We start from the raw sequence: 113,214 nt of genomic DNA on the forward strand, positions 1-113,214 counted from the left end.
AGAAAGGAGCAGGAGGAGAATATGGACGCTCGGAAAGCGACGCCAACTTTGGCTGATCATTTTGCAACAGGAGCTTTTCGTACTTAGTTGGTATTTATTGTCATGGTCTTTCATTCTCCAACCAAACACACGACATGTAAACAGAAACAGGCCGCGGCAGCGGCAGCGACGATCGCCTAAAATATCCGACACGGTCTGATCTTGATCGTAGGCTTACCACCCGGCGCCGGGGCGTCCTTGAAGGTGAGACTTAAAGTTCCTCTCCCAGAATCCACTCGGGGAAAATCTAAATATTCAGGAGCCCGTTGTAGTTGTTGATGTCCATCTCGTTTGCAACCGGAAAAAAACCATCAACAACCAGTTTCACAACATTTCTGACTTTTCTCGTGGCTTGAAGTCTGTTACTTTGAGAAAAGCTGGCGCTTTTTTTTTCTTTTTCGGGCTGAATCGGATATTTTCGCTTGAGCTGCCGCGACGCCGTCTTTGATTTCCCAGAATCCCTTGTGGCAGGTTTCCCAAGATGGCGTCAGTCAAGAACCAAACAGTTTGATGGATACAGATTCTGGATTTGGGAAACTGCAGGTTGGAGATGAGTGTTGATGGTCTGGTTTTGGTTTGTTGCTTTACTCTCTGGGCAGAATCGCTCCTTTATGGGAAGCAGAGTTTAAAGATTTGTCCTGGTAGAGTCACTTTAAGACCGACAATTCAGAGCCACGACCACCGGTTTCCCCGGGATTCTTCGTCCCTGCCCTGCAGTGGACGAGCACATAGGGAGGAGTCTCTCTCTGTTCCGGACTGGAAGTGCACGAGTCGGAGCATCAGAGTAATTCCCGGGGAAATAAAGAGATTATTGTGAAACATTAGCTTCCATGTAGTATAATACAACGTGCAGCGTTCCCCTTGATGAGGCAGTAAGCCGGTTGTACAGTGAACATTTCCCAGACTCATTGCTTTTTTACATCATAATACCTGCTGGAGTGGACGACTCACGACAGATGTGAGGCCTCCTCCCCCGGGGGCGGGATACTCAGGATTTTGTGCATTTTAGGAGAACAACCGCAAACCATTATGTAAAAGTATGTTGGACCATTTTTAAGGTTATAGAATCTTTTTTTTTTTTTGCAGAAACATGCTGATGCTGGATGTTTAGTGAATGAACATTAGAAAAACAAAACAGGGATAAGTCTCCGCGACGTGACTGTTACTGATTGGTGCAGAAGCTTTTCCAGAGACTCAGCGAGATGTTCTGATGAAATCCTGAAGCAGCGCTTCCTTTTCAATTGAATTCATGTTCCATATGAAATTTCTATCAACTGAACAAAATGCTTGTGTTCCATTTTTCATGGTGTTTAACAGCAGGAAGCCAGCAAGGGGCCCCGTAAGGGGGGTTTCCTGCCAGTATCCAAGACCCCGTTTAAATGACAATGTTTCAAGTGTAAAAGCACAATTTATTTGCGTTTTCCTTTTCACAGAACCTTTGAATTTACACGGATATGGCAGAAATGTAAATGATGTCAGGGATGGTTTTAGGCAGAAAGACCTGAAACGGTGCATTCTAATGCATTCTGGACGACTAAACACTACATTGTGACGGGTAGATTTTTCCTTTTCTCCTTGACGTTTTTGCTGATGCGTTCAATAAACTTCCTTGCTTTGTTAAAGATAATGGCTTCTTTTCATTGGTGATGGTTTACACCTGTACCTGACTCACCTCAATCCAAACTTCACTACATGTACTTGTTTATGTCCCCTGTAGCGTCACATTGCTTCTATCTGCAGCCCTAAACCGAGCAGCTGTAAACCTTGAATATTAGATCCTATTTGTTATCTGCAGTCCTCCAGTAGCTCAGAGTCACAAGGCCTTAGAATGTCACAGTCACACTTAGTTTAATTGGTGAGGAAACAAGCATGATTGTCAATACTTATATCAAAATCAGCATTTTCACAGGAAAGAATATTTTACTCTTCAATGAAAAGCATGACTGAGCATGTGTCAACATTTTGGAAATGAAAAATTTGATTGATCATGGGTCCATAGAATAAGTCCCGTCTGTGTGGATTCTGCAGATAGAATTCTTCAGCATTTTGGAAAGACAATCCGTCCGAGTTCCTCCGCTCTGCCCCGGCATTTGAACGCACCAGGATGAATCACAGAATTATGAACCAATCAGAGGCCGCCTTTCAAAACGTATAAACCACATGGTATCGATTGACCAATCACATTGCTTGTTACAGAGCGTAATACAAAACCTGAAGTGAGTTGCTCGTTGTATACTTTGCTATATTTTGGCGAAAATAGATGAATTCAGTCAATAGGGGGCTTTGAGGCTTTGAGCAAAAACGTCTTTTCCGAAAATTGAGAAAATTGTGTTATTACTTGAAAACACTGATGTGTAAATTGGTCCACAGTCTGTAACTGTTAATATGTGATTGTCTTTTTTTTTTTTTATAAGGATTTCTTATAAATAACTTATAAGAATAAACATCTAGTAGAAGAAGGCATCCTCCAGATTCTGTCCAGTGCTTAATTAAAATTCATATCCAGGTTTTTCGCGAGTTTAATTCAAGTAAATCACCTAAAAACCCACGATACAAAATATCTGATTTGTCTGTGTGATTTTGTGTTTTTGTGTTTTACAATGGCAGGCAGCCAGCAGGGGGCCCCTTTAGGGGGATTCCCAACATGTCGCTGCGAACTGGAGGCGGTTTCAAGAATGAATATGAACCCCCCCTCCTCTGAGATGGAGGCCCCCCCTTTCTCTCCACTGCACAGTGACATTAACATGCCGGGGTTCCATTAGGGGGGTTCTCAGCGCGCCGTTGCAGTCAGAGAGGGTTTCATTGTGTCGTTGATGTTTGTGATATCTGCTGAATGTCAACTGTATCTGTATATTTATAATGTCCAAAATTACTACATTATTGGTTGTTACATTACCAAGTTTAGCTGATGTGCAGCAGTTGAAGTGTTTTCCCAGATGTTCAGCTGTTCTGCCTCTAATCCTCTGCTTACACTCACTGTGTCTTCACAAAAGGTGTCGGAGCAGCGTGACGCCGTTATCCTCTTAATCTTGGAGGCGGCTGTCCGTATCTAGGCTAGTGAGGAGCATAATCCAATTTGGCACCTTGAGCGAGTTTGGCAGGTCGGACACGAAGTAGAGGTTTCAGCACCCTGACAGAAAGAAGAACGCTCACCTTCTGCCAGGCAGGATGGGGAACACCAAGAGCAGCGCCTTGTCCAAGGAGCTTCTGGAAGACCTGAAATCCAACACCAAGTACTCGGAGACGGAGCTGTGCTCCTGGTACCAGTCCTTCCTGAAGGAATGCCCCGGCGGGAAGATCAGCAAGGAGCAGTTCGAGGGAATCTACGCCAGCTTCTTCCCGGACGCCAACCCCACGGCGTACGCCCGGCACGTTTTCAGGAGCTTCGACACCAACGCCGACGGCACGCTGGACTTCAAGGAGTACATCGTGGCGCTGCACCTCACGTCCGGGGGGAAGACGCTGCAGAAGCTGGAGTGGGCCTTCGCCCTGTACGACGTGGACGGGAACGGAACCATCAGCAAGAGCGAGATCCTGGAGATCGTTCGGGTACTTTCACTTTCACGACGTTTGGTTCGGTTTGAGTTCATTCAAACCGTCTGATTATTGAGTTTACCTTCATTTTTCTTGGTATTTTCATATATTATGTGCAAAATTCTGCCTTTATTTTTTTTTTTGCAAAACTTGGGATCCAATACCAGTTAATGTGAATTTTTCAGATTTTCCGTTTTAATTCAGTTTGTTAAGCCGAGATAATTCCGATCTTTTGGTTATGCTAGTTGTTTATTTCCAAACTACCTTACAATGAATTTCATGTGGAAAATATTAAAGGGGACGACTTTCTTTCCTGCAGTCAATATTCAACATGATTCCCGTCGACGACCAGAAGAACCTCCCAGAGGACGAGAACACGCCGGAGAAGAGAGCGGAAAAGATCTGGGAGTTTTTCGGGAAGAAGGACAACGGTAATCCGCCTAACGCACGTTTTCCAGACCCTGAAAGAAAAGTCACGCCGTATGCTGATGATCTGCTTGTGTTCCTTCGCAGATAAAATCTCGGAGGGTGAGTTTATTCAGGGCGTCATGGACAACAAGGACATCCTGCGCTTGATACAATACGACGAACCTCAGAAGATCAAGGACAAGCTAAAAGAGAAGAAGCAGTAGACGGTCGGCAGAACGAATCCGATCGCCCCGATCGATCCTACACGTGGTTCTGAGACTGTTCCACTCGCCTGTTTACAACCTGCTTCTCTTCCTCATTTCTCTCTTTTTAACTTGATCGATTCACTTTTGGTTCATTTTTGCAACCAGCCAATCAGTGTTTTCTTGTTGTCTTTTACTGAGAACGGTGATTTAGCTCTTAAAGTCGGAAACTTAAGTCAGTTAGCAACATCAGCACATTGCCTCACAGGTCAATTAGTATCTCCAGATTTTGATCATGTGATTTTCTGTTATCCTGTCATATTTCAACCAATACCACTGAATCTGTAACTGAATAATAAATACAAATAAATAAAAACATGCTAACTAGGCTAGCTAACTGATAGCCAATTGATAATTTTACGATATAAATAAACAAAACGTTGATTCAGTTCTTGGGTTAAATGTTATATATGTTGATTTAAACAAATTAACTAAAAACTAAAACTCAAACATCTTGGTAAATATCGCTAGTTAATGCTAGCTAGCATTAGATAACAAACCAAATTTGACAAAATTCAAATATACCAAACACAAACAGTTAAATCCGAGCAGACGTTACTAGTAAGACGAAGCTAATTTTGCCAAGTTGAACTGCTTTCGACTGTGTTGTTATTTTTAAAGCTCATTACACGTTGTAAAGGCAAACATGCCTTGTTGACATCTCACCTTGCCTTAGAAATGACAGCACTGTACCTGTGAAAACATTTTTCATTGATTAACTGATTTTAGCCAATTAGCATATCTACATTTGTTGCTTTTTGTGATTATTCCTCAGTGGAGATAATTTCACATTAGACTACTTTAAGTTTGAAATGTTTTGATTTTCATTTGAAGGTAAAACCAAGTTTAGATTTATGGAAAGTTTAGTCAATGTTTGTGATATTTGTCTGAAGATTTAAGGATGAAGATTTTAAATTGAAGTATTTAGCAAGAAAGAAAAAAACATGAAACGCTAGCTAAGCAGCTAATGAACTTAGCAAGCAAACAAACTATCTTTAGACTTCTGTGGATTTTCAGTTTCAGTCATTTTACGCACATTTAATTGTATTTGATTCTTGAAATGATAAATTTAAGTGCCGTCTTGGGTTATTTAGCTTCACGCTAAGCTAAAGATGCAGCGAGCAGAATAGAAAAGCAGAATAGCTGCTGTTTGTGTAGCATCTCAAATCTACGGATAACTTTGTGTGATTCAGACTATAAAGCAAATTTTTAAATATGACAACTTAATAGAATGATATGATAGTTTGTAGTCTTTAGCTTAGCCTATTAGCATGACTCAGAAACACGTGAGCCAGAAGAGTCAGGATGTCAGACTTAAGTCAGTAATTTTAAGATAATAATCCTTTCAAGCACACAGAAAAATGCATTCATTGAATACAAGTTAGATCTTTAAGCACTTTAATTTGGTTAAACTACGTTAAAAAGTGGAGCGAGCAGCAGTAATCCTCGTCTGTAGCCTCGGACTCCACTAGATAACTTCATCAGATTAAATCTCATATTTAAATGAATGTTTGATTCTCCTGGAGCTATTTAATCTGGTTTTAATCTAACAATAACTCAGGCTAAACTAATCTGACTAATGAGCCCAGTTAGCTGAGTAGCATTAACCGATACCACCACTTCTTGTAATACACACGTTTAAATATAAATTAATATTCAAATAATTAAGTCATTGGGATGGTGATAGATTTAAGATAAATTATTATTATTATTATTGATAATGATAATAATGCATTTTATTTGTACTGCATGCTACATTTGGGAATCTGAAAGCGCGAAAAACAACATAAAACAACAATATAAATAAATAAGAGTGAATAAATGAAATTAAACTGAATCAAACAGAAGCACCAAACGACGGTAGTCAGACTAATAGACTAATTTCTAGCAAAATGAAACACATATATATATATATATATATATACATGATTTGATGATACTTGGGATTTTAACCATATATATTAATGTATTTCCCGTGGTGATTTAATGTTCTCTAACAGTTCTGGAGGAGTCTAACTTTAAAATGTGGATTCCTTTATCTCCATGCCGCCTCTTCCACACTCTCCGGGTGTTCTACTTTTTTCCACGCTTGGATTCATTCATTAGATTGATGGCGAGAAAGTCGGAGCGAGAGCTGCTTATGAGGAGAATAAGGCTCAAGTTAACAATCCGCCTGCACCAGTGGATCCTATTAGTGGCTGAAGGTCAGTGGAGACGTCCAGTCGGTCAATACGGTCTGGACTGCTTTAAGTATATCAGCGTTTCACTTCAATTTCATGTTTCGCAATAATAAAAACTGCATAATTCAACTGTATCATTATATACCAACTCAGATCATCAATTAAAACCAGTGATTAAACATTTAATATGTATATTTATTTATAAATTATCGTTTTGGATTTTTTTTTTTAACTCAAAGCTGGAGCTTATATATATTTCTATCTCTGAACACTTTCCATTTCTCTGTAGCTATAAATGTTTATGGAATAAGACTCAGCATTTATAACGTCAAATAAACTTGCATACTTCCAAAAAAAAGTGTAAAAAAATATCTCAATGGTGTCTGTGATTGGACGATGGTACTAGTAGCAGTAGAAGCGACTACCGACTCTCATGCACATATAAAGTTCTGTCTTTCTGCTGGTTTCAATACGTCCTTGATACTATAAAGATTCTGTGAGTTACGATGAGAACTGGTCGGCGACATTTCTTCCCAAAAATGTAAGAAATCATAGCATACATGCTAACATGCTAACCTGTGCTCATTATAACATTTCTATTGGTCTAAAGTCAATTAAAAGATGTGAAAACAGCATGCCTGAGTTATTTTCAGTAAACAAATTTGACCGAACAAATACAAGTGTGTGCCGTCACCTAAATGCTAAACATGCTAAACATGCTGCCGCGAGCTAACGCTAAAGTTATTTCTAATATTATACTGAATCATAGGATTCGCCATAAGGTATTGTTTCTTTTTGACCGACAATTTAGTAAAATAAATTCTAATTTTATTTACTAAATTGTCGGTGAAAAAAAACCAATATCAGAAAGTTAAGATGACAAAAGGAACATAATTCAGCTACAATTAGCCAAACTAGAAGTTAGAAATTTAGTTGCGTAAACGCGATGTGACGTTCATTTGTGTCTCAATTTATTCTAAAAAAAAAAACATCTCAGATATTATAATGCGGATTATTAGGTGATTTACTTTTAAACTTGAATTAAACTTGAATATTAATTTGTTATTAACCACCAGACATGATCTCTTGAATTCCTTCTTCTCGTAGAATTTTAGGCTCATAACTTATAAGAAATTTCGATAAAAACACGTTACCACAGTTGCAGACTGTCGACCCGTTTACAAGTGAAAATGCAAAACTTTGTCTGTTTACACGACAACGGTGCGTGGAGCCACTGAACGCACAAACTTTTGAAAACAACTTTTGTTGCCCGTTACGCCCATAGTAACTAGCCCTTCTGCACATGCTCTGTAGAGCCAATCAGAACAATGTTTCCTCCGTGATGTCATGACTCCCAGTCCGTATTCTCGTGGGACTTGGTTACTTTTATTTTGACAGTCACCGTAATAACAATCCAACTTGGTGGTCTGTCCACTACAATGTCCGTGTTCTCCCATTATTAATGTTTAGAACTCATTGTTCTCTGCTGCATGTGTGTGTGTGGTTTCAGTACTAAAACAAACAACACCCACTAGTGGCCTCAGTTGCTAACTAACTACATCATTTTCAACAATTCTGCCGTTGCCGTGCAAATTCTAAACTTTTCTGAAAGGAAAACACAAAAATTAAGCTTTTCAACTTGAAATGTTGTCGTGTAAACCTAGAGCACCCACTGGTGGCCAACATGAAAACTACATTGCTTTCAGTGTTTTTGATCTTCCCATGTAAACTCGCATCGATTTCAAATCACATAAACGCAAAACCTTTCTGAAATGACGCGTTTTAACCTGAACAGGTCCAATGTGTTATGACCTCTAACAATCAACAAAAACATCCACAAGTTTCCTCTTGATTTCATCCGAAGGTGCGACACTCGCCTAAAACCCGGCGGCAGTTTGAGTTTGGCCGGTGGGACGTTGGTTAAAACCCCGGGACGACCTTCTGCTCTGCGATAAAAATTCCACAAATGTAGTAGAGGCGAACACATGAAAACCCCAGACGACGACATTTTATTTTGAAAGAGGAGATTTATTTGGGACGCTGCGTTACTTGGCATGCCGCTCTGGACGGAGGTCGCCTCCCATCGAACCTCATGGGAACGGCCACGGCCACGCCCCCGGAGACGTTCACCACGGAACATGAAGAATGAAACAGAGCTGCTCACAGGAAGTGCACGACATCGACACACACTGAGAAAAACCTCTACAACACAGAATCTATTTAAAACCTGCACCAGTCCCCATCCGATATCACTCCTCTGCTTTTTTTAAATATATATATAGATATATATATATCCTACGTCCTCTTGAGGAAACCGAAGCAGGTGGGAATAATAATCTGGATTGAAATGTAAAGACGACGACAGACGGACGGACGAACACGAGGAAACAGGAACTGTCTGTACATGCACTGCAGCTGGCTTTTGTTCCACTGGATCCTTCAACACATGAAAAGTCTTACCACCTTTTTTTTTTTTCTTTTTCTTTTGCTGTTTCATGCCCCCCCCCCACGTCACCATAAAGTTAGTTTCTGTACGTTTACCCAACGAACAACATGGCACAGTGCAAACACTCCGGTCAACATACATCCAAGCCTGTTATGTACAAATGTACACGGATGCAGAAGATATCAAGGACATTCCAGGTATTTTAACCGTTAGGCACTAAAAGGTGTTTCAGTGTGACTTGGACCACCTTTTTCCACCGGACTGATCCAAACAAAAAGAAAAATAAAGACCCTGGCCTGAAACTGACGGAGATCAAATCCTCCTCGAGGGGCCTGATTCACTAAAATCCTCAAGAAACTGCACGTTAACCAGATTAAATGTCATTTGGTTTTGGTAAGTAAATGGAAGCAACTTCATGTAATGACCAATAACGTAATCATTTTGCCATTTTTAATGTAATAAATCCAGTAATAGAGTAATATTTGATGCTTTAACGTAAGAATATTTTGCCAATAATGTATTACGCTATTAGATTATTAAAGTAGGATTTAAAAAAAACTTTTCAAAATGTAATAACTGCAGTCAATAATGAAATAATACTTAAATTACATGTAAATATACTGCAGATATTTTGAGTTTATTTTTACGTTATGTGCGTACAACACTGTTGTGTAAATCTCCCAGTGAAAAACAGTTAAAACAGCTTGCTAAAACTCAATAACATAACTAAAACTACTCAAAAAATAGATAAAAAAAGATAAAATAATTTAAAATCACCCAAAACAGTCCAAAAAAGTTAATATGACTAATATAGCAAACCAGCAATAATACTGAAATGCAAAGCAGCAAGAAATAGATAAAATGGCAAAAACAATTAAAATGGCTAAAGTGGGAAAAATCTGAATAAAAGAGGAAAATTCCTAAAAATGTTTTTAAAGAAAAAGTTAAAACAAAAAGAAGTAAATTGCAGCTGAGAAACATCATGAATGTAACGTCAGTTTTCAGTATGTAAATAAATGCTTAGTTTTCCCTTCGTTTCAGATAATTCGAACATTTCGTGGCTCCTGATTAAATGGAAACTGCTCTTTTGTTCATAAAGGTCACGGACTCCTGGACTTGTGGACGGACTAGTCGTCATGTTCAGTGAGGATACGTAACACTCTGTTATTACTGTAAAAAATCACATTATTACATTAAAAATGATCAAAGTTATTTTGTTATTGGCCGTTACACTTCTGAAGCGATCTGCTAGAAACGATGTCGGTTCTGTTCGCTCAAGGTGACCATGACAGGTTGTGCTACTGGTCATGTTCACCGTGTCCATACTTTTATTTTGACAGTCACCGGAATAACAATCCAACTTGGTGGTCTGTCCACTAGAATGTCTGTGTTCTCCCCTTGTTAATGTTTAGAGCTCTTAGTTCTCTGCTGCATGTGTGTGTGCTTTCATTACAAAAACAAACAACAGCACCCACTAGTGGCCCAATGTCAGAATTGCAACCTTCTTCCGTTTCTGTATGAACCGTTTTCAAAACGTTGCCGTGTATATGTGAAACTTTTCTAAAACGAAATGTGGTGTTCACGGGGTCTCAGTGCCGAACATCTTAGAGTGCAGCGGTCTGCAACCAAAAGCAGTTTTTCTGATTTTCCACCAAATAAAATCTGGAAAACATGCTAAAGTGAAAAAATTTAAAAATTGTATTCATGATATTTAAGAGTTACAATTGAGATATACTCTACGTTATTTTGTTTGGTAGCTTATTTGATCAATTTTTCTAAAATGGATAGTTGTCGCTCTAGATATTTTATGCACTATTTTAGCCATTTATTTGCATTTCATACTGGTATTAACAGTTTTAGCTATATTAGCTTTTAAAAATATATATTTTCAATGATTTTATTATTTTATCCTGGTTTTGTTACACAGTTTTAACTACTTTATCTGATTTTAGTAATTTTTTAAGAAAAGAAAGTTTCACCTTCTTTCGTTGTTTTTAGGCAGGAAATTTGATATTTTTAAAAAAAAATTAAAAATAAAGCAAAATTTTACACAGAATTTCAGAGGAGCTGAAGAGCCACGTGTGGCTGCAGAGCCCTGGTCTAGTGAATCAGGCCCGGCGTGTTTCTGAACTGCTGAGTGTGTGCCTTAATAACGCTTTAATCACTTTTTTTTTTTTCATAATCATGAGAAATTAATGATAAGACACAGGATAGTTGTAGAAATACCCCCCACCACCCCCCCCCAAAAAAATCAACCGTCATGATCCCACGAGTTGTGCAGCTCTCCAGACACAATAAAAGCAAGATATTCAAAAACATGCATCTCACGCCAAAACCAACCAGCAAAATATGAAAATAGATCATATTCACTCTAATGTGCTTCCGTATCCAAAATAAAGGTCATGTCCACAATCAGACTCTATCTTTTTGTTTGGTTTTCCTCAAGCGGGAAAAAAAGTGTTGATTTGAAGCTAAACAATCCAAAATACATATATATATTTATATATATATAGAGAGATTTATAGTTGTTTTTTTTTGTTTTTTTCTCAACTTTACAACAGGTAAACAGCAGAATATGTTAGATGGCATTGGAGAAGCTAAAGTTGGTTATGATGGGGTTGGACTTGAGGAGGAACATGCTGGTACTGTGACTGTTCCCCGGACTGTTTCCTTCTGGTTTGTGCGGTCAGAGCGGGGTCGGCGGACCTCGGCGGTCCCAACATGCACCGGCGCCCCCTGGCGGCTGTCGGCCGGAGGCTTTCTGGGACTGTGAACTGGCTGCGTCCGCCAGCAACTCCTCTAGACGCTCTAGATGTCCATGTCCACCGGCCGCACCTCGCCCGTCTTGTTCTCCTTCACCCACAGCTCGCGGTCTTTGCCCGGGTCCACGTTCTGCAGCAGCTGGTCCACCGGTTCCACCGTCTGGAGGCGTCAGAACGACGAAAACCGTCAAAAGATCTGGACTCGCTTTAGGTTTTAACTCCAGACGTGTCAATGCACTTCAGTGATCGAGCAGAAACCGCAGGTTTCACTACCGAAGCTCCTGGGATAAAGGTCACATCTAAAAGAAATGAGCTCAGAGAATTTCAAATCATTTAAAAAAAGCTTGATTATTATATAAGTCTGACTGAGCACTGATGTTAGATTATATGATTAAAGAATTTTAAAAAACTCCAAAGTGTCGAAACCTGAATCCGCCGACACTGGAAGGTTGGAATAATCCTGGAAATATTTCAAATGGAAGAGTTGAGCTACCTAAAAGATAAGTTTGACTATGGAATAAATGGATTGAATTTATATCCCCAACCAGCGTAGATTTTATACGACTTTCCCAACGTTTCATGAGACCTTCTCCTTTTATTTCTCTCTACTTTTGAAGACTTTTTCCTCGGAAGAAAAATTGAAGGCGTAAGCACCCTTGGTTCCATTGTTCAAATGTTCTGCATGAATTTTGTTCAAAAATAGTAAAAAAAAAACAACGTTTTTTTTATATTTCTATAATATTTTTAATTTGTTAAAAAATAAAGTTTAAAAAAATATATATTTTAACTTTATTATATATATATATTTATTTATTTATTTATTTTTAACAAATTTCATGCAGAACACTATCAAAGCAATCAACAAATAAATAAATGAAAAATAAACAACCAACTATAACAATAAAGAAACTGAGCCTGTAAGAAGAACTAATAGTGACAGAAAAAGAAGTATCATGAACAGTATTTGCAGTAGAATTCGTCGTTTGCACAGATTGAGGACCAATATTCTTACAGTGTCTTTAGATAAAGTGTCCATTTCTGCCTTTTTTTTTTTTTTTTTTTTTTTACAAATTAATCTTCCTTTAATCCCAACATAAGACTTCTTAGGTACAAATTGTACATATTGTTGTATATCTGTGTGTCGATGACAGACTTCTGTTAGTACGCCCACATGTATATGTATATATGGGAGTTGTTATAAACTGTTATTGCCTTTTTCAAATAAAAAAAGAATAAAGAAAAAATAATAAAAAAAAAATTGTCACAAAATCTGTGAAAAACAAACTTTAGAATATTTAGTAACAGAGGGAAAGAAACTTCAATTAAAATAGATGGTACTGAAATTAGCAGAGTGAGGGGAACTAAGTAGTTTAACTGCTGTTGCTGGATTAACTCAGAAGTAATTTTCTTATAATATAAAACTAAAATGGTTCAGAAAAAAGAGCAAAAAGAATAAAACTGACCATAAAAAGACAAAACAAAGAGACTGAAACAAGAAATGTGGACTGGAACGTCAGTCATCCGTGTGTGTGTGTGTGTGTGTGTGTGTGTGTGTGTGTGTGTGTGTGTGTGTGTGTGTGTGTGTGTGTGTGTGTGTGTGTGTGTGTGTGTGTGTGTCACTCACACTCTGGTTGAACATGTCCGTCTCGTGTCTCAGGGTGGTGTACTGACGCAGGTGCTGCTGGATCCACTCGATTCGCTCCACCTCCAGCTTCTCCAGCTCCTGAACAGGAGACATCAGGAGACATCGGGAAACATCAGGAGACAACAGGAGACATTGGGAAACAACAGGAGACATCAGGAGACAAGTCCACACAGGAAATTCTCCTTCCTGAAATTGAGGGGTTTAATAACAGAAAGGTAAAGTTCTGAACTCCAAACTGCTCTTGGGCCAGTACATGGATTCTGTCTCCATGGAAACGGCAGAAACATTGAAAACGATGTAGTTTTCATGTTGCGCCACTAGTCAGTGCTGTCCTAAGCTCTAAACATCAACACTGAGAGAACAAGGGACGTTCTAGTGGACAGACCAACAAGTTATTATGATGACTGTCAAAATAAAACTACCGAGTTGGATTGTTATTATGATGACTGTCAAAATAAAAGTACCAAGTCTCAGGAGAATATATGAACTGGGAGTCATGACACCACAGAGGAAACACTGCTCTGATTGGCTCTACTGAGCATGTGCAGCAGAAGTAGTTACTATGGTGACCCGGACCAGGACCAGGACCCCCCCCACCCCCCACACACACACAAACACACACTTTGCTTGATTCAGTGCAGGAGCTTTACCATGCTGGTCGTCACCATCTCCTCAAACCACTTGGACTGAGTCTGGTTGTAGAGGTCCACACAGCGCATCAAGTCGTCTCCTGAGAACACACACACACACACACACACACACACACACACACACACACACACACACACACACACACACACACACACACACACACACACACACACACACACACACACACACACACACACACACACACACACACACACACACACACACACACACACACACACACACACACCTGTTTTACATTCTTTCTGTACGTCTTTTCATGTGTTTGAGTTCTTTCGTATTCAAACGGTCCAAACAGAAGCTCAGAGGGGGCGGAGCTATTTCTGTTGTGGGAGGAGCTCCACTGCTCGTCACACAACTGTTTAATTAATGCCAATTTTATTATTTTAGTTTTATTGTTTTTCTGTATTTTTAAATGTTTCTTACTTCATTATTTTTATTATTACTATTACTATTAATATTATTATCATTATTATTATTAGTCTATTTTTGTAAAGCTGCAATGGTTTTAAATTGCTCGATGAATAAAGTTGACTTGACAATTAAAAAATTTTCATGATTGTGAATTTTCTTTTTAATTCTATTTTTGTCCATCTATATATTTATGTTTAGTTTTTTTGGTCTTAATTTGGAGAAATCATTTGCAAACGTTTGTATTTGTTCAGACTTTCAGAAATTCCCGTGTTCGACGCTGTCGACCTTTGACCTCTGACCTGCTTGTGTGGATTTCCTCCGAGCCTTCTTGATGTCTTCCTCCGTCTTGTTGCTCAGTTTGATCTCCAACTGCTGAGTCTTCACCTCCAGATCTTTCTGCCGGTCGGCCAGAGCTTTACGAGCCTGCATCACACACGCACACACACGCGCACACACACACACACGCACACGCACACGCACACGCACACGCAGTAAAGTAAAAGACATTATTTACCATAAAACAGTTGTGCCTGACTACATGTGAAATCCTCTAAAAACTCTGAAGGAATCTGCTCTGACGTTTCCACACAGTTTGGCTCTGCTCCTCTCTTGTTTCTGCTTCTGGTTTTTAGGAAACAAATCCTCCACATATTGCTGCCGCCCACCGCAAACTGCCAGAGAAACACTGAGAGGAGGCGAGAAACGGACTCCTCGTCCATTCATGAGCTCCTGGAGGAGGCGGGAGGCAGCGAGAGAAGCCTGGAGCCTCGACAAGCCCAGCGTGGGAGAGTTGTGCTCCAGTAAACAAACACTGGAGAGCCTCCTCTGGCGATGAAGAGCGCCGTGCCTTCATCACGCCGCCATCCTGAACCACCGTTTTTAGGACATTGGGGTTTCAGGTGTCCGTCCCAAAAAATCAGGGCGTCCAAACTATAATTGGGCGGCGCTGGTTGTGGCCCAAATGTATATTTTGTTTGTTATTACTAAACAATCATAAAATAAAATCAAGTAGATATCTTAAAGTTATAAATGAAGCATTCTAATGTATTGTGGACCACTAAATACTACATTGTGGACTACTAAGTACTACATTGTGGACCAATAAATACTACATTGTGGACAACTAAATACTACATTGTGGACCACTAAATACTACATTGTGGACTACTAAATACTATATTGTGGACTCAAATACTACATTGTGGACTACTAAATAATACATTGTGGTCTCCTAAATACTACATTGTGGACTACTAAATACTACACTGTGGACCACTAAATACTACATTGTGGACTACTAAATAATACATTGTGGACTCAAATACTACATTGTGGACAACTAAATACTACATTGTGGTCTCCTAAATACTACATTGTGGACTCTTATATACTACATTGTGGACCACTAAATACTACATTGTGGACTACTAAATAATACATTGTGGACTCAAATACTACATTGTGGACTACTAAATAATACATTGTGGTCTCCTAAATACTACATTGTGGACTCTTATATACTACATTGTGGACCACTAAATACTACATTGTGGACTACTAAATAATACATTGTGGTCTCCTAAATACTACATTGTGGACTACTAAATACTACATTGTGACGTGATAAATTGTAGGACAAGTTGATATTGATTTAAACAAACACCAAATATGTTATGGAAGAAATATACTTATTTAAAAGCACATAAGTGAAACCATATAAAGATGGCGGGCCGCACCTCCTCCACACCGCCATCTTGAATTAAATTTCTCCGTACCTTCTCCACGCCGCCGTAGCGGCTCGCCAGCTGCTTCCTCAGGTCGGCGATGTGATGGTCGTACTTCTTCAGGTCCTTCTTGAAGTTGTCTCCTCTGAAGGTCAGCAGCGGTTTCTCCACCTCCGAGTGGAGCTGCAAAACAAGTAATACTGTTTCTGACCAAACGACGCCAAACAGCTTCACACGTTTCAGCTCTACTTTAGAGAATTTAGACGTGTTCAGACGAACGAGCTTAAAAACTGTCTTAGCGTTTTTCTATTTTGTGTTCTGTGTGCGTGTGTGTGTGTGTGTGTGTGTGTGTGTGTGTGTGTGTGTGTGTGTGTGTGTGTGTGTGTGTGTGTGTTATTTATACCCACAGTCAGTAAAGTGCAGTTTAAATGATTTACTGTCTGATTAATTGATCATTATCTCTGTTAAATCTTGTGAAGCGTTGGCTATGGACACGTGAGAGGCCGAAGCCTTCCCCTGCTGCATTATTCACCTTGTGTTTCCAGACTCGGCTCCTCGAGCTTCACTTTTATTATTGTGTTTACCGGTGGAGTGCGGCTCTCCTCTCAGAAATCAATACGTCTGAGGTTTATCACGCTGCAGCTCGGAGCCTCTAGTCCCTAATAAAGTCTGCTCCCCGTTGTGCAGACGTCGGAAAAGGACCGTTTACCTGATTATGACGAGGAACTGTGTTTATTAGGGGAGAGAGGAGCCTCCTTTGTGCAGAATGCTAAAGCTGGAAGCTAAATGCTGCTCATCAGAACTCGAGGGCTCGTTTACTACGACTCGTCAGAACATGTGTTTAATTAATGAGACATCAGAGCAGAAAGCTCCGGGCTGCCTCTGCTTTATTTAGAGCCAGGTCTGGAACCAGTGTGGTCGAATCGAGTTTAAAGGAGAAAAACATGACTGAGTCGGATCAGGAAATACAAGAAAACAGCAAACTGCAAGCTTCAACTACAACAATCTTATCATTCTCTGACAAATTTACCATATTCTCGAGAGTATTAGTCACTCTTTCATTAGTTGTTTGTGTGATCGTGTGAATTTTATATTAAAATACATGGAACATACCATCTGTGACCACTAGGGGTCACTGTTTCACCACAGAAAGCTGCTACAGTACCACAGAAAAACCTCCGTTACTGTTGATTCACACTGACGAAGAAACGCGTCTCCCAAAACCAAAATGTCAACAGAAGATGTGAAAAAGAGCAGAAATTAAGTGGGATGATAATGAAGCCACTCAGATGGAACGCTTCGCTTTTGTGAAAAAAAAAAAACCAACAACAAAAGAAAGTTCGTTTCCACGGCAGCCGCCAAACCACTAAAAACAATCTACTGACCGTGTGCAGAACAGTTATTTGCTACGTCCATAGTGTGCATGACAGGGAGCAGCATTTCCGTTGTTGTGTAAACAGACTTCCTAAAGACAACGCAAGTTTTACGTTTTCACTTTAAAACGTTGTCGTGAAAATGTGACCTTATAGTCCTGAAAATACGGTAAATCCGGATCTGGCATATGTGTTTATTTCTACTAGCGTTTGAAAGTTTTAAAAAGAAGTTAAAATAAGAGTTCTGAAATCATTTTGAATAACACATTTGTGATGTAATTAATATTTTAAATAAGCGCCATATAAGTACTGGTTAACATCCCTGATATTTAAACACGGAATGAGCACCGTTAATCAAAGTGATCATTACAAAAGTAATCAGAGTATCCTGAACCTTGAGCTCATATCTGAGGAAACTTCATCCTCAAATCGTGTTTCTGATGCTGGATGAAGTTATAAAATCTGAGGAGTTCATTTTCAAGCCACATTGGAAGTTTGGCTGAGATCTTCTGGATCTGACGAAGCAGAACTTACCTTGTTGGAGAACTTGAGGTGAACTTCGGCTTCGTCGTGGAGACTCTTCTTCAGCTGAGTCCAGGCTTCTCCCAGAGTCCTGGGACAAACATCCAAACACAAAGTCATTTCCAGCCGGTTGAAAGGAAACAGGAGGAAGCTGCTCTTTGTTTAGAGGAGGTCGAAGCGTTTCGCTGCTCCGGATTTATTTCCCTCGAGAATAAACAGATTGATGGTGATTTTGCAGGTCTTATTGAATTTTTTGCACTTAAAAAAATAAATGTTCTATATTGATTCCTTTAGAGAAGATTTAATAATGTAAAGCACAATACAAATAATGCAGCATTATTATCACTATTATCATTACCATCATTATTATTAATAAACATTTAATATCTTCATTTAAAAATGTTTTACATATATTTTAAGAATATATATAAAAAATATTAAGATATATTTTAAGAATATATATAAAAAATAAGATATATTTTAAGAATATATATAAAAAATATTAATTTAAAAAAACCGACATGACTGATTTGAGCTACTTTAGAGCAAATAAAATAAAACTCAATTGATTACTGGAGGAAGACGAGATGCTTTTTGAATAAATATATTGAAATATTAGCTTGATGTTTTTCCTCCCAATTCTTCACAGTATAAATAAAGAGGTTTTCTTCATCTATGTTGTTGTTTATTTTTGACAATTCACATTTTATTCAAACTGTCTGAAGCTGTGAAGAAAAACCTGATCAGTACATTTCATCCTCTTTACAAACTAACAGATCCTATGACATTAGAAGAGAATTTAAACATTTGAGGTGAAACGTGTGTGCAGTATTTGTAGTTTCCATTCGGTCTGCACGTCGCCCACGTCGGGTCTGAAGCGGATTGATCAACCGCTGCCTAGTGAGGTTTCAGTCAACAAAGTTAATCAATAACACTGGAGGAGGCTGAGAGACACAGAGCCTGGCATTAATATCTGGACTCGCGTGTGCATTTCTGTTTTTTAAAATTGAAAATCAACATAAAAAGTGATGCAATTGCAGGATTTTCTACAAATCTGGAGTGAAATCAAAGCCTCTGAAGCGCCTGAGCCGTTATTCTGACGTGACGGCTGAAAGAGGAGGAGAGTTTTCTCTGAGGAAAGACGACGACGGCCGACTCACCCTTCCTCCTGAGCTGCCAGCGCGCTCACAGACAGCTTGGACAGGTTCTTGGCGTATTCCTCCTCAATCTTGATCCTGAAACAGAGAGAAGCGTCAGGCGAGCGGATCCAGGCAGGAAACACACTTCTTTAATGAAACACACACACACACACACACGGCGCATTGTTACTGGATCACCATCATCAAAAAACAAACTGCGGCAAGTTGACTGTCTTCAGTGTGGAAATAAAGATGATTTAGTTTCAGTTTTAATTGGAAAATGACATTAAAACCACTGAGCTGCTGTTCAATTCTGTATAAATGTTCATTTGTTAGATGGCGGTACTGCAGCTCAAACTCAAAAGGGGTTCGTGGTATATTGTGACAAAAGTCCCGACACGACACTATTTGTCATTATATGTATAGGAGAAAGAAATTTCAGGTGCGGCTCCCTGTGTTGATGTGGATAAAGTGAGCAAAAGTACCCATAAAATAGATAGTACATTCAATATAAAGGCACTCATAATATCAATGTATAAATAGAAAGTTTAAAAGGTGAATAAAGTGGGAAAGAAAACTGAAAAGACCTCAGAGACGCTAATAGTGACTTGATTCAGTTGGTATTATTAGAATAAAACGGAATAGAACAAAACAGAACAGAGGAGAATTAATTAATTAATTAATCCCACTGGGAAATTCTTTGAATAATTAAACTGGTAAACTGGTGGTTATCAGTAATTAAAGTGTCTTTTCCCAGTTGGTCCATTTCACTTGAAGTTAATTAATGTTGTTAAATCAGTTAAGTTCAAAGTGTTTAGTCGTCTTATTGGCTGTTTGAGGTTGAGGACTCCAAACTGGGTTATTGGACTTTTTCACAAATGGAAACTTTCTGAGAGCCAAGCTGTATGAAAAACCCTCATATCACCAGACTCGTACCGTGAAATCCAATATCTACGCCAAGGGTGTCGAACATAAGACCCGATGGCCAGAAACAGCCCGCAAGAGGGTCGACTCCGCCTGAACCATCAAGCAAACGGTAAAAACCTCCAGACTCCAGGTCAGAGCGGCGATACGTTCCCACACACACCTGAGTAAATCTGCCACCTGAGGAAGGACACGAGCCCCGTTTGTTCACTGAATGTCCGGATCCGAGCAAACCCGCCTTACAGGAAAGGTCAGCGCAGGAAGGAATGAAACGAGGCGGGGGTGGGGGCGGATGTTCATCATTTATTTCGCACAACTCGAATAGAGCTTCGGCTAATTACACAGAGAGGCGTGAGATCGGATGTAAAAGTTAATTTATTCAGCAGGAAGTGCTGCGTAATTACATGGTGGGCGGATTGTGAGGCGAAACTGGGACTCCTCCACCCACAATGGAGCTTTATGTAGAGGAAGAGCGAATGGAACAAAGCTACGCCGCACCGGTCGTCTTTTCAGACAAAGCATGCAGGCATGGATGGATTTAAGGAGTGAAGGAAGCATTTATTCATCCGCCCATTTGCTGAGCAAGAGGACATGGGAAAGCCACCGCTCCGTCGCAGGGAGAACTCCTGAATGCAAAACACTGAGCGGGCCGTCCCACTGTCGAGCATGGTGGCGGCAGCATCATGCTGAGAGGCTGCCTCAGAAGGGACAGGGAGGCTGCTCAGAGATAATGGAAGATGGATGGAGACAAAATTCATGACTAGACTTTTGAACAGCACACCTTCATTTCAATTTGTAATAAAGTGTGAAAACCATGTCTTATTTGGCCTCCTTGTGTTTGTCTAGTCACATAAAATACATGACGAAACGGGACGAACAAGACGTCACAAGCAACCTCCGTTATTATTGTGAAGTTACTCTCCCAGAAGAATGTTGACGAAATCTCTTCCTAAATAGAAGTTCTCACTTCTGCCCAGAGAACAAACCCAAACTAAACCATCTCATCTCATCCTGCACTTTCTCAAATCCTTCACACCAAAGTCCAGAAGTTTTCCAGACAAACCGTCAAACTGTTGACGTTTCCTGACTGACGCCATCTTGGGAAACCTGCCCCAAGGGATTCTGGGGAGTCAAAGATCAACAATTCAAACTGGCTCCAAGATACTTTCATATTTCCCGTGTGGATTCAGGGAGAGGAACTTTACGTTTGTTCTCTCCTTCCAACACCGCTCAGCTCATCTGGGCTCGTTTCCACGGCAACGATTTCAAGTGAAAACGTGGAACTTTTTTGAATCGATCCTTGAAAATGGGGGAAAACTGTATTTTGTAAAAACACTTGGGGCTCGTCTCCTTGACTCCTCTCAGGCGGCGTAGTGTAGCGCGGCGTAGCATAGCGCGGCGTAGCGTGGCGTGGCTTGGCTTGGCTTACCTCTCGTGGATGAACTCCGACATCTCCTTCTGCATCTGTTTGCCCTTCAGCTGCTTCTGCAGCAGGACCTCGAAGCCGGCCACCGACGTGGTGCCCTGCGGGTCCTTCTTGTCGGTCTGAGGAGAGAGAACCACGGGGGTCACACCTCGCCACGTCTGCAGACGCCGGCGTGAGTCACCGACGCTCCGACTCGGGAGTGTCGGATTGTCGTCGAGCGGCAGGTCAGCGGACGGACAAGACAAGAACCTCTGGACGCAAACACGAAGCCGAGGAGGAGGAGGAGGAGGGAAGACGAAGGGCGTTTCGACGCTCAACCTGGTTCAGGATGGAAAACGTCTGGAGAATGAAATCTGCCACCAGGGAGACGCTGACGTGAAGCGGTTCAATCCTCCGACATGACAAACGTGTTTACGAGAAGCGAGGAGCAGAAAGCTCGTATTTCACAGCCAAAACAGATTAACCAATTACCTTCTGGGCTTTTATCGGATTGAAACGTTTCGCAGCCCAGTTTATCCCCGAATGTCATCAAGAGGCTTCGGCGGGAATCGTTCAGTCATTCAGAGATCTATTCTGGGTGTGAAACGTGTGGCCCGCCGGGCAGAACCGGACGGAACAAGTTCAAGTTTGGCCCAAATGACGACCGAGCATTATAAAATGGTCAATTTGTAATAGTAAAGGCATCTCATTATTAGTCACACTATTAGAGTAAGACGCTGATACCCAGAACTGACCAGCAGAGGGCAACAGTGCTTGTTACAGCTGGTGAAATAGCATTAGCATTAAAGCTTCGGCAAAGTTCTGATAGACGTTAACATGATTTTGATTTGTAAAATTTTTATTTTTTGCACTCAAGAGAAGAAAATTTGCTCTGAGAAGACAGATTATATAGTCCTGACAAATAACTACTTCCTTGTGTGTCCGTGGTAACCTGTCAATCAAATCGCCTTCTGACCTGGTGTGATGTGCAGTGATTGGTTGTTCAGTAAAAGGGGCGGAGCCTGAGTAAATAAGCTGATTCAGGTGAAGGCTTGTTGTTCTGTTGCGGCCTGACTTCGTGGATGCAGCAGGTACTTCGTGATGGAGGGTTTCTTGAGGCACCATTTAATCCTCCATTAACACCAAAACTGCTACGGGCATTTAATGATTTAAACGTTTAGTTTAATTCAACGTTTAATTAGTAAGATGGAGCGTTTGGAAATTGATGCAGCGGAGGGCGTCGCTCTGGAAGTCAAGAGGTCACACTAAATGTTGTTATTGACGGTTTCTGCTGTTTATTATCGACTTCTCATCTCAACACTGCCCCCTCATGGTCACTGGCGGAAATGCTCTGATGGCCTGCATCTGTCTCCTCAAATATGCCACGTGAACTGTGATGTTTCCTCGTTGGAGGAACAGACGAACAGACGCTGCACGCTTGTGGAAAATCTTTTCATGGTCGTCGGGGTGAGTCAGGAGAGTACGTGCGGGATTCCAGCCGCCGTCTGCTCACGTGGTCGGCGGGAACTCACCCAGAAGTAATCGCAGTAGCTCCATTCGTTGGGCTTGAGGAGCTGCTGCTCCGGACCTTCACCGGGAAGGGGGAAAGTCACGCAGTTGATCTGGAGCGGAGAAAAGAGAAGTGTGTGTGTGTGAACGCAGGAGGGACTCTGGTCTGAACTGTGTTAACATGCACATGAGAGGAGGAAAAAAAAAAAAGAAGAGAGAAGGTCAGACATGAGCAAACACCATGAGAAGGTGAGCTGAGAGGCTTCAGGGGAGCAGAGAGAACACAGAAACCTTTTCTCTTCCGTGTCCTGGGACTTGAACAAATGAACTGGAGGAGGTGTTAACGGCAGATAAACAGCCTGAATACAGACTCTTCGCTCCGCGACGTCTTCAATTACTCTCCGGGCTGCAATTATGTAATGTTCCCCATCTGTGAGCCCCCCTCTTCATCATCATCCTCCTCCTCCTCCTCCTCCGCTGTGCCCTCTCAGCCACTGCTCCACACAGCCTATTCACAGCAGGGTGAACCACTGAACCACCGCGTCGCACACAGCACGGCTTTATTTGACACCATGTTTTCATTTTATAACAATAATAACAACAATAACAACAACAATAATAATAACTTTTTTAAATAGCACTTTTAAGAACAGTTGTTTCATGAAGTGCTTTACATTAAAAACATAGAAACAAGATGAGACAGAGGAGACGTGCGATCATAAATGAAAATTCCAGATGAAAATTATTCATAAATTTTTGTTTCTATCTCCTAGTAATTTGCATACATTAAAACAAACAACTTGCATGATGGTTATTTTTTCTTTTTCTTTTAAATAAGCCCTGTAATACTTTAACTTAAAATGAACTTTTAATGATTTAAACCAGTAAAGTCAGTTGACTGTTTTTGAAAGCAGTAAACAGGAACTGATTATTAGTACCTAGCACATGGATTATTGATTAAATAAGGCCCATTCTACCTTCATCTGAAATGTCTTTTTGTTTCTATTATTATTTATTATACACATGTTTCTTATGTTTTATACAAATAATTATATGCCGTTATCTTCACAGTTTTTCTCATCGTACCTAAAAAAACACCCCAGAACACAAAGTGTTGGCATCGACCTGATACTGGTATCGGTATCGGTGCATCCGTATCCTGAAGCACATGATTGACCTCTCCTCTCCTTCAACATCACGCATGTTTATTTTGCCATGTTGGATCTGATCGTCATTTAGACGGAATTCTTTCCTCAATGTGAAGATTTATTCATAAGTCTTCGACCCGAGTGTGAAGGTTTCCATCGCTCAGCTTCCACTGAACTCTGACAACAGATGAGTAACGCCTCCCCCCCCCCACCTCCCCTCGCATTATATAAACGTCCGGAGATGCTAATGTGGAGAAAAAAATAAAGAGTGAGCCGACGCGTACGAACTCCAGCGTGACTTCCACCAGTCACTTTGTTCATTTTCTGCCTCGGAGATCATACCGATTGTCACGGGCACCAGATTTTCCATTACACCGCCCGCACATTCATCATGACTGTTGTTTATCTGTCTCTCGCATCCCGCTGGAAATGAGACCATCCATCTCGCGGAGGCCCGTCCCACTAACTTACTTCTCCCTGACGGCTGTTTAGTGAGCTGCTCTGGAGGCTTCCGGACCCCAACGTTAATGCGGAGTAATAAATCCTCCCGGGGCGCTGGGAGGCTGAACCGGGGCCGTTTCAGGTCCGCCCGCTGGATTCGGGTCGACGGCGCAGTTTTAATTCAGCACGAAACGAAGCTGCGGGCGACACATCGGAGCAGATTTGCAGTGGAAATGGGACGTTTTGTCCTCGCTCAGCGTTCATAAACATTCAGCCTCATGAGGGTCTGCAGGCAATGCTGACTTCATTAGTTTACTCTTTATTTATTTATCTCCGTGTTTTGTTTCTTTGTTTTTAGAAAAAATAAATGATGCGGCTGAAGCTGAACGGCTGCCGTCTCTGTTGAAAAGCTGCAGCGCTGCTGTCTCGCATTAGCATTAGCATTAGCACTGTTGTTCTCAATGACGAGCAGCTTGTCTTGACCAATTCGCATCAATAACCTTATAAGGTGAAGAAATCTAAAGAGCTGCTGTGCTGTCTTCTAAGCCAACTGTGTGCATTAGCATTAGCATGTTGTACTCAATGACGAAGAGCTCTTTTTGAAGCCAATAAATCTGACATGATAAAGAAGCAGTAAAGCTGCGATCTTCAACACTCCTTGTAACTGAGCCAGATGTTAACATTAGCATTAGCCTTATCCGAAGCACGTTGTCATCTGTGGAGAGTCGCGCTTCAGGGACCAATATGTTGCATTCGAAATATGAATATACCAAAAAAAAAGAAAGCTGGGAAGCTACTGTTTCTTACAGTCTCGCTCACTCTTAGCTTTAGCATTAGCATTATCAGGAGTGGTTGCATCCAACAAAGAGCAGCAGCTCTTCCGTCCATTTGTTGAGCGACAAATCTGTTGTCAGAGTTCAGTGGAAGCAAACATTTTGTCATCATTATCTTTCTTTTAATTTTCATATTTTAAGATAATTGACGTCTGTTTACATTTTGCTTCTATTTGTCTCTATATTAATCGACTTAACTTGTTTACCTTTATTTGTCCATTTATAGATTTCTCATGTCGTTTTAAAGATTGTTGATGTTATGTTGTTTACATTCTGTTTGTCTTTGTTTACATTTTGTCATCAGCCTATTTTTCTGTTTTGTTTACATCTTTCTATTTTGAGTTCATTTGTAAATGTTATGTATTTTTACTGTTTTCATCTTTCTAATAATTTGTATATTTAACAGACTATTGATGGCTCTTTCTTTACATTTTGCTCCTAATTGTCTCTATATTTATCAATTGTTTACCTTTATTTGTCTTTTTATTTATAGATTTCTCATGTCTTTATAGATTATTGATGTTTTCTTGTTTACATTTTGTGTTTTTCTATCTTTGTTTAAGGAATCATTAGTCTCATTTTGTTTACATTTCTAAGTTGTATGTATTTGTTTTTTATCCATCTGAAGAAGAATTCTTTGATATAATCTCATTATTCAAACAATTCGTTAATGTTTTTCCTGCAAAACGCTTCGTTGTACATTTAAATATAACTAATCTCTATAACGTCTGTTAGAGACAGAAACATGTGAGATGCCTCTTGTGTTTGAGCATATTTCTTGCGATGACCCCCCCCCCCCCCCCCCCCCTCCAACGCTTGTATTTTAACTCCCTCGCCGGCCAATCGCAGCGTCCCGGTGAATCCCGCCAACACTCGGTGGAGCCGCCGCAGCGTAGCAACAAGTCGCGGTGAATAAATGTTTGATGAAAACATGAATCTCAGTCTGAAGGTGAAGACAAGGTTACGCCAGACGTGCCGCTTCAATCCGCCATCCTGCTAGGGAGGGGGGAGGGGTAGTGGTGGTGGTGGGGGGTTCTGTCGTGTGTCTCCATGACAACGGCAGAGGGGTTGTGCAACGCGAGGCGCCTCGCTTCCAGCCGTCATCACCTGTGTATTTTTTTTCTTTTCTTTTTTTGAAGCACACCAAGCTGCAGCAGCAGGAACAGGAGCGCTGCGCTGGATGTAACAGGACACGTGAAGGGTCTCGCAGGGGTGGGGGGGTTTTGAGGTTGGAGGTGGGGGTAGTGATATCTCTGCAAATATGATGCAATCATTGCTTGACGGGGGCCCGTGAAGGAACAGAGGTCTGCTACCTGCAGCATCAGAGCACAAAGCTGCAGGAATTTAAACCATTAACGTTAAACTGACGTCCTGTTTGATTTCGTCTCCGTCTCCACGTGAACGCACCTGTTCTGAAACAACACCTGCACTACAGACCGAGACGCAGAGATCCAGAGGGTCTCTGCTGCTCTTTTCTTTGGATTTAACAGCTCCTCTCCAACAATATGTACATTTACTACGAGACATGCACCGATACTGGATATCGAGTCCCCGATACAACCTGGCTGTTATTAGGTGACATCATGCTTCAGCAACTTCGCCCGCAGGTAGAGAGCGGACGAGCAGTGTCCGCCGTTTAATTGAGAATTAATAAAGAAAGAACATTATGTTCTACCAAAATATAAAGAGAAAGATAGTTCGTACAACACCAGCAACTTCCTCACCAGCAGAGTTAGCCTGATAGCGCTCAGTAGTTTAACTGCTCAACACGAAATGCCGAGCCATGCTACATGCTACATGCTAAAGAGTTTCAGGCTCACACAGCAGGGATGCTACATGCTAGACATCATTAAAGTGACTGATACTTTCATTCCCAGCAGCTCGGTCCCTCGGTCTACAGTCTCTATGTAGCATAGCGCAGAGCGGCGATAGACGCTACCCTCTGCGCTACGCTAATGTAGACTGTGAGGCTGGTGGAGGAGACGCAGCGTCGAAGCAGAGGCTGCATGGAGAGGATTCACGGCAAAGCATCGCCTTCGCATATCATTAGTGAATGGAATATAAATGAGGTTTTATGGCATTTAATAAGTACTCTAATCGGCACTCTGTATCTGCAAGCAGCTCAGGGTTAGTACTTGTACTTGTACAGCTGAGCGATGGCTGCATTACAAAAAACATTTTGCCGATATGGAAAACAGAAAAACAACGCTTTCCCGTAGAAACACCCCGACAGTAATATTGAATATTGTGTAGTTCTGTTTGTGACAGAAGTGAGAGAGTGGGTTATCCCACAGAGACTCCACTCCTCCGCACTGAGAGCAGCAAGCCGAGCTGATTGATGCCCCCGGTCACCTCCTGGAGGTTTCACCGGCAGGACAGTCTGGAGGGGGGGGGGGCTGCTGGCTCTACGAGCCCATGTGGACATGGATCAATACGTCATGTATGAAGCCAATTGGAGCCCCGATGGATTCCGTGGGTGCAAACGTGACGCGTGTGATTGCGTTCGCCGTCTTCACCCGTCAGTGGCTGCGATTGTCTTCGCTGCCAGGGCGTCCAGAAGAATGAATGAATTATCTTTGGACCGTGAAGACGTGTACTTAAACTGTCAACAAGTTGGTGACAGCTGATGGAGCTGACAGCTCACACAAGCTGCGGCAGCTCAACTGTCAGAGCCAATCGCCTCCTCCCCCCCCCCCCCCCCCCCCCGACGGTTGGCGGTCCAAACCCCCGCCTCTTCCTGTCCATGTGGCGAAGTGCTCTTGGGCAAGAGAGCAAACCTCAAAAACCCGTGTGTGAGTGAGTGTGACATGTTATGTAAAGTTACTGCCACTGTTTGAGTAAAACTCAGCAGCCGAGTTATCTTAGTTTTGTCTTCTTAACTTTATGATGTAGTTTCTTTTTAAACCGACAAACTCATGATTGATGTTTTTACCTTCCGCAGTCTTCCTCAGAGCGTCATCTGACAACTGATGACGTGTCGGTCTTCGGACAGATAAAAACCTCCTTCACGACTTCGTCGGTTAAAAAAAAAAAAGAAACTACATCATATAAGAAAAACTCAAATTTGGTTAATGTATGCAGCCTGGGATGACAAACTTGCTTGCAGCAGAATCAAGTTGCATGCCGTCGCCGTAGAAATGGACATCGTGTTCAGAACGTTGTGTAAAAACGGGAAACTTTTCTGAAACGAAATCGTTCCAAAAAAAAAAAAAGCATTTTCACTTGAGTCGTCGTGCAAACGGAGCGTCGGCTTCGCCGGCACATATGCTCTTTGAATAAAGTGTTTTTGTGTCACCGGTGAGCCCTTCGCCACGTTCGCCCCAGACGTCCAGACTTTTCAATCCTCAACAAATTCCTCCAAACCAAACGAAGATCTCTGAAGAGGCAGGAAGCTCTTCTTCCTTCCAAACAGTGTGTCCTGAGTGAACATCTGAATGGCTTTCTACCCCCCCCCTCCTGTGGCGGCGTTTTCCATTTCAACACCCATTAATCAGTGCTATTGCCTTTGTCACCATGGAAACTGGACTTGCTGCATCTCTCACAGGTCTGGTGGTGTTTTTCTTCTTCTTCTCTTTTTTTTTTTTTTTTTTTTTTTTACACAATAGGCAGAGTGATGGCTCCCGTGGTTGCGGCAGGTCATCGAGCCGGTCGAGGGGCAACGTCGAACCCCCGCCGAGACGCACAAAAACCCACCGTCTGTCTGTCTGACTGTCTGTCTGACTGTCTGTCTGACTGTCTGTCTGACTGTCTGACTGTCTGCCCCCCCCCACACTCACTCATCCCCCCCACACACAACCATCGTTATAAACTGAGAGATTACATAACCACAGCTCCTGTCTGGGCAATCTTGAGAAAAAGCAGCAGGAATATGAGAACAATTGTAAAGTCTGACGCTTTGCAGATGACAGAGTGTTTTAAGGAGAAGAGGAGAAAATACGAGGGGGGGGTGTGGGGGGGGGGGGGGGGGGGGGGGGGGGGTTGCGGCATCACACTGAGCAACAATTGGATGGCAGAAACACTCGGAGATCACTGACAGTTTCATCTCCTGACAGACGGACCGATCTAAAAATACCGCTGGCGGTCTGCGGGGTGACGAGATCAGCTCCTCGCTCTCCACAACAACATCTGAGAGGAGTTCTGAGCATCGAACGGATCTGCTCGAGTAAGACGGCCACAAATGAGAAGGCACAGGACTCCTTCATTCAGACTAATCCCCCCACCACCACCACCACCACCTCACTGGCTTCTCCACCAGGACCCTAAAGCCTGATGCTCTGAAGTCCCAGCCTTAAGACACCCGTCAGAAGATGGCCGGAAGCCGGAGAGAATGGACGGGTTGAACTTGAGGAGCTTGGATGAAGGTAGAGATGAAGAAGAAGTTCCCGGTCACTCACCGTGGTCTTGGTCTCCTTGACCTCCTTGATGTGCCTCTTGGCCGGGGAGACGGAGCCCAGTGGCTGCGGGGCGAGACAGGAGGGATCGTCAAAACTCTCCTCAGTGTCAAAGCTGGCTTCCATCATCATCCCTCTCACCTCCTGCTTCTCTATTCTAGGAAAGCCTCACTCTCTCCTCACTTGCGCCTCTCTCTCTCTCTCTCTCTCTCTCTCTCTCTCCTCTCTTGCTGCCTTCCGTCTTGCAAGCTGCCGAGCGAGTGGAGAGGAAGAGGGAGGAGGAGGAGGTGCGTGTAGGTAGTGTTGGGGGGGAGGGGGTGTGTGGAACCGGCAGCGTGACGAAATCTCGCCTCGGGTGAAGCTGCCGTCAGGTTTAAGGTTGGAGGGTGTTAGGAGATGCACCTTCACCTCCTCCTAGCTCATCTCATCACGGAGGAGGTGCAGCAGGAGGAGCAAGGGACGGAGTAACAGCACAAAGAAATCAAGGAGGAGGAGGAGGAGGAGAGGGATTTATTTACATGATCCTCGCCACACCTCCATCCCCAGAGAGACGGATAGCAATGGAGGAGGGAGCAGTGTTGGAGGAGGGGTTGGTGGTGGTGGTGGTGGTGGGGGTGGGGGGGTGGGGGTCTGTGTGGAAATGGCTGAATGATCGCCTCTAAAAAGGATAATTACAATCGGAGGGATGCAGAGAAAGAGGAGGAGGAGGAGGAGGAGGAGGAGGAGAAGGAAACAGGAGGGAAAGCATGCAGCCAATCAGATGGAGTGTTGGGGAATGAGCCAGGCACAGGAAAGGGTTAAAGAAATGCACTGAGAACTCCAGTGTTTGTACTGAAACATGACCACGATACACCTGGTCCCATCACAACAGGAAGTGGCCTCACCTTCTACCTGGTCCCATTACAACATCCAAACAGGAAGTGGCTTCACCTTCTACCTGGTCCCATTACAACATCCAAACAGGAAGTGGCTTCACCTTCCACCTGGTCCCATTATAACATCCAAACAGGAAGTGGCTTCACCTTCTACCTGGTCCCATTATAACATCCAAACAGGAAGTGGACTCACCTTCTACCTGGTCCCATTACAACATCCAAACAGGAAGTAACCTCACCTTCCACCTGGTCCCATTATAACATCCAAACAGGAAGTAGCCTCACCTTCCACCTGGTCCCATTATAACATCCAAACAGGAAGTAGCCTCACCTTCCACCTGGTCCCATTACAACATCCAAACAGGAAGTGGCCTCACCTTCTACCTGGTCCCATCACAACAGGAAGTGGTCTCACCTTCTACCTGGTCCCATTACAACATCCAAACAGGAAGTGGTCTCACCTTCTACCTGGTCCCATTACAACATCAAAACAGAAAGTGGTCTCACCTTCTCCGTACAAAACATGGAGATGGCAGCGGTGTTGGTGGTGTCGGCAGTTCCCTCCACCTACGTCCTCCCAGGAGTCGCGGGGCTCCGTTGGATCCTCTCAGCGTCAGCTCCTCCTTCGAGACAAACTACCCTCAGCCACCGATATGGAGCGACTGTCCGTCCACTCAAGACTCGCTCTGCCGGCCAGTGAGTCCTGTGGGTGTGGCGAGCAGACGGCGTTGGCCCCGGTTCACCGGAGCAGCGGGTGGAGCTCCTTATGCTGTTTGTTTCATTACTGTGATCTGACTCATGGCTGATGATCGTTATTAAATACTGGGACGGTCCGCGGTTTGATTCCCACTGCCAATGGACTTTTCACCTCAACTGGAGGTCGTATAGGAAAAGTAATCCGGTATAGAAACACGGTGAGTCCGTTTGAGAAGCAGCCAAAACTCCAACCAACAAATTCTGTGACAACACATGGATGAGCCACAACATTATAACCACCAGTCAGCAGTGTCGTGGTTTAACATCCGGGCCTATCTACATGGAGTTTGCATGTCCTCCATGTCACTGACCAAACACCTGTGAGTGTGTGTGTGTGAGACCGTCTGTCTCTCTGCACTCGTTAGTATAAAGAATTTATTAGGAAATTAGTTCAGAGCTCAAAGTCGATGTTAGAAGCAGAAAAAAAGGGGAAAGCGAGAAGATTTAAGCATCTCATTCTTGTACAAGTCATTTATCGATATTCTTTATTGTGTCTATCCTTCTCCTTCAAAGGGTTTTAGTCCTTTTTCAAGGTCACCAGTGGAAATAAGAATTTGTTCTTAATGACCCAGTAAACAGAAGTTTGGATTTAAGGAGTCCCCGTCCTGGTCCTATCTTCTAATTTTACACTTCATCTCCTTTCTCTCCACACTGCTGCTGTCATACTTATGTTGTCCACTAGAGGGAGCCAAACATCAACCTTCTGAACATCGTGCTGCCTTCACCTGTTTGTACGCTGGAGCTTTTCTCAGAGCGACGCTCTCTGCTGCCCGGCCCGCCTTCGGTCCGCCGTGGTTTCCGTTAACTGGAAGTGAAAGATTAAAAAGAATGAACAAAGGGAAGGTAAACATTTGGTCATTTTACTCTCAATTTGTCTCAAGTCAACAACAACAACATAAAAACTAAAATCCATCTAAAAACAAATTAATATCAAAAACGTATGATTCGTAAAAAACACTAAGAGGAATATTCATTTTTGCATTCAGTTAAATCAGGATATAAAACGATCTTTTGAAAAAATTACTGGAAAAACAATTTTTATTCACTTAAGTGTCTTTTAAAATGCCAAAAAGTTATGTAAATAAATAAATAAATAAATGCCATTAAAAACTAGAAGTAGAATGAATAGAAAGGATTTTAGTGTTTTTAGGTCACCGAGTGAAATTCGTGTTAAAGGTGGTTGAAGAATTTTCCTAAAGTATCCCTGTGTTAATTATTTAGGATTTATTGAGTAAAATACAAATGCTTTGAATCCTCTCAGTTCTCCTTCCCGGTCGGTACGTTCTCCTCGCCTTCTTATATGGAGACATTATATTTACGACCCCGGCCCTCGGGGGGCTCCCGGCTCTGTAGCAGCATCCTTCAGGCTCGTAACGACTCCTCGTCGCCAGTGATTCACGAGCTGTCGGCTCGCCGCTCATCACGCCGGCCCATCTCCGGCTGAAGGTAAACACGTGAGGCCGGCAGAGCGCCGACCCCCGAGGACGCCTCCGCCACCAAAAATAGACGCCATGGTCGCTTTAATTACCCGGGGATCCGCGGCTCTCAGCGGTAAAACCGAGGATTCAGGCACAGGAAGTTAATCTTCAGCATCAGAAGCGCTGCTACTGGTCCTGCACAACGAAATAGAAGTTGTGCACATGCTCAGTAGAGCCAATCAGAACCATGTTTCCTCCAGACTGCCGCAATGTGCATTTTTTTTTTTGTAAAACTGTACCAAATTGTTTTGAATATAAAATGATCTTCTTCCACCTCTTTAAAAGTGACTTTCCTTCCTTTATTTCCAAGTTGTTGTTTTTTTTTATTCATTGAGCTTCAAACGCTGAATATTTTTCTTGATTTGCCTCGGCTGGAAGCCCGGACTCAAACCAGGGGCGTTCTCTCTGTGAGGCATGAGAGCAAACCACTGCACTGCTAGTGTTTCACACAGTTGATATATATATATATATATATATATATAAAAAATAAAAAACACGATAATCGTGCAGCAAACGGAGGAAAGTGGAGGAAACAGGAGCTGCTGAGCAGAGAGAAGCCAGATTCCCCTTCAGGAGGTTCAAGTGTTCAGCTCCTCGGTCTTATCGGGTCTTTTCTCTGCAGCTGCTAGTTGGAGTGAGTCGGGAAGAGGAAGAGGAAGAGGAAGAGGAAGAGGAAGAGGAAGAGGAGGCTCGTGCTCGTCTGGTTAAACGCTGACACCCGCCCCACCGCTCTGTGTTTGTGGGCCTCGTGCCAGCAGAGCGGTGGAGAACCATCTGCTCTCTGAGTCGTGGTCGGAGAGCTCGCCGGCGGCCATGACGCCTCGTCAGGCAGCGCGGGCTTTCCTCCCGTCAGAAACGTGTCGGAAATGCTTGGGATTTGTCAGCTGAAGCTTTTGGGGAGTCTCGGGGAGACGATTAGCGTCGTGTCAGCTTCAGCTGGAGTGAACATAATGAGCAGATTAACACCGATGACGGTGATGGAGCGCCGAAAACCTTCGTCTGTCTGACGGCATGAATGAAGAGGAGCTGAGAGGAGAGACTCTTTACTGCAACATGAAAATCCCTGGTGAACAAGATTCCCACTCTAACTTGAAACATTTGAAATAACGCTTCTTTGAAGATGTTGATCCAGGTAGTGGTGGAAGATGCTCTATAATCTGGATGTTATTAGGAGGAAGATACTCTATAATCTGATGTTAGTGGAGGAAGATACTCTATAATCTGGATGTTATTAGGAGGAAGATACTCTATAATCTGATGTTAGTGGAGGACGATGCCCTATAATCTGGATGTTATTAGGAGGAAAGTGCTCTATAATCTGGATGTAATTAGGAGGAAGATGTTCTATAATCTGATTTTTGGAGGAAGATGCTCTATAATCTGGACAAGGGAGAACGATGCTCAATAATCTGGGTGTAATTAGGAGGGAGATGCTCTATAATCTGGATGTTAGTGGAACAAGATGCCCTATAATCTGATGTTAGAGGAAGAATATGTTCTATAATCAAATGTTAGAGGAGGAAAATGCTCTATAATCTGATGTTAGTGGAGAAAGATGCTCTATAATCTGGATATTGTTAGGAGGAAGATACTCTATAATCTGGAAATAATTAGGAGGAAGATGCTCTATATGTGGATGTAATTAGGAGGAAGATGCTCCACAATCTGGTTTTGAGGGAAGGTGCTCTATAATCTGGACATTTGAGGAGAACTGTGCTCTATAATCTGGGTGTAATTAGGAGGAAGATGCTCTATGATCTGATTGTAAACTGAGGAAGATGCTCTATATAAATTGTATTGAGAGAGACAGCAGCTCTGCAACTCTTTAACGGTTTCCATGTAATAAAGGATGAATAACTCCACTGACTGCCCCAGATTTCATTGTGATGCTCTGTTTGTGCCTCCAGCATCATGAAAAGGTGCCGGAGGAGGACAGCGGCCCAGAGTTACCATATGGCGAGGAGCTGAGCGGCGCCAGCGGTCTCTGCGGGTCCTCGGCTGACGGGGACGGACGCTGCCATGTTGTTTCTGGAAGGACACAAACAAGAGGAATCAAGAGCTCACTGCAGCCCAGAGTCTCTGATGTGTTTAGTGACGTTCTGATAATAATGTATTCATAATAATGTAATAATGTTGTACACTTTAGAGCAAATTGTAAAATTTTGTTGGTTGGTCAACCTTCATTGGTGAAGTAATAATCGCAGGAACACAGATTGTTTTTCAAAATGTTGGCGGGTCAAAGCGAAATCAGTTTGCCGCTCAATGTGTATTTTTTGTAAAACAATTACCATATGGATGGATGGATGGATGGATGGATGGATGGATGGATGGATGGAGAAATAAATAAATAAATAAATAAATAAATAAATAAATAAATAAATAAATAAATAAATAAATAACCTTCTTGGCCAAACTTTCATTGATGAAGGTAATAAATAAATAGATAAATAAAGTGAAGAGTTTAGAGTTAATAGTGAAGAATTTAGAGTTTAGACTTAATAGTGAAGAGTTTCACTCTCACAGTGTGAGTTTAGAGTTAATAGTGAGGACTTTAGAGTTAATAGAGAAGAATTTAGAGTTAATAGTGAGGAATTTAGAGTTTAGAGTTAATAGTGAAGAATTTAGAGTTAATAGTGAGGAATTTAGAGTTTAGAGTTAATAGTGAAGAATTTAGAGTTAATAATGAAGAATTCAGAGTTTAGAGTTAATAGTGAAGAGTTTCACTCTCACAGTGAGTTTAGAGTTGATCGTGGAGAATTCAGACTCAACTGTGGAGAGTTTCACGTGTGAGTTGACAGATTTTTTTTTCCGCTCAGAAAACGCTCATTCGGTGTTCTTATATTCACCAAACCACTTCTGAAAATTTCACTGGACAAAAGAAAAAACACAAACTTAAATTGACATTATATGTTTTCTGGCTCGTTGGCAGATTTCAGTGTGTCTCGTCATCCCGTGGAGTCGGGGGCTTCGGGGGGGTTCGGGGGGCTTCAGGGGGGCTTCGTCTTCAGCGCTGCCACATTAGAACGCAGAAAATCAGACACAATAACAATTTTCCAGCAGCGTCTTCCTGTAAATCTCCCTCATCATTTAAAATCCCGCTGTCACTCGCAGCTCCAGAGGGATTAAAGGGAAAGATTTCAACTGATCCTCCTTTGTGCCGCTCCTCCTATCAAAGCAAATCTACTGAAAACAGAAAGGCGGCTGTGGAACACACACACACACACACACACACACACACACACACACACACACACACACACACACACACACACACACACACACACACACACACACACACACACACACACACACACACACACACACACACACACACACACACACACACACACACACACACACACACACACACACACACACACACACACACACACACACACACACACACACACACACACTTTAAGCTCCAAATTAAGATAAAAAAATAAAAAAACAAACCGTCACAAAATAAAAAGCAACTGCTGCAGCATATGGCTGCAGAATATAAAAATAGCTGCTAAAGTGTGTGTGTGTGTGTGTGTGTGTGTGTGTGTGTGTGTGTGATGTTGTTGCAGTTCCCTCGTCCCCCCCAGGAGTTGTCCCATCCCGGCGGCTTCCCTCCCAGATGAGGTGAAAAACACACAACTGCCCCAGCAGATGTTAGTGAAAGGTCACCGGCCTCCGAGCACCCCCCCCCCCCCCCTCCCCCCACCCCCCCCAGCCCTCACCGGCTCGGAGGAGGAGGAGGAGGAGGAAGCACACCTCTCGATCTGCCGCTCGGTGAGGATAATGAGATTAAAGCGGATCGAGCGCTGATACGCGATGACGGAGGAATGATAATGAGGCCTGGCGGCTCGCCGAGATGAAAGCTGAGAAATCTGTTGAAACCCTCGATCCGTTCAAAACCTCGAGTCAGACGCTCACACGACCATCTGAGCTCGTTTTGTTTACGTTACTAAACAATACAAAGTACCGTAAAGTATATTCTGCTGCTCATATCGCCGAAACAAAACACTGTGAAAATGCTTGGTTTTTTTTACGTTTTCACTCCGGAAAAGTTTCACATTTACTCAGGAATGTTTTCAAAAAGTTGTGCGTTTCCACGGAAACTGCAGAAACTATGGAAACAATGTAGATAGCATGCTGGGCCACTAGTTGGCGCTGTTGGTTGTTTTTGTAATGAAACCGCGCAAAAATGCAGCAGAGAACAATATAAACGTTAGTATTCATGGAGAGTTTGAAGTTAAGGGATTTTGACCATTGAGTTTAAGTTTTACTCCTAAAATTAGAGTTTAGAGTAAATTGTGAGTAGTTTTGCTCTAAAAGTGTGAGTTTAGAGTTAATCAGAGTTTAGGGTTAATCATAGAGTTTACAGTTAATCATAGAGAGTTTGGAGTTAATAATAGAGTTTAGAGTTAACCATAGAGTTTGGAGTTAATCAGAGTTTAGAGTTAACCATAGAGTTTAGAGTTAACCATAGAGTTTGGAGTAAATCATAGAGTTTGGAGTTAATAATAGAGTTTAGAGTTAACCATAGAGTTTGGAGTTAATCAGAGTTTAGAGTTAACCATAGAGTTTAGAGTTAACCATAGAGTTAATCATAGAGTTTAGAGTTAACCATAGAGTTTAGAGTTAACCATAGAGTTTAGAGTTAATCATAGAGTTTAGAGTTAATCATAGAGTTTAGCGTTAACCATAGAGTTTGGAGTTAATCATAGAGTTTGGAGTTAATAATAGAGTTTGGAGTTAACAATAGAGTTTAGAGTTAATCATAGAGTTTAGAGTTAATCATAGAGTTTAGAGTTAACCATAGAGTTTAGAGTTAACCATAGAGTTTAGAGTTAATCATAGAGTTTAGCGTTAACCATAGAGTTTAGAGTTAATCATAGAGTTTAGCGTTAACCATAGAGTTTGGAGTTAATTGTAAAGAGTTTTGCACTGTAAGTGTAAATTTAGAGTTGTTTCACTCTTGAAATTAGAGTTTAGAGTAAATTGAAGAGAGTTTCTTTCTAAAAGTGTGAGTTTAGAGTAAACTTATTGTCGAGTTTTGGGTCTAGACGTGTGCGTTTAGAGCATGCTTTAGAGCACACTATAAATAAGGAGCGTCAGGCATAAGGCCCGTGGACCAAAACATGAGCATGTCCTCGTTCTCAGTGAGTGTGATGTGGGCAGACCTCCTGCAGTGTCTCTCAGACGCTCACCGTTACTGGAGCAGTTGACGTAGTACCTCAGGCCCTCTGGAGACGTGTAGCTCGTCCATCCCGGGGGGAGACGCTGCCTGTCAGGTTCCGCTGTGGGGGAGCTGGAGCTGCCGGCGCTGGAGGACTTCTGTTTCAGACACGTACCAACTTATTAACCACAAAACCAACAACACGCCTCCCTCTTTAACTTTCTGTCAACAAAAACAACAACAACAACAAAAAAACCAGTCCTGCAACACAGAGAAGGAGAATTCAACACAACAGCCAGAAGATTGAAACGTCCCTCAGTTTAATGAAATGTTCTAATAAGTATGACCAATACTGTGTTTTTTAGACTATAAGTCATGTGACTTACTGGGTATGTCAAAATATACGATTATTTCTATCTGTGACCACAAACGTCATCTCACTGTTATTTAATGAATATGTTTCTTTAAGAAAAGATCAAATCCAGATTATAGAGCATCTTCCTCGTCCAATGCCCAGATTATAGAGCATCTTCCTCCTCTAATGCCCAGATTATAGAGCACCTTCCTACTCTAACATCCAGATTATAGAGCACCTTCCTACTCTAACATCCAGATTATAGAGCATATTCCTCCTCCAACGCCCAGATTATAGAGCATCTTCCTCCTCTAACGCCCAGATTATAGAGCACCGTCCTACTCTAGCATCCAGATCATAGAGCATCTTCCCCCTCTAACATCCAGATTATAGAGCATATTCCTCCTCCAACGCCCAGATCATAGAGCATCTCCCTCCACTAACATCCAGATTATGGAGCATCTTCCTCCCACTGACTGATGTAACCAGTTAACATAAACAAAAGATTTCTATATTCACTTATAGACGTTGTCCTGGAAATGGCTCTTAAAACCGTCTTTTTTTATAACTAATTCATCGTTTCAGCCACCGTTTAGATCAATTAAAATGAGAGAACCCCCTTTAAGAGCCACGACACTAAAGTCACTGATTTGGACCAACTGGCCAACGACCATCAGAACTAACGGAGTCCGTGGTTTTCTGAACTTTGTTCCAGGAGGCAGCAGAAGTTTCACGAGCTTGATTAATCCGGAACACATGCAGCTCTGCAGGTCTGCTGCTGTAATGAGGCCATTAACCTTTTTTTTTTTTTTAATCATTGGACCCCAGGAAGACGAGCAACCAGGTTGTGGGAGCTAATGGGGATCCTAATAAACAATAAACAATAAACTGCTGGTTCTCCTGAAGGCCTGTGCCAAAGGATGGAGGAATTTACCCCGAGTAAGGGAACACTGCGTATATAAACAGCCACAAAAAGCCTCTGTAATTGGGCGCTGCTTCATTCTGTGGAGCTCCAACGCTCGCAGACACGCTGAATGTTGACGTGATGCTTTTACCATTAAATCCTCATTCTGCTCTGCAGCTCTTCTCATTGCTGAATAATGGTGATATTCACGCTGAAATATGATCGTCTAAATGGATAAATAATGATAAATGTGCACTGCGGCTTATCAGCGGTCCCCAGGAGTCGACGCCTCGCTCAGGCCCAGAAACGACTGCAGCGAGCCTCGCTGGTGGTGGGGGTCGGGGTAGGGTGGGGGGTGGGGTGGGGGGGTCGTTTCTAATCTGCAGGGATCGCTGGCTGGATGTTCATTTTCGGACTCAGTCGAGCGAGGCGAGCTCGCATCTGCCTGCAGAGTCTGACAGCTGCTGGACTGCGGCGTCAGGGCGGGAGGACGACAGGACGGAGGTGTAAACGGGGAGATTGCTGCCGGCTCGGCGGGGCGACGGAGCAGAGTGGGCGGATGAAGGCGACTGATGTGCAGCGTTAAAAGGGACTCGTCTCTTTGGTTCCTGCAGTTTGCAGTGAGAGCGTCAGATCAGGCTTTGTGCAGGAGACGCGTGTTGAAACAGAGACGGTAAAAGCTGGCAGAGACCTGCAGACCCAGGCAGAACCTTCCAATAAAGACCCCCGAGTCTGGTTCTGCAGGTTTCTCCACATGAGTCTGGTTCTGCAGGTTTCTAAATCCCTGAGTCTGATTCTGCAGGTTTCCTCACATGAGTCTGGTTCTGCAGGTTTCTAAATCCCTGAGTCTGGTTCTGCAGGTTTCCTCACATGAGTCTGGTTCTGTAGAAAGCTACCAAAAGCAGTTATATTTCTATGGGCAGAATAAAAGATCAATAATCTGCAGAACCACACGTCCATGTGTTGTGAACCGCTTCTCTGTTCGGTTTTCAGGACGTGAGGTTTCCACCTGAGCGAAGAATCAAAGGCCTGGATTATCATCGCTGGGGTGTTTAAAGATAAACTCTTATCATGAGGTTCTCCTCATCTCATCTCCTCTCTGTGATTTCACACGGCCTCCGGCTGCCGAGGAGAAAATGTCGTCGCTCCACTGGAACAAACGGCAGGATGGCGGAGATGTGATGAAATCTCCTCTGAATCCCTCGATCCTCCGGGGAGCTGCTCTTAACGTAACCCTGAAACCAGAGCTGCTCTGCAATGGCGCCGGCTTTCTGAGTCTGAGGAGAATCTGATGAGTAAGGCTGCGGCAGAGCGGCGGACGCTCTACTGAGCTTCTGCTGGAGCGAGAACTCAGAGAAAGAAGGTTTCCAGACCCTCGGAAGATGCTCTATAATATGATGTTAGAGGAAGATGCTCTATAATCTGATACTAGAGGCGGGAGGAAGATGCTCTATAATCTGGCTTAGAGGAGAAAGAAAGATGCTCTATAATATGGTGTTAGAGGAGGAAGGGAGATGCTCTATAATGTGATGTTAGAGGAGAAAGAAAGATGCTCTATAACCTGATGTTAGAGGAGGACGATGCTCTATAATCTGGAGGATGGCAGAGGAAGATGCTCTATAATCTGGATGTTAGAGGAGGACGATTCTCTACAATCTGTCTTGTCGTGGGGTTCGTGTCTCAGAAAATATGAGAAATCAGTTAAATTGACGACTTCATTAATGGGGACTCTGCTGGCTGCTTCTAATGTTTCAGCTTTGTGAAGCGATGAAAATTACAAAGTGCTGGCTTGTAATTTAAAGACGCTCCAGCTGAAGTTAAAAGTGCTCCGTTTTTCCACACGGTGTGTTTCCGTTGCCCTGAGGCGTCAGAGGCGGCGGCGGCGTGTTTTAAAACTGCAGCAATTATAAAAAAAACAAGAGGGAGCCTGAAACAATCACACTGCACACGAGGAAGAGTGAGGAAGACTGAGGAAGAGTGAGGAACGGAGGAAAGAGAGGAAAAACAAAGATCCTGTGATTGTGTTGGAGGGTCAGCAGAGCTGTAAGCGCTGCCTGCGTTCAGAATATCAAGAAAACGCTCTATAATCTGGATGTTATGGAGAAAGACGCTCTATAATCTATACATTTCTAGCAGAAAAGTCTTCATATCGATTGAATGTCTTGTTTTACTACTACAGATGGTTGTTTTTTAACTTGTTTTAACAGCATTGTTAAAATGTGTGTTTTGTACAGTGTCATTGAGTGTTTTGAAGTAAAATGTATTATTATTATTATTATTAGTCAATTCTGAAGTGAAAAAAATTACATTTCAAGTTAAATAAGAAAACCATGAACACAGCTAATGCTAGAGCTGATGCTAAAGCCAATGCTAAAGCTATTGCTAATGCTAATCACCAAGTTCAACAATAAATTCAAATGTTTTGAAAGAAAAAGATTTAATCTTGCGTCGTTATGTATTCAACAAGAAATCCTATAATGGACTGAAACACGTCAAAATGAGTTTTTGTGTTTCACAATAAATGCAAAAATGTCACAGTTACAATTATCTATCGACCTCTGTCTTGTGGGCTCGTTACGCTGTTGAATCCAGAGACGTGGATTTTTAAACTTCAGATGCAAACACAGAAAGCATCACATCATCGGCAAACATCAAAAGTCTGGAAACAATTAAAAATGGAGATCCTACCATGTTGATGTGCAGCCGAGTCGTCTGTCAACCAGCGACTGAAACATGGACGGAGAGACAGGAGGGATTATCAGATCTCCGTCCTGTCCACAGCGAGTCTGCAGGACGAACACTGGACGTCTTTCTGGGTGGAATCGCACCGACGGCGAAACACAGCTGGAGGTTTGATTCATTCTCAGCGGGTCTTTGTTGGACGGAACGTGTCCAGCGGTCGGGCATCTGCTTCCGGACGGACACAAAGCTGGACAGTGTGAGAGGCTCTGGAGACACAACAAAGACTCTTCTGTCCACCCGGCATGGTCTCTAACAGACCGGCTCTGTGTCCTCGGCAGAATGAAGACGTTTGTCTCCACAGAGGAACCTCTTCAAAAACAGAGCATTCGACCCAATCAGAGTTGAAAAAAAGAAAAAGAAAAGAGTCAGACGTCCTCTTTTTGTCACCATGAGATGAACTGGAGTGTTTGAGGCCGCTGCTTTTTAATCCACTGGATTTTATTCTCCAGTGAGTCTATTTGATCCTCAATTAAAGAAAACATCAAAACAGACAACGAAGTAAATATAGCTTCATTTTCCTTTTTTAATCCCTCTTTTATTTCAGCCGCTTTGTTTCTCCGACAGCAAGACGACGAGTCGGTGTGGAATTCAGGTTTAATATTTATTTATTGAACTCATGTCTGTGTGATCTTTAGGAGGCTTTAATGTCGGATAATTCCACCTCTGTTGGTTTGGTTGGATCCTTTAGAGAAGGTATCTTACATCTGTACAGTCGAATTTATCGTAAATATTTACTATGAACAAAAGTATCAAGATGTCTGACTAGTAACACCAACAGGATCTGGATTAACATTTGGTAAAGATATTTAAAGTTACAAAAATTAGCAGGAGGAAGATATTCTATAATCTGGATGTTAAACGAGGAAGATGCTCTATAATCTGGATGTAAAAGGAGGCGGATGCTTTATAATCTGGGTGTTAGAGGAGGAAGATGATCTATAATCTGGATGTCAGCCCAGTGAGTAGTACAGGCCACTGTTAATGTTACTTATGTATATATAACTGCAGTACACATGAGTACAAAGCAGCGGTCTTGACTTCTCAGTGTTTTTTCAGAGTATTTAAAAACTCAAATTTCTGTTTGTCGTCCAGGAAACCATTGCTGATTTAAAAGGTTTACATTTCTACTGGCGTTTTGGAGGTAAATTATTTTGGCGGGAAATTGAGGCGATGTCACAGAGTTCAAAGACACTTTGATGTGCAGCTGATATCAACCATCAGGCCGCCGGAACGAAACCCGACGCCGAAATCCCGTCAACTTCCTTCACCTTGACGTGACCTCACGGCCACGTGACTCTCCACAAAGCCACCAACGGGAGTATCCGAGGTGATGGGGTGTGTGACGGACACACACACACACACACACACACACACACACACACACACACACACACACACACACACACACACACACACACACACACACACACACACACACACACACACACACACACACACACACACACACACACACACACACACACACACAGTGAACAATGTTTGGCTTGGCCTGGCTCCGCCACCTCATTGTTAAAACAACTGTAGGCCTCTCTGACTTTGACGGCCTTTATTTCCGCACCAGCTGCCGGCAATAATCCCTCTAAAAAGAACAGAATCAACCCTCCTCAGATCCACCGGCGGAGGCTGTGCGAGTGTCCGGCCTCTAATAACCTGGGTCTCAGAACGGGAGAATATTCAGCCGGTTTCCTTGTAACGGGGCGTATAAATAACCCGAAGCTTTGAGGAGGAGCTCTGCGGGAGCTTTTTCAATTCACAGCTTCGCAGCGTGATTCAGCGGCTGAGCTGCTCCGATACCAAGTGGGCTAAAAATGAACGGCGTACCTGGGAGGGTTGATGATAGATGCAGTGAGGTGGCTTCTTGTCTGGGTCCAGGTTACTGCAGGTCAGCAGTGGTAAATGCTTGTGTGGGCTCAGATGATTAGACCATAATGGTACCTCCTGGGTTGACCCGTTAACACTATTTCAAAGTGAAAACGGGTCGCCGTGAAAACGGGTCGCCGTACAAACGGGCGAAGAACAAGACTTTCTGCAACCAATCGGGGTCGGTCTCCTTGTTAATGGTGGAAACGCTGCTACTAGTCACGCACACCTCAGTTGCAGTAAATAGTTGTTCTGCACATGCTCAGTAGATGGCCAACGACAATGTTTCCACCAGGATGTCATGACTCCCAGGTCATATTCTCATTTTATGATCCATAATGGTAGTTTTATAGTCGAGTCACCCAGAATAGCATCCAATTCCTCGTCCGTCCATACGGATGTTGGTGTTCTACCTCCTAAAGCTCTATAGAGAATATCCGGAGGGTACAAAGCAGTGGAGTGTTTCTTTTTCTGTATTAATTGTATTGTATATTGTGCTTCTTCTATTTTTACCTCTCTGCTGCTCTGACAAGTAAATGTCCCTGTTATTGGATAAATAAAATACAACCTAATCTAAAATATAAAATGTGTTTTGAGTTAAACTATTTTTGTTTACTGCATAATTCCATATGTGTTCATTCATAGTTCAAAGTGAAAATCGACAGTGTATAAATGTTCATGAAAATAAATGAGAAAGTGTCCAAACATTTGACTGGTCATGTGTTTTATCATTCTTCCAGCATGTAAACGCACAACTGAGTCTGATCTGTTTAAAAATGTATAATATTTAACTTCCTGAAACCATTTGAACTACAAATCAACACTGACAAACACAAACACATCACAATTTTGACCTTAAAACATGTTAATTCTTAAGATTTCTATTTGACTATAATGCAAACAAATCACCAGGAAGAGGCTAAAATATATGTTTAATCTATATTAAATACATTTTTTAGTTGTGCTTTGAAATAAATACACTTTATTCATATATTAAATTAACTGTGTGTCTTTGAGTTTTGTCTGTGTGTGTGTGTGTGTGTGTGTGTGTGTGTGTGTGTGTGTGTGTGTGTGTGTGTGTGTGTGTGTGTGTGTGTGTGTGTGTGTGTGTGTGTGTGTGTTATGTGATCAAAGTTTGAGTTAAGCTGTTGGTAATATGAGACAGTTTAAAGCAGCGGTGTCAAACAAGAAGCAAAAAATCTGCCTCCAAACTGCCAAACCGTCAAGAAAATGTCTAAGAAAACTGATAAAATTTTTTTAAACATTTCTTAAAAGTTGCAACACAAAACACAGAGCTGAACTGAGATGTTGTCTGGGGGGGGGGGAAGTTTGTGAAAAAACCCAGAATGCAACAGTTTTTCTGACATTTTACTGCATTTTCTTCCAGTTGTTGATTGTTTTTGTGTGAAAATAAACATTTTCATCTCATATTTTTTGCTCCACAACAAAAATAAACTTAAATAAAAAGGTTATTGTGGCACTATTGTACCGGTCCGGTCCTCTCGAGATGAAACTGGGCTGCATGTGACCCCTGAAGTAATCTGTGTTTGACACTCCCGGTTTAAGGTGTACGAAGCTAAAAATAAGTCCGCATCTCCTCTGAGTTTCTGTCGCTCACACCGTCGCATGCCCATGTAGAGGAAGGAGGCTTCACACCAACGACAATGGAGGGATATAAAAGGAGTGCTGCGGTTCCGAGAAGGTATCGCTCCTGGAGGACTTCTTCTTGCAGCGTTTGGATCTTCAGGGTGAACCAGGTGAGGTCCACTCCACCGGGATCCAACCGAAAGCGTCTCGGAGATCCTGACGGAGGTTTTTTTTCCCCTGTTTGATTCAGGAGGAGACGATGAGCATGGACGGGGAGATGGCAGTTTTCGGGGAGGCTGGTCAGTACCTCCGGAAGTCGGAGCGGGAGAGGACGGAGGCTCAGTCCCGACCGTTCGACGGCAAGACGGCGTGTTTCGTTGCCGAGGAGAAGGAGCTGTACGTCAAGGCCGAAGTCCAGGACCGGGAGGAGGGGAGAGTCACCGTCAAGACCCAAGACGACAGAGTGGGTGGACGGGAGGTTGTCACAGGCTGGTCAATGTGTGGAGGAGAAAAAAAAAAAAAGCTCAGTAGAAACTATTTCAGAGTTCAAAGTCTACTCCCCCCCCCACCCCACCCCGCACTAGACAAATTAATTTTGGACACCCCGGATTTTTGGACGGACACCAAAAAAACACCAATTTCTACCTGAAAGCGTGGCGGGAAGGTTTGACAGATAGAAAACTGTGAATCTGAATACTGTAAAGAACTGATCATGACGGCAGGTACTGAATCCTATCAGGAAAAATAGAGACGGACAGATGAGGGTCCCCAGAACGAAATTCCTCTGTCCATCGGTGTAGAAAAACATCTCACAGTTGCCTTGTTTCTCTTCTCTGATGCTTCCGTCTCTGTCTCTCCAGACGCTGACCGTCAGGGAGGATCAGGTGTTGCCCATGAATCCTCCGAAGTTCGACAAGATCGAGGACATGGTGATGATGACGCACCTCCACGAGCCGGCCGTGCTCTTCAACCTGAAGGAGCGCTACGCTGCCTGGATGATCTACGTAAGTCCGGAGGGAAAGCCAAAGGCTCGACTTTGGTCCCATTGAAAACTGATTGATTGTACTCGATGGCAGGTGGTGCTACTTGCCGGCACTGAGTACCGATACAAGTACCCATATTGTGACCTCTTTTTGTCCTTCAGACCTACTCGGGTCTCTTCTGCGTCACGGTGAACCCCTACAAGTGGCTGCCGGTCTACAACCCGGAGGTGGTGCAGGCCTACAGGGGCAAGAAGAGGATGGAGGTCCCACCTCACATCTTCGCTCTGTCCGACAACGCCTACCAGTTCATGCTCACAGGTACGACGTGTGAGGCAGACGCTCTATAATCTGGGTGTTAGATGAGGAAGACGCTCTATAATCTGGATAATCTTCTGAAGCAATTCAGTAAAAAGTTTAATTTTGCCCGACCAGGCGTTTGCATGTCACTTTAAAGAGTTAATGCTAAAGCTACGAGTTGGCTAAGTGATTAAGAAACTTGCTCTAATAAGGCAAAAGTGGAGAATCCACTGAAACCGAGTTAGTTCAGGATTAGTGAAGCGTTTTATCCAGCAATTTAGAGTTCAGTGAAATAATGACTATTATATCAACAGCGGGGGCTAATGCTAATGCTAACGTATAGCTCAATGAGCAGGAGTTAGAGAAAGTATCTCTGAAATTGTTAAGAGTGGCAAATAGTAACCGTAAAGCAAAACTTCAAAATTGTACCTCAACAGGGTTGTGGAAAAAAAATGTGAATCTTCTGTTTTGCATCCTCAGATCGAGAAAACCAGTCCATCCTCATCACGTGAGTGGCTTCCAATCGTTAAAAACTTGGAAAAACAATTGTAATTGTTAAAGCGACCTCTGTCTTCCCTCCTCAGTGGAGAATCCGGTGCGGGAAAAACCGTCAACACCAAACGTGTCATTCAGTACTTCGCGACAATCGCGGTGCCGGCAGACAAGAAGAAGGAGGCCAGCAGTAAAATGAAGGTGAGTGGGACACGTTGAAGTCTGGTCGTTTGTTTCGGAGCCACGTTGGAACTTGGTGTCGTCCGCAGGGAACCCTGGAGGATCAGATCATCCAGGCCAACCCGCTGCTGGAGGCGTTCGGCAACGCCAAGACGATGAGGAACGACAACTCGTCTCGCTTCGTGAGTCTTTAACGCGACGTCGATTCAACGAGTCACTCCACACGTGTTAAGTCGTCTATTTCTGCGTTTTAAAAAGGGTAAATTCATCCGGATTCACTTTGGAGCCACCGGGAAATTGGCGTCAGCCGACATTGAGACATGTAAGTTTCTAATAGGGATGCAATAATACCACTTAGTGTACAAGTACTGAGCTTTAGCTACTTGACGATACAGAGTACTGATATGAATACTTATTAAATGCCATAAAGCATAATTCATACTTTGTACGCAAACGATATGCAAAAACTATGTGTTGCCGACACATGATGTCATGTAGTACTCGCCGGGTTGTATCGGGGGATCTTATACGAGTACTCTGTGCAGTATCAGACCAGGTACTGGAATCAGTGAATCCTTGATTTCTAGCATTTATTGAGCAAACCGACTGATGCTACTGTGAGTATTCTGATTTATTCTTCTGTTCCTGAAAGACCTGCTGGAGAAGTCCAGAGTGACGTTTCAGCTGGCGGCCGAGAGGAGTTACCACATCTTCTACCAGCTCACCTGCAACAAGAAGCCCGAACTCATCGGTAATCTGACAAATCCTCCTTCGACCTGACGTCGTCAGTTTTACACTTTTGACTCGCCTCCCTTCCTCCCAGATCTGCTCCTCATCACCACCAACCCTTTTGACTTCGCCTTCGTGAGTCAAGGAGAAATCAGCGTCAAGAGCATCAACGACGCCGAGGAGATCATGGCGACGGACGTGAGTTCGTCTCTCTTTTATACTCCGATGATGATGATGATGATGGTCGCCAGTCAGTACCAGGCAGAACGCAGAGAAATAAAACACACGACGCTCCAAATGCAGCATCAATGGAACCAATGAAGACTATTCATTTCCAATTATACATAACAAAAGAAGAACAGAAAACCAGTTCAGCCCAGGTCATTTACATTCATTTCTGAACCCGACATGTTGATGTTGGCCGCTGCCGTATCTTCTACTAAAAGAAAAACATTGTCCAGGTAACATGAAGTTTTCCTCTGATGGTACATCTGACTATTCTTTTTTTTCTTGACGGAAATGACGCGGAACATCTTTAATCCACATGTTGGCTCAGTTCGTTGAGCAAGTCGCCTTTCAATCAAAAGGTTGCAGGTTTGATCCCAAATCTCCGACTGTTCATATGTCAGAATGTCCTTGAGCAAAACACAGAACCATGGATTGAACCATCACGCAAAGTGTGAATGTGATTAACAATGTAAAGTGTTTTAGAACTACAGTTGAAGCAGTGTGGAAAAAACTGCTACATTTATTATCTTGCTCAAAACACAAATATTTAGGCCCCGTTTATGTTTTGAAGTTAAAAGGCAAAACTTTCATAACGTTTTCAAGTCTTCACATGACGATGGTGCTCTCAGCCACGGAAAATGCAACTTTTTGAAAATGGATCCCCGCCCATAATTTCTAATGAAGGCAGCGACAGTAGAAGATTCTCAATCTCTTCCTGTTGCAAAAAACTGTTCCGACTCTGAAAAGCTGTCAAACACACAGTATTGCTCACCTGAGCTACCGAACAGGACAAGTACTCCAGCCCAGAATCAAACCAGGGATCATTTTCCTGCGAGGCGAAAGTGCCGACTGTGACTTTCTTTAATACGCAGGAAGCCTTTGATGTTCTCGGCTTCACCGCTGAAGAGAAGATGTCCGTCTACAAGCTGACCGGCGCCGTGATGCATTATGGGAACATGAAGTTCAAGCAGAAGCAGCGGGAGGAGCAGGCGGAGCAGGACGGCACCGAGGGTGAGGGCGGTCCGCCGGAGTGCCTTGCTCATAAACGGACACAGACGAGTCAAGAAGGTAGGATGGCCTGTTTGGTTTGTGTGCAGAAGCTGACAAGGCTGCGTACCTGATGGGCCTGAACTCGGCCGACCTGCTGAAGAACCTCTGCTACCCCCGAGTGAAGGTCGGGAACGAGTACGTCACCAAAGGACAGAACGTCCAGCAGGTGAGAGCGCCGATCAAAAAGAACCACGCCCAGTTTTACTGGATACGTTTCCGTTAAAAGGTTTCCGTTTTTTGACCCTGAGTCGAAGGAAATCTATTAACAAATGAAAGACATTAAAGAGAATTATTACAGAAATCTATATGCACAACCTCACGCTGACAAGGAGCAGAGAATGGAGACATTTTGAATTGTTAAAATTACCAGCTGTGTCAAAGTAAAAGACTGGTTTCACAAATAAAGAGGAAATTTACTTTGAAGTGGTGAAAAAATCTAAAAGATGCTCTGTTGAACTATTTTACGAAAAAAACTTACTTACTTATACTTAATATGGTCATGTGAGCATAGTGATATATATTCGAGATGTTACTTCAGATTTAGACCTTCCCCTGCTGTTTGTTCCAGTAGTGTTTGTATTTGTTACATTTTCTGAAAAAAAAAAAACAATAAAAAGTAAATAAAAGTTTAAGTCTGCTCAGAGTTATCAGAGACTTTCCTTCCCGCCAGGTCTACAACTCCATTGGAGCCCTGGCGAAGTCCGTCTACGAGAAGATGTTTCTGTGGATGGTTTTACGAATCAACCAGCAGCTGGACACCAAACAGTCCAGACAACATTTCATCGGCGTCCTCGACATCGCTGGCTTCGAAATCTTTGATGTAAAGTGCTTCCAAATTTTGATTTGTCCTTAAAGGTTATGAGATTATCTGATTGTTCAAGACTCGTCGTTACAGTACAACAGTCTGGAGCAGCTCTGCATCAACTTCACCAACGAGAAGCTGCAGCAGTTTTTCAACCACCACATGTTCGTGCTGGAGCAGGAAGAGTACAAGAAGGAAGGCATCGACTGGGAGTTCATCGACTTCGGGATGGACCTGGCCGCCTGCATCGAGCTCATCGAGAAGGTAGGACACACCGTCTGATGTAAAACATGAACCAACGCCGGACAGCAAGAGAAATCTCCTCATCATCACCGATGATCTTCTTTTCCCAAAGCCGATGGGGATCTTCTCCATCCTGGAGGAGGAGTGTATGTTCCCCAAATCCTCAGACACGTCCTTCAAGAACAAACTGTACGACCAGCATCTGGGGAAGAACAGCTGCTTCTTGAAGCCCAAGGTGGTGAAGGGGAAGCCGGAGGCTCACTTCACGCTGGTGCACTACGCCGGGAACGTGGACTACAACGTCACCGGCTGGCTGGAGAAGAACAAAGACCCTCTGAACGAGTCGGTGGTGCAGCTCTACCAGAAGTCGTCCGTCAAAGTGCTGGCCATGTTGTACGCCAGCTTCTCCGGATCGGACGGTACGACACGCTTCCTGCATGTTTCTATTCCGTTTTGCCCATCGTCTTGGGCGATCTGGTCCAGAGGTCTAGAACCTCTGTGATGGTTCCGGCAGCTTTCCTCAAAATCGCTTTTTTTTTTTTTATTGAAATATTGCAAAGTGAGACGTGATCTTTTCACCTGTTGAGCTGCAGTTGACCTGGTGTCGTCTGTGCAGAAGCTCCTGCAGGAGCCAAGAAAGGAGCCAAGAAGAAGGGCGCCTCTTTCCAGACGGTGTCAGCTCTCTTCAGGGTAAGAAACTAAGGCCACGGATCATTCCTGTAAGTATATACTGGAGATGCTCGTAGCAATTGCTATAAATCTGACACATGCTTTTTACAGAGACGTAAGAAAATGTAAAAATATATATTTTACCTTGAAGGAACCTCAGTAAAATGGTTTGGCCGGTAGATCTGTGCACTGCAACTAATTTTACAATCTCCATTAGAGGCATCGCAAACGAATCTGTGTCCATAAATCCGACCATCTTGAGAACTGAAAACCAACTTGGTTGGTAAAGACGTGGCTCGTCTTTCAAGTCAACGATCAGAGGTTTTGTTCCTTTGTGTCAACGTGCCTTTGGGCAAAATTACAACTTTTAATGGCGTAAAAGGCTCAGCAGTGACCTCATTTGTTGTGTGAAAGACTGAATCAATCTGAACAATCATGTAAAGCCTGTTGAAACTGCTAAAGCCATCAATTCCAGCAAAAGTCCATTTACTCATTTCCATTCAGCTGATTCCAGCTGTGGATGACGCGGAGGAGAATCCAGCCATATTATCGAAACCTAAACAATTGGAGGAAACAGTTTGACAGTTCATGTGTTCATTTTCCCGCCAGGAGAATCTTGGGAAGCTCATGACCAACCTGAGAACGACTCACCCACACTTTGTCCGCTGTCTGATACCAAACGAGACCAAAACACCAGGTGATCCTCGGCCTCCTGCTCATCCCGATGCACAAACAGATGGAAATCTAAAATGACTATGAGAACTAGAGTTATCTCGGTAGAGCGCAGACCTTCGCCAAGGCCACATTTGTTTAGTTTAGTTTTTTGAGATTTATTCAGAAACGGTTAGCCATTAACGTCCCAAAATCTAATCGATTGGTCCTTGGATGATGAAAAACCATCCCTGAAAATTGAATACACTTTGGGCGAGTAGTTTTTGTGGAAAGTTGGTAAAATTCATACAAACCAATAAATAAATACACGCAGATGAAAACAACGTTCTCAGCCAACGTTCGTTGGCGAAGGTAACAACTGCTGCCTTGCTCACAGGTGCCATGGAGAATCACCTGGTCATCCACCAGCTGCGCTGCAACGGCGTCCTGGAAGGAATCCGCATCTGCAGGAAGGGATTCCCCAGCAGGATCCTCTACGGAGACTTCAAGCAGAGGTGAATAAAACTCCGACATTCAGCATTTCACCAGTCCTGGTTTCACCCAGGAGCTAAAAATCCTCCTACAGATACCGGATCCTCAACGCCAGCGCCGTTCCCGAGGGCCAGTTCATGGACAACAAGAAAGCTGCGGAGAAGCTGCTGGGCTCCATCGACGTGGATCACACCCAGTACAAGTTTGGACACACCAAGGTGGTTCAGCGGGTCACAGACGTTAAAAGACGGATGTAACGGGAGGGATTGATTGTCAAATGCATCGATTCTCCTTCTCTTCAGGTGTTTTTCAAAGCCGGCTTGCTGGGCGCTCTGGAGGAGATGAGGGACGAGCGCTTAGCTCAGGTTGTGATGTCCACTCAGGCACTTTGTCGCGGTTACCTCGTCCGGGTGGAGTACCAGAAGATGGTGGCACGAAAGTAAACACACCGACAGCTTTAACGTTTCAATTCATGAAAAACTGATCCGAAAGGAACAAAAACGTCCAGAAGTCCAGTGAACTAGTTGTTGACAGGATTTTACTCATGTTACAACCATAATTCTGAGGCCACGTTGCAGAGAAGCTTTACCTTTACGCGGCATCGTTCTGAAAACGACGTCCCTTTCCATGGCAACGGCAGAAACTGTGAAAACAGTCATGAAACCACAAACAAATGCAGCAGAGAACAATGAGCTCTAAACATTAACAACGGGAGAACACGGACATTTTAGAAGACAGACCACAAAGTTGGATTGTTATTACGGTGACTGTCAAAATAAAAGTACCAAGTTCCAGGAAGATATGGACTGGGAGTCAACATGACGGAGGAAACTTTCTTCTGATTGGCTCTACTGAGCATGTGCAGAACTACTACTTCCGTGGTGACCAGGACCACAAACAACCAGAAATAAAGAGCCGTTAAACATTCTGTTGGGCCATCAGGATTTCTGAAGAACACGAGCCCCCAGAATGACAAATATTTACAACATTAGCATCTGAGTCGCTTCATAACGCGCAGTAATAGTTAAATTGATGAAGGAAAAGGAAACTAAGGAGGTGACTCACCTGATACTACACTCATAAATCCCAAATACATCCAGTCACGGGGGTGGGCTGATTCAGACGCAGTAACTGGAATTGTAACTGGTATCGATGCTGCTTTACACCAACCCGAGTTGTTCCCACTTCCACAGAGAGGCCATCTACACCATCCAGTACAACTTCCGCTCCTTCATGAACGTGAAGCACTGGCCGTGGATGAAGCTGTACTTTAAGCTCAAACCTCTGCTGAAGAGCGCCGAGGCCGAGAAGGAGATGGCCCAGATGAAGGTGGACTTCACCAAGCTGAAGGACGACTTGGCCAAGTCGGACCACCGCAGGAAGGAGCTGGAGGAGAAAATGGTTTCCGTCGTGCAGGAGAAGAACGATCTGCAGCTTCAAGTCCAGGCAGTGAGCTATTAAACATGTTAAACACCTCACGTACCTCAGCTCAACCTTGTGAATCCATACCGTGAAATATCACTGTGTGGAGAAAGGAAAGAAGCTCAGTGTGGATCTTCCTGCTGTATAAACATTTAACGGTTTCACATAAACCTAGAGCAGCTTCACTAGAAATCGGTCCCCAGTAGCCTGAACAAGCCTGAACTGTGCGCTTTATCAAACAGGAAGGTTGACCTGAGCAGACTGTGGGTGTGTCATCCCCATGAAGTGGCAGAAATCCGGTTGATTAATAATGAAAAGACCCACCTAACGAATGTATAACCAGCCGCCACTGATTGACTCTACTGGTTGTTTGACGTCAGGAGGCCGACAACCTGCAGGACGCCGAGGAGCGATGTGAGGGACTCATCAAGAGCAAGATCCACCTGGAGGCCAAGCTGAAGGAGGTGATGGAGCGGCTGGAGGACGAGGAGGAGGTCAACGCAGAGCTGACCACCAAGAAGAGGAAGCTGGAGGACGAGTGCTCCGAGCTGAAGAGGGACATCGACGACCTGGAGCTGACTCTGGCCAAAGTGGAGAAGGAGAAACACGCGGTGGAGAACAAGGTAACTGAATGCTGGTGGGGCGTCGGCCGGGTGGAGGGGCTTCACACCGGCTCCTCTGTCTGCTCCGCATCCAGGTGAAAAACCTGACCGAAGAGATCATGAGCCAGGATGAGAACGTCACCAAACTCTCCAAGGAGAAGAAGGCTCTGCAGGAGGCTCACCAGCAGACGCTGGACGACCTGCAGTCCGAGGAGGACAAAGTCAACTCTCTGACCAAAGCCAAGACCAAGCTGGAGCAGCAGGTCGATGACGTGAGTTCGTCCACACCGTGGAGAGCTGGAGGGCAGCGTTCTGCTCACGTTCAGAAAACGACTGAGCTGGTGTGGGGTTTTTTTCCAGCTGGAAGGTTCCCTGGAACAGGAGAAGAAGGTGCGAATGGATCTGGAGCGAGCCAAGAGGAAGCTGGAGGGCGACCTGAAACTGGCTCAGGAGTGTATCATGGACTTGGAGAACGAGAAGCAGCAGCTGGACGAAAAGCTCAAGAAGTAAGCAGACGCTTCTCCCACGCGGGTTCAAGCTCAAATTGACATGTTTGGAACAATTTTACAGACGAGAAGCTTTGAGATCGTCCATCTTCTGTCTTAAACCCTCCTTTATGTTTTTTTTTTTACACAGGAAAGACTTTGAAGTGTCGCAGCTGCAGACGAAGATCGAAGACGAACAGGCTCTCGGAGGTCAGCTGCAGAAGAAAATTAAAGAGCTCCAGGTGAAAATCACTCACGGTTTCAGGATAGAATTAATCTCAATGCCTGTCAAATGTCAGGATTTAATCCCAAAGAAACTCTTTGAACGATGTTGACACTATAAATCTGACATGGGGCGCCACCAGCTTGGTTTGAACCACGAGCAAAAACATCAGATCTTCCACTTTGGGTGGACGGTGATGAACCAAATCATTCAGATGCTCAAAACAGCCCCGACCTGCAGACGCTGGCCTCCAGCAGACCTTTGAAGCTGCTCTGTGGAAGCTGCTCTGTGGAAGCTGCTCTGTGGAGCCGCCAGTCCTGCAGGGATCAGACTCTTTCCACTGCACCAGCCAAGCACCCTGCAGACGTTTGTTCTCGCCAGGAAGTCTGCGAGGTTTAGAGACGATCTGAGCGTCACTGTCATCACACGGGCCTGAGCTGAACGAAATACTGCTGGCTGAGTGATTCACACCTTGACCTGCACTACTAGGATGAGATTAATCAGCATAATAATCTGAACCAGTGGATGTGGTCCAAACAGCATTAAGGTAACACATCAGAGTGAATGCCTGACTAAAAAACATCATACATGTAGAATTATTTATAATGGAAAATCTAGCTGAAGTAGAATAAATTAGTGGGAGGAAGATGCTCTATAATCTGGACGTTAAGAGGAAGATACTATATAATCTGGATTTCAATGAAGAAAGATGCTCAATAATCTGGATATTAGGAGAATGATGCTCAATAATCTGGATATTAAGAGGAAGATGCTCTATAAGATGGATTTTAGGAAAATGCTCTATAATCTGGATTTTAATGAAGAAAGATTTTCTATAATCTGGATGTAAGAAGAGGAAGATGCTCTACAATCTGGACTGAATCTGGTAAATTCATAAAAGAAAAGATGATTTAAAGACGGTGCTGTATTTGTTTGAGTTACTGACCGCAGGAAACAAGGAGATTAAAGTCTCGCACACTGAACAAAATGAAGTATTTCCTCGTCCACAGGCTCGGATCGAGGAGCTGGAGGAGGAGATGGAGTCGGAGCGCTCGGCCCGGGCCAAGGTGGAGAAGCAGCGCAGCGACCTGGCCCGGGAGCTGGAGGAGATCAGCGAGCGGCTGGAGGAGGCCGGAGGAGCCACCGCCGCCCAGGTGGAGACGAACAAGAAGCGCGAGGCGGAGTTCCTCAAGCTGCGCCGTGACCTGGAGGAGTTCTCGCTGCAGCACGACGCCACCTCGGCCGCCCTGCGCAAGAAGCACGCCGACAGCATGGCGGAGATGGGAGAGCAGCTGGACAACGTCCAGAGAGTGAAGCAGAAACTGGAGAAGGAGAAGAGCGAGCTGCGCCTGGAGATCGACGACTTATCCAGCAACATGGAGAGCGTGGCCAAGGCCAAGGTAGAAACTTTTACCTGCTTTACAGTACGACGACCTAATAAATGCCATAAATGAAAAGACGCATCAAAGAAGTTTGTTCAAATATCTAATTAGCAATGATAAAACAAAGATACCACAGAATTTTAGATATGAATCTCATCATATTGAAGACAATATCATTGATACAACATCAAATAAAGCAGCATGCAGGAACCAGTAATGAAATAATACATGTTAATTACATAACTTTGGCATTTTTGTCATAAATTTCTAAAACTGTAATAAAATTGAGAGAATGCAGCAAGGGGTGTTTAAAGCGGACAACAGTCCTCATACTCCACTATTTCTGATAAGTAAACTGAACAAATACTATGAAATAATCCAAATTATTGACATTAATGGCAAAATTGTGCACCAGTGTATTCTGAAATACTATATACCTATAGGAAAGCATCAAATCATGATTGGTTAGCTAACTGGAGATAAACGGTCTTTCAAGAAGTACTCTAACGCTTTGTAATCGATTGTTTTTCCCATTTTTGCAGCTCAACTTGGAGAAATTGTGCCGTTCGCTGGAAGACCAACTGAACGAGGTGAAGACGAAAGAGGAGGAGCACCAGCGTCTCATCAACGACCTGTCCGGCCACAAAGCCCGGCTGCAGACGGAGAACGGTGAGGACTCCGCCTCCCGAGCTGCTGCAGCGACGCGTGAACAGCCTGTAATGACTTTTGCATTGATCCTCCAGCGGAGATGTGTCGGCAGCTGGAGGAGAAAGAGTCCATGATGACCCAGCTGACCCGGGGAAAGCAGGCCTTCCTCCAGCAGATCGAGGAGCTGAAGAGGCTCCACGAAGAGGAAGTGAAGGTAAAGATCTGATGGAGGGTGGAGACATTTGAGATCCGATGATGTCTGAAGGGAGCGTCCGTTGTGTTCAGAGTAAGAACGCCCTGGCCCACGGTCTGCAGTCGTCCCGTCACGACTGTGAGCTGCTGCGAGAGCAATACGAGGAGGAGCAGGAGGCCAAAGCCGAGCTGCACCGCTGCCTCTCCAAGGCTAACGGGGAGGTGGCACAGTGGAGGACCAAGTACGAGACGGACGCCATCCAGCGCACGGAGGAGCTCGAAGAGGCCAAGTGAGAAACCGACCTCTACGCCAGCTTCGTGAACCACCACCTCCGGTCTCACCTCCTCCACCCCCCACCCCCACCCGTGTTCCACCGCAGGAAGAAGCTGGCTCTGCGGCTGCAGGATGCAGAGGAAGCCGTGGAGGCCGTCAACTCCAAGTGCTCCTCTCTGGAGAAGACCAAGCAGCGGCTGCAGGGCGAGGTGGAGGACCTGATGATGGACATGGAGAGGTCCAATGCTGCCGCTGCAGCGCTGGACAAGAAGCAGAGGAACTTTGACAAGGTCTGAGCGCGACTTCAGTCAACATGCATGCAGATGATGTGGTAACAAGTGGCGCTAAAGATCTGTTGACTGTCTATTGCCGAATGCAAATCAACTGAATAGTCATCCAGCAGCCTCAATGAGAAACCCTAAAAGAGTTGACTGGCAGCTGTGATATTCTGCAAAACGGTTTGACTGAGAGGATCCGTGTGGTTCCGTCTTCAGGTTTTAGCTGAATGGAAACAGAAATATGAGGAGGGTCAGGCAGAGCTGGAATCCTCCCTGAAAGAGGTGCGATCACTGGGAACCGAGAACTTTAAGATGAAGAACACCTTCGAGGAATGTCTGGAGCAGCTGGAGACCCTCAAACGGGAAAATAAGAACCTCCAACGTCTGTCCCGAACCTACTCCCTCTGTCTTTGATGGCAATGTTCTGGTAACCGTCAAAGAGGATGTGATTTTGTTGTGGTTGCAGAGGAAATTGTGGAGCTCACCGAGCAGCTAGGAGACACGGGAAAGACCATCCACGAGCTGGACAAATCCAAAAAACAGGCTGAGCAGGAGAAGCTGGAGGCGCAGACGGCGTTAGAAGAAGCAGAGGTGAACAGAATCTGTGTTCAAGATGAGAGCGTTTGGAGCGTACCGTCTCTTGTCGTTATCGCTGCTTGTTCCTTTTTCATCTTCAGGCCTCTTTGGAGCACGACGAGTCCAAAATCCTTCGAGTGCAGCTGGAGCTGAACCAGGTGAAGTCTGAGGTGGACAAGAAGGTCTCAGAGAAGGACGAAGAGATCGACCAGCTGAAGAGAAACAGCCAGCGGATCGTCGACTCCCTGCAGAGCAACCTGGACGCCGAGGTCAGGAGCAGGAACGACGCCCTCAGAGTGAAGAAGAAGATGGAGGGAGACCTGAACGAGATGGAGGTCCAGCTGGGTCACGCCAACCGGCAGGCGGCCGAGGCCCAGAAGCATCTGAGGAACCTGCAAGTTCAGCTGAAGGTCGGCCACGATGGCGTCCGAGGCTGAGCAGAGTTCCCTCCGTTTACGTCCAGTCCTGACGGCTTTGTGTGTCCGGTCCGTCAGGAGGTCCAGATCCACCTGGACGACGCCCTCCGGAGCAGCGACGACATGAAGGAGCAGGTGGCTATGTCCGAGCGCCGGAGCAACCTGCTGCAGGCCGAGATGGAGGAGGTCCGAGCCGCTCTGGAGCAAACCGAGAGGAGCCGCAAGCTGGCCGAGCAGGAGTTGCTGGACGCCAGCGAGAGAGTTCAGCTGCTCCACTCACAGGTTCAAACTCAACACTGCACACGTTTATTACGTCAGAAAGAGAAAGGTTGATCTTGACAGTGCATGCAGACTCCAGAAATAGTAAACACAGCATCAGTAAAGTTTAAGCCCCCGTTTACACAACGTTTCAAGTGAAAACGCATCGTTTTTGCATTTTTCATTCAGAAAAGTTTCACGTTTACAGAGCAACTGTCTGAAAACAATGTCTATCACCACAGAAACAATGTAGTTTTCATGTTGGGCCATAAGTTGGCGCTGTTTGTTTTTGTACTGAAACCACACACACATGCAGCAGAGAACAATGAGCTCTAAACATTAACAATGGGAGAACATGGACAGTCTAGCGGACAGACCACCAAGTTGGATTATTATTTCAGCGACTGTCAAAATAAAACTACCAAGTCCCAGAAGAATATGGACTGGGAGTCAAGAAACGACAGAGGAAACATTGTTCTGATTGTCTCTACTGAGCATGTGCACAACTACTAGTTACTACGGCCGTGGTGACCAGGACCTCGAGAAGCATGTCTGCCATCTACAACGAAACACTCTCACTCCCCAGCAGCAAGTCTAAGTATTTGGAAACTTTCGCAAAACAGACGTCAACTTCACAGTAAAAACACTGAATTGGAAGACAAGAAGTCCAGAATCAGGTGGTGGACTTAACCATAAACCATCGACAGATCATTTCCTCTATTTCAGAACACCAGTCTGCTCAACAGCCGTAAAAAACTGGAGGCCGACCTGTCCCAGGTCCAGAACGAGATGGACGACAGCGTCCAGGCAGCCAGGAACGCTGAGGAGAAAGCCAAGAAGGCCATCACCGACGTTAGTGCTGCTCGTCTCTGCGTTTCAGTCTGAGTCAGAAAGACAGATAAGCTGTTTTACAGCTGTCTCTGTGCAGGCGGCCATGATGGCGGAGGAGCTGAAGAAGGAGCAGGACACCAGTGCTCACCTGGAGAGGATGAAGAAGAACGTGGAGGTGACGGTGAAGGACCTGCAGCAGCGTCTGGACGAGGCCGAGAGTCTGGCCATGAAGGGCGGGAAGAAGCAGCTGCAGAAGCTGGAGGCCCGGGTAAGGTACCCTAAACGGTACACTAAAGGAGTCGTCAAAAGTGTCGTCAAATGTATCCTAAATGTGGTGTCCCTACCTTCAACAGGTTATAAAACGTGCTATCAAACATACCCTAAACAGGTCGTCAAACATTTCGTCAACTGTACCCTAAACATGTGTAGACTCGTGTTGTCCAACGCATCCTGTAACATGTTGTTTTTGTGAATCAGAGAAGAAAAAAAGTTTCCTACTTAAATTTCTCCTTTCATTCAAAGTCTTTGATCGTCAGCTTTTAAATATCTGAAGGTGACAATTACCTAGTTTATATGGCATTGACAAAAACTTGTTTTGTCAATGTTAAATATCTTTTAGAATCACTTGAAATCACGGCAATGTCAAACGTTAAGCTAGAGTTTCACAAGACACTGACCTGCAGAGATCCAACAGTTCAGAATCCAGAAAGTTCAAACTTACTTTTGTGCACAACTTCTTGATTTGAATCCGAAGTCAAACCCAAGAATCCGTCCGGGAGTCAAAGGTACAAAAATCCACAAGACAAAATCAAAATCCAAGAATCCAAACAACCTGTGAGTGAGAGTCTGAGCAGACTGAGGCTGATTGGCGATGAAGCCCAGGAAACAGGAAGTGAAACATGAGGCCATGTGCTCAGGGTCAACATGAAACAGGAAGTGAAGAAGAAATGTGAAAAAGAAGAAGAAAAGAAAAGAAAAGGAAAATAGAAAAGCAAAAACGATGAAAGAAAAAAAAAAGAAAAAGGACCAAAGGTCAATAAATTTCATGACATTTCCTCCTTGTGACCCACTGATTGCGTCGACTATATCAATAGTATCACACGTCTGCAGGTACGAGAACTGGAGAACGAGCTGGAGGCCGAACAGAAACACGGGTCCGAGTCGGTGAAAGGAGTTCGCAAGCTTGAGCGGAAGATGAAGGAGCTCACGTATCAGGTAAACCCGATGCCGAGGAAAGAGCCAGGGTGGTTTGTCGCTGAGGAGTTCTGAGATCTCAAAGCAAACGAATCAGCTCGAGTCTCGGAAGACGTTTCCCCGACTCGGCTGACTCTCATTGGGTTTGAGAAAAGTTTTAAAATGTTTGTTTTCCGTCGTCACGCGCCAAGTCCGACGAGGACAAGAAGACGTCCGCGAGGCTGCAGGAGCTGGTCAACAAACTGCAGCTGAAGGTCAAAGCGTACAAGCGGCAGGCCGAGGAGGCCGTGAGTCCATTTCCCCTCCGGAGTATTCCACCTGCGCAGGGATTTCCACCGGATGACTGACTGAGTGGGGTTTGTTTTTTTCAGGAGGAGCAGGCCAACACCCACCTGACGAAGCTGAGGAAGGTGCAGCACGAGCTGGAGGAGGCCGAAGAGCGGGCCGACATCGCCGAGTCCCAGATCAACAAGATGAGAGTGAAGAGTCGAGACATGGGGAAGGTGAGCCGCTCAGCTTCAGCTCCAGCTCCTCTTTACCTTCAGCTCTCAACAGGCTTTCATTCTTACTTTCCAGGCAAAAGACAGCGGAGAGTAAACGTGACTGAGCTCTCATGACATTCGGACTGCTGTGAGATAGTGTGCAACATACTCTTAAACAATTATGTGTTTGTTCATTTAAAGCAGGATTGGTGCTACAGAAATATAGAGCCATAATAACCTTTATTGTGGCGGAGAGTAAAAGTGGTGAAAATGTCAATATTTTAACAATTACTACTTAAAATGTCTCCAATCTCAACATGAAGCAAATTTTTATGAAACTTTTTGGTCCAAAATACAGTCAAATGTCCTAAAAGAACTGTTGCCTTGTGGGTGTTTTTACACCCTGACAGCGCGGCTTTTAGGCTAGTTTGATAGCAACCAGGGAGCTATCTGTCTTTTTTTTGTTTTTTTTCGTTTTATTTCTAATTTAATTTAAAATGTTCCCCATTAGCTTGGTGGTTTGATCCGACTGGAGCCTCTTGTGGGTCCGTTCTGTCCCCCGGGCTTCATGTCTGATATTCCTGATTTAAAGCCACTGTGTGCACCTGATGTGGGGTCAGAATGTCTTCATAGAATTAATCCTCAACAAACGTGCAAAAAGTCCATTTCAGATAATTTTTTCCCTTTTTTGCTGTCTTTTCCCTTTTCTTTTCCTTCCTTTTTCCCAGTGTTTTGCCTATTTTCTATCCCTTTGTGTCCCCTTTTTTTTTCGCCTTTTTGGAAAAAAATAAAAGTTCTGTGTGGCATTTCCATTTCCCACCACTAGTGATGTTCAAATTTTAACAGACCTTTAAAGTTTTCACTGCCCAAACTGTACACTGTACACATTTCAACTTGTTCTTTCACGATCTGGGATTCGAACTCAGATCCCCCCGCGCTCAACGTTAAGGCTGAACACGACACGACCGACCTTCAATCACAAAACTGTTTTCTGGATTTTCTTCTTGCGTTGTGTGATTTTGTTGTAGTGGATGTATGTTGCCTTAACTTCAATAAAACTTAAAAAAAAAAAGAAAAGTTTTGCTATGTTTTGTGTGTGTGTGTCTGTGTGTGTGTGTGTGTGTGTGTGTGTGTGTGTGTGTGTGTGTGTGTGTGTGTGTGTGTGTAAACAGGACGACTACAGTTTAGTTGTAAAAACCTTTATTATTGATCTAAATCTGCAAACAGGCAATAATAAAGTTAATAGATTCTGAGACGAACACCGAGGGGTAAAATATTCCAGATTAACTCTGGAGTCACAGACATGATGATGCATGATGGGGAAAGTGATTAAAGGAATAAATCAAGTATTTGACTGAGAGAGAATAATGATGAAATTGTGGACTAAAACAGAGAAATATTGAGTTTTGAGAAGTTTCCCCTTCATTCGTGTCCAATAAACCATCAGAAACCGAATCAACGCCTGGGTGGGACAGTGGGTGTGCTTTAGTGGGAGTCTGCATGTTCTCCGTGAGATCGTCTCCAGGTTGGATGGAGCTGATTAGAAGATGGATGGACTTAAGCACACTTAATAATCCAGTTCATTCTAATCCGGGACTCGAATTCCTTCAGATGAAGTCAGGTCCATTGTTACAGTCTGTTATTTATTTTTTGGATCATTTGGAAAAATTCCCTCTACGATCAACAAACATTTAGAATCTGATAGTTTTTCACATTTTCATGCAGATTGGTTGAATGAGTAATTGATGTAGTTTTAATTATAGAAATCTTTGATCTACGTAGGAATTTGTTAACATGGTTTTAGTGATATATACTGATATTAATAAACATGCTTGACTAATATTATTAATTTGATGATCGAGTACGATCCTGCTCATGTTGGATTTGTGGATTCATCTACTCCCCCTGGCCCTCCTGCGTCTGGAAAACACAAATAATGACGTTTATTAATAAATATCTCCAAAATAAGTGCTCATTTCCTGCATTCTAGCTTTTTAAATATACATTCAACCCAGTTATTGGCTGTTTTGTTGAAGCGTTTCTTATCCTATGATGGAACACAGACTAACCTTCGTCCCGATCTCGCGGCTCTTGACTCGCATCTTGTTGGCGAGCGATTCGGCCACGTCGGCTCTCTCCTCGGCCTCCTCCAGCTCGTGCTGCGCCTTCCTGAATCTGGCCATGTGGACGTTGGACTGCTCCTCCTGCACAAAGCAACAGTTAGAAAAGAAAAACACGTCTCTCCGTCGTCTGCAGCTGATTTACACTCCTCATAGGACGCTCAGTAATAAGAACTGCTGTTATTGAATAATTCTAGAACTTTGTATTTTTACATTTGTCATAAAAAAAAACCATAATGAAACATCACAACAAGCCTCTTATCTCTTCTTGATCATCACATGATGCAGGATCCTTCACAAAAAGAACAGGCTTTTGTGAGAAAAAGGATTTTCTGATTTTTCAGTCCTTATTTTGGTACTGAGTACCGATACAAGTACTAACCTTTAGCTACTCACTAATACAGAGTACCGATACTAATAATAACATTTAGCTACTCACCAATAGTATTGATACCAGCATTAACCTTTATCTACTCGCCGATACTGAGTATCGATATGAGTATTAACCTTTTACTAGTCATCAGTCATACTTTAACCATGTGTGACATGTAGCAGTGCTGGTGTGTGAGCCCCAAATCTCTTTAGCATGTAGCATGTAGCATGTAGCATGTAGCGTGGCTCAGAGTGAAATCCTCCTGACCCACTGAGCAGTTAATCTAGAGTCTATCTCTTGCGGCCAGTCATGGACTCACGGCCTCCTCGGCGTGCCGCTTGTAGGCCTTCATCTTGTTCTGCAGCTTGTCCACCAGGTCCTGCAGCCGGACGTTGTTCTTCTTGTCTTCCTCGGACTGAAAGCAGGAGCAGATCGTCTCTCTCTCAAGAACAATGAACGAAACGCCGTCCGGACCAGTTCCAAGAAGCGAAGAAGCGCGGCTACCTGGTAGGTCAGCTCCTTGATCCGCCTCTCGTATTTCCGGACGCCCTTGATGGCCTCGGAGCCGCGTTTCTGCTCCGCCTCCAGCTCGTTCTCCAGCTCACGCACCTGAGGACCAACCAGAGGAACGTTTCTATCATTTAATCACAGTTAAAGGAAATCCTTCAAGTGTTTGAACTTCCATTGAGAGTCTACGCTGCTTTACTCCATTAATTTAAGTGCAATAACTGCACGATATTTGATCTCAACCATGTTTGATTTGACTTTGCTATTTTACTTTTCTCGGGTTAATTTCTTCTGCTATTTCACGTTGCTCTGGTTTTTACTTTTTAGCCTAGGTCTAGTTTCACGCAAATAAAGTATTTTGTCCTGTGGATGAAACATTTGAACACAATGAAAGCACCTGGACACTTTTAATGTGTTTCAAATGAAACTAAGAGTCAGAAATAAATGCAAATTTACAAAATTTAAAGAACAGCAGAGTGGAGGACGATGAGATTTTATTGATCACTAATGATAGTAATGATAATACATTGTTAAATATGTTTACTCTGTGGTTTGACCGACCGACCACCCGTCACCACGTCACTGTGTTTAGTCTCTGACTGGATTCGTACCCGCGCCTCCAGCTTCTGCAGCTGCTTCTTCCCGCCCTTCATGGCGAGGTTCTCGGCCTCGTCCAGGCGGTGCTGCAGGTCCTTCACCGTCACCTCCAGGTTCTTCTTCATCCTCTCCAGGTGAGCGCTGGTGTCCTGCTCCTTCCTCAGCTCCTCCGCCATCATGGCCGCCTGCGGTTTCCACAGCAACAATTCTTATAACTCCACCCCATAATGCCGGGGGGGGGGGGGGATCCACGAGCAGCTTACGTCAGTGATGGCCTTCTTGGCCTTCTCCTCGGCGTTCCTCGCCTCCTGGACGGCTTCCTCGATCTCGCCGTGCAGCTGCGTGACGTCCGCCTCCAACTTCTTCTTGGTGTTGAGCAGACTGGTGTTCTGTGGACGAAACCCCAACCATCCGTGAGCGCGACGGCGTTCCCGGAGACGAGCGCGAGACGTCTCACCTGAGAGTGCAGGAGTCCCGCCCGCTCGCTGGCGTCCACCAGCTCCTGTTCGGCCATCTTCCTGCTGCGCTCCGTCTGCTCCACCACCGCCCGGAGCTCCTCGATCTCCGCCTGCATCAGGGCCGTCCGGCGCTCCATCATGGCCACCTGCTCCTTCATGTCGTCCTGACTCCTGCTGGCGTCGTCCAGGTGGATCTGAGTGTCCTGCTCACATGTTTCACCTCCGTTAGTAAATGGTGGAAATACGTGTTTGTAAGAAAGTGATGAGGAATGTCCTTCAGGAAGGTTTTGACAATGTTTTAGAGATGTACATCAACAACTACAAGTTAAAGTTTTAGATTCTGTTCGAGGAACTTTAAGTTGCTGGTGTTGTACAAACTATCTTTCTCCTCCTCGTGATATTTAGTCAGAACACGTTTTACAGATGACAGATGACAACACGTGATACTCGCTGGTTACTGCAGTATCGGAGCCGATAGCCCATACTGGTATCGGTATCGGTGCATCTCTCGAGGTACCTTGAGTTGCCCCTGAAGGTTCCTCAGTTGCTTCTGGGCCTCGGCCGCCTGCCGGTTGGCGTGGCTCAGCTGGACCTCCATCTCGTTCAGGTCCCCCTCCATCTTCTTCTTCACTCTGAGGGCGTCGTTCCTGCTCCTGACCTCGGCGTCCAGCGTGCTCTGCATGGACTCCATCACCCTCTGGTGGTTCCTCTTCATCTGGTCGATCTCCTCGTCCTTCTCCGCTACCTTCCGGTCCACCTCAGCCTTCACCTGGTTCAGGTCCATTTGCACCCGGAGGATCTTGGACTCTTCCTGCTCCAGAGAGGCCTTGAACACAATGAACGGCGGCTTACAACGGCAACACTCAGAAACAAACGACGTCACGACGCCGGTTTTAGTGTTGTACTACCTCAGCCTCCTCCAGTGCATTCTGCACGTCACACTTCTCCGTCTCCACCTGCTTCTTGAACTTTTCCAGCTCGTGAACGGATTTTCCAGTTTCTCCAAGCTGCTCGGTCAGGTCCGAGACCTCCTCTGTGTCCACAAAGGTTTGGGTTTGAATCAGGATGGACTGAAAGGCCCGCGTCATACCGCACAGATTTCACTCACGTTGCAGGTTTTTGTTTTCCCTCTTCATGGTCTCCAGATGGTCCAGGGCTTCCTCGTACGAGTTCTTCAGCTTGAAGAGCTCGGTGCTGAGGGACCGGGACTCTTTCTGAGTGCCTTCCAGCTCCGCCTGGGACTCTTCGTACTTCTGCTTCCACTCGGCCAGAATCTGAAAACAAGCAAACGCCAGTCAGTAACGATCAGGGTCCGTTTATACAACAACGCTTCAAGTGATAATGGAAAATGTTGGCAGCAATTTGGGCGTCCATTTACAGGACTAGGACTACGGTGCCCGGAGACACTGAAAACACAACTCTTTAAAAAACCGTCCCACTCCGTCGCCATGGAAACGGGGAAAACTCCACTTTTCTGAAAGGCTGCTGCATGTGTGTGTGGTTTCATTATGAACACTAGAGCTACATTCGGTAGAGCGCAGACCTTCGATAACACCACATTTGTTTGCGGAACCGATTTAGCGTCGCTAGCACATTAGCCATTAGCTCACATCAATGCTAACCAGGTAGATCAGGTAGATAAAACCCCTGAGCAGGGAGCGTCTCCATGGCAACAGACGCTGATCTCCTTTGAGCTCCTCCTTGAGGTGCCTCTCTCATCCGCTTTGAATGGGACTTTTCTTTTGCAGTTTTGGGGGAATTTATTTATCGTTAACGTCCCAACATCTAATCGGTTGGTCCTTGGATGATGACAGATCAGCCCTGAAAATTTCATGCAATTCAGCGGAGTTGTAGGGTGAGTCCTTAGAAAAGTTGGTAAAATACATACATGCATACAAACCAATAAAACAAATAAACAAACAAACACACAAACAAATAAATAAATAATACATAAATAATAAATAAACAGACGAAAACATAACCTTCTCCAACTTCGTGAGTCGCCCATCTTTTGTTGGCGAAGGTAACAAACAACAGCACCAACTAGTGAAGCGTTTTTACGTAAATCGTTTTTGTATAAATTACATAATTTTAAAGAAATGTGGTGTTAGAGAGAAATTTGAAGGAGGAAACCTTGTCAAAGCTCCTCTGCTTCTTGTCCAGTGTAGCAGCCAGACTGTTGGATCGATCCACATCAACCATCAGGTCCTCCATCTCGTTCTGAAGACGCTGCTTGGTTTTCTCCAGAGAGGCGCACTTCGAGTTGACTGCTTCGATTTGCTCCTCCGCCTCTTGGAGGCGCTGAGCAAGTTTTTTCCTGGAGTGAAAATAACATTTTTTGATGGTCTCTGTTGAAATTCACCCAAAAAAGTTAAAAATAAAAATACAACAGTAAAGTCATCGTGGTGAGAAAACAAGGAGCTTCCACTCTGCACTGATTTTGACGTCCTGGATCCTGCATGGCTCATATATAACCTGCACCAAACAATCCATTTCAGGCTGAAATGACATTGAAAAAATAAGAAATCAAATGATGATTATTACAAGTTTTGAATTTCTTGATGTATGTCGCTGAAAACGTGCAACAGAATCACCTTAAGAGGGAGCAACCACAGGGGGGCACTCATGAGTCGGCACTGTTTAATCCACACATCACTGTTTCTAAAGTTAATCAATAAACACCACCAGTGATTGTGAAATAATTCACAAAGTTGAAATACTTTTTTATCCCATTAGCACTAAGTTGAATAACTCACCAACTGCAAGAGAAAATAAGTTTAAGTGAACATTCACGTTAGAGATCTGATCAAACATGGAAAATGTCATGCAATTACAACAACTGGTGGTTTGGGGGCGCTGTCGCCCCAAACAAACACTGACTAGCCGCTTTAGCCCAAGGTGGCTAGGCTAGTTAGCCCATGGCTAAAGGGTAGCCACAAACTACCACAGTGTATAGTCTTCAGACCAGATATCAATGAGAGTCTTCCTCATTACTTCTTCCTCTCTGCTTCCTCCTATCTACTTCCTTCTCTCTTCTTCTTCCTCTCTTCTTCTTCCTCTCTACTCCACGTCTTGCCGCGAGATATTTTCGAACTTTTCTTCGTCTGCTTCTTCTGAATGGTGCAGTTAGCTTTGTTAGTTTACTACCCATAATGCATTGCGCTCTACGTCACGTCCTCTCACCCCGCCAGATGAAAAGATCGTTTGCAAGCAAAGCGAGACCCAGCATCTCATCTGGACCAGAGAGCTTGTTAGTTCAGAGTTGGTGGAATTCTTCACGTCCCCCAAACGAAACAGTTTTTCCCTGAAGAGACTCTGGTCGGGATCAAACGGGGGAAAGTGAACAGGCCCTCAAAGACAAAAGAAAACTCTCTGGATTTGCTCCATACGGTCCCTGAAAAGACTGAAAACTAAACCTGCGAGACGCTGGTCTCAGAATGAACACTCAATAAACCAGCTTGTGTCCAATCATTACTTTGCCTCCTCGAGTTCCTCGGTGCGTTGAATAGCGTCCGTCTCGTATTTGTTCCTCCACAGCGCCACCTCGGTGTTGGCCTTGGACAGACTGCGCTGCAGCTCGGCTTTGGCCTCCTGCTCCTCCTCGTACTGCTCTCGGAGGAGGTCGCAGTCGTGACGGGACGACTGCAGACTGTGAGCCAGGGCGTTCTTCGCCTGAGAGACGGGTTGTACATGGGAGGGAGCGTTAGCGAAGACAAATGAGAGCATTAACGTCGGCCGTGGGCTCCGACGACCTTGGTTTCCTCCTCGAACAGCCGCTTCAACTCGTCAATCTGGGTCGTGAATCCCTGCTTTCCTCGGGTCAGCTGGGAAATGAGACTTTCCCGCTCTTCCATTTGGCGAGAAAATTCCGCTGTGAAAACAAAATATTCCTTTCAGTTTCAATAAAAGTTGGCACAGATTTAAAGATGCATTTGTAGCAGGGCGAGCTTTACCGTTCTCAGTCTGGAAGCGAGCTCTCTGATTGGACAGATCGGAGATTTGCCTCACTTGCTCGTCACTCTTCGTCTTCAGCTCCATGACTTGATCTTCAAGGGAGCGACACGTTTTCTCCAAGTGGACCTGCAGACATCTCCGTCCCGTCAGACACCCAACAAGGAAAATGTTCCATCCATCCATCCATCCATCCATCCATCCATCCATCCATCCATCCATCCATCCATCCATCCATCCATCCATCCATCCATCCATCCATCCATCCATCCATCCAGCCATCCATCCATCCATTCACCTGATCTGTAGAGCCACAGTGATAAATTCCACCATAACAAAAGCAGAAACCTTCCATCCTCCAGTTTCCAAACAGAAGTTTGTAAATCTCACCTTTGCTTTAGCAACACTCTCCATGTTGCTGGCCAAATCGTCGATCTCCATCTTCAGCTCGCTCTTTTCCTTCTCCAGCTTCTGCTTGACCCTCTGGAGGTTGTCGATCTGCTCGCCGAGCTCGGCCATGCTGTCGGCCTGCTTCTTGCGCAGTGCGGCGGTCGTGGCCTCGTGGTGCAGCGTGGACTCCTCCAGGTCGCGCCGCAGCTTGAGGAACTCCGCCTCGCGCTTCTTGTTCATCTCGATCTGGGCGGCGGTGGCTCCTCCGGCCTCCTCCAGCCGCTCGCTGATCTCCTCCAGCTCCCGGGCCAGGTCGGACCTCTGCTTCTCGATCTTTGCCCGGACGGCGCGCTCGGCCTCCACCTCCTCCTCCAGCTCCTCAATCCGAGCCTGAAACAGCAGAGACATGTTCACGCCACCATGACAGATCAGCGGGTCATCATCAGTCTAAAATGTGAAAGTGATTACATGAAGTTCCTTCATCTTCTTCTGAAGCTGGTTGTTTATTGCTTGCTCGTCTGCAATCTTGCTGACCAACTGGCTGTTATCAAACTCTTTTCTGTGGAAATAACAACCAGAACACCAATTCAGAACTGGATTTTCTCATCGTCGATCCTAAGTGAGTCTGGTGCCTGAGCTCACTTCTTGATTTTTTCCTCAGACTGCTGTTTGTCATTTTCCAGGTCCATCAGGGACTCCTGCGTCAGCTTCAGGTCGCCCTCCAGCTTCCTCTTGGTTCGCTCCAGGTCCATGCGGATCTTCTTCTCCTGCTCCAGTGAACCCTCCAGCTGCAAAGCCACAGAGCGCAGAGTGAATCCACACATCCACGACGCTCAGGAGGGCCGCTCGCTCCCGGTGCACTCACGTCGTCCACCTGCTGCTCCAGCTTGGACTTGGCTTTGGTCAGAGAGTTGACCTTGTCCTCCTCCGCCTGGAGGTCGTCCAGGGTTTGCTGGTGAGCCTCTTGGAGGGCTTTCTTCTCCTTGGTCAGCTTGGCGATGTTCTCGTCCTGACCAGACAGCTCCTCCATCAGGTTTTTAACCTGCACAGAGTCGACGTTTATTCATTAGAGTGATGAGAAATGTGGACCTGGTGAGACTTTATGGAGAACCTGGAGGAAAACGTTCAAGGTTCTATTTCACTCAATCCGTGGAAGCCAGTTTCTACTTGCTCATGTGAAATTGTTGGTTTTCCCTAAATGTACCTTGATATGACTGAGTTGCATTTAAAGCCATAGAGATAAAATAAAATTGGATTTATTTTACTCTTTTTTTTTTTTTATATTTATTTTATATCTATTCTAATATTTATTTTGATATTTATTTTTATATATGTATTTATTTTGGAATTTTATTTATTTATTTTATATTTTTAAATTTGTTTTTTTAATATTTTTATATTTATTTAGATTTTATGGCAGAAGAATTGTCCCAAAATGTGCCACGACTGTATGATTTAGATGGTACTCCTGGTGAAACGTACTCTGTCATTAAGTCCTGGGGTCAGCGGTATTGATTAACGTTATCATATTGATTGATGCAGTTACCTTCACCAAACGAAGGTTGGCCCGAGAAGGTTTTGTTTTTGTCTGTGTGTATTTATTTATTGGTTTGTGCAAAGTTTTCCAAACAATGTCTGTCTCCACGGCGATGGCAGCAATGCTGAAAATGATGTAGTTGGCATGTTGGGCCACCAGGTGGTGCTGTTGTTTGTTACCTTCACCAAGGAAAGGTGTTATTTATTTATTTGTTTGTTTGTATGTGCTATTTATTTATTTTACTGAATTTTCGTAAAAACTACTCACCCGAATTGCATGAAATTTTCAGGGATGATTTGTCATCATCCAAGGACCAATCGTTTGGATTTTGGGATGTTAACGGCAAACCCTTTCCAAATGAATCCCCAAAAAACTGCTGGAAAAATGTCCCTATACAAAGCGGATGAGAGAGGCACCTCATGGAGAACAAAAGGAGATCAGCGTCTATCATGCTGGCAATGTTGACTCGGTTCCGCAAACAAATGTGGTGGTGAAAGTCTGCGCTCTACCGAGTGTAGCTCTAGATCAACAGATTTATTTCTCTGACTTGTCTTGTAATTTTCAAGGTTTCTTAAAGAGTCTCGGAGTGGTGCTGAGCAGACGAACAGATGCCGTCAGGATGAAACTATAAGGGTCAAAGCAAGATTGAATCACAACAAATTTTAAATTGTACTAAAATGAAAAATAAATGGACAGAGATCACAAACCTTGTTTTCAGTGGCGTGCTTCTCCTTCTCGACTTTGGCGAGCGTGATCTCCAGGTCGTCGATGTCCCTCTTCAGCTCGGAGCACTCGTCTTCCAGCTTCCTCTTCTTGGCAGTCAGCTCGGCGTTCATCTCCTCCTCGTCCTCCAGCCGCTCCGTCACCTCCTTCAGCTTGGCCTCCAGCTGGATCTTGCTCTTGATGAGTCCTTCACATCGCTCCTCGGCGTCGCACAGGTTCTCCGAGTCCTGAGGGGAGGCAAAAACGAGCGGCGTGGAATGAAACGTGCGGCAGTGAGCGAACGGGACGGGCGGATTCTGGTTGATACTCACAGACTGAACCTGCAGTTGGAGATTATTCTTCTCCTGCAGCAGAGAAACCATTTTCTCCTCCAGCTCCTTCCTCTTGGATTCTGACTTTGCCAGATCGTCTTTGCACTTGATGAAGTCCTCCTTCATGGTCACCATCTCCTTCTCGGTTTCGGCGCTCTTCAGGAGCGGCTTTATCTTGAAGAACAGCTTCATCCAGGGCCAGTGTTTGACGTTCATGAAGGAGCGCAGGTTGTACTGCAGGATCCAGACGCAGTCTCTGAAAGGCACACGGGGGGGGGGGGTTTCACTGTTTTAGCTCTGATCGGATTCTCTCGGCAGCGAGCTTGAAGGAAATCAAACCTCTGTGCGATCAGGTTGTTGAACTCTTTCCTCATCAGGTAGCCGCGACACACAGCTTGAGTCTGCATCACCAGAGACACCAGTTTCTCGTCTCGCAGCTCCTCCAGCGTGCCCAGCAAACCGGCTTTGAAGAAAACCTGCAAGAGCAACGGGTGTCTTATGCAAGCATGTTCGCATGGACAGGTAACAGATTACAGTTACCAGGTACTCTTAAAAGGTACTGTCACTAGTGGCTGGTTGAAAGCTGGCAAATGAAAGATAACCGAGGAGCCAGGCAGAGATTCACAGGGTAATCTACTGATACCGTGGAATGTTCAATAGAATAGAATAGAATAGAATAGAATAGAAAACTGTATTAATCCCCGAGAGGGAAATTCTTTGAGCCAATGAATGTGGCTGCCATGCAAGTCGTTTTATTCATCCAAGCAGATTAGAGTTCAGTGTCTTGCTCAAGGACACTTTGATATGTGGACAGGTGGAGATGGGGAATCCAACCTGCAACATCCTGAAAGCCAGATGATCAGTGTGTGTGTGTTGGAATTAAAAATTGCTATCAGAGAAAGAAAAAGGAAAAAAGAAAATGACAAAAAAGGGGGGAAAAGAAAAAGGAAAAAAGAAAGAAAGAAAAGAGAAATTGCTCCCAGAAGAAAAGAAAAAGGGGAAAGAAAGAGATTGCTGTCGCGTTTATGAGTTCTGGTTTTTCGTTGAACTTGTTGGGTTTTAAAAGTTTCTGTTTATATCTGATCCCAAAGAACAGAATATCACTCAAACATAATCTAAACTCAGAACTGTGTCTTTTCCAGGCAGAAACATTAATTGTGTCTCTTTGTGATAATCCGTCTCAACGGGACCAGAAAATCAATACAGTTCACCTTCGTAGAACCGAACCGGTACTGCGTGTGATCCACGTCGATGGAACCCAGAAGCTTCTCAGAAGCTTTCTTTCCGTCGATGAACTGACCCTCGGGGATGGCGCTGGCGTTCAGGATCCGGTACCTGGACGGAGACGAAGACGGTTCAACACAAACTGAAATGAGTGATTAATCACGTCCCCGTGTTTCAGCAGGAATCAGCGGCGACCTCTGCTTGAAGTCTGCGTAGAGGATCCTGCTGGGGAATCCCTTCCTGCAGATCCTGATGCCCTCCAGCACGCCGTTGCAGCGCAGCTGGTGGATCACCAGGTGGTTGTCCATGATTCCTGGTTGGAGGAGATCAACTGGCGTCAGGACGCAAACATTTCACGTGTTTCTCCGAGCCACGTGGGGAAGTGTTCGTACCTGGTGTTTTCACCTCGTTTGGAATGAGGCAGCGGACGAAGTGAGGGTGTGTGCTCCGCAGGTTGGTCATCAGCTTCCCCAGGTTTTCCTACGAGAGAGTGGAGGCCACACTGAGGCACGTCTCTAATGCTGCTATTCTATTATTCCAAAAGAAAACAGCCGTTTCGTTCCAGATTCACTCTGCTGCAGAGTTCAATAATCCTAATCTGTTACTCTGGTATCCTAAAGTAAAAGGTAGCAGTTAAAGATTGAATGTATCAATAAAGTGCTTGTAAAAGTAAGGAACAAAGGTATCAGTAAAGAATCAGTATAAGTTACATAATATAAATAAAAAAGCAGTAAAAGTTCAAAAGTATCAATAAAGTACCAGTAAAAAGTAATTTTAATTGAGTAATTTTTTGTAATTACATAATCCAACACAATAATTATTTTCTGGACACGCCCTTTAAAGATCACCACAGGGTTTTGTTATCTATATTTGTATCGGTACCCTGAAAACAGCTGACACCGTCTGAAACGAGCCGCCTTTCTTCTTCGCCCCTTTCTTTCCACCTTTTCCAGCATCGCCGCCAGATTCTGACTCGAAGAAACACAAATATCATGGAAAAAACCAAATATCATGGAGAAACACAAACATCAGCATGAATCCGCTGACGCTCCAGCTCTTCACAGACATCGTACCTCCTTCTGCACCAGAGAACGAAGCGTATAAATACGACAGCAGCTTCATGGCCGACTTCTGGTAGAGCTGCACCACCGACTCGTTCAGAGGGTCTTTGTTCTTGTCCAGCCAGCCGGTGATGTTGTAGTCCACCGTGCCGGCGTAGTGCAACAGCGTGAAGTGAGCCTCGGGCTTCCCCTTCACCACCTTGGGCTTCTGGAAGGCGTTGTTCTTCCCCAGATGCTGGTCGTAGAGTTTGTTCTTGAAGGACATGTCGGAGGCCTTGGGGAACATACACTCCTCCTCCAGGATGGAGAAGATCCCCATCGGCTGGTGAACCGGGGATTAAAAAAACAAGAGATGAAGTTCAGAAATCTTTCAACAAGTGCAAACATCCAGATTCTAGAGCATCTTCCTCCACTAACATTCAGATTATAGAGCCTGTTCCTTTAACATCCAGATCATAGAGCATCTTCCTCCCCTCCTACCTTCTCGATGAGCTCGATGCAGGCGGCCAGGTCCATCCCGAAGTCGATGAACTCCCAGTCGATGCCTTCCTTCTTGTACTCTTCCTGCTCCAGCACGAACATGTGATGGTTGAAAAACTGCTGCAGCTTCTCGTTGGTGAAGTTGATGCAGAGCTGCTCCATGCTGTTGTACTGTAACGTGAACGCCGGGGTTACGTGACGACTGCGGCATTAACAAAACCTACGGGGAGTCGGGACTCACGTCGAATATCTCGAACCCGGCGATGTCCAGCACTCCGATGAAGAACTGCCGCGGCTGCTTGGTGTCCAGCATCTCGTTGATCCGGATCACCATCCACAGGAACATCTTCTCATAGACGGACTTGGCCAGAGCACTGACTGCGTTAGTGACCTGATCGGGAGGTCAAAGGTCAGAGAGAGGATTTATTAAACCTCTATTACTGTATCCTCTATGAACCGACTCTCTTTCACTGAGAGAGTTCTGAGTTTTTTCTTTGACTAAACAGCAGCGAGAAACGAAAACCTTCGTAGAGTCTTGGAGGCGGCCTTTACGCGACAAGACAAGTCCTTTATGTATCGCAGAGAAATAATTATACATAGTATAATGTGAAGTGAAATTCTTTAAGTACATATTCTGCACCGAAACAACAGTTTTTATATGATAGGAGAATAAATTTAGAGCACAAATAAGGAAAATAGCACACTATATTCCAGTATTAGAAATGATAAAGAAAATGAAGGCACACAAAAGATAAAAGATAAATAGATAACTGTAGATAAATATAGATAGAGCACCGTGACTTTCAGCCAGAACCGTCTCAGTGATGGAGGACTGCCAGAATGAAAGAGCCTGTGAGCCTAAGCTCAGGGCACAGAAACCCTGACATCACAGGGAAGCAGAAGCGGAAGAAAGTCACATGGAAAAAGTCAGCTAATTGTGAAGCTGGTGATTGATCTGTACTTTCAGTCGACTTTTCAAATTCAGAATCAAGTAACTCTCACTTCCCGCCACTCTGGTGAGCGTACCTGAGGGACCGTCTGGCCTTTGGTGACATACTCGTTCCCCACTTTGACTCGCGGGTAGCAGAGTCCTTTCAGCAGGTCGGCCGAGTTCAGCCCCATGAGGAAGGCCACCTTGTCCGCCACTGCGAGCCACAGCAGAGCTTCATCAGCACTTCATCATCCCTCCATCACCATCTCCGACAGGAGACCCTCACCCTCGGTGCCGTCCGGCTCCGCCTGCTCCTCCCGCTGCTTCTGCTTGAACTTCATGTTCCCATAATGCATCACGGCGCCCGTCAGCTTGTAGATGGACATCTTCTCGTCATTGGTGAAGCCGAGGACGTCCGTGGCCGTCTGCAAACAAGGAGGAATTAAAAAAAAAAAAGGAGTGAGACAAAATTAAAATCATGACGTTATGAGCCCAATCTCCTCGGATTACATCTTTTTTAGTTTTTACTTCATTTACGCAACAGACTGTCGGACAAATGATCATTTAGTTCAACATGTGAAAATAATTCAATCGCTTCTCAACTCAGGCCACGTTTTCATGACTATGTTTCCAGTGACAATCATGCTTGTTTTGTTGTATGTTTTACACGTTAACATTTTGAAAAGGTTTACAAGAAAACAGCAGAAATGGTGAAAACGATGTAGTTACCGTGTTGGTCCACCAGTGGGAGCTGATGTTAGTTTTTGTATTGAAACCGCACACACTAGAGAACAATCCGCTCTAAACATTAACAATGGGAGAACGCCGACATTCCAGTCGACCGACGCGTCTCAGAAAAGTCTTTCCCCGTTTCCATGACGACGGAGTCGGCGCATTTGTCGTTGTCATGTAAACCGACGTCCAAAATGCTAAAAGTTTTAATATTTGTGTCGTGTAAACGGGCCTAAATGAGAAGAACACACATTTATACTGGACAGAAAAAGCCAAAAAGTAAAATAACCCCCCCCCCCCCCCCCCCCCCCCCCCAAAAAAAAAAAAAAACAGGTTTGAGAAGATGAAATAAGCAAACAGTTAAAGGAGTTTGAATATATTAAGTTCACTCACGTCTGTGGCCACCAGCTCCTCTCTATCGTCGATGCTGGCCACGGTGATCTGCCCCTGACTGATCATGGGGAAGTCGTACGGGTTGGTCGATATGAGGAGCATCTCTGCAGGACCAACACAAACACCCTTACTTTTTTTTATTTTTTTATCTTGAGTCTAGTTTCAAAAGCTGCTCAATAAGATCCCGGTCGTACCGATGAGCTCGGGCTTGTGCCCGGTCTGGATCTGGTAGAAGATGTGGTAGCTCCGCTCTTCGCTCAACTGGAACGTCACTCTCGACTTTTCCAGCAAATCTGCAGAGAAACAGAAGAAACGGGAAATCCCCTTCATATCGAAGCGAGTGTAATGAGCCTGGTTGTTCTAATGTCCGGAAAAGGACACAGATCAAACATGCACATGACGAGCGAACGGCGTAGAAGAAAACCTCAAACTAGAAATCTGACCGTGTTTTATTGATGTTTCCATTCAGGGTGAGGACGTGTGCTGGAGTGTTTTGGGCTGTTTTTTCTCATTTAGGTGCCGTTTTACATGACATGTTGAGGGTTTGTTTACACAACAACGGTGCTCGATGTCACTGAGAATGCAACTTTTTGAAGATGGCTTCCAAGATGGAACTTTTTCACAACGCTCCCGATCCGTCTCCGTGGAAAATGCAACTATTTGAAAACACGCCGTCCCCGTGGAAACGGGAGAAAATGCAACTTTTTAAAAACACCCGGGAGAAAAGGCGTCTTTCGAAAATCGCTTCCAAGGTGAAACGTTTCGAAAACGCTCCAACTCGACTTATGTGGGTTTATTACAGAAACAACCAACAGCACCCACTAGTGGCCCAGCATGATAACTACATCGTTTTCAGTGTTTTTACCATTTCCGTGGAGACGGACATCGTCTTCAAAACGTTGCCGTGTAAAAGTGAAACTTTTCTAAAACGAAAATGCAAAAAATTATGCATTTTTACTTGAAACGTGTTTGTTTATGTTTGTCTGGATAAAAGAAGGATAGAAGACGTATGTATGTATGTGTGTGTGTGTGTGTGTGTGTGTGTGTGTGTGTGTGTGTGTGTGTGTGTGTGTGTGTGTGTGTGTGTGTGTGTGTGTGTGTGTGTGTGTATGTATGTATGTATGGACGGTTGGAAAGTCACACTCACATGTTTCAATGTCGGCAGAAGCCAGTTTTCCTGAGGTTCCAAAGTGAATTCTGATGAATTTACCCTGTCAAGATGAAACATATCTTCAGATTAATTAAAGAAAGGAGTAAAATAAATAAATAAATGGATGTAAAAGTGACAGATGAGTAACAATTCTTCTTTCCGGACTCACAAATCTGGAGGAGTTGTCGTTCCTCACGGTCTTGGCGTTCCCAAAAGCCTCCAGCAGCGGGTTGGCTGAAATGATTTGATCTTCCAGAGTCCCCTGGGAACCCAATCCAGCTCCGTTAATACTTCACATGTTCAATCCTCACTCTGTGACTTCAGGTTTTCTGCGTCACGTATTTGCTGTGTCTGATTTTCATGCCGAAAACTCACTGTGCTTTCTCTACTTTCTATTGGGGGGATCACTTGTGTCACGGCTGTGTCTGATTCTCCTCCCTTCTCCCTCTGTGTTGTGTCACCGTCACTAAAGCCCACCCCCCCCCCCCCCCCGTTCCTCACCTCAATCTGCTTTTTGACAGTTTCCCCTTCACCTGTATTTTTCCAGACGTCTGCTCCTTCTTGTCGCTGCCTCCAGCCACTGCGATTGTCGCAAAGTACTGGATGACGCGCTTGGTGTTGACGGTCTTTCCTGCTCCGGATTCTCCGCTGTGGACGGAAAGTAAAAACCGGTGACACCTGACGTGCAGCGGGAGCTGGAACTTCTGTCGTTTAACGAAGCGTGAAAGACTTACGTGATCAGGACGGACTGATTCTCACGATCTGAAACGAGAAGACGAGTTCAGGACTTTTCTCGAGTTCTGAAGGCTGAGGGTACGATTCTCAGTCTGTCTTGGTCATATGGATGATTTAAGAACAAAAGTGAGTAAATTCGGTTTTCTACTCAATAAATGTGAATTCGTTTATCTTTTTTAATAATAGGCTGAATACTAATTTATCAATCCCCATGGGGAAATTCATTTTTCCATATTGACCTATTTTATTTCAAGTAGCCACATTCCATAACTTCAATCCCAAAACTGTTTTCACGTCCATATTTAACATTTGTTCTTACTTTACAAGTTTCAAACACACTTTGAATTCCATCTGGAACGCTGTTATTCATCACACGGAACATAATGTTTAATGTTTTTAAACATATAACATCCAGAAATTTGAATTTGTCTGATTGTAGGAGAAGTTTGATCGGTGGAATCCCGGTATCAATGATCCTGGTCGCTTTTGATAACGAAGACATTGATCGAATGGAGCCCCGATTGCAGGACTTTTATTCTGGTAAAGGAAGTCTCTGGAAGCTGTGGTCTCACCTGTGAGCATATTTTGATATGCATTATCAGAAACGGAGAAGATGTGCGGCGGGGCCTCCATCCTCTTCTTGCCCCGGTAGGCGGCCACCACCTGGGGTTCGTAGACCGGCAGCCACTTGTAGGGGTTGACGGTGACGCAGAAGAGGCCGGAGTAGGTCTGGAGGAGGAAGAGATGGCGTGAAAAAACAAAAAAAAACACACGGCGAGGCGGGAAGAATCCCCTCCCTTCACTCACATAGATCATCCACGCTGCGTAGCGGTCTTTGAGGTTAAACAGCACGGACGGCTCGTTCAGGTACGTCATCATGGCCATGTCCTCGATCTTGTCGTACTTCGGCGGATTCATGGCATGGCAATCTTCCTCCTTCACCGTGACGACCTGGAGCGAAGCGGCGGGTATTGATTGAAGAACGCGAAGCAGAAGAAACATAAGGAATCATGTAAGACACATGGAAAAGCAGGTAAAACCGCTTTACAGTCACTTTACAGCAAACCCAGGAGAAGCATGTGTTTTATTAACTATAATCCAGTAATCTAGTCGCCACAGCGAATTACACCACAAATGGTTCCGGATGAATTCGAAGTGTAAATGAAGGAAATGGGTTTGTGAGGGATTAAGATTATTCATCGAAATTATAGAGAGACGTCACAAGACCAAACTGGATTACAAATATCTTCATCGAACTTAAACGTCAAATTAAACTTTGTATATATTGACGTCAAAAAACTGCAGCAAGCATCCAGATTAGAGAGTATCTTCCTCCACTAACATCTAGATTATAGAGCATCTTCTTTCACTAACATATAGATTATAGAGCATTGTCCTTCCAATAACACCTAGAATATAGAGCATCGTCCTCCCAATAACATATCGATTATAGAGCATCGTCCTCCCAATAACATATAGATTATAGAGCATCTTCCACCACTAACATCCAGATTATAGCGCATCTTCTTTCACTAACATAGATTATAGAGCATCGTCCTTCCAATAACATCGGGAATATAGAGAATCTTCTTTCACTAACATATAGATATTAGGGCATCTTCCTCAGCTAACATCCAGATTATAGAGCAGCTTCCTCTGATATCCAGATTATAGAGCACATTCCTCTAACATCCAGATTATAGAGCATCTCCCTCCTCTACCATCCAGATTATAGAGCATCCAGAGACATCCACCTCGTCAGAGGCGGTCTTCACGGTGACCTGGCTGCCCTCTTTATTCTGGATGACTCCTTTGATGTAGAGCTCCTTGGCATCGGGAACGAAGCAGGCGGTTCTGGCGTCGAACGGCCGGTTCTGAGCCTCCACTCGCTCCTTCTCGGGTTTCCGTAGAAAGATGGCCGCCGGCCCGTACTGGGCCATCTCAGCGTCGCTGCTCATGTTGATACCTCAACGGGGGAACAGAGAGAAACACGTCTATGAGGAACCAGTGACATTTATTTATTTATTTATTTATTTATTTATTTATTTATCTCTTTATTTATTTAGTAGCTTCTGCTTCTCAAATGTTGGCTTTCTTATATTGAAACACATCTACGGAGTTATATTTGGGCTATAGTGACTTTTATTAATTATTCGGAAAACTTTTTTTTGCGATCCGCAAACTTCACAGAAACTGGGAAAAATTTGCCACTGAAAGTCGATACTTTAAAAAAAAAAAGTATTAGTACTTTATTAATAGTTTCCCACTATTACTGCTACTGTATTGTTACTTTTGAACTTTTACTGCTACTTCATTGCTACTTTTCTTTTATGTTTATTGCTACTTTATTGAAACCCTTTAATCATTACTGCTACTTTATTGATCTTTTTATTACCACTGTTATCATTACATTATTATTACACAAAGATATTCAACTGTACTAGTGGGATAGTAGTGGATACTTGCCGGCAGCGAGCAGCAGCCACAGAAAATGTCATCCGGAATGTACTTTAAAGTATCTTTGGAAAAAAGTTACACTAAAAGCTTTTATATTTCTATACCAGCTATAATTTCTGCATTGGGGAAATGAACACTAAGGAAGGACCGTAACACTTTGCAAGCATCCTGATACAATCTATTTATGATATTACTGCATTATTGTCCAGTAAAATCACAACAGCGCATATTGGTATCAGTAACCGCACTGACAGCACAACGCTTAGGAACGTACGCCGTCTTTCATGAGCAGATTTTACACTTAAAAAGTCCGAAATTTAAAAAAGTTTTTTAAAGTATTTGAGTGAAAGTGAAGATATTCGTGACTTACCGGGTGAACAGACCCCAGCTCAGTCCACTCAAGAGTCTCCACAGGAAGCAAAGAGACAGACCGAATGAAGCCCAGCAGGAGGTCCGGGCCTCTTTTATCACCGACAAGCTGCTGATGAGGCGATCCCGACGCTCCAAACTGGGCAATGTCAAACCGCCCCAAATGTCAATCATCAGTCAAGTCTCCGCTCCACACTTTGATACGGCTCGGGATCAAGACGTGGTAATCGGAACGTGTCGGCAGCCACAGGCGACGATCCCCTAGCACTATTTTTACATTCCTCCCTCTCCGTGGTCAGCTGATTGATGGCCCCTCGGCGGGGAACAATTATCCACTTTAATGGAATCTGGATTTGACGTAACTCTGCCGGTTCCCCGGCGGAGGAATCTGTGTTTGTGTGAATTCGTGGGTGTGAGTGTTTCTCGGACGGAGCCTCTCAGATGCAGGTTGACCTTCATCCTGGAGTCCAGGACCATCTGCTCGTTCACCTCCAAAGGCTCCTTGTTCGGATTACACCGGCTTAAAGTCGGGACAGATGTCGGTTCAAAGTCAAACTTACAGCCTCAATCCCAGGACGTTTGGGACGACGTGGAAGATGGGAATGAAAAAGATGCAACAGTTTGCATTTCCCCTCAAGCGTCGGTTTATTAAAGGACGAAAGTCCAAGTACGGGCGCGGGTTCGAATACGAGAGAGAATTTTTTACTGCTTCTGTCTCCGTTTTACACTGATTCCCCGTTGACATGGCAACGTTTTCCAGTGAAAAAGGAAAATCTTTGTTGAGTTTTAGGGTCTTTTCATACGACTACGGTGCTCAGAGTCCTGAAAAAAACGTTACTTTTTGGAAACGGCTGCCAAAGGTAGAATTTTTTTAAATGATCCAACTTCGTCTCCATGGAAACGGGGGAAAATACAACTTTTCTGAGATGTTACTACTAGGAGGTAGTACCTAGTAGTTGTGCACATGCTCAGTAGAGCCAATCAAAACAAAGTTTTCTCCATGATGTCAAGACTCCCAGTCCATATTCTCCCGGGACTTCATACTTTTATTTTGACAGTCACCGTAATAACAATGCAATTTGGTGGTCTGTCCACTAGAATGTCCGCGTTCTCCCGTTGTAGCATATTGTTCTCTGCTGTATGTGTGTGTGTGTGGTTTCATTACAAAAACAACCAACTGCACCCACTAGTGGCCCAACATGAAAACTACAATACATCGTTTTCAATGTTTCTGCCATTTCCGTGTAAACAGACATCTTTTTCAAAATGTTGCTGTGTAAACGTGAAACTTTTGGTATGGTATGGTATGGTATGGTTTATATCTTTATTTTGAACATTTAAAACAAATAAGAAAATAATAACAATAATAATAAAAATTAAAAGACAAAGATACAACGTTAGTACGAATAATATTATGAGCATAGAGAAGAAAAAATGGTAAATATATACAATATTATAAAAACTGACCATAACAATCATAACAACAATACTAATAATACCAATAATAACATTATTAATTATCAATAATTACTCAGCAATTAAATTAATAGTGTATACTTAGCTGTTTGAAAAGGAATATGGAGAAGCAGCTTGCTCATCTAGCCCTACCTCTATTCTATCCTCATTATCCGTTTTTAATTAATAAAAGAATCCATCCCTGAAACTAAACTACCCCTCTACCACCACAGCAGTGCTCTTCATATCACCCTTACTGTGCTTTACATTCATCTTCTTTATATCTTTTGATAACATGATCTTTTAAAGTGCTTTTCTAAAAACAAATATTCATTAATCTAATTTTTCCATGTGAATTTCGGCATTGTTTGCATCATTTCATGTGTATTGTACAAAGAACGATGTCTTCTAAATGTGCTTTTTAAAAAAAAGTTTCCCGTAGTAAAGTTTCCACAGTAAAGACGAGTAAATTGTGTCGCGGGTAGAATAGAAGTGGGCCAAGTACTAAACCCTGTGGGACGCCATCTCTATTAAACATTAAAGTTAATATAATCAACCACTTTTTATGGGTTTAAGCGTTAGCATTAGCATTAGCTTGGTAGCCGCGTGAAGAGTTGGGTAACCGTCAGCCACCTTGACAGGAACTCGCCTGTTTGCCTGCTGTGTTTGCACGTTAGCACTCGGCCGTGTCCGCTGTGTGAATATCACAGCCAGGCGGTGAAAAACAAAAAAAAAAAAAAAAAAAAAGGGAAGAGAGAGAGAGAGAGAGAGAGAAGAAGACAGGAGGACTGCTTGGTGCCGCTTTTAGCAACGAGCCTGGGAGAGTGTGTGAAAGTTAAGATGTCATCATGTTAGAGGGACGAGCGAGCGCCAACAGCAGCAGGACACAGCAGCCGCAACAAAACACCGTGAGCAAAGGGAGAGTGAGTTTCCTCTAAACACACATGACAAATGGTTCTTTAAGCTCTAGATTGAAGTGCTCACTATATAAATGAATATATGAATAAATATAAATAGTCAAACTGTAAGTAACACAGAAAAATTATGTCTTTTTGCTTCTCCCTACTCCTTTTGGGTCTTCTTCCTCTTCTTGAGCCTCTAAATGTAATATTTTAATATTATTATATATTTTAATGGTTTTTTTTGTTAGTTTTTTTTCAAAATGGCGCCATGAGGGTGGCAGCTCATCACACCAGCTTTTGCTTTTATGTGTACACACACACACACACACACACACACACACACACACACACACACACACACACACACACATACATACATACATACATACATACATGGTCTGTTTCCATGTATGTAACTTTACTGTCTTTAACTATTCTGGGCAATGTGAAACTTACTTCTGCTGCTGTGAGAACCGAATTTCCCCATGTGGGATTAATAAAGACTGATCTAATCTAACGTTCAAAATGACTCAGTTTCATTGATTCTTCACAGTATTGTTGGTGAACCCCAGATGGATGGATGGCCTCCTCCTCCTCCTCCTCTTCCTCCTCTTCCTCCTCCTCCGCTGGAGGTTACCTTCACATCTTCCCCCCACACTTGGTAACTCTAACCCGTCTTCACTGGGATTTCTACAAATGTCAGGATCACAGCAGCTGCTGCTGATCACCGCCGCGCCGACAGGACACAGAAAAGCTCAATTTTCCCGACATGGACGTTGACACCTGAACGTCTCTGCTGCCTTCAGGTGATTTCTACTCTGGACTGACAAGATTTTTTACCGTCAGCCGTGAGCTTCATTCATTTAAAACCTGAAAGAGCAAAACAATCCAGCTTTGTTGGATTAATAAGTTTTTTTAAAAGGTTTTATTATTTTAGTATGTTTACATGTGAAAATTTGTTTGCCTGATGCCACAATTACCACAATATAATATTTAAAAAAAAAAAAAATTATTGTTTAAGTTCAATCTCTCCTTTTAATATAATTAAATTATTGAGATATTTACAGATTCTTTATTTTCCAGCCATTTGTGATTTTTTTTTAAATTGTTAGAAAAAAGAAAAGAAAACGAGCAGCATTGTTTAATAATCTTTATTGAATCCAGTTGATACTGAATATGAATAAAGTGTCTCCATCTTTTGGTGATTTATTTCTACTGCAGGTAAAATCACAGAAAACAGCCACTGAAGGTGATTCTTAGAAAATATATATTTTAAGCTTTTAAAACCAAAAAGTTATTGATTTATTTTGTTTAGATTTTTCTTGTTCAAAACTGATTAATTAAATTTAACAGTTTCATTGTTTTAAGTAGCAGATCATAACGTGAATAATAATATTAAAATATATAATACACATTAAATGATTCAATGATAATAAAAAAAAAAATGAAAAGTTGTTTTTCCTGATTTCATCGTTTCATAATTAGTTTTATTAAATCAGAAATTAATGGTGGTGGAACTCAGTATTTCATTTTTAACTATTTTCCAGACAGGAGAGGAAAAAATACTCACGTTAAACAGACATGCAGATTAAAAGGACTGTTGCAAAAGCAAAAGTACCATTTCAACTCTTTACTGAAGTAAAACGTACAAAATCTGTAATGAATAAAATTCCTCCTTCAAGGCTTTTTCAACATTTTATTCCTGGTGATGAAGGAGGATGATATGAACATAATTATTATTCTTATACTGATATATTAATCAGTGTGGATGCAGCAAATTTACTCTTATGAATACCAAACCAGGATTAATGTCATAGTTCACGTTTTGTCTCTTGTGTATTTATGTGTATTTATGTGTATTTATGTGTATTTATGTCAGTGTTTTTATGTGATTTCAAGTTTACACTCTCAGCATCAAACCACATGGAAAATTAATATGTGTGTTGTTTTTTTTTAATCCGAAACCACGGGATTGTATCAGGAGAGTACTCCGTGCAGTATCGGACCCGTTATCCGATACAGGTATCAGTATCTGTATCAGTATTGATATCGGTACCAGTATCATTATCTCTATCGATATCGGTATCAGCCTCGATATCCGTGTCAGTAACAGTGTCAGTATCGGTATCGATATTGGTATTTGTATCTGTATCAGTATCAATATTGGTATCGGTACCAGTATTAGTATCGGTATCCATATTATTATTGGTATCGATATTGGTGTCAATATCAGTGTCTCTATCAGTATCGGTATTAATATAGATATTGATGTTGGTGTCAATATTGGTATCTGAATCGATATTGGTATCAATATTGGTATCGGTATCAATACATCTCTGGCAATGTTTCAGCTTCAAGCAGAGAAAATAAACAGTTTTGCCTGATCTGGAGACTTGACTGTTTTCCACTTCTACACTAAATGTTGTGACTGAAATGGTAGAGATGAGTGAGAAAAACCTAAAAACTGTTGTTTTTTTTTTTTAAATAATCTGAGCTCCAAGAGATGGATTGTGTTCTGAATGAGCTGCGTTCCCTCAGTGTGACAGAGTCTCTCCACCTGATCTCTACTCTCCTTTCCCAACCACGTCTCGGCTCCGGGCTCTCAGTTTGTTCAGCTGGGACTCGGCCATGTCGGCGCGCTCCTCCGCCTCCTCCAGCTCGTGCTGCACCTTCCGGAATCTGGCCAAATGGACGCCGGTCTGCTCCTCCTGCAGAGGTGGCGTAGGGTTATTCTAGGAGTGCGACACGCCTGCCCCCCCGCCCCCCCCACACCCCCAGCCTCCTTCACGCCTCGTGTTTAACTCACCGCCTCCTCACACTGGCGCTTGTACGCCTTCACTTTCAGCTGCAGGTTGTTGACCAGATGCTGCAGACGCACCGAGTTCTTCTTCTCCTCTTCGAACTGAAAGACAACAGGAAAACATCTGCCATACTGCTCTGTGTCGACTCTACCGCACCGAGGGAGAACTCAAGGACACACAAACTCTAAAACAACCAGTGTGCGAGATAAATACTCATATCAGCTGTTTATGGGAGAAAGATGCTCTATAAACTGGATGTTGGAGGAGGAAGATGCTCTATAATCTGGATGTTAGAGGAGGAAGATGCTCTATAATCTTGATGTTGGCGGAGAAAGATGCTCTATAAACTGGATGTTAGAGGGGAAATATGCTGTATAAACTGGATGTTGGAGGAGGAAGATGCTCTATAATCTGGATGTTAGAGGTGGAAGATGCTCTATAATCTTGATGTAAGTGGAGAAAGATGCTCTATAATCTGGATGTTAGCGGAGAAAGATGCTCTATCATCTTGATGTTAGCGGAGAAAGATGCTCTATAAACTGGATGTTGGAGGAGGAGGATGTTCTGTAATCTGGATGTTACAGGAGGAAGATGCTCTATAATCTGGATGTTAGAGGAGGAAGTTGCTCTATACGCTGATGTTAGAGGAAGGAAGATGCTCTATAAACTGGATGTTGGAGGAGGAGGATGTTCTGTAATCTGGATGTTACAGGAGGAAGATGCTCTATAATCTGGATGTTAGAGGAGGAAGTTGCTCTATAGAGCATCTTCCTTCCTCTAACATCAGCGTGATGTTAGAGGAGGGAAGATGCTCTATAATCTGGATGTTAGAGGAAGATGCTCTGTAATCTGGATGTTAGAGGAAGATGCTCTATAGTAGATTAAAAGGAGGCGGTCATTACCTGATAGGTGAGCTCTTTAATCTTCCTCTCGTACTTCCTCACACCCTTCATGGCCTCGCTGGTACGTTTCTGCTCTGCGTCCATTTCGCCCTCCAGGTCGCGGACCTTCAACACACAGTTTGGTTTGAACGTAATCCCTCCTCCTCACAATCTCTCCAGATTATCCGTGCGGCAGGTCGACTCTCACTCGGGCTTCCAGCTTGTGCAGCTCCTTCTTCCCCCCCTTCAGGGCCATCTGCTCGGCCTCGTCCAGACGCTGCTGCAGGTCCTTCACCGTCACCTCCAGGTTCTTCTTCATCCTCTCCAGGTGAGCGCTGGTGTCCTGCTCCTTCTTCAGCTCCTCCGCCATCATGGCCGCCTGCGGACACACAGCGGGTCATGATGCTCCGCTCTCCCGCCGAGCAGGGGGAGGGGGGACGGGCCAAACTGAACGAGGGGACTCACGTCCATGATGGCCTTCTTGGCCTTCTCGTCGGCGTTCCTCGCCTCCTGGGCAGAGTCCTCCATCTCTGACTGCAGCTGGGCCAAGTCGGCGTCCATCTTCTTCTTACTGTTCAGGAGGCTGGCGTTCTGCATGAACGACGCCGCAATTCAATCACAACCCGTCCCGATGTGAAAACCCGCCCCCTTCAGGTAGAAAGCGGGTACTTCACCTGAGAGTGCAGCAGCTGGATCCTCTCGCTGACTTCCATCAGCTCCTGCTCGGCCAGCTTGCGGCCGCGCTCCGACTGCTCCAGCGCCGCCCGGATCTCCTCGTTCTCAGCCGCCGTCAGGTTGTTGCGGCGCTCCACGATGGCCAGCTCCTCCCTCAGGTCCTCCTGGCAGTGCAGGGCTTCGTCCAGGTGGACCTGGGCCTCCTGGAGCGCCAGGTCACACGGTCAGAGGGTGAACGATCGACCACGGCGTTACGGGGTCGGCGCCCACCCACCTTGAGCTGCGTCTGCAGGTTCCTCAGCTGCCTGGTGGCCTCGGACGCCTGCCGGTTGGCGTGGCCCAGCTGGACCTCCATCTCGTTGATGTCGCCCTCCATTTTCTTCTTCATCCGGACGGCGTCGTTGCGGCTGCGCGTCTCGGCATCCAGCGTGCTCTGCAGGGTGTCGACGGTCCTCTGGTGGTTCCTCTTCAGCTGGTCCATCTCCTCGTCCTTCTCCGCCACCTTCCGGTCCACGTCAGCCTTCACCTGGCTCAGCTCCAGCTGCAGGTGCAGGATCCTGGTCTCCTCGTGCTCCAGCGACGACTGCAGGGGCAAGAAACACAAGAGGCTAGAGGCTGAGGCCCCAAGCAGGTTAACCCCGTCCTGATCGACCGGTTCAATCCAGCTGGAGGAATGGTAAATATAGACAAAAGTAATTAAACAATTAAGAGACAAAATGAGAAGAGGGAAGTGATTTAAGATAAGAAATGAGAAATGGTGAGGAATTATTAGGACAAAGTAAGAACTTCAAAACAATGACAGATGATATAATAAGATAAATTAGTTTTTGAAGAAATGAGAAATGATGAGAAGTGACCCTGAAATATCAGAATTATAAGAAATGTTGAGAAATTAGAAGACATTATGAGAAATGAAAACGGGTGAGAAAAAGTTTAAAAAAAAATGTAAATCAGTACGGCATGTAAGACATGTTGAGGAAAGCTTATGAAATAATGGGAATTTATGAAAAATGATGAGCTGGTAATTATGGAAGGATTGATGAGAAATTATGTGGATTCATGAGAAATTAGGAGAACTGATTAGAAATTATAAGAAATACTGTGAATTGATGGTGAATGATGAGAATTGACGACGACTGATGAGAAATGATGATAATGTATGTGAAGTTATGAGACATTATGATAATGTATGATAATTAATGACAATTGATGAGAAGTTATGAAATTACGAGAATTGATGCCAATTGATGATAAGTTATGAGACTTAATGATAGATTACACAAATTGGTGAGAAATGATGAGAAATGTGTTCATGGCTGACCTCGGCCTCCTCCAGCGCCGCCTGCGTGTCTCTCTTGTCCTGCTCGGCCTGCTTTGCAGCTTTCTCCAGCTCATGGATGGTTTTTGCAGATTGTCCCACTTGCTCGCTGATATCGGAGATTTCCTCTGAAATCACCACAAACATGATTTTTCCAGCCGTGAAACAGAAAAATTAAAAAATCACTAAAACAGCAGCAGGCATCTTACGTTGCAGGTTTTTATTCTCTCGTTTCATGTTCTCCAGGTGATCCAGAGCCTCTTTGTACGAGTTCTTCAGCTTGAAGAGTTCGGTGCTCAGTCCTCTGGACTCTCTCTGGGAAACCTCCAGATCCGACTGGCTCTCCTCATATTTCTGTTTCCACTCGACCAGAATCTGACGGCAGAGGAGACTCCTGTGTCGCCGCTGCAGCCTCAACATTTAGGTAACGAGCTATGAGAAGAGAGCCGCACCTTGTCGAAGTTCTTCTGCTTCTTGTCCAGAGTGGCGTTGGCTGCGTTGGACCGCTCCAGCTCCACCGTGAGGTCCTCCACCTCCGCCTGCAGCCGCTGCTTGGTCTTATCCAGCGACGCACATTTGACGTTGGCGGCCTCGGTCATCTCCTCCGAGTCCTGCAGCCGCTGGGCCAGCTTCTTCCTTCACACCGGACACCAAACTCAGTCAATCTGAGGAAATCCAACATGGCGGCCAACGTATGAAAACGCAGCGTGCGGTTTCTCACTTGGCCTCCTCGAGCTCCTCCGTGCGCTGGATGGCGTCCGTCTCGTACTTGGTCCTCCACTGTGCCACCTCCCCGTTGGCCTTGGAGAGGCAGCGCTGCAGCTCGGCTTTGGCCTCCTGCTCCTCCTCGTACTGCTCTCGCAGCAGCTCGCAGTCGTGACGGGACGACTGCAGACCGTGGGCCAGGGCGTTCTTACTCTGCCAACGGTGCCAACACACAACCTTCAGCTACGGATTCTCTGGATTCTCCGTTTTCATGAATCAGACGGTTTCTTAACTCTTCTGATCTCCCCGCCTCACATCCCCCAGTACTTAGAGGAGTCACCCCCTCTCTGTATCTGTCGTTCTTTTTGCTTATTTTTGCAAAATAAAAGTTTATGCTTATATTTGAAAAGTGCTGCTCAGGTTAATTTGGTTCCACAACGATTTCTTGTTGGAAGGCGTTTGGATCGACGTGCGAACCCGACCTTAACTTCCTCGTCCAGAAGTCTCTTCAGCTCCTCGATTTGTTGGCTCCCGGCAGCTTTTCCTCTGCTCAGCTGCGACAGGGTGATCTCCTTCTCCTCCAGCAGGCGAGACAGTTCACCTGCTCTCAACAAAAACAGGAAGTCAGGAGGCGGCGCTCAGGTGCAGCGCGGCGGTGCGGATGTCTTCCTCACCGTTCTCGGTCTGCAGCCGGGCGCTGAGCGCGGCGTAGTCGCTCAGAGACCTCTGCGCTTCGTCGGCTTTGCCCTTGTACTCGTTCATCTGGTCGTCCAGGCTCCTGCACTGCTTCTCCAGATTAGCCTGAAGCATCGAGGGACGGTTAATCCACAAGCTGAGAGAAGATCAACAAACTTTTCAGGCCTCCCTCCCTCTCATCTTCACCTTGCTCTTCAGGACGCTCTCCACGTTGGCCGCCATGTCATCGACCTCCATCCTCAGCTCGCTCTTTTCCTTCTCCAGCTTCTGCTTGACCCTCTGGAGGTTGTCGATCTGCTCGCCGAGCTCGGCCACGCCGTCCGCCTGCTTCTTGCGCAGCGTGGCGGCGACGGCCTCGTTCTGCAGCGTGGACTCCTCCAGGTCGCGGCGCAGCCGCTGGTACTCCGCCTCGCGCTTCTTGTTCAGCTCGGCTTGGGCGGCGGTGGCGCCGCCGGCCTCCTCCAGCCGCTCCGTGATCTCGTTCAGCTCCCTGCACAAGTCCGACCGCTGCTTCTCCACCTTGGCCCGGGCCGAGCGCTCCGCCTCCATCTCCTCCTCCAGCTCCTCGATGCGAGCCTGCGGGGGGGGGGGGGGGGGGGGGGGGGGGGGGGAGCGAAGACCGTGCGGTCGTTACGTTCTGCGAGGCGGCCATTTTGAAGCTCGTGTCATCGACGATTCACCTGCAGCTCTTTAATTTTCTTCTGGAGCTGCGTGCTGAGCGCCTGCTCATCTTCAATCCTACTCTGCAGGTTGCTGATTTCAAAGTCCTTCCTGGAAAACGATTCGAGTAAATGTGTTGCACAACTCTTACAACTTTTTAGCATTTTGTGCCCGAAAAACATGAAATAATCAGACAAAATAACAAATCAGGATGAATAAAGAGCAAAATAAACTGTCGTGCTCTCTTAAAACTATGCTAACTAATTCTGAGGAGAGGTTTTTTTTACCTGCTTCAGCTGTGAAAGGTCAAAGTGAATTCCTATCGAAGGAATTCACTGAAACGTGCACACTGATGAAGCAGTTAATGTGAAACTCAAGATGGAGTTTATACATCCAGTGTCAAACCCAAAAGCTTCCCCTCAGTGTTTAAATTGTAAGAGAATGTGCATATGACATGTTTTAACATCTGTGATAGAATCAATTAACATTGCTATTTATCATATCTGCCTCTAACTTGAAGGGATGTAAAAAAGAAATCATCGTAATTGTCAATAAACACAAATACAATTGAATTTAAATGAATTCATGAATTATGGAAATGATACATAATAAGATTAATTTACTTAAGTACAATACGGCAACTTAGTGTTTTGAGATGCCGAAAACTTTTTGTTAAACTAGAGCTACACTCGGTAGAGCGCAGTTTGTCATGACTCCCAGTCCATATTCTCCTGGGACTTGGTACTTTTATTTTGACAGTCACCATAATAACAATCCAACTTGGTTGTTTGTCCACGAGAATAAATGTTCTCCCGCTCATTGTTGTCTGCTGCGTGTGTGTGTGATTTCAGCACTAAAACTAACAACAGCACCAACTAGTGGCCCAAAATGAAAACAGTGTTTCTGAATCGTTTCTTAGGGTGCCGGTGTGTGTGAGCCTGAATGATTGTTGATGCTGCAGAAGCCCGAGTTCCCACTGATTGGTGTGTCCCGTGTTTCAGATCCTACTTTCTGAGCCTCTCCTCCGCCTGCTGCATCTCGTTCTCCAGGTCCATGATGGTTTCCTGGGAGAGCTTCAGGTCGCCCTCCAGTTTGCGTTTGGACCTCTCCAGCTCGGCCCTGGCCCTCTTCTCCTGCTCCAGCGAGCCCTCCAGCTGCAGGAGAGCCTCACATGAGCCGCCAGCTCAAGCAGGAGATCATGCAAATGGAGTGCCGTCGGTTGTGAACTCACGTCATCCACCTGCTGCTCCAGCTTGATCTTCGTCTTCGTCAGACCGTTGACTTTGTCCTCCTCGGCCTGGAGGTCGTCCAGCGTCTGCTGGTGCACCTCCTGCAGAGCCTTGATCTCCTTGGAGGATTTCAGCAGAGCCTCTTCCAGAGACGTTAACTCTTCTACCAGGTTCTTCACCTGGAGGACATTTAACCACTTGTTCAGTATGTCGTTTTAGTGAACTGGTTCGTAGTGGCATGAGGTGAATGACCGACCGACCGACCGACCGACCAACCAACTGATAACTAACCAACCAACCAACCAACAAACCAGCTAACCAACCAACCAACCAACCAACCAACCAACCAACTGATAACCAACCAACAAACCAGCTGACTGACCAACCAAACGACCAACCAACCAACCAACCAACTGATAACCAACCAACCAACCAACAAACCAGCTGACTGGCCAACCAAACGACCAACCGACTGACCAACCAACCGACTGACCAACCAACCAACCAACCAACCAACCAACCAACCGATAACCAACCAACCAACCAAACAACCGACCGACCAACCAACCAACAAACCAACTGATAACCAACCAAACGACTGACCGACTGACCAACCAACCAACCAACCGATAACCAACGAACCAGCTGACCAACCAACCAACCAACCAACCAACCAACCAACCAACCAGCCGACCAACCAACCAACCAACCAACCAACTCACTGACCAACTAGTCAACTAACCAATCAACCAACTATCCAACCAGCTGACCAACCAACTGACCAACCAACCAGCCGACCCACCGACCGCCCAACCAACAAACCAACCAACTGACCAACCAAATGAAAACATACCATCCAACCAACCAACCAACCAACCAACCAATCAGGTCTTGAGTGTCTGAGCTGGTTTTTAGTGTCATGAGGTGATGTAGCCGCCCGTCACCTTGTTTTCCGTGGCGTACTTCTCCTTCTCCACTTTGGCGATGGTGAGCTCGAGGTCGTCGATGTCTCGTTTGAGCTCTGAGCACTCGTCCTCCAGCTTCCTCTTCTTGGCGGTGATTTCGGCGTTGATCTCCTCCTCCTCCTCCATCCTCTCGGAGAACTCTTTCACTTTGGCCTCCAGGTGGATCTTGCTCTTTATCAAACCTTCGCATCTCTCCTCAGCGTCACACAGGTTCTCCCTCTCCTTCAGAAACAATCACAGTGCAGGAAAACATCCTCATTAAGCCACAAACGTTGTTTTTTATCCTTAAAAATGTTGGAAAAACCTTCAAATCCCATGTTTTTCTTGACGTTTCTACTTTTCCACTCCAGAAGTTTTAACCATAGTTAATATTGAGTGTGACGTCAGCTCAGTCTATTTTTACTTTCACTTGTTAAGTGAATCAATAATGTGGCCTCTTATCTCCCCTCAGTATTGATCAGGCAGTTTCTGAATTGCAAAACAATAAAAAAAACTGAGGCTTTTATCTGTTTTTATCGCCCAGACGGAATCGATGAGGACGGAGCACTGTGTGTCGACTCACCGCCTGGATCTGCAGGTACAGGTCGTTCTTCTCCTGCACCAGCATCACCATCTTCTCCTCCAGCTCCTTCCTCCGGGCCTCCGACTTGGCGAACTCCTCCTTGAGCCGGGCGAACTCCTCCCTCATGGTCTGGATCTCCTTCTCGGCCTCGGCACTGCGCAGCAGAGGCTTGATCTTGAAGAACAGCCTCATCCAGGGCCAGTTCTTCACGTTCATGAAGGAGCGGATGTTGTACTGGATGATGAAGATGCACTCCCTGCAGGGGGCGACACCAGTGACGACTCAATTAAAGCACAATTAAAACAAGAAAAAAAGTAGTTTGGGTGAAAAAAAGGAATAGAATAGAATAGAATAGAACTATTTACTCATTAATAGTTTATTAATAACTCAGTATTGGCTCATTAATAACTCAATACTAACAAATGGATACGTCAACAACTCTGTATTAATGAGTTAATATCTCAATATAAATTCATTATTAGTCCATTAATAATTCATTATGTCATTAATAACTAATCCACTCGTTAATATGTCACACATTAATACATAACTAATTTCCTCTCATTTATTTTACCTCATTAACACGTTGTTAACTCTTTAATAACATTAATAGCTCGTTAATAACTGCATTAGTATTGGGTTATTAATGAGCCAACAAATTAATAAGTCAACAACTCTATATTAACTCATTGATACCTCTATAATAACTCAATAACAACTCATCATCAACCTATTAATAACTCATTAAGTCATTAATGAGTTATTGATAATCATCAACTCAAATAATAACTCATTAATAACAAATTTTAGTTCATTAATAACACATTAACTCGTTAATAAAGCCTTATTAACCTATTAATACATTAATGTATAACTCCTTTGAGCTCATTATCAACTCATAAAAAACTCCTAAATAAATCATTTGAGCTCATTATTCTGACGCTGCTGTTTTCATCGTATTCCCACTCGCTGTCATAAACCTAAAAGTATTCCGTCTCAGGCCAGTTGAGGAGATCAATTAGTGAATTTATGAGTTTATTGAAAAGTTTCACTTAGGTACTGAGAAATAAAGACAAATATTTGCAACTACTGTGTTCAGCCTCGTCTTGATCTCCAATGTTTGAGAAGAAAAACACATTTTAGAGTTTCTGTCAGTCTGTGGTGAAACACCGGATTACATGGCACCGGATTACACAAATTATCATTAAATTGTTGGAAAAGAGTTTTACGTTTTTTAATGTAATTTCCTTTTTTGAGTGTAGTGTCTGACCGTTTCTTCAGCATGTCCTTCTGCCTCAGTCTGGTCACGTAGCCTCGGGCCACGGCCTGGATCCGAGTCATGAGCACAGCCAGACGCTCGTCCCTCATCTCCTCCAGGAGGCCGAGCAGCCCGGCTTTGAAAAACACCTGGTGCAGATTAAATCAGTTCACATCAGTGTAATCTGAGCTGCTAAAACTGAAATCACTGCTTTCCTTCATTATTTTTTCACGAGTCTCTGGAATCCGTCATAAAGAGGAAAAATCACTTTCAATTTCTGCTGCTCATTTTATCATTTTAATCTAGAATTTCGTTTCCGGCTCTGTATATCAGATTCAGCAGTAATGGAGGTTTTTTCTGCGGTACTGCAGCGGCTTTCTGTTGTCATCTAGTGGTCCAACCCGGTATGGCAAGGTATATGTTGATATATAAAAGGTGTATTAACATAAGCCGTATGACAAGTCAAAGAACAAAATGCAAATTAAATAGAATCTGCGTTATAGTGTAGAAAATACGGTAATTAGTAGGTCAGCGCATTCTCAAAAACTTGCACCGATATAGTGCAAACAGGGCTTTAATCTAAAATTTGAAATCATAGTGGCGAAGAAACGTCGAACCACCCAGCAGATTTAAGATAAACGTACCTTTGTGTATCCGAATCTGTACTGTGTGTGATCCACGTCGATGGAGGACAGCAGCTTCTCCGACGCCTTCTTGCTGTCCATGAACTGGCCCTCGGGGATGGCGCTGGCGTTCAGGATCCGGTACCTGGAACAAGTTGGACTTGAAGCAGCAGTAAACTCCAGAAGCGCCGGGGCGGAGACGGAGTCAGCACCTCTGTCTGAAGTCTCCGTAGAGGATCCTGCTGGGGAATCCCTTCCGGCAGATGCGGATCCCTTCCAGTACGCCGTTGCAGCGCAGCTGGTGCAGAACCAGGTGGTGATCCATGGATCCTGCAGAGCGATCTCACATTGAGGTGGGCGACTTCTTCCACTTTGGTTACCTGCCTGTTGAGTTCGTCTCACCTGGGATCTTGGTCTCGTTCGGGATGATGCACCGGACGAAGTGTGGGTGGGTGGATCTCAGGTTGGACATCAGTTTGTTCAGGTTCTCCTGCGGCAGACAGATTTAGCCGTGCTGAATTTAACCGTTAAATTTTGCTTCGCTTATGTTTGACCTCGTTTTTTTTTTCTTCCAAACTAGAAATAGTCATTTAACAGCTACTAAATACCTGATACAAGGAATACTTGTTCTGTGTGTTAAGACACAAGAGGATCTGTTTTAAATGTTAACAATTAACTTTAAAGTAAAGTACCAATATTTTGTTACTTATAAGGAAAAAGCTCATTTGGAGTTTTAAAGGAGAAATCCCAGAGAATGACTTACAAATAAAGAAAATACAATTTAAAAAAATGAAGAGGTACATGTTCAGAATTAGGTCAGGCCCAAATCAAGTGGAACCAGAAAGCGATGGTAGTGTTTTGGGTGTCAGTTTACACGAAAATGGTCCTCTGAGTCATTAAAACACAACTTTTGGAAGACGGCTCCCAAGGTGTAACTTTATGAAAATCACTCAGTCTCCGTGGAAACGGGGGAAAAAACGCAAATTTTATGAAACGCTGTCGTGTAAACGAAGCCTTATGTTTCAAAGAGTTCCTTTCATTCCAGACATTCGTCTCCAGAACTTTAAGAAATGCATGGGTTTAACTGAAAAGGATGCGTCACATTGGTTCTTTACCCTGAAAAGTGCCGACACCGTCTGGAAGGAAGACCCCTTCTTCTTCGAAGTTTTCTTACTTCCATCTGCAGAGATTAAGGGCGCCAGTGAAGAAGTTGAGTAAACATGGAATCGTTGACGGCGGCGTCGTTTACTGACCGTCGGCGGAGGCGTACGTGGCGAACAGCAGCGACAGCAGCTTGACCGAAGACTTCTGGTAGAGCTGCACCACGGTGTCGTTCAGAGGGTCTTTGTTCTTCTCCAGCCAGCCGCTGATGTTGTAGTCCACCGTGCCGGCGTAGTGCATGAGGGAGAAGTGGGCCTCCGTCTTCCCTTTGGACGGTTTGGGCTTCTGGAAGATGCTGTTCTTGCCCAGGTGTTGGTCGTACAGCTTGTTTTTGAAGGAGCCGTCCGTCGCCTTGGGGAACATGCACTCTTCCTCCAGGATGGAGAAGATCCCCATCGGCTGGAGGCCACACAGGAAAGCATCCGGGCATGAAGTTCAAACCGTCACCGATGTGAGCTCTTCCGCGGAGCTTACCTACCTTCTCGATGAGCTCGATGCAGGCGGCCAGGTCCATCCCGAAGTCGATGAACTCCCAGGCGATGCCTTCCTTCTTGTACTCTTCCTGCTCCAGCACGAACATGTGGTGGTTGAAAAACTGCTGCAGCTTCTCGTTGGTGAAGTTGATGCAGAGCTGCTCCAGACTGTTCATCTGAATTGAAACGGTTAAAACGGAGGTCAAAGTGCTGCTAAAGCGGTGCGTGAAACCTCATTACAGATGCACATCAATTCTTTCTTTTTTTTTTACTTTCGTGCAGCTTGAACAACCGAGGAAGGCCTTTATTTAAGGTTTAATACGCTGGCCCAGACGGGGCAACAGCACAACACAACAGAAAAAGCCACAACACAACAACAAAGCTATTAATCGCAAGCATCATGCAGCAGTACTTCACTTACATCTCATTAAACTCTCCGTAATGTCAGAAAATGTTTTCCCCCGGAAACAAAACCTGTTCTCTGACCCCAAGTCCGTCAGAATATATGGTCCCCGGGAAACAGCGCCTGCTCTCCAACCACTGCGCCCTTCTGTTGTGGCTTTTGTTGTTGTGTTGTGCTGTTGGCCCTTCTGGGCCACCGTAGTTTAAAGTGGAGAAAAACGTACCTTTGATTCCCGGACATTAAAAAATATCTAGACATTCACACAAAGACGCAACGTTTCAAGAGAAAACGCAGCGTTTCTGCGTTTCCATTGAAGAAAAATTTCACGTTTCCGTGGCAACGGTTCAGAATGCCAGATCACGAGTTGGCATTCTGTAGGTTGTCTTTGTAATGAAACCACACACACATGCAGCAGAATTCTGGAGGTTGCCGTTGAGCATGTGCAGAGGAACTATTTACTACAGCCGTGGTGCACATGACCAGTAGCAGCGCTTCAGTCTACTATTCATCATGACGGCGGTTCTCGGTCGTTTCAGCCGTTGTCGTGTAAACGAGGCTTCAGACTGGGGAGAAGACCCAACGTCTTTCTTTTCACTCCATCCACACCTTTTTTTTGCACTTCGTTGTTACTCCGTGTTCACTTCGAGCATCATCTCATTATGAGTTCTGTTCACCTCGAATATTTCAAACCCTGCGATGTCCAGGACGCCGATGAAATGCTGCCTGGGCAGCTTGGTGTCGAGTTGCTGGTTGATTCTGGTCACCATCCAGAAGAACAGCTTCTCGTACACGGCCTTGGACAGGGCGCCCACGGCGTTGTTCACCTGGTGCATCACACAGGTTCAGGGTGAAGCGACCTCCCAACTACAGGCCGTGAAACTGTGGCTTTAGAGGAAGTAACTCTGCGTACCTGCTGTGGAGTTTGACCTTTGGTGACGTATTCATTCCCCACTTTAACTCGAGGGTAGCACAGCGCCTTCAGCAGATCGGCAGAGTTCAGACCCATCAAGTAGGCAACTTTGTCCGCCACTGGAGGAGACATGACACGTTAAACCGACGTTCTCAAACCTGTGGAGGCTCAATCTTCAGTAGCAGCTCCCTGGTTGTCTAGTGGTTAGGATTCGGCGCTCTCACCGCCGCCGCCCGGGTTCGATTCCTGGTCAGGGAATACAAATTTAAAGAGTTCCTCTGAGAAACTAATAAAGTAGTTCTGACCTAAACAGTGAAAAATGCTCCAAAAAAATTTATTTTGATTGGCTGGGCGGTTTGGTAGTCAGTTGTTCGGTTACTCAGTTGATCAGTTGGTTGATTTGCCGGTTGGTTGGTGAAAATTGGTATAAAACATTTTTTCGTTTAATAAAAAGTGATAAGATCCACAAATCGATTTTATTTGTTGTGGTTTTTTTTTTAAAGGTGAGGTTATAGGAAGACCAGTAAACTGAAAATTGCAGATTACTTCACAAATACCAGAGGTAAGGCTACAATAAGACCTTCAGTCACAGCTCCCTGATTGTCTAGTGGTTAGGATTCGGTGCTCTCACCGCCGCAGCCCGGGTTCAATTCCCGGTCAGGGAAAAATTATTTAAAGAGTTCCTCTGAGAAACTAATAAAGTAGTTCTGACCTAAACAGTGAAAAATGCTCAAAAAAATAACTTTTGGTTAGCTGGGCGGTTTGGTAGTCAGTTGTTCTGTTACTCAGTTGATCAGTTGGTACATTTGCCGGTTGGTTGGCAAAAATTGTTATAAAATATTTTTTCATTTAAAAAAAGTGATAAGATCAACAAATGTTTGTTTTTTTTTTAAAGGTGAGGTTATAGGAAGAGCAGTAAACTGAAAACTGCAGATTTCTTCACAAATACCAGAGGTAAGGCTACAATAAGACCTTCAGTCGCAGCTCCCTGATTGTCTAGTGGTTAGGATTCGGCGCTCTCACCGCCGCGGCCCGGGTTCGATTCCCGGTCAGGGAATACAAGTTTGAAGTATTTCTCCGAGAGACTAATGAAGTATTTCTGTCCTGAACGGTGAAAAATGCTCAAAAAAATAAATTTTGGTTGGCCGGGCAGTTTGGTAGTCAGTTGTTCGGATACTCAGTTGATCAGTTGGTTGATTTGCCGGTTGGTTGGTGAAAATTGGTATGAAACAATTTTTTCGTTTAAAAAAAAGTGATAAGATCCACAAATCGATTTTATTTGTTGTTTTTTTAAGGTGAGATTAAAGGAAGACCAGTAAACTGAAAATTGCAGATTTCTTCGCAAATACCAGCGGTAAGGCTACAATAAGACCTTCAGTAGCAGCTCCCTGATTGTCTAGTGGTTAGGATTCGGCGCTCTCACCGCCGCGGCCCGGGTTCGATTCCCGGTCAGGGAATATAACTTTATAGAATTCCTATGAGAAACAAATAAAGTATTTCTGTCCTTAACGGTGAAAAAGCATTCAGTCAGTCACTTCATTGGTTGGTATTTTGTTGGCCAGGCGGTTTGTTAGTCAGTCGATCAGTTGGTTGGGTTGTTTGTCACGATGTTGGTCAGTTGGTTGATTTGCCGGCTGGTTGGTGAAAATTGGGATAAAATATTTTTGCGGAAAAGGTTATAGGATGACCATTAAACTGAAAACTACAGATTTCTTCACAAATACCAGAGGTAAGGCTACAATAAGACCTCCAGTAGCAGCTCCCTGGTTGTCTAGTGGTTAGGATTCGGCGCTCTCACTGCCACGGCCCGGGTTCGATTCCCGGTCAGGGAAAAAGAATTTACTGCTGAGATTAATGAAGTAGTTCAGTCTTAACAGTGAAAACTATAGAAAAAGTACTTGATCAGTCACTTTGTCCAAAGGGCAGTTGGTTGGTGAAAATTGGTGTAAAATGTTTTTTCATTTAAAAAAAGTGATAAGATCCACTTATGGTTTTTTATTTTTTTTTTAAAGTCGAGGTTATAGGAAGACCAGTAAACTGAAAATTATAAATTTTTTCAAAAAATAACAGAGTTAAGACCTTCAGTAGCAGGTCCCTGGTTGTCTAGTGGTTAGGATTCGGCACTCTCACCACCGCGGCCCGGGTTCGATTCCCGGTCAGGGAATACAAGTTGAAAGTATTTCTCCAAGAGGCTAATGAAGTATTTCTGTTCTAAACAGTGAAAAAGGCAACAAAAGAAAAAGCAGTCAGTCATTTCATTGGTTGGTATTTTGTTGGCCGGGCAAACCGCTGACCGTTAGTCAGTCGATCAGTTGGTTGGGTTGTTTGTCACGATGTTGGTCAGTTGGTTGATTTGCCGGCTGGTTGGTGAAAATTGGGATAAAATATTTTTGTGAAAAAGGTGATAGGAAGAGCAGTAAACGGAAAACAGCAGATTTTTTTCACAAATACCAGAGGTAAGGCTACAATAAGACCTTCAGTCGCAGCTCCCTGGTTGTCTAGTGGTTAGGATTCGGCGCTCTCACCGCCACGGCCCGGGTTCGATTCCCAGTCAGGGAAAACTAATTTACCGCTGAGATTAATGAAGTAGTTCAGTTTTAACAGTGAAAACTATAGAAAAAGTACTTGATCAGTCACTTTGTCCAAAGGGCAGTTGGTTGGTGAAAATTGGTGTAAAATATTTTTTCATTTAAAAAAAGTGATAAGATCCACAAATGTTTTTTTTTTTTTTTTTTTTAAAGTCGAGGTTATAGGAAGACCAGTAAACTTAAAATTGCAGATTTTTTCAAAAATTAACAGAGTTAAGACCTTCAGTAGCAGCTCCATGATTGTCTAGTGGTTAGGATTCGGCGCTCTCACCGCCGAGGCCCGGGTTCGATTCCCGGTCAGGGAATACAAGTTTAAAGAATTCCTCTGAGAAACTAATGATGTGTTTCTGTCCTAAACAGTGAAAAAGGCAACAAAAGAAAAAGCATTCAGTCACTTTGTTGGTTGGTATTTTGTTGGCCAGGCGGTTTGTTAGTCAGTCGATCAGTTGGTTGGGTTGTTTGTCACGATGTTGGTCAGTTGGTTGATTTGCCGGCTGGTTGGTGAAAATTGGTAGAAATTATTTTTGCGGAAAAGGTGATAGGAAGAGCAGTAAACTGAAAACTGCAGATTTCTTCACAAATACCAGAGGTAAGGCTACAATAAGACCTTCAGTTGCAGCTCCCTGATTGTCTAGTGGTTAGGATTCGGCGCTCTCACCGCCACGGCCCGGGTTCGATTCCCGGTCAGGGAAAATTAATTTAAAGAGTTCCTCTGAGAAACTAATAAAGTAGTTCTGACCTAAACAGTGAAAAATGCTCAAAAAAATAACTTTTGGTTGGCTGGGCGGTTTGGTAGTCAGTTGTTCTGTTACTCAGTTGATCAGTTGGTTGATTTGCCGGTTGGTTGGTGAAAATTGGTATGAAACAGTTTTTTCATTTAAAAAAAAGTGATAAGATCCACAAATCGATTTTATTTGTTGTTTTTTTAAGGTGAGGTTATAGGAAGACCAGTAAACTGAAAAGTGCAGATTTCTTCACAAATACCAGAGGTAAGGCTACAATAAGACCTCCAGTAACAGCTCCCTGGTTGTCTAGTGGTTAGGATTCGGCGCTCTCACCGCCGCGGCCCGGGTTCGATTCCCGGTCAGGGAATATAACTTTATAGAATTCCTATGAGAAACAAATAAAGTATTTCTGTCCTTAACGGTGAAAAAGCATTCAGTCAGTCACTTCATTGGTTGGTATTTTGTTGGCCAGGCGGTTTGTTAGTCAGTCGATCAGTTGGTTGGGTTGTTTGTCACGATGTTGGTCAGTTGGTTGATTTGCCGGCTGGTTGGTGAAAATTGGGATAAAATATTTTTGCGGAAAAGGTTATAGGATGACCATTAAACTGAAAACTACAGATTTCTTCACAAATACCAGAGGTAAGGCTACAATAAGACCTCCAGTAGCAGCTCCCTGGTTGTCTAGTGGTTAGGATTCGGCGCTCTCACCGCCACGCCCCGGGTTCAATTCCCGGTCAGGGAAAAAGAATTTACTGCTGAGATTAATGAAGTAGTTCAGTCTTAACAGTGAAAACTATAGAAAAAGTACTTGATCAGTCACTTTGTCCAAAGGGCAGTTGGTTGGTGAAAATTGGTGTAAAATGTTTTTTCATTTAAAAAAAGTGATAAGATCCACAAATGGTTTTTTATTTTTTTTTTAAAGTCGAGGTTATAGGAAGACCAGTAAACTGAAAATTATAAATTTTTTCAAAAAATAACAGAGTTAAGACCTTCAGTAGCAGGTCCCTGGTTGTCTAGTGGTTAGGATTCGGCACTCTCACCGCCGCGGCCCGGGTTCGATTCCCGGTCAGGGAATACAAGTTTAAAGTATTTCTCCGAGAGACTAATGAAGTATTTCTGTCCTGAACGGTGAAAAATGCTCAGAAAAATAAATTTTGGTTGGCCGGGCAGTTTGGTAGTCAGTTGTTCAGATACTCAGTTGATCAGTTGGTTGATTTGCCGGTTGGTTGGTGAAAATTGGTATGAAACAATTTTTTCGTTTAAAAAAAAGTGATAAGATCCACAAATCGATTTTATTTGTTGTTTTTTTAAGGTGAGATTAAAGGAAGACCAGTAAACTGCAAAGTGCAGATTTCTTCACAAATACCAGAGGTAAGGCTACAATAAGACCTTCAGTAACAGGTCCCTGGTTGTCTAGTGGTTAGGATTTGGCGCTCTCACCGCCGCGGCCCGGGTTCGATTCCCGGTCAGGGAAAAAGAATTTAAAGAATTCCTGAAAATGCCTGTTTTGGTTGGCCAGGCGGTTTGGTCGTCAGTTGTTCGGTTACGCAGTTGATCCTGTTGGTTCATTTGCCGGTTGGTTGGTAAAAATTGGTATAAAACATTTTTTCGTAAAAAAAAAGTGATAAGATCCACAAATCGATTTTTTTTATTTTTTTTTGTTTTTTAAAGGCGAGGTTATAGGAAGACCAGTAAACTGAAAATTACAGATTTTTTCACAAATACCAGAGGTAAGGCTATAGTAAGGTCTTTGGTAAGAGCTCCCTGATTGTCTAGTGGTTAGGATTCGGCGCTCTCACCGCCGAGGCCCGGGTTTGATTCCCGGTCAGGGAATACAAGTTTCAATACATTACAATACGAGTTATTGGTCAGTTGGTTGATTTGCCAGCTGTTTGGTGAAAATTGGTATAAAATATTTTTTCGTTAAAATAAAAAGTGATAATAAAGTATTTCTGTCCTAAACAGTGAAAAAGGCAATTTAATAAGTAATTGTCAGACAAAAAAAGAGCTAAGGCTCCAGCACATAATCTAAATTGTGAAAACATTTTTTGACAAATAACAGAGGAAAGATAAATGTAAGACCAGCAAATTCTTTTTTTTTTTTTTTTAAATGGTAAGGCTATATATAGTAAGACCTCTTATTGGTGAAAATTTGGGGAAAAAAATTATTTCAATTTAAAATGGAGGTAAGTCGAGAAAAAAATGGTAAGGAGAAATTATTTGTTTTTAAATTACAGGTAATTTATGTAGGAATTTAAATTAAACATATTTGGCTGAATAAATGCGTGCAGAGGAAATTCTTACATTTTGAGAGCAATCCAAAGGATATTCTGGATAATAGAGCCAGACGAACATGGATATGATCCAGTGAGTGTTTATATTGAAACTGGGGACATTACTTCATGAAAACAGGTTAAAAATGTAAAAATCCAACTGTAGGAAAAGCGACATCTAATTTCAGGTTGTTGTTTTTTTCATTGATTTTGTCAAAACTGTGTGAGATTCTGCGGCGGAGCTGCGGCACAGTGGGGGACTGGACCAGGCGTCTCTATGGTCTTGATGTGGTTAATATCCGGCGGCTCACCCTCGGTGCCGTCCGGCTCCGCCTGCTCCTCCCGCTGCTTCTGCTTGAACTTCATGTTCCCGTTGTGCATCACGGCTCCCGTCAGCTTGTAGATGCCCAACTTCTCCTCCGTGTTGAAGCCCAGGATGTCGATGGCATTCTGAGACACAGAAGTGACTGTCTGAGCAGCGTTGTGTACATAAACAGGGATTACTAATGTTTCCTGGTTGGCTCACGTCAGTGGCCATCAGCTCCTCGGTGTCGTCGATGCTCAGCACTGTGATTTCTCCCTGGCTGATGAACGGGTAGTCGTACGGGTTGGTGGTGATCAGCAGCAGCTCTGACATGAAATCCAACAGAGTTCTGACGTTTTGCGCAGAGACTCGCATCGAAAACAAACAGTTGCAATGCTATTTTTTATTTTTTCACCGATTAACTCCGGCTTCTTGTTGGACATGATCTGGTAGAAGATGTGGTAGCTCCTCTCTGCCAGCAGCTGGAACGTCACTCTGGATTTTTCCAGAAGATCTGAGAAGAAACAGAAGTTAAACAGACTCAAACTGCAATGTTTATATCACCGAACCACGATTACTGTCATGCACATGAGGATCTTTGGTTTTCTGAGGCATAAACTGTTTCTAATAATGAAGAAAATTACAAACAGACAGGGGATAAAGTGGGAATGGACTCGTCAAAAGATATAAAATAATCCCCCCAAACCCAACAGTGAGCACCTTATTACAAATATAGGTCAAGTTTAATTCCAACCAAACTTACAAGTTTCAATATCAGCCGATGCCAACTTCCCCTTTGTTCCAAAGTGGATGCGGATGAATTTTCCCTGAAAATGTCCAAACGTATTGATTAAAACTCTAAAGTCATTTAATGAAGTCACAGAAAACTGAAACTGATTCTGGATATTTTGCGGGGAATGTGAGCAAACACACTGAGACACAATCACACATCCATCCATCCATCCATCCATCCATCCATCCATCCATCCATCCATCCATCCATCCATCCATCCATCCATCCATCCATCCATCCATCCATCCATCCATCCATCCATCAAACAAGAGTCGCGTTTCCACGTTAAAAGTCGTGAGTTTATTGAGTCTGAGCACCGTTGTCGTACAAACAGACTCCGAAAGCGCAATGGAAGTTCAGCCTTTCCACTTGAAAACGTTGTCGTGCAAACAAGGCGTTAGCCTGTGTGTCCCTGATTGTTCCAGCTGTGTCTCATTTCGTCCTCTCATGTGTCCATGTCTCAGTCTCATGGTGCTTTCATGAAAGTTCCTATTTCATAGATGTAATTTTTTTAATTTAATTTAATTTTAATTTTAATTTTAATTTTAATTTTAATTTTAATTTTAATTTTAATTTTAATTTTAATTTTAATTTTAATTTATTTAATGAATTTTTAATTTAATTTAATTTAATTTAATTTAATTTAATTTAATTTAATTTAATTTAATTTAATTTAATTTAATTTTATTTTATTTTATTTTATTTTATTTTATTTTATTAGGAAAAGAAGAACAACCAGGAGTTTGGGTAAAAAATAAATTTATTTCTTTCATACGGTTTCCTGATAAAGTAGTTTTAATTTAGGGGAGATAGATTCTGATCAAAATAATTCAGCACAACGTATTAAATATGATCAATCCCCCTGTTGCATACCACAGAGATAGACTGTGATATTTTCTTTGGATGGCAGATTCTGATTTAAACTCACAAATCGAGACGAGTTGTCGTTCCTCACAGTCTTCGCATTCCCGAAAGCTTCCAGCAGCGGGTTGGCCTGGATGATTTGATCCTCCAGATTCCCCTGAACAAACAGAACATGGCCGCAGAGCAAACCTCACATTTCACAGGTCAGACTGTCCGATCATCAGATTAACTCAATCTAAGGGTCAAATTAATTATAATTAATTCGCAGGACAGTTTGTTGTCAAACAGGTCGGAAAAGTTCAACAATGATATAATAATCTGTAACTAGGAGCGTCTCAAAAAGTGTCTCTCTGTTTCATCACATGGAAGATTCAACATAACGCCGCTTTGCCGACAACAGCTTCAGCTTGTTCTCAAGTTTTAGGACCTGGTTTCTAAAGATCCTTTGTAAAATGTGTTTAAGTACATGTTAGAATCATTTGGGCTTTAAGTTAGCGAGTGATTTAGTGAGAATAACACGCTGAGGGAGTCACAAACAAACATTTAAATTAACTATTTAAAACCGCGGTGTTAAACAGAATTTTGTTCATTTTCCACATCAGTCCAGTTTCATGTCGATCGGGCCGGACCTGGAGAATAGTGCCTCCGTAACCTTAAAGATTTCATATTATCCAGCTTCTCATCTCCTCCTCTTGGTCTGGTCGGTCCAGAAAATGTTGTATTCTAAGTTTCTAGCTCCTCCTTGATTTTCCTCAATTTGAATATTGGATCATAGGAGCTGCATTCAGAGTCTGCTGTGTCTGTGTGAGCTGGACTGGCTCCGCCCACACATGCCCATCTTGGGAAGAGGAGGAAGTCCTTCCTCTCGTGGTGCCATGTGCCAGAGCAGAGCTGCCTAATTGTGGGAGGAGTCAAAGGGAGGGCCTACCTTGATTGGGATTGGCTAAACCCTCGATGACACTATATAGGGTTTGATTTCTGATTGGCTGGTTGGAGCAACACACTTTTTAAAAACTGAAACAAGCCAGGGAGAGAGAGGACAGACTGTCTTCACTTCTGGGGCGTCAGTCCAGGTATGGGGACGATTAGTACTGCTGGAAAACCTTTCTAAAAAGTGAATTTTGCATAATATGACCTAGTTAAAATGTAAGTCTTTTGTTTGTCATGGCCCAGAGTATATGTGATGAAAATATTTTGAACAATTGTTACAGAAAATACAGAAGAACAGCAGAACGATCTGCTGGAAACAGCGCCAACATGGTGGTGGAGGAAGTTATCGAACGGCAAATAAATCATATCTTCTAAAAGGAAAACTAAACAAAGACGGAATCTTGGAGATGATGAGATTAGAAATTGAACCATAACACAGAAAAATATCTTATGACAAAGGAAAGTGGAGGAGAGCCGTCTGAAGAAACGCCTGAGGCCATAAATCACATTCATCTTTCAGCAAAAACTGGTCATTGTTTGATTTTATCTGTTGACCTGCACTTTGCCTGGAAGCTGCTCCTTCTTGCTCGAGTCTCCGAACGATGCAATTGTTGCAAAGTACTGGATGACCCGCTTGGTGTTGACCGTCTTCCCGGCACCAGATTCTCCACTGGTGGAAAAAAACAAAAAAAACAAAACCAGTTTAATTAAAATCTGAGGAAACACGTTTGGCCTGTGGTTGTCAAAGTGTGGCGGGGGGGGACTGTACAGGGGACAGCGGCAGGACTAAGAAGGTGTCCTTTAGCTCCAGTGCATCACCATAGTTTCACACGAAACATGAGAAGACATTAAATCCTACCTGCAGTAAAATGTCCAAATGTGACACACATGAGGAATAACAGACGTTTGAGAGGATAAAATGTGATTTGAGCTCCTTGTGCGACGCTTTAAATCCAGCAGAGTCGAACTTACGTGATCAGGATGGATTGATTCTCTCGATCTGAAAAACAAACATGCAGACAGTTCAGTTTCACGTCAGTACGTTCAAGTCAGTGTCACTATTTCATTCCATTTCTAACACAGAAAAAAGGCTTCGGTAAACAAATATGTAATATTATTTTAGCCGTTGTACAAATTTAGGATGTTTTCTTTCAGTTTGGACACAAATTTAAAGAAAATACATTTGATGCCATGAAAATATTGTAAAATGACTCGAACAATGTCATTTATTGTTCATTGGTAATTCAATAATTCTTTTATAAAAATTTTTTTATAAATTTTTCCCCATTTTGATAAATTTTTGTTGAAGAGGGTTACTTTTTTATTCAAGATTTTTAAATCTAAATAGTCCATATAGATTAGTTGGTGTAGTTTCTGAGAGTAGTGTATAGATATACATACTATTTATTTATTTATTTATTTATTTATCTATTTATTTATTCATTCATTTTTTAATTTATTTTTTATATATATATAGCTATATATATATATATATATAGATATATATTTATATTTATTTATTTATTTATTTATTTATTTATATTACTGATCAGGGTGTAACATCAGCCATAAACAAGGTTTATAATGATACAATGATTTAGTTTTATCAATCAGCTCACATTAAATTAAATTAAATTAAATTAAATTAAATTAAATTAAATCAAATTAAATTAAATTAAATTAAATTAAATTAAATTAAATTAAATTAAATTAAATTAAATTAAATTAAATTAAATTAAACCTAGATGGAAATTATTGAATCCCCTTGTTTGATTTTCAGTCCCATTTAGTTTTCTTTTCATGAATGTATTTAAATGACTGTGTATGAGCCAGAATGAACAATTCCAGTTATAATTATAGTAAATGAGGGATTGTGAAGCATAAACCAGCCTTAAACTTCTCATTAATCCCACGGATTAACAGTTTCTTGGACCTGTAGGAGGTCAGGGTTTGAGGGCCGACCTGTGAGCATGTACTGGTAAGCGTTGTCAGAGATGGAGTAGATGTGTGGGGGGGCTTCCTGCCTCTTCTTGCCCCGGTACCCGGCCACCACCTCTGGGTTGTAGACCGGCAGCCACTTGTAGGGGTTGATGGTGACGCAGAAGAGGCCGGAGTAGGTCTGGAGGAGGAGCGGACAGAAGACACGCAGTCAATTCAGGAGCAGCGGCGGCGCTGGTTCGGTCATAAAAGACGAGACGAGACGTTACATAAATCATCCAGGCAGCGTAGCGCTCCTTCAGGTTGAAGAGCACGGCCGGCTCGTGCAGATGCGTCAGCAGCGCCATGTCCTCGATTTTGTCGAACTTCGGCGGGTTCATGGGTCGGATGTCGTCCGCGTCGACGGTGATGACCTGGAACGAGGTTCCATAAACATCCGTGACAAACGAAAACCAAGGTGAGGACGGCAGGAGTCACAATAACAACACCCACGCACTCACCTTTCCCCCCTCGACCTCCACCGTGACCTTTGACCCCTCCAGGCCCTTGATTTTGCCTTTGACGTACTCCTGCTTGGGGTCGGGCACGAACACGGAGGTTTTGGCGTCGAAGGGCATGATCTGGGCGGCGATGCGCTCCCGTTCGGACTTGCGGAGGTACGGAGTCGCCACCCCGAATATTTCCATCTCTGCGTCGCTCATTTCGTCGAGCTGCAGGACGACGACAGACAAATCAAACTCCTGCAGGTGAGAAGGGAAAACTTTGTCTGGAGTTCGTACTTACATGAGTTCTGCAGGATAAAACTGAAAGTTGCTGGAATCCCACCAACGTCTCAGAGCTTTGGGATGAAACGACCCCTGTGAGCTGAAAACATACGTCAGTCCAACCACAGCCTCCCGCGGGTTTTTATACGCGGCGGCGGGACGCGCTTCTTCTCCCATATTTGGAGATGCGGCTCCTACGCCGCCTCGGAACGGTCAAGTATGTCCGTTTTGTATTTGAAACTGTCTATGTATAGCCGTATTGTGTCACTTTTAAATGGTTTCAATTGTGATGCTGCAGACTGTCCATTTAAAAAGCAATGAATGCTAAAGACGACAGATTAGAGGCTTACGGGCGCGACGCAGCGGGCCTCATTTTCTGGGATCAGGGAAGATTAGGTCTGTTAGGGCGTTCCTCAAATTCTGGCATCGGCTGTCTGTGCAGGGTCGAGTCCGACACACGCACACACACACACACACACACACACACACACACACACACACACACACACACACACACACACACACACACACAAACCAGCGTTTGGGCTGATGGTCAACGTCCAACTCAAACTTTGACGTTTATTCATGGAAACGGTTTGATACACTGGTTCTGGTCTCTTCACGATCAAATCTGTTCTGTGTAAAAAGCGTCTTTGCAGCGAGTCAATCTGCCTCGATTCAATTAATGAACCTTTAACTATCTGGACCTTATTAATTCCTTTTCCCATACTGACCGTAATATTTCTGGGAAATCCACCGGCGGCTCGGCCACGCAGGTGCTTCGCACGACGACACGTCGGCACGTGGAGAGGAAGAGAAAGGGAATCAAACCTGCAACCAAATGAAATTCTGCCACCAACTGACGCAGAAATGAACACAAATTAGCGAAATGTTTCATCTTGGAATCAAACTGGATTTGCATGAATGTTACAAGAATATCGGGGAAAAAACCTCTGGACTGGACTTCACCTGGATTTAGTGTAAACATGAGATTCTTCTGATACTTTTTTTTAATATTTTTATATATTTGCATGTTCTTTTTGAAAGCTGGTGATAATTCTCCACTATCCTCCTGTGTGAGCAGTCCACGAATCGTTTACCACATTCATACACCAATGGAGGCTTCGGCGTCATGCAAGGCACTGTGAGTCCATCGGGAGCAATTTTGGGTTTAAGTGTCTTGCTCAAGGACACTTCGGCATGTGGACAGCAGGAGGTGGGAATTGAACGGGCAACCTTCCGATTGGGAGACAACCGCTCTACCGACCGAGCAACGCCGCCCACTTTAAATTCAAATTGGCCGTAAGTGTGAAAGGACTGGTGACCTTCTTCAGGATGTAGCCTGTGTCCGCCCCCCGTCAGCTGGGATCGTCTTCATCGCCACTCGATCGTGGTATTGATCAGCGGTGTCAAACTACCAACCCAGGGTCCACTTCTAAAGGAACTGCACTTACTGTTTTCATATTTTGCGTTATTAGACAATATCCGCACTCAAATAAGATGATTTGAGGAACACATGTTTTTATGTTTTTGTATTGTTAAAATTGGCTTTATGTTAAGATTGTCCTCATTTTCAGGAGTAAGTGTGAAAACATAGACATTTTCATCACGTACTGTCTGCACCACAACAAAAGAAAAACTTTAAAGTTTTGACATAAGAGATCAAACCAACTTGTGCAATCTGTCTTGAAATGATGGATTCACGCTCTTCCATTGGGTACGTTCTGTATGGAGCCACCAGTGTGTTCTGATAACCGGTTACAATGCTGCTTAAGACAATCTGACACAGAATCACACCGCTGACGACAAGCCATCAACCGGCAAACAATGTTAACAACAAAGCCACTGGAAATCCTCCCGGCGGTTTTCTGTTACAGCGTCTCCGTTGCCAAACTCATTACAGCAGAGGTTTGTGGCCTTCGTGTTTGCGGGACGTCGCCGCTGAGCGACGACGGGCTTCAGGGGTCGACTCTTCATCCACACAAAGTCGTTATTCCAAGAACACGACATCGGCTGGACACGATACAGGAGGAGGGTGTCGGGACGTTGAAGTATCAAGTTGGATTGTTATTACGGTGACTGTCAAAATAAAACCACTAAGTCCCAGGCACGATATGGTCTGGGAGTCATGACACCATGGAGGAAATGTTGTTCTGAATGGCTCTACTGAGCGCGTGCAGGAGAAGTAGTCATTACGAAGACGTCAAGGAGACGGGGTCTCGAGCGTTTTCAGAAAGTGTCGTTTTCACCCGTCCGATGGAGTCTG

General features: G+C 43.9%; 4 protein-coding genes across 4 annotated transcripts; 2 read left to right on the top strand and 2 right to left on the bottom strand.

The window, feature by feature from the left end:
• Window positions 1–3,107: 3,107 nt before the first annotated feature.
• On the top strand, window positions 3,108–5,462 carry rcvrna (recoverin a). The gene is made up of 3 exons (XM_080488221.1): window positions 3,108–3,588; window positions 3,893–4,004; window positions 4,087–5,462. Exons 1-3 carry the CDS (start codon window positions 3,208–3,210, stop codon window positions 4,203–4,205), a joined length of 612 nt encoding a protein of 203 aa, XP_080344347.1. The 5' UTR covers window positions 3,108–3,207; the 3' UTR covers window positions 4,206–5,462.
• Window positions 5,463–11,415: 5,953 nt separating this feature from the next.
• gas7a (growth arrest-specific 7a) lies at window positions 11,416–42,032 on the bottom strand. The gene is made up of 14 exons (XM_080487974.1): window positions 41,993–42,032; window positions 38,077–38,203; window positions 34,829–34,906; window positions 32,126–32,205; window positions 29,773–29,835; window positions 22,980–23,069; window positions 21,472–21,587; window positions 19,140–19,214; window positions 17,992–18,070; window positions 16,136–16,267; window positions 14,660–14,783; window positions 13,928–14,007; window positions 13,257–13,355; window positions 11,416–11,792 (listed from the first exon to the last, which is right to left on the bottom strand). Exons 1-14 carry the CDS (start codon window positions 41,993–41,995, stop codon window positions 11,679–11,681), a joined length of 1,260 nt encoding a protein of 419 aa, XP_080344100.1. The 5' UTR covers window positions 41,996–42,032; the 3' UTR covers window positions 11,416–11,678.
• Window positions 42,033–45,773: 3,741 nt separating this feature from the next.
• LOC308124276 (myosin-4-like) lies at window positions 45,774–61,728 on the top strand (the record flags this gene model as incomplete). The annotated part of the gene is made up of 38 exons (XM_080487199.1): window positions 45,774–45,977; window positions 46,375–46,518; window positions 46,659–46,815; window positions 47,275–47,302; window positions 47,379–47,487; window positions 47,556–47,648; window positions 47,725–47,788; window positions 48,119–48,217; window positions 48,290–48,393; window positions 49,296–49,434; window positions 49,521–49,639; window positions 50,144–50,293; window positions 50,369–50,539; window positions 50,631–50,937; window positions 51,135–51,208; window positions 51,797–51,884; window positions 52,236–52,353; window positions 52,425–52,548; window positions 52,633–52,769; window positions 53,524–53,779; window positions 54,133–54,375; window positions 54,450–54,626; window positions 54,715–54,860; window positions 54,991–55,081; window positions 56,073–56,462; window positions 56,987–57,113; window positions 57,188–57,306; window positions 57,378–57,574; window positions 57,665–57,848; window positions 58,053–58,218; window positions 58,303–58,427; window positions 58,514–58,822; window positions 58,907–59,110; window positions 59,813–59,938; window positions 60,015–60,185; window positions 61,028–61,132; window positions 61,303–61,398; window positions 61,483–61,728. The coding sequence occupies 38 exons, from the start codon at window positions 45,774–45,776 to the stop codon at window positions 61,726–61,728; spliced, it is 5,907 nt and encodes a 1,968-aa protein (XP_080343325.1).
• A 24,255-nt stretch (window positions 61,729–85,983) lies between these two features.
• On the bottom strand, window positions 85,984–110,885 carry LOC308124871 (myosin-4-like; the record flags this gene model as incomplete). Its single annotated transcript, XM_080488226.1, has 38 exons — window positions 85,984–87,157; window positions 87,256–87,351; window positions 88,153–88,257; window positions 88,340–88,510; window positions 88,597–88,722; window positions 88,806–89,009; window positions 89,081–89,389; window positions 90,128–90,252; window positions 90,334–90,499; window positions 90,577–90,760; window positions 90,846–91,042; window positions 91,312–91,430; window positions 91,504–91,630; window positions 91,712–92,101; window positions 92,206–92,296; window positions 93,194–93,339; window positions 93,417–93,593; window positions 94,359–94,601; window positions 94,942–95,197; window positions 96,212–96,348; window positions 96,844–96,967; window positions 97,035–97,152; window positions 97,225–97,312; window positions 97,938–98,002; window positions 98,076–98,382; window positions 98,462–98,632; window positions 99,534–99,683; window positions 99,770–99,888; window positions 105,667–105,805; window positions 105,882–105,985; window positions 106,075–106,173; window positions 106,423–106,486; window positions 107,381–107,473; window positions 108,802–108,916; window positions 109,219–109,246; window positions 110,209–110,365; window positions 110,454–110,597; window positions 110,685–110,885. 38 exons carry the CDS (start codon window positions 110,883–110,885, stop codon window positions 87,014–87,016), a joined length of 5,799 nt encoding a protein of 1,932 aa, XP_080344352.1. The 3' UTR covers window positions 85,984–87,013.
• Between the last annotated feature and the right edge of the window lie 2,329 nt (window positions 110,886–113,214).

The sequence above is a fragment of the Lipophrys pholis genome (genome assembly GCF_963383615.2).
Source record: "Lipophrys pholis genome assembly, chromosome: 19".
In the NCBI taxonomy this organism is placed as follows: domain Eukaryota; kingdom Metazoa; phylum Chordata; class Actinopteri; order Blenniiformes; family Blenniidae; genus Lipophrys; species Lipophrys pholis.

What these genes read in the sequence shown, in the direction of transcription:
- rcvrna (XM_080488221.1), top strand. Translation starts at nt 3,208, where the DNA reads ATGGGGAACACCAAGAGCAGCGCCTTGTCCAAGGAGCTTCTGGAAGAC. An exon ending in AGATCCTGGAGATCGTTCGG is followed by an intron (nt 3,589 to 3,892) that starts GTACTTTCACTT and finishes TCTTTCCTGCAG; the next exon opens with TCAATATTCAACATGATTCC. An exon ending in TTTCGGGAAGAAGGACAACG is followed by an intron (nt 4,005 to 4,086) that starts GTAATCCGCCTA and finishes GTTCCTTCGCAG; the next exon opens with ATAAAATCTCGGAGGGTGAG.
- gas7a (XM_080487974.1), bottom strand. An exon ending in AAGCTCCAGCGTACAAACAG is followed by an intron (nt 29,836 to 32,125) that starts GTGAAGGCAGCA and finishes CTCGCCCCGCAG; the next exon opens with CCACTGGGCTCCGTCTCCCC. An exon ending in CGGACATGTTCAACCAGAGT is followed by an intron (nt 11,793 to 13,256) that starts GTGAGTGACACA and finishes TGACGCCTCCAG; the next exon opens with ACGGTGGAACCGGTGGACCA.